Source organism: Polypterus senegalus, chromosome 17 (genome assembly GCF_016835505.1).
Source record: "Polypterus senegalus isolate Bchr_013 chromosome 17, ASM1683550v1, whole genome shotgun sequence".
NCBI lineage: Eukaryota > Metazoa > Chordata > Cladistia > Polypteriformes > Polypteridae > Polypterus > Polypterus senegalus.
Window position 1 is genome coordinate 38,465,351 of NC_053170.1, and position 144,179 is coordinate 38,609,529.

The 144,179-nt window shown below is 38.6% G+C and overlaps 1 protein-coding gene across 6 annotated transcripts; it reads left to right on the forward strand.

Moving 5' to 3' along the window:
• Positions 1 to 24,344: 24,344 nt before the first annotated feature.
• Positions 24,345 to 107,762, forward strand: eva1ba (eva-1 homolog Ba (C. elegans)). Of its 6 annotated transcripts, XM_039739307.1 has the most exons (7): positions 62,490 to 62,769; positions 69,928 to 69,964; positions 89,289 to 89,457; positions 99,139 to 99,302; positions 101,101 to 101,246; positions 103,472 to 103,556; positions 106,813 to 107,762. In XM_039739307.1, exons 6-7 carry the CDS (start codon positions 103,493 to 103,495, stop codon positions 107,214 to 107,216), a joined length of 468 nt encoding a protein of 155 aa, XP_039595241.1. In that variant the 5' UTR covers positions 62,490 to 62,769; positions 69,928 to 69,964; positions 89,289 to 89,457; positions 99,139 to 99,302; positions 101,101 to 101,246; positions 103,472 to 103,492; the 3' UTR covers positions 107,217 to 107,762. The 6 variants fall into 6 exon arrangements, with proteins under 6 accessions (XP_039595240.1, XP_039595243.1, XP_039595241.1 ...); XM_039739306.1 differs by lacking the exons at positions 62,490 to 62,769; positions 69,928 to 69,964 and adding an exon at positions 24,345 to 24,573; XM_039739310.1 differs by lacking the exon at positions 89,289 to 89,457.
• The last annotated feature ends 36,417 nt before the right edge of the window (positions 107,763 to 144,179 follow it).

A 144,179-nucleotide genomic window follows, 5' to 3' on the forward strand; every position in this document is an offset into this window, starting at 1 on the left:
AGGATTGGCACTCCAGGCACTGTATAAAACCCCACACTGCTCCATTTCATTTGAACTAGTGTGGTGCTGAGGTGTCACCCATTGCACGGCTGCACTCGGGCTCTAATTTGGGACCCTGAGGTGGTTCATCATGTGGTGGGTGCAGAAATGGACTGTATCAGTGCTTAATCCCAACCTCCTCCTCCTCTTCCACCACCAGAGTCTCGTCACCAGAACATACATAACATTGATTTAACAACTACATCAGGCCACAGTCAAAAAACAATTTCTCCTGCACAAAATATGAATGTGTCGTGAAATGTGTCAGTTCTTTATAAAGTAAAAGATGCCACAGACTGTGCATTAACGTGTGATGCGATTCATCTATCTAAAACATACATATTCTAATTGATAGAATGCTATACAGTATACTGAAACTAGCTGTATATTCCATAGTACCAAAGATTTCAGATTTCAGTATTCAGGCAACAATGGAGCACTAAAGCCACTAAAGCACAGTCCCAAAGCCTTTTGGAGAATGTTATATGGACAAATACAACAGAAAGTAGAACTTACTGATCTACAGTGGTGTGAAAAACTATTTGCCCCCTTCCTGATTTCTTATTCTTTTGCATGTTTGTCACACAAAATGTTTCTGATCATCAAACACATTTAACCATTAGTCAAATATAACACAAGTAAACACAAAATGCAGTTTTTAAATGATGGTTTTTATTATTTAGGGAGAAAAAAAATTCCAAACCTACATGGCCCTGTGTGAAAAAGTAATTGCCCCCTTGTTAAAAATAACCTAACTGTGGTGTATCACACCTGAGTTCAATTTCTGTAGCCACCCCCAGGCCTGATTACTGCCACACCTGTTTCAATCAAGAAATCACTTAAATAGGAGCTGCCTGACACAGAGAAGTAGACCAAAAGCACCTCAAAAGCTAGACATCATGCCAAGATCCAAAGAAATTCAGGAACAAATGAGAACAGAAGTAATTGAGATCTATCAGTCTGGTAAAGGTTATAAAGCCATTTCTAAAGCTTTGGGACTCCAGCGAACCACAGTGAGAGCCATTATCCACAAATGGCAAAAACATGGAACAGTGGTGAACCTTCCCATGAGTGGCCGGCCGACCAAAATTACCCCAAGAGCGCAGAGACGACTCATCCGAGAGGCCACAAAAGACCCCAGGACAACGTCTAAAGAACTGCAGGCCTCACTTGCCTCAATTAAGGTCAGTGTTCACGACTCCACCATAAGAAAGAGACTGGGCAAAAACAGCCTGCATGGCAGATTTCCAAGACGAAACCACTGTTAAGCAAAAGAACATTAGGGCTCGTCTCAATTTTGCTAAGAAACATCTCAATGATTGCCAAGACCTTTGGGAAAATACCTTGTGGACTGATGAGACAAAAGTTGAACTTTTTGGAAGGCAAATGTCCTGTTACATCTGGCATAAAAGGAACACAGCATTTCAGAAAAGAACATCATACCAACAGTAAAATATGGTGGTGGTAGTGTGATGGTCTGGGGTTGTTTTGCTGCTTCAGGACCTGGAAGGCTTGCTGTGATAGATGGAACCATGAATTCTACTGTCTACCAAAAAATCCTGAAGAAGAATGTCTGGCCATCTGTTCGTCAACTCAAGCTGAAGTGATCTTGGGTGCTGCAACAGGACAATGACCCAAAACACACCAGCAAATCCACCTCTGAATGGCTGAAGAAAAACAAAATGAAGACTTTGGAGTGGCCTAGTCAAAGTCCTGACCTGAATCCAATTGAGATGCTATGGCATGACCTTAAAAAGGCGGTTCATGCTAGAAAACCCTCAAATAAAGCTGAATTACAACAATTCTGCAAAGATGAGTGGGCCAAAATTCCTCCAGAGCGCTGCAAAAGACTCATTGCAAGTTATCGCAAACGCTTGATTGCAGTTATTGCTGCTAAGGGTGGCCCAACCAGTTATTAGGTTCAGGGGGCAATTACTTTTTCACACAGGGCCATGTAGGTTTGGATTTTTTCTCCCTAAATAATAAAAACCATCATTTAAAAACTGCATTTTGTGTTTACTTGTGTTTTATTTGACTAATGGTTAAATGTGTTTGATGATCAGAAACATTTTGTGTGACAAACATGCAAAAGAATAAGAAATCAGGAAGGGGGCACATAGTTTTTCACACCACTGTACATGGGTCTCCTCATGTCTCGCTTAAAGCAAACCCAGCATTTCACCGTAAAAACATTATATGAAGAGACAAACACAGTCAAATATGATAGTGACAGAGTCAGTAGCACCAGGATTTCACAAAAGGGTGGACCTACATTTTCACAAGTAGGCATAATGCTATTTTTATTGCTGTGGAATTTCAGTCATACCAAAATAAATGATATTATTTACACATCTAGTTTGAATGATTTTTGTTAACATTAAATTAAATCCACTTAAAAATGGTAATGATAAAAGCCTGCCTTTTGATGACACATACGACATACAAGCACATTTCAAGGCACCAAAAATAACACTGGTCTACAAAAAATATATATTTTTTTGCTTCTGGTAACTTCAGAGCAGCTCTTTATTAGGTTTTTTACACTGATTTCATATATGAAATCGGAATTAAGCTAGCACGTCAGGTTTTTGAAATACACATCATTGACGTTTTGACACTTTTGAATATCAATATAATATATTAACACGATATCTGGAGTTTGGACTCTGTCCCACCAAGATTGTTTTGATGTGTTTATTCTGAACGCAAACCAGAAGACAATTCCAGAGACACGTTAAAGTATATTTATGTCAATTTACCTCAATATAAAAGTGAGGTCAGCGTGCCCAAAAATGTTGGAGGCACTCACTTTTCTGCTTGTACTGCACATCCGTCTCTCTTTCCAAGGACCAACAGTAGTCACCCATAAAGTTCAGAGTGACTTTTCCCCGATATCAGTTTTCCATCCCCTTTATATCTTGATGAAATCTTTCCCCATGATCATCTCTGACATCGTTTAGATTTGGTGGCAAAAAAGTCGGGATGAAAATGTAAAAAATGCATCTTCACTAACATTCTGGCTATCGTAAGCTAATATACTTTCAGCATATTCTCCACAAGCTCAGAATTACTCTCTGCTCAGCGCTTGTCAAGAAAATTCTGAGGTGCTGATTCAGTTGGCTTCAGTTTCCTTTTGAACTCCTTGTCAAACATCAGTTCACAGATTTCAGGGCCAACGGAAACACATTCCTTAATTTTGGCTTCACTTTTCTTGAGACCAAACTTATTTCTTAAATGCTGAAACGCATCGCCTTTACTGTTCAGTCACCCTGGTTGTCCAAGACCTGGAACATCATAACTAAAAAACAGGATGTGCTGGACGAAAACGGTTTTCAGATTTGGAGTCAGCAAGTGAAATTTGTTAAAGTACAGGTGAAAGAATCCCAGTAGCAAAATGCTTGTTGACCCGTATAATATCAGTTATAATTTTGACCAGTATACTGTAGCATTATATTACAGTAAACAGATTAGTAACCGTTTTACCATTTCTTGAAATCTGGGTATGAATTACTGATTCGCACATTTCCAGTCTCTGAATACACAAGTAAATCTTTTCCCAACTAGATCGTTACAAAAATGCCAAAATCACATCTTTTGATATCCTCTACCACAACCACTTACTGTTACGTGTTGTAATTATGAGCTACAAAGCTGCACGCTTCACTGGCATTAATAGAAGTTGAAAACCAACCGATTGAGTTTCTGGCTTGTGAATATCAGACAAATCTGTGGCCTGGCCAGTTTTTTGACGTTTGGCGACTGGGTAGTTGTAGATTTTCCAGCACACTCAGAAGTAGCGTTGGCAGCAAACCCACCATTAATGAACACAGCCAGCAGCAGGGTTTTCACTTGTCATTGGGGCATCACTAAACTTTTCAGTGCCAACATTACACTCTGGCACATTTCACAGTTCTGTTTGTTTCCTTTCACTAATAAAACCTAAAAATGTTATTGGTCAAGAAATTATTCCCATTTCCCCCCAACTAGACACACTTCAACAGTAATTCATGATGGATGATTTGTGAATGATTTGTTCTTTTCAGTATAAATCAAATCATTGGAGTTCAAAGTGCTAAGTATTTTCAGTAAGTTATCAGCTGATTGCCTTCTTTTAATGCCATGTGTTTTGAGTGACTGTGATTGGTAACATCCATCCATCCATTTTCCAACCCGCTGAATCCGAACACAGGGTTCTGCTGGAGCCAATCCCAGGGCACAAGGCAGGAACCAATCCCAGGCAGAGTGCCAACCCACTGCAGGACACACACAAACGCCAATTTAGATCCACCTAACCTGCATGTCTTTGGACTGTGGGAGGAAATCGGAGCGCCCAGAGGAAACCCACGCAGACACGGGGAGAACATGCAAACTCCACGCAGGGAGGACCCAGGAAGTGAACCCGGGTCTCCTAACTGCGAGGCAGCAGTGCTACCACTGCACCACCCTGATTGGTAACATTTAAAATCAAAATATATTTTATAAACCTTTTTATTCAGACATATATTATATAATCACTATCCATGTATGTGCTTTCAAAATACTTTTTAAGAGTTAAATGAACTTTACTAGTGATAATGTAAACACTGGTGATTTTGCTGTGTAAATTGTTGCTGTGTGTAGAAATGACAGCTTCGATACTCCAGGAGCTTTTGGGGCACCAACCATTTGGTCCTGTTTATTATCCAGAGACAAAAGAAAAACAAAATAAAACACTCTTTAGCGTACATCCTGTTTCACGAGGAAAAGCAGGCAGTTGTTCAAAGGGTTGGACTGGTTAGGCAAACCGTGTTCGCAAGCAAACTTCTGTCAGACAGGTTGCTCAAGCCAGTAAATGATGTCACCTTCTGGGACACCCTGATTTTTATGGTGACTGGACTGGAAGGGGTGGGGTCAGTTGACCTCACTGGGTGGATTCTTGACACTGTGGAGAAAGAAGGAGATAATAATATTAGTGGCAGTGCCCTCTTTGGTCTTCGAGGGTTATTACATGCCTCGAGTGACCTTGCAAGGAGGTCCTCGTAACAAAGTTTATAATCACCTGAAATTTAAAAAAGAAAAGTGGGTGCGCCTTTCCCACCAGGGCTGCCATGGAATGCCTTGCTGCCTTAGGACAAGGCAACTTCCTATTATTGAAGAAGGAACCATAAATTCTGCTCTGTATCAGAAAATTCTCAATTAGAATGTTCAGCCATGTTACTTGAGGTGAAGCATTCTGCTAGACCAGGGGTGTTGAACTCCAGGCCTGGAGGGCCACAGTGGCTGTGGGTTTTCATTCTAACCATCGTTTTTGCTGCTAATTAACTTCTTTTGCCTTTGTTTTAATTAACTTGACTAAGACCCCTTAGTTCTTTATTTTTCCTTAATGAGGAGCCAAACAATAATGAGACACAAAACAAGCTGCCACATCACCAGCTAACCAGGTTATCTGAACATAAAGAAAGGTGAGGGCCTCAGTAAGGTTGATCTCTCAGGTCACCAAAACATCTTGATGGTGTTCTTAGAAAAAAAAGAAAATCAACGGTTTTGGAAATGTCTGCTGTGGCAGAATGAGAGCAGCAACAAGCCGTGGAATTAAGTAATTGGTTTAATTGACAGTAAGAATTGGCTTCTTATTAAGGAACTGGTTGGAGTGAAATTGGCAGGAGTTTGAAGCCCCAGTTTAGCTGGTCATCCATTGGCTCTGTGACAGATTAGGGGCTCTCTTGACCCCTTGAACCCTCAGACCACCTGTCAGACACTAGGTAAAAGTCCAAATACTTGATTTTTTTATTACACAACATTGCACCAAGCACCCTCTCCTCCCAAAAACTCCTAAATAAATCAATAATCATGAATACAATAAACAATCCACCACTCCCAGATGCGTTGCCCTCCTACCACCCAGCTCAGCTCGCCGTCTGGGAGCTGTCACAGTCCTTTTAAAGTCCCTGACCCGGAAGTGTTCCAATCCCCAGTTCATGTGATCCTTATCACTTCCAGGTGAGATAAAAAGTAATTTTCTTCATCCCGGAAATACGTCACTTCTGCTGTCGCTCTGCCTATGACGCATTTCCGGGTTATAGGGCACATATGACTCTCTATGACTCCCTGCAGCGTCCTCTGTTGGCCCCTGGGGTATCCAGCAAGTTTGTAGGGGAAAACTCCAAAGTCCATGATTCCCTGCTGGTATCCGGGGCACCTCCACGCTGCAGGGAGAGTTCCATCTTGCGGCCTGGGGGTATAGGCCGTGATGACAAGCCGGCCATAGACCACAGCTCATTTCACGTCTCATTTCTGTTTGGCTGCCACTTAATTAAGAAAAGAATCAATTCAAAGGACTTATTCCTTAAAAGCAGGGAGATTAACACGAAGGGAAAAGAAGTTAACTAGCAGTAAAAGCTGGTCACTGATTAGGAAAAGGGTTAGAATGAAAACCTGCAGCCACTGGCCCGGAGTTTGACACCTGTGTGCCAGACAATTGTCCAAAACATAAAAGCAAGTCCACATCACAATGTCTGGAAACAAGCAAAAAAATGGCAGATTTGGACCAGCCAAGTCAAAGTCCATAGTTACCCCCAAATGGAGATGCGACAGAACCAGAAAGGAGGAGTGTGACGATGCGGGTTCCGCTCCATGCTCCCATCTTGCTTCTGGGACCTCTGAACCCGACACCGTTAGTAATGTCACCGATGAGCTGGACAGTGAGGCACAACAATGAAGCAAGGGGATGGTGTAAAAAGTGCATTAATTTAAAATCAACAAACCAAAAACAAAGTGTCCAAATTAAAGTGCAGTGCATCATGGTTAATAAATAAATAATCCATAAAAAGCAGTGAATTGTGGAGGTTAAAAACACACTAAAAAAATCCTTTACAAACAAAGAGGTTAATACAATGGCTGGAAGCAGTGTTTTAAAACAAAGCCCCGTGCCGTCTTTTACTGGTGGCTCCCCTGCTTCTCCCATCCAGGCAATGCACTAGTGGAGTCACCCTACATGCAGTTGACCTTCTTCACTGTACTGGTCTGGTGGCCTTTTTGATCCCTGGCTCTGGTTCTGCTCACCCAGACCGAGACTTGGGCTCCCCAGCAACCAGAACACTCATGCTGAGACTTCCACTTCCCAAGTCCCCGACTCCAGCTGCCTTTGCTGTGGCGAGCCAACCTTCTCCCCGTCACTCCTGCTCTAAAGAAGAGCTCAGCAAGAGCAACCACTACTGTTGGCTGTTAGGTGCCGGCCAAATGTGACCCGACATTTGCGCAATAGACATATGAGCGCCGACAAAATAGCGGCGATTACAACGCGGCGTCAAAATTTCGCCGACAAAATAGCGCAGACAAAATTGCGAAAGTTTCATTAAATATGAATTACTAGTTTAAAGCATATATAATAATAATAATGTTTATTTTAGAAGTCAATATTATGAGACGCGGCATGCCATCAGCACGGCACGCAGATAGTCCTTAAGATCACGCCCTGCATATGTAGGAAGAATTGCAGCAAGACGTCTTGATAGTTGAGCGTATTTAGACTTGCTGGCTGCCTGACTGCTGGTAATTCCGCTTTGTATACGACGCGTTATGCCAACCCTCGACTGAGTTATTTGTTCGCTGCATGTCATCAGCAGTTATAACAGTTACAACCTATAGCATATAATGTGTACATAATGCGCACGTACGTGTCCCCACTCTCTTGGCCTCTCTCGCGATTTTGTCGTGGCGATTTTGTTGGCGTGCATTTGTCGAAAACCAGTTAGTGGGTTTGCCAGCGCTCATTTGTCTGTTGCGGTTTTGTCGGGGCTCATATGTGTATCGCGCTTTTGTCAGTGAACCCCGGCCAAACACCCCACTTGTGCTCGACTCTCCCAGATGCTTGCAAACAGCGCAAGTCTGCGCTCGCTTGTTCGCTTTCTCTCTCTCACTGGCTTTCTCCATCCTAATTCCTTCTTCTACATTAACCTCCTGTTTTTTTCTTTCTTTTCTCCTTCCCATCCACCTCGCGCTTCTATTATTTTTTACGGGGACGTGGATCAGGTGTGGCACTTAGCAGCTCCCGGCACCAATTGCAAATGCGGACGACTCCTCACCTGTGCATTTAAGCAAGGACCACCCGCATCGCGAATTCACCCGGGAACTGCTAGGGCCACACTTCCACACCCCCTCTCTAAGCCACGAGTGCGTTGATTATTTATTTAAAAAGAGGCCTTGTTGACTTGAGCTATGGACCCGCTACACCACAAGGAGTTCATGCTCTACAACGTACCAAGGTTTCTGAATAAAGGCACTTCTGCAAGGAAGAGCGGGCCTCTGCTATGTTGTGAAAGACCTGCATTGGATTACTGTAAGAGCGCAATTATTGCTTCACACACTGCCAGATGGAATTTGATAGCTTTATTAATTGAATAAATGGCATAAGAAAAAAAAACATGCTATTTGCCCATGATCTAATATTAATTTTAGTTTGCAGACCTGGCATTAACAGAGGAGTATGTTTTCACAGCACTGTATAGTCCTGGCTTGATTCATCCATCATAACTAATATGAATCATTGGCAACATTTTCAGCTGGGGGTTGCTACACAGAAGCATTATTGGACATCAAAATATTACGTGCTGCCAACACGCTGGTGATTTTAATGTTCAGGTTGTGAAGTGTTGGAATCAACTCACGTGTGTTGAATATAGTTTCCAGATCCAGGGTTCCTTCTTAGATACTTGACTCCAACATAGGCATGCAGAATCTACAGGATTTACTGGTACGCCTGCAGGACCACATGCTGCTCATAGCTCTGCAATCAGAGCTGATCATTAGAGAATTCTGTCTTGACATCTGAAAAATCTCCACTCTTATGTAGCTATTCATATTGTTTTTATTACAGTATATACACACAAATGCTTGTTTGTGTGTTTTCTTACTGTGTTGGAAAAGCTACAGTAATAGCATTCTCCTTTGCTGAGATCAACATAATAGTTGCCCCGGCTCATTATAATGTTTAAAATTTCCTGATAAGTCTTTTTCCGTCATGAAATGTTTCATTGATAAATTCACTCATTATTGACCTTATTTACATCTAAAATTGAAAACAGCCTCACTAACTTGCAATTCAAGATCCTGAATGAACACACCACACTCGATTTATACTCATTTCAGAATTTCTCTGTGAAGCAGTAGATGCTTTTGATGATTTTGCACATTATGTCTCGGTCTATGTCTTAAGAACATTGCTTAAAACAGTGGTTCTCAATCTGTGGTGCAGGCCCCCCTAGGGGGGGCACAATGTAACAAAAAGGGGGGTGCGAAGATGTGAAAAAAAGAAAACAAGAATCGAAAATATGAAAAATACATCTATTGAAACCAAAACAAATTAACTTAAACTACATTCTGATACTAGAAAAATAAATATAGAGTTAGATAAATGTCGATGAAAGTTAAGTAGGTATAATAAAATATGCATCTATGATATATCATTAATTAAAAAAGAACAAATTGGTATTAGTGGGCTCCTTTCCAAAAAAACGTTAGGGTGGCGCGATTAAAACTGTTATGAAAACTCGGGCCGCAAATACTTAAAGGCTGAGAAACGCTGGCTTAAAACAAGTTCCCGTGCTACTGTCCATGCTAAACAGAATTAAAATTCTTGCTTACAATAAGTATTTGTAGTAATTACATGATTTTACAGTGTTTGTGTTAAGCGGTCATGGAGACACACTGTCCGGTGATTGGTTTATTTTATTGTGGGGACCCCAGGAACACAGTGATCCTTCACCTGGCATACACACACACCATTAGTGGCACAATGAATAGATAATTAACAATGAAATATATTTATCAAATAATGAAAAAAGAACACACAATATATAACCAAACGCACGTATCAAAGGTTCTCGTCTACGTTCGACAATAACAATAAGCATCACCAACAATGTCCAAAACAGTCCAGTGTCATGCAGAGGACTCCCTCATGGGCTCTAACATGCTATGTAACAACCTGCCAGGGTAAGAGGGGGCGCAGCTGCTAACGTTTTCTGCTCTTATTCCTTTTCGGTGTCGAGAAACTGTCCATTGGGGGCATTGCTATAAATCTTGGGTGCCCCAGAAGGAGGTATCACTTTTGACCCGAGAAAGCCATGAGACGGAACTACAGTATACCAAGAAAGACTTAAATTAACCTTGAAAAAAGCCCAGACTGGGGAGAAGCACAAAGACGCACCTTTTTCATTCTATTTTCTTTTATTCTTCCAACATCCACAGACGAATAAGGAGACGACCTGGCTGGTGTCCCAGAAATTCACTTTATTCGAGTCTGTCATTGCTGCACCCAACCACACCAGTAGAGCAGGGGCAGCTGATAAAGGATGTGTGATTGAAACACCCTGTGAACAGCTTTCTGAAAGCAATGTAAAGTTTTATCCTACCAGTTTCCTGATGCAGTGTGAGATTTGAAGTGATTGGGAGCGCTCCCTCAGACCAAAACGTATCCAAGGTGGTCAAGTCGTAATCCAATTATGTGTATGAGGTGCATTTACAAACAAGATGGAAGATTGTGAACCCTCAGGCATCTTTTAGTTTCCTTTTTAAAGGGCCAGTCTTCTTCCCATCAACCCCTGTGTCATCCCCAAGTTGTCCAATAGCCAATAGTCCAATATACCATCGAGGCCGCTGGAAGAAGTAGGACATTTTAAGTAGCACTGCTACACTTAGGTTTTGTGTCTGTTCATTTTTTTTATCACGTGAAACTGACCATTTTTGTTTGTTTTCACAAAGTTTATTTTTTTACTTTTGTTTTGTTCTTCCCAAGAGCCTCTATTAGCAATAAAGTGTTGAGATACATTTTTTTCCTTAACCAGCAGATATAAACAGTTCAGCAATTACAGAGGAATGTGTGGTGGTGTCCTCTACTGAAAAGGTTAACCTTCTGGACAAACAATGCTGTGGTTCTGACCTTCAAAACAGCCTTTGGAAAAGAATAGTTGCAATGAATGCTTGAGTCAAAATACAAAATTAATATAAGAGTCTCAGTTCAGAATGAGACAAAGACAAAAACATTATCCTATAACGATATATTCCAATATCAATAACAGCCAACTCACACAGTCTTCACTGGAAAAAATACAGTATATATGATTCTGTTTATTGAAGTAACAAGTAATGAATGGTTGGGCTTTGGTTAGCCATGAAACAAAACCACCTTCGTTAAAGAGTTACTTAGCAGTCCACAGAGTCAGCCACAGACAGAGCTGGAGCAGAGCTCTGTGAAACTCGGTGCCAGGGAAAAAGCCTTCGTCCAAATAAGTCACCAGTGTTTACGCAACTGAGAAAATCACTGGGTGGAGGCCGACTTTACTGGGTAGAAGGTGGCATTTGCAGGGCTCTTAGGCCCATTTGCCTAATTTAAGCGAAATCAGGAGATGAATCTGACAGACACTGGCTTCTGCTCCATGCAACCCAGCAATTGAAAAAGTGGATTCAGAAACCAACTCCTAACCACTGCTGGACAAGGTAACAGTGTATCTATGCAAAATGAATTCTGCTTAAGGCACAACCTGAGCCATTTTGAAAATTAGGGTAAAACAATGAGTAATAATCCTACCTGTCAGCTTCAAGGACATGGATTTGATACCTAGGCTGGTCACTCTGTGGAGTTGGCACATTTTCTTTTGGTCCCATTATATCTTCCCCACCTTTCCCTGTGAGTTGGTCCCTGGCCATTAAATGTATATCAAGGTAATTTAAGCACAATCATTTTAAGAAGCAGAGTAATCCAATTAATTGATATACACATGGGTTATTTAAACATAGTATGATAATAATTGCTTGTATATATTGACCTGCTAGACAGGACACAAGACAGACAAGGCAACCAAACATAACACGGAGGTCTTTTGGAGTTTCGTGACCTTACAAAACTTTTCATTTAGAGTTTCAATAATTTAAATTTTAGCATGATGTCACAGTCAGCTCAGCCTTGCACTAATGTATTTGTATTTGTAATTTGTAATTTGTATTTGTAATGTATTTGTAATTGGATAAGAGAAGGCTGCAACTCAAGGCTCTTTTTGTCTCCAAATCAGTTAAAAACCTGTCAAAAATTGCATTAAAACATGTAAACATAAGAAAGCAAGTATTTATCCAGCTGTTTTCTTAAGAATTCTTATTTACCTTGTGTGACCAGTAGGGAGAGCTTTAGCCACCCCAACCTCAGATACCACCACACAAATACAAGTCCCGGGTTCAAATAAACGATTTATTATCAAACAATTCCAAATCATATTATGTGATATCATCTACTGTTAAATTCTGTTATACTGCATTGAGGATTACTTGTGTTCTGTTCTGTGTATGGTATTGTATTGATCCCCTTCTCTTTGACACCCACTGCACGCCCAGCCTACCTGGAAAGGGGTCTCTCTTTGAACTGCCTTTCCCGAGGTTTCTTCCATTTTTTTCCCTACAGGGTTGTTTTGGGAGTTTTTTCTTGTCTTCCTAGAGAGTCAAGGCTGGGAGCTGTCAAAAGGCAGGGCCTGTTAAAACCCATTGCGCCACTTATTGTGTGATTTTGGGCTATACAAAAATAAATTGTATTGTATTGTACTGTATTATCAACAATACCCTCTACAGCTCTACAACTCCCAGCACGTAGCTTCCTTTCTTCATGCTGGCCTCCCAGTGGGGTTCAGTTCCTCCAGTTAAACCTGCTGGGACATTTACGGTACATACCCATTCTTTGGATGGCATCCAATGCCCAGATCCTTGTGTAGGCAGCGATCATTCCGCCTTTTTCCATGTCTGTTTGCCACCTGGGCCTCCTAGCCAGGCAAGGGAGGGGGAGTCCCTTTTGGCAGGAATGCATGCCATCCATCACACTTGCTTAATAATACCTAGCCTTAAAGGGTGATGTCCAATGCTGTGTTGGGCAACTCTGGGTTCAAGTGAAGAACTTTGCACTCATTGTCTTTGTCACATGTCTATTGTGTGACATTGTCTTCTTCAGCTCATTTTAGTTATTAGGCACTTTGCTGTATTTTTAGATAAAGATTACACACTTATTGGCACCAAAGTTTGGGTACTGAGATATCCTTCTTGAACAAATGCTTGGTCTTCTTCGTCTTCTTGAGTAGATCTTAGGGCTAATATTCATCCTCCGGGAATAAAGAAAACCTTTCAGGCCCAAAGACTGGAAGTTGGTGAATTGCATGATCTTCTGTCTTTAAGAATGATAAAGGAAAATGCATGCAAGTGACGAGTGGGTCCATATGAGTTGCGCTTACCTTTTTTTGGCTCATCTTTGTTTAACATCCCCACTTACCAGATGAAATTCAAAAAGAAAGATGATCGAATATTGGTAGAACTCCAGAATACTTTAACCGATTAATTTAGTGTTCTTGTGGCATGCAGGTAAGGGAGAGACAGCCAGTTTTCTCCATCTCAGTCAAATCTGTTTTCTTAGAGGTGCAGCTCTTATTTGTCACTGACATACATAATAAAAGGGGTCAACACTCACTTTCTTCTCAAACATCTACAAAGTTAATCTTCCTTAGGTTAGCTGCTAACAGAATAAGTAAGTGGAGGGGTGCAAAAGGGACTGTTCAGGGTTGGGATCTGCTTTGTGTTTGTATTCATGGGATTGGACTCTGCATTCCATTGTACAAAAGAGACTGTTATCTGATTTCTATATGTGGCTTTGTAGTTAGCAATTCTTTTCTCCTTCCACCTTTTTATTTATAATATTATTAATAATAGTAATGGTTACTTCCTACTTGTGATTATACAATATTAGTGTAGATATTGTCCTCTTATTTATCCTGCTTGTTTGTGTTGCCTTATAGAAATATCTTTATAGATGAGAAATCATTTTTACAAGAATATGAACAATAGTGAGTCAAGTGGAGAAATGAAAGGACATGTGTACTGCACAATCAATCAATCAATCAATCAATGCTGATATTACAATTAACTTCACAGACAACTTTCTCACAAGGTACATTACAATGCAAACAATACTACAATAAAAATAACAGAAAGCATACAATTATTTACAAGACAAGTTTCCATCCAACCATCCATTATCTAACCTGCTATATCCTAACTACAGGGTCACGGAGGTCTGCTGGAGCCAATCCCAGCCAACACAGGGAGCAAGGCAGGAAATAAACCCCAGGCAGGGCACCAGCCCACCGTAGGGCACGCACACACACCCCCACACACCAAGCACACATAGGGACAATTTTGGATCGCCAATGCGCCTTACCTGCATGTCTTTGGACTGTGCGAGGAAACCCACACAGACACGAGGTGAACATCCAAACTCCACGCAGGGAGGACCCGGGAAGCAAACTCAGGTCTCCTTACTGCGAGGCAGTAGCGCTACCACTGCGCCACCGTGCCACCCAAAATGCATCCTTTACTCATTTATTATTAAGTAACATCCATCCATCCATCTATTATCCAACCCGCTATATCCTAACTACAGGGTCACAGGGGTCTGCTGGAGCCAATTCCAGCCAACACAGGGCACAAGGCAGGAAACAAACCCCAGGCAGGGCACCAACCCACCACAGAAGACAAGTTTCTAACATGGTAATGCACAACTCAGCAGTATATTCAATTATGTGAGCTGCAATTGGTTTTATAATCTACTATATAGAAAATGAAAATTGGAATAAACTACAAGAATTATAAATAACATGTATTGTTCGCCTTTTCCAACATTTTTCAAATATGCCTGAGTGTTCCTTTGGTTGCCATCCCAGTCTTTACATTCTAGTATCCTGTCTCCCTAGAATTTGTCCGAAGTGTTTCCAACTAGTTTGGCAAATCATATGATCAGCTACTTTATTTAATTTTCTCTGTGTTTTTCCTTGGATTTTAACAAATATTCTTACCTTTGAATACAGTGTGTAAGCCCAAGAAATCTATTTCTGGCATTTGTTTCTTTTTCTTGTTTTACATTAGTTTTTATGATACTAACAGCTAGTTCCCCAAATAAAGCTAGTTCACATAGAGCAAGCTGAACATTTCCAATTTTGGGCTCACATTTTTTAGTCAAGCAAAACGACACCTTTTATTGGCTAACGAAAAAGATTACAATACGCAGGCTTTCGAGGCAACGCAGGCCCCTTCTTCAGGTAATAAGAACATTTGAGTTGCCTTGAAAGCTTTCATATTGTAATCTTTTTGGTTAGCCAATGCTAGGTGTCATTTTGTTTAACTTCTCACTACATTCATAATGGCTAACACGGTACAACACCCTAATACTACTTTTCAGTATGGAAAGACCCCACCCCACAGTGAGTACATCACTGACGTAACTTTCACAAGTAGTGCTCCATAACCCAAAACCTGATGTTAGGATGTAAAAGCAATGTTGCATATGAGCGGAAGTTCTGAGTGTTTGACAGTCTCCTTATTTGTCAGCATTCATTTCTCTGTAGATGCCGTTCTTATATTCTGTGTGGCACATTGATGAGCCATAATATTTGCCAGCTTCTCACAGATCAGTTAGCGCCAGCATTTGTCTCTGTTTGTTGCACGTGAATTCTGTTTCCCCACACTTGATACTCAGCAGATGGCGCTGTTGTTCCTGTTCTTTTTGTTATGAGCAATGTGGTTGACAGTCAGCAGATGTTGGTGCAGTTTTTCTCCTTTCTACCATTCTCAAGCAGTTTGCCATAAAAAAGACATGAACCCTAATAACTTCACAGGAGTTTCTGCCTCCCCAGTTTTTCGCTTCATGAGTATGTATCACATCATTAGTTTTCGATTAAGACCAATATCAAAGTTCTTGCTCCAGTTTTTGCTGTGTTAAAGCCTAAAATCATTGAAAATTATTTTTTTTCCCTCATCAAGAAACACTTAATACCTCAAAATGCCAAAGCAAATTCTTATAAGAGGTTTTGTTGCAGAAGGACAATTTTAAATACATTTTTTCAGTCTTCTTTTGTCATATTTTGGTGAGCCCATGCGAATTGTAGCCTCAATTGCCTGCTGATAACTGGCAGGAGTGACACTCGGTGTGGTCTCCTGCTGCTGTGGCCCATCTGCTTCAAGGTTCGACATGTTGTGTGTTCAGAGATGCCCTCCTTCATTAGTTGTAACGAGTGTTTATTTGAGTTACTGTTGCCTTTTATCAGCTCAGAACAGTCTGGCCATTCTCCTCTGACCTCTAGCATCAACAAGGCACTCCTGCTCACTGGATATTCTCCTCATCTTCTGTAAAACCTCAAGATGGTTGTGCATGAAAATCCCAGAAGATCAAAAGTTTCTGAAATACTCAGATCAGCCTGTCTGGCACCAACAACCACGGCAACATTCAAAATCACTTCAATCACCTTTCTTCTGCATTCTGATGCTTGGCTTGAACTTCAGCAGGTTGTTTTGACAAGGCCTAAATGCATTGAGTTACTGCCGTGTGATTGGCTGATCAGATATTTGTGTTAACAAGCAATGGAACACATGTACCTAATAAAGTGGCCGGTGAGTAATTTAAAAATGTCAGTCAACTGACCTCACAAATGTCTTAGCACATACAACTAAGAAGAGCACTGTTTCTGAGCTTTAAAATGTATGCCAAGGTTACCTTGATGCAACTTGGCAGTCAGGTTGCTTCATAAGAAAACCCAAGTGCTGGTCTCTAATGTGTCTGAGCATAATAGCAATGCTAACCCAATGATTTGTATTCATGGAGCTGGTTTTCAGGTAAAGGGGGATCACCGATTTTTATTCAGAAGAGTGCACTGAAGTAGACAACTTTAATATTTCAAGTGAAACCTTTACAATTATTGTGGTATGTTTAAAAAATGTATATGTTAAATAAACAAACACTTTTCTAAAAGCCAGAAAAACAGACAAATTAGAATTCACATGAATTCATCTTAATATTAACCTCTCTCCCTACAGGACTAACATTCTGTTTTATCTTGCCTAGACATTTGCTTTGGATCTCGTGTAAAACAATGAAAGGCTAACCTAATAGGTCAAATCCAGCACTACAAGCCATTACTCAAAGGGACAATTTATGCTCTTTTTATTAAGCAGTAGATTGAGTTGGGTAGCAGAGCTCTGAGCTCATTAATCGGAGGATGCTGACAGGTCCCTTTATTCTAGATTATTCAAAGCAAAGCGAGTATCAAAGGTATACATATGCCCTGACAACGGCAACCATATATTATTAATTGGCACCCTCTTCACTTTACTGTCTCCTTGCAGTTATCTGCCATACTGACTGAACAAGCAAACGATCAGACTTGTGTTTGGAGTAGCTAAAGGTTTGTAAATCTGTCATGCAGTCCAGATCACCTTTTTTTTAAAGTGGGAGGATTCTTCCTGGTGCTCAGAGTGACCTACAGCTGGAATGTCTGATAAAATCCCGTTGCACTACATTTTGGTTTGTGTAAACTAAAATTTGACAGGACGCAGAAGCATTTCGACAGAGTAAACCCCACTCTCGTAATTCTGTTAGGCTCAGCAGTTTGCTAAATTGACATACTTTTGTGTAAAATGACATTTTATGTTGGAAAATGCATAGTCAAGTCTCAAAAAACATATTTATAGGATGCAGTCTATAGCTTTTTAAAATGTATGTATTTTAGTTTAAAAACTAGCCTTTCTGGTATTCTTACCTAAGGTTTTAGGCAATGCTCACATTTGACATCTGATTGTTAAGAGAAGATTATCAAAAATGCCCCTTACAATACATGCATGCTCAATAATGGAAAATATAAAGATACGCATTTAAAGCACTTACTTTTCCTAGAAACAAATTCTTTGTGTATTGTGTTCCAGAAATATTTTTCCTAGCTCTTCTAGAAAGTTGAGCAACAGGGTGTCTTATTCATTCTTCAAACCAGTCGCTTTACCTTATATCACCATGTAGCGGGCTGGAGCCACTCAGATTCACACCATCGTAGAGACGGTGATTTGTTTATTTTTTTGGTGGGAATCCCAGGAATCTGCCCAGCCTTGGCCCGACTCGCACCACTCACACACAGAGACACAAAACAGCAGTATATAAACTAATAAAGCTGTACAGGGTGGTCCAGATCTAATTATGCAATGCAGATCCAGATCGTCTGGATGACTTTGATTTATGCAGGGACGATTCCAGTTCAACACAAAGACGATTCTTCATGTCGTCAGTTTGCACATTTCTCGATGATCCTGGATTTTTTGGGTGATTTTCTATGTAATAAACTTAAAAAGTTATAGCATAATGAAAATTGCATAATTAGACGTGGACCACCCTATATATTAAATAAAACAAAAATATACGCAACTAAACAGATAACCCTACCTTTCCCCCTGTGATGATATCAAACTCTGACACGACAATAAACACCTAACAATAAACACTCAAAATGCAGCAGTAATGGATGAAGTGGAATAAAGGAAAAGATGATGATCCAGGGAACCGCTTTCTGTAAGCAATGTATTAAAACGTTCTACCAGTAGTCCTGATGCAGCGTGGGATGGTGTGATTTGGGAGCGCTCCCTCTGACGATGCCGATGGTAAATCCGACACACTACTCACATAACAGGCAGGTACAAGACAGTCCATACTTTCATACAGGTGATGATTCAGGAAAAAACAATAACCCAAGGCAGATGATGTACAGTAGATGGCAAAACAGACAGGTGAACATAAACGCAAAAACTGACCTCCTTTGCTGCTTAGCCGGCTCCCTTTTAAGATTCCCACCGGCCCCTCTTGTCGACAGCAGCCCTTGCGTTTTCCTCAATCAGGGCAATACCCTCAGGCCAGCTGGAAAATGGAGTTCTTTAAGTTGTAGCACTGCTTCAACCATTCAAGGTAAACCTCAAATTTAGGTGAGACATAATTACTGCTGAAACTCATATGCACCTTTAGGTTGTAACTCTGCCTCCTGAATCTGATTTAATTAATTAAATAACAATAGTTAACATTAAAGACAAATTTAATGCTTCTGTTTCCATATATCCTAGCAAAGCTTTTTGGCAACGTTAATCAGCATACATGACAATGATTGTTCTTTAGAGGAAGATGGTGGTGGAAACCAAAATAATTCAGTAACAAAGCTCAGTATTAAGTCAATGGAGTTTGAGTAATGTGTAATAGTGCTTAAAAGAATACTTCACCCCAAAATGTTTTTTTTGTTACTTACCCCATACAGTTTGTAGTGATGTCTAAGAAACATGTTAAATCACATTTTTGATACAAAACCAAGGTAACAAAGTTTCTGATATAATTACGGGTGACCAATGTTGGCAAACAATATCAACAAGTCCATGAATAAAAAATATCACATTATTTGTGTTGCACAACCCAAATGTCATTTCATCCAGTTGCATGCTCACAACTTTCCAAACAAATGTACTAAATATTTTACTAAAATATTGTTAAATAAATATAATTTCCAGAAATCGCTCTCGTGAAAGAAATTTGAACGTGCCCAGACACACCTGAACATTTGAATTGAAGACACGCCTCCACTCCTCATTCATTGGTCAGGAGTCCTGCCCAGTAACAGTTTATTCATTGGCTAATATTGCGCTTCATGTGATGTTAACAAAAACCAAGCACTGAGATATGGTTTTCAGCATCATTTACTGTTGTACAGCAATGGTCACCTAAAACCCTACTTATATCAGAAGCGTTTTTTTTATCTCCATTGTGCATGAAGACATTTTTCTTGGCTATCACTGCAAACAACATGGATGAGTAACACATAAAAAATATAATATTTGGATGGAATATTCCCTTAATGTGTATTATTCAAAACAATGTATCTATGACAATTTAGTAACTCCAAGTGTGTGTGTGTACTATGATAGACTGGCGATTCATCTAGATTTATTTCCAGTCTTCCCATTGCCATTGCACATTTATCTAGAATATGCAGCAGTTTCCTTGGAGTGCAAATAGTGGAGTACTTGATTTGGACTATCAATACCACCTCCTTGACCAAGAAAACACAGCAATGACTCCACTTTCTGTACTGGCCTCATCCTCACCATATTCTATCGGGACACCATTAGAAGTGTCCTGACCAGCTGTATCACTATCTGGTATGGGAACTGTAATATGTTTCATCATAAGTCCAAACAATGGATACTGCACACTATGGGGACCACCATCATGACTTATTTCCCTTCAATCATGGACATGTTCACAAAGCACTGCATGTGTAAGGCCTCCAGCAGCTTGTGGGATCCCTCAGGTCATCTCTTAGGGGATCCCTTGCACAATCTCTTTTCCCTGCCTCCATCCAGCACAAGGTATCATAGTCTACAGGCCAACACTACCAGACTGAACAACATCTTCTTCCCACAGGCAGTCGGGCTCCTGAACACAATGTTCCCCCCTTTACCTGTGAGTGAACCCTTATCATAGGCTCCTATCTTATTATTCTTCTGTTCAGAATTTCTTGTCCATTGTGCATCTTCTGTCATCACTGATTGTCATTGGTCAATATGATGTTGATTTGTACAGTTGTTGTTTGTTGTTCTATATTCACTTATGTAAAATTACCCCTCTGTATTGCTATATTGTCATATTTATTGTCTAAATATTGCACTGTGCTGCTGGGAAATGTAATTTCATAACACTTGTATAACAAAATACAAAGACACAAAAAAGGTTTGGGGTTCCATCCTGTATATTGTAAAGAATAGTGCTACAATGCCGAGTAGTCTCAAAAGACTGTGTTCAAAATAGGACTGACTGTGGGCAAGTGACTGACTTTATAGGTAGTGGAAAGAAAGAGGAGGGTCGAACAGGGCACCGGCGGAAGTGAGATCAGTAGGAGGGTGTGCTCTGGAGAGAGAAGTGCAACCTGGCTGTGGTTTAGCTGGTCTTTCCTTCTGGGGATCTGCAGAAGAGGGAGAAAAGACATTAGTGCAGTTTGTCAACCCCTGACCCGACGTTTTACCTTTAGTTAAGCCCACAGACTGCCTCCCTTGCACACGTGTGACAAACTGTATAATATACCAAAGTATGTGTATAGATGGTAAAGCCCACTTGACTTGACTTGGAGTATATATTGTCACACACGTGCGCATGGGAGGCAGCTAAAGGACTTGAGTGAAGGCAGTTCTGAGGCATGCCGGGATGTGGCAGAGTGCACTGACTCTTTTTCTCCCTTCCCTGTAGACCATTCCCGGGAGATTCCACCTGGCTCTCTTGACGTCACTTCCGGGACCGAACCAATGGAAATAGACCATACCAGCTCCGGCCCCTCTGATGTCACGTCCGGGCTTGATCCAATGATTATTGAACACGTGCCCGATCCTTATGACCTCTTTTCCTGTCTGCCCCTTTAAAAGCCTGCCCTTTTTCCCTTTTTCCTCAGTCTTGTTTTGGACTTGGTTGTATGCACTTCAGTGCTCTGTATTTCTATAAAAACGACTTTGCAGCCAGGATACCAGATTATACGGGTGGCTGCCCCAAACCTTTATCTGAGTATGTCTCATTCTTGTGACAATATATATATATATATACTTTTTATATAAATGTATATCTAAGTATATATTTTATTTTTGTGATGGTATGTGCCAGTACAGAGTACCAGCATCTTGGTCTACAGTTACCTAAAAGAGACGTGATTCACAGGTTCCATCAGTACCCCACTGAAAAACAGTCCCAAAAACAGCAGCCTCTATTGCATGCGCTTAGTTGTATTCCAGTTTCATCAAGTGAGTGCGAACATGGGTTTTTCACAAATGAATCTAATTATCACTCCAGTGAGAGCCTTGTTACTGACAAGCACTGTCTCCACTCATCTTTTCATATGATTGGTTGGCCCTCCATTCACATGCTTTGGTCCTGTGAGATACGTTAATTCGTGGCTGTTACAGGAATGACAATCAGCCATTGACACTCAAAGCAAAGAAATAATAACATTAATTCTTCACATTGACACAGCACTTACAGTATCTTATACCTAGAATGCTTTGCAAACTCCACGCAAAGAAGACCTGGGACACGAACCCATGTTCTCTTTACTGCAATGCAACAGCACTAACACTGCATTATTGTGGAATTAGGAAAACTGCATTTGATGAAAACATGCAAAAATTTTGGAATTTTCTTTAGAACTCCATCAAATTAAGCATTGATAGAAGTTAATATTCTTTGATTGAGGAAATTCTGTGTTTGTAATTTTAAACTATCAAGCACAATATGGTGCAGTACAGTACACTTGACAATTTGTCAATTTCAAATTTGAAACGTTATGTGTCACTAAATAAACAAAACATGTAGTGTTAGGAAGTCTTTTTCCCTTTATATAGTACCTCAAACTTGATCCCAACACAGCTTATACATACCACAACCTTTTTGTTTTAAAAAAGCACTGCATGTATATATATATATATATACAGTATATATATATACAGTATATATATATATATATATATATATACAGTATATATATATATAGTATATATATATATATATATATATATATGTCACATAGTTTACTTTCAAATAATGCAAAGAGTATGCGACATGTGTTTTACCCTTATTTGGGCTCATCAGGCTTACACACTCCACTGCACCCCTCGCGGAGATCGAACCTCGGACGTCAGCATTCAGAGACAAAGTCCCTTTACCCATACAATCAGATCTAGACTCAGACTACGGATGCTATGAATGTAATTACTCTGATCTCCAGGCTGTCAAATAAACAAACCACACGCTGTGGTGCAGCATAAAGGGACTTCGTCTCTGATGCTGACGTCCGAGGTTCGATCCCTGCGAGGGGTGCAGTGGAGTGTGTACGACTGATGAGCCCAAATAAGGGTAAAACACGTGTCGTGTACTCTTTGCATTAGTTGACAGTAAACTATGTAACATTCCATGATCTGCTTCTCGCAACTGAGAGGACCCATGGCAGATGTTTGCAGACTGACAGACCAGCCACATGCGTTCACTGGTAGGTAACCACCCATACAATCAGATTGAGACTCAGACTACGGATGCTATGAATATATATATATATATATATAGAGTGTATATATTGTGGCTACCAGGTGGTGCATCAGCTCCTTAACCCCGATACAGACAGATGTGGACACAAGTTCAGCATAATTTTTTTTTTCCCGTGGGAGATGCCTTTCCCATTTCCCACCTGCACAGCGCAGTTCTCAACACAATAAACACGGCGCACACCAATGTCTTTACTTCTATCTTATTCCCTGTTTCTCTCTCTATCTCTGTATCTATCAGTCCACCTCCACTCTTCCTGGGAAGCTTTAGCCTGTATCTCCTGACTCTGGCTACCCAAGCGAAGTGAGGTGGCTCCTTTTATGTTGCTCCAGGGAGTACTCCAAGTGGCTCGTTTGCTGGATCTGGAATCACTCCCAGGTGTGGTGAAAGCCCACTGTAGCAGGTCTCTGCAACTTACACAGCTCCCCCTGGCAGCATCCACGGAACTCACCAGGACTCGAGTGGACTCCCATGGGGGTCTGCCATCAAGCACTTCTCGGCAGGCAGTATATATAGTCACTCAGTTATGCATTTGCATCAGAGCACCTATCAGGCTCATCTATGGTATAAGGCAGGAGGGGGGCACTGTCATTAACTGTCTTGTCTCTATTTGTTTTCTCTACAGTGCCTAGAAGCCACACAATGAGGGCAACTCAGACAGAGAATCCTGCCCCTTCTGACCCAGACAATATAAAAAATCCAGGCAACATCACTTATTGGATCAGAGTAACAACCAGTTCAGAGTTCCACAAAGCCTGGCCCAACTTTTAGAGAAGTCATTTCAAGGCCATTTCATAGGCAATTTCCTTTTTTTCATTTACAATGCCTGTGAGCGCGTATTTCTTTTGCCTTTACTGAACAGTTTTTTTTTTTTTTGTTCCCTCATTAAACAGGGTGACCCAATCACAACCCAAGTGACATTGGTCACTAAATATATATAAAATAGTTGATTATTATATATGAATGTACATACTGGAACCAACAAATCATTCTAAGATTAGATGGCTGGCGTTCTCATATGGTAAAAGTAACTGCACTGGCTGAATAATTATTATGTTTACAAAGGCATGTGGAAAAAGCAGCAAAGAAAACACATAAAATCTGTTGCTCATGCTGACCACAACCAAATACATAAGCAGATTTTTCTGCTTCTGTCTGGATTTAACTGTGGTTTGCAGTAAAGTGACCTTTCTCCCCTTTAAAAGCAAAAGGATAAGAAAACTAAGCACAAGTCCCTAGCCTGATTCCTTCAAGCTACTGATGGTAAAGTCTATTAACAAAGGCCAGAGTTGAGCAGCAGCTGTGTTATTCATTAACTCACCTGGGCCTCTCAAAATCTGTTCCAAGCCTAACCTCGGTGGAGGCAGCTCACACCAACACCTGGCAATCTTCAGAGGTTCATCCAGAGAGTTTTTACAATGCAGGCCCAATGGGGAGGGTCATATCCTCTTAAGTAGTATTCTTGTGCAAAAAAACATCAGGAGACCTGGCTGCAGGCATGTAGTTACAAACTTTGAGATCATTCACCAAGGGTGTGGAACAGCTGGAGAAAAACACATTTCCACTGTTATTATCCTGGGAAAACTGTCAGATGTGAGGTATGTTTTTTGCCAATTCAGCGTTATTTATTTATTATACTTGTGTTGTTTTTAAGTTGGAGCAACTTATAAATATCATGTTCAATGTTCATCTCACTGAATGATTTTGAATAGCGCAGAACACCTTCTATTTTTAATTTAGCAATTTATCAGTCTATTTTTTTACTATTTACTAGTATTTACATTTTACTAGGTTCCTGGATCAAATATGGGGACAGCTTAACTAATAGGTAACATAACTTCACAAAATGTCTTAAACAAATTCAGGGGCATGGAATCCATTGTTTATTTTATGACACCTAACCTTTTCAAAGTATTGATCTTATTTGTTGTATGGATACAGAACATTATTTCATAAAATAACACAGAATTATCTATTTATCTATTCAATTTCACATACTGCATACGTTTTTTGTGTGTAATTATATGACATTTGTAAATGTGTACAAGTTTCAGAGACTAAATACATTGCCCTATGCAAAAAATCAAACAGTGAATTGAATTGAATTAGCGATGTGTTGAAACTGAGTCAAAGAATGTAGTGAACGAGAGACTGAAATGCATTCTGTTGACAAAAGATGTACAGCAACAAATTTGTATTATACATGAGGGTATTAAAAAAAAGAAAATTTGATCCAGAATTTGCACCACAGTAACAGGAACTCGCTTGTTATAAAATTCATTACTAAGTAGAGAGATACGCTGAATCCAAGCACTCATTGCAAACAGACTGTGACAAAGTAAAAAGAAGAAAAAAAAAAAAAACTAATGTAAAGAGCACATGGTTCCAATTTAGTCAGGATTACTTTTGCACAGTAACATTTTCTCAGAAAAGGTTTTAATCATATCTTAAAATGCCAAAAAACTATAAAAACAAAAGCTTTGTGCCTTTTCCTATATTACTATATACTTAAAAAATTGTAGTGAGATGTCAAGCAAAATGACCCCTTTTATTGGCTAACTAAAAAGATTACAATATGCAAGCTTTCGAGGCTACTCAGGCCCCTTCTTCAGGTAATAAGAACATTTGAGTTGCCTCGAAAGCCTGCATATTGTAATTTTTTTAGTTAGCCAGTAAAAGGGGTCATTTTGCTTGACTTCTTACTACATTCATAATTGCTAACATGGTACAACACCCTAGTACTACTTAAAAAATTGTGAATCACTCTTATTCTTTTTCATAGGTAACTCAACTCTGTTTCTCCTGTTTATTTCCATTCTTGCTCATTCTCTGCCTATTTTACACTAAAGCCATCAACTGAAAATTAATATAAGATGTCAAAGTTTATTTATCAGGGGAAAAACAGTTCTGAATGCGGGTAACAGGCAAAGTTTGTGAACTCCATTTCTCAATTTGATTCCATTCAGTTTATTTTTGTATAGTGCTCTTCAGTGAGTGCAGCTGCAGAGCGCTGTGATAAGTTCTCAAGTAAAAGACAATTACAAACTTTTTTAATTACATAGTGCATAAAGACACACAGTACTGATGATCATATATCAATATATTCATTAATAGCTAAAATATGGCAAGTTAATGTCGGAGGAGAGGAAAACAAAAAACTCCAGTCATCAACATCCCTGGAGAAAATAAACTTCTGGAGGGTCCACGGGCATTTATAACAGAGAACATCAAAGGCAGAGTCAGACACAGGGAAAGTTCTGGAGACTTCAACCGAATAGCCGGCCAGCCCCTCCTGGGTATTCTACAATGGTGTCAATGCTGGGCCATCTAATGTGACAACAGAATCTCCCTATCCATTGATAGAAGGAATCGTAGATCTTAAAATACTACTAGCTGAACAGCACATCCTGCCATCCATGCAAAGAAGACTGTCAAGTTGGACGGGTGCCTAGTGCTTATGACTGTAATCTCAAAAATTACAAAGATGGAGAAAATAGATAAATAACTTGTACGCGTGCAGCTTCTTTACATACAAGCAGCTTTAATGTTTCAATCCTTGCTGTATATACACTTGCATTTTCATGTAACTCCTTATTGAGCTCAATAACATATTAAAAAAGATAATTCTTCATTACTTAAACATATTTTAAGTTAAAGCTGTCTTAATTGAACTTTCCTTGATTTCCTGTTTCAAGAACATTTACTTTAATTGTTGCTCTCGAGGCTACCATAAAACCAAGTAACATATGTAAAAACTGGCAATGATAAATAAATAACGACAACATCTAAAGTTTGCCGAGCTGTGGATTTGGAGGAAATAGTACATGTGCTCCTACACCGAAATATAAATGAGGATGAATTCAGTGTTACGGTTATAAATACTCACATCTTCATTCAGCATTAAAATTTATATTCTGCATGTCGCATGTCCAAATTGGAATTTCGGGTGTGGCTTAATGCTCTCCACATACTCACTCTATTCCTTTGCGTATGTTGTGTAGCTTTATGTTGTATACTGCTGCCTATGTGAAGTATTCAAAGTTGTGAAGTCTAAAGTACCATCTGTGAACTGTACTTAAATATAAAGACATCTTTTGTTAATTACATTCTACATTACTGAAAAGCACTGCACAATTCTAAAACTTTCTTATTTATCCTAAAATTCTATGTGTTGTTAAGCAGAAATTATACATGCAATAGAAAAATATATCAAGAAATGAACCACATTTCTTCAGGTCAAATAAGAAAGTTAGATAGTAAGACAATTATGCAACAAGCTGACCAATCATCAGAGCAAAAATCTGTAGTCTCACTAAGATATGAAGATAAAAACCAACTTAATCTTGTCTTACCATTCAGGTCAGTGCATTACACTATGACATAAGCGCAATAACCCTAATGTGATGTCAGAAAGAGAGATACACATGCTTATCCATCTCATCCATCTACAGAAGGTTATAATCAGTAGCAAATTCAGCTGCCTACAGTAAGACAACAACCTAGAAATGAAGAAATATAAACAATAAACATCAGGAAACGTCCTACAAGATGTCAGAAAGAACTCAAGGGCAACATTAAAGGATCTTCATATATGTCTTGCTACAACTACAGTAATATCCATGTTCATAATCCAATAATACATCACATGAATAACACCAATGGCAACCAAGGAGGAGTTGTACTGTAACAAATAGTTTCATCTTGTATTTAGTTATATATAAGAGTACTTACATTGGTCTATCAGACACTATACAGGCTCTAAGACAAGATTCTTTTCAAAAGTAAACATCCTGAGGCAATTTAAACAAAAAAAAAAACAAGACAGAGCTGAAGGTGAAGATAAGTTCTTTCAGAAAACCAAGAATTTGTCAAACTGTTCTGGTTACAGAAAGAAGCAGTAACCAGATTCTGTTCTATTCTGTTGTAAGGGTTTATTATCTGAATGGTGTCTTGATGGGATTCTTCAAGGCTCTTAGCTTTTAGACTTTGGGTGGGTTTGCATAAAGTGTTAGACTGGTGAGAAGTGACCTACAACAGTAAGAACAGCTTGTGAGATTCTCCCTAGCGTTCCATAAACTGAATATATGGTGTGGCACGGTGGTGCAGTGGTAGTGCTGCTGCCTTGAAGTAAGGAGACCTGCGTTCACTTCCTGGGTCCTCCCTGCGTGGAGTTTGCATGTTCTCCCCAGGTGCTCTGGTTTCCTCCCACAGTCCAAAGACATGCAGGTAAGGTGCACTGGTGATCCCGAACTTGTCCCAAGTGTGTGGGTGTATGTGCCTTGCCCGGGGTTCGTTCCTGCCTTGCACCCTGTGTTGGCTGAGATTGGCTCCAGCAGACCCCCGTGACCCTGTGTTAGGATATAGTGGGTTGTAAAATGACTGACTGACATTTTCTTAGCTACTTTGCTCACTTTATATTCATGCGTTGCTGTCAGTAACAATTCAACCTCATCGTCAGTTCAAATTAAACAATCTGTTGTTTTGTTTTACATATTCTCCATTGCTGTTATCTGCGTGTAAATGATTGTCTAATGCGGTGTACACTTCCGTTTCCTGATTCCCCCCGATATGTGCATGTCCAGTGTAGGTAAACAGCTACGACATATAGGTATGTGTTTTCAGTCGTTTAAGTGACAGGCTGAGATACTTTCATAAATGATATGAAAATGCAAGTATGGGTGGAAATGTTTTCATTTAAAAAATGCTGTATTAAATGAAAATATAGTAGTTTGGCCTCAGAAACGTAGTTTATTAAGAGAAGTTATTTTCTCAAGGAATACAACAAGACTGCAAAGAAAACATTCTTTACTCACAGGCACTGGATGCTATTATTATTCAGATACAGTAGATTTATATTTATTTCTTTTGGGTTTTCACCTTGACTAAATATTTGGTGGTAGTTGAGTGGTTAGCGCTGCTCCTTCATGCATTCAGCATTAGACGTCTGTGTCTTGCCACTATCTGTGTAAACTCGGCACATTCTCCCCAGATCTGTGTGGGTTTTGCTCTGAGTGCTGAGTATTTTCTTCCCAAATCGCAAAGGTGTTTTATGATTGGTGGTTACACAGTTTTTTTTTATCTCTTTGAATATAAGTTTTGAGCCCCTTCTTTTTGACACCCACTGCACACCCAACACACCTGGAAAGGGGTCTCTCTTTGAACTGCCTTTCCCAAGGTTTCTTCCCTTTTTTTTTCCTACTTGGATTTTTTTTGGGAGTTTTTTCTTGTCTTCTTAGAGAGTCAAGGCTGGGAGGCTGTCAAGAGGCAGGGCCTGTTAAAGCCCATTGCGGCACTTCTTGTGTGATTTTGGGCTTTGCAATAATAAATTGTTTGTATTGTAAGCGTTCTGTTGGATAGATGTCCCATCCAGATTACTCCCTGCATTATACTAGATGCTGTTGAGCTATGTCATGGCTTCCAGTGTCCTGAACTGAATTAATTAGGTTTGAGAATGTTATTTATTGGAATAAATGAAGTGAATTATTTAAAGTAAGTATCCTGTAATAAGAAGGCAGGCATGATTAAGGAGTTATTTCATTGAAATTCTGTAATGAAAGAATTGTAGCTCCAGGCTAAAACATCCTTTTAAACTGCAATGGGTGTAAAAAGCCTTGGCATCAACAATTGCTTTAACAGGATTCATAAATATCAACGGAATTAGGACTGTAATTATCTGCTCAGATTTAGTATGACCAGATGTTAGATGTCAAAAATACATATGTCAGAGTCTGCATTAGCAAAGTTGTGTTGTCTTGTCTGTGCATCTCAGCTTTTGATTCCTTTCAGCAAAGTGGTAAAAAATAATAAAACTGAAACAACTGAAAAATAGAGCCTGAAGAGTTCGCCTGGGATTTAATTATTTAGCTATCTTTAGGTCTGAGAGATTCCTGTGATCAGTACAAACCACAAATTGATGTTTTGATCCCTCCAGTCAATGGTGCCATTCCTCAGAGCCCATTTAATGGCCAGTAATTGCCTGTTGCCAACATAATGGTTGTTTGCTGTATGAAATTCCTTAGAAAAGTAGGTGCAAATGTACACTCTCCAAATATCATATTATTTTTGAGACAAAATTGTACCAACGTCGAAATTTGATGCCTCGTGCTCAAAAGTATGACTGTAGTTAGGATGATGCATGATAGGGACAGAATTAAAGATGTGGTAGCTATTTATGTTAGACATTTTTAATAAATATTTTGTAACAACAGGGGGCACAAATAATCTTGACACCTGCATAAAACGAGAGAAAATTGGCAAATCTATTGCTGCTGGAACCTTAGCAGGATTTATAATTAATTAATTATCCCATTTTTTAAATTCAATTTACTCTCAGCCTCTTTGACAGGCATCATATACTGTAAGATGAAAGATTAGGTGACTAAATTTAAATGTCTTTGATAAATAAACAAATTTTAAGTAAGGAAAAAATCAGATATGAAATGTATTCATTCGTCCATCCATTATCCAACCTGCTATATCCTAACTACAGGGTCACAGGGGTCTGCCGGAAGCCAACTCCAGCCAACACAGGACACAAGGCAGGAAAAAAACCCAGGGCAGGGCGCCAGCCCACCGCAGGGTACACACACACACACCAAGCACACACCAGGGACAATTTAGGATCACCAGTGCACCTAACCTGCATGTCTGTGGACTGTGGGAGGAAACCCACGCAGACACAGAGAGAACATGCAAACTCCATGCATTTAGGACCCGGGAAGCGAACCTGGGTCTCCTAACTACCCACTGAGCCACTGTACCACCCGAAATGTATTCAATATACACAAAATAAACAGTTAAACAATAAATATACATCTTGTTAAGTAACATGAAAATTTAACTCATTAGGAAACCATGAAAAAAGCCACTGACAACAACTGGAAAAAATAAATGCTTAAAAGTTGCCTTTGGCCAAAATACTGATAAATGTGATTTTTTTTCTTTAGGGAACACTCCATATAAACATTTTACTTTTTTATGTTACTTGCTCCATGAAGTTTGTAGAAATGCGGTTTTCAAGAACAACAGAGACAATAATGTTTCCAATAGAATGGAAGTGCATGGTGACTGATGCAACAACAAGCAAAATTGAAAACATTCATGAAAAAATGTCATGTCATTTGTGTCACATAATTCCCATGTCAAGTCATCCAGTCGTCTGATTACAAGGTGCAAAAAGCATGGATTTTTTTGCTAAAGCAGTGTTAAATAAATACTTCTGGAAAATGAAAGTAATGCACAAACAGGAAGTGTTTTCAGATGGGATCAAGCTCTTCAACAGAAGATAGAACTCTTGAGCAATGAATGAATGAATGAGCAGACCTTTAATTCAACCACTTTATGTGAATTATAAGCCACAAGTAATATGCAAATGTTTTTCATGGACATTTTGGATGCTGTCTACTGTTGTCCAACTTTGGTTACCATAGAGAGAGAGAGTGAGATATTGAGCATGAGTTACCACAGACCCCAATTAATATTATGTGGTCATCTAAAGGATTAACAAGCGCAAAAAAAGAGAGAATTTTTGGGGTGCCAATCCAGCCGTCCCTGTTTACTTCTGCGTTCAAATAAAACAAACACACAAAAAAAACAATGACCATACAAATAAGATGGCTGCAATTAATTACGCTCTCTGGTCAGCCTTTGGGAATTCGTGGAGCTCTTTATCTCTGGACATGATGGGTAGAAGTAAGGCCTCCTTCCAAGTGGTTGCATTTTTATAGCCAGGGGGTCAGTTGCCTTCTTTGGGCAGATTTTCTGTACTATGAAGGATGAAAAAGACAAGAGAGTTAGTGGTACTAGGGTGGTATCACATGCCTGGGAAGAACTTGGAGAGTGAGTTTTTCACATGCGTTATTCCCATTCTGCATTTAAACAGGGATTAAAGAAAATATTTTTTTTTCTTAAGCATCCCAACAAACTACGTGAACAAGTAACATATAAAAAATATGAGTTTTGAATGGAGTATTCTTTTAATTTGTGCTATTTAAAACAAAATATCTGTAGTATTTCAGAAATGTCAAACTTTTACATTTGCTACAAGTATGCTTTCTTATTTGTTAAAAGCAAGAAAACATTAAATATGAATTCATTTTTGTATGAATTTTCTGACTTGCAAGCAGAAAGCTCCATGCTACTCACCAGTTTATTCAATTTCTTAATAAACTAAAACTGATTGATTGAACTCCTGTTTCTTTTCCTAGTTAAGATTCTAGCAGCGTTTCAATCGATTGATGTCTTTTTTTGTGCAGTCCTCAGAGGAGTGCGTTACAGTAATCTAGCCGACTGAAAACAAAAGCGTGAACTAATTTCTCAGCATCTTGCAATGTTATAAGAGGTCTAACTTTTTCTATATTTCTTAAGTGAAAAAATGCTGTCCTAGTAATCTGATTAATATGTGATTTAAAATCCAGGTCAGAGTCAATAGTTACCCCTAAATTCTTTACCTCCGCTCTGACTTTTAATCCTAATGTATCAAGTTTATTTCTAATAACCTCATTATATCAATCACTAATCACTAAAGTTTCTGTTTTCTCCTTATTTAGTTTGAGAAAAGTACTACTCATCCACTCAGAAACACAAGTAAGACATTGTAGCAGTGAATCAAGAGAGTTGGGGTCGATCCCTGGTCCAATTACCCACTGTATATAAATAGCTCTAGCACAGTTTTTGTGTGCACATTCTCCCAATTCAACTGTATGACTTGACATGTGGGTTATGTAACATGAGTAATGTGAGATTTCTTCACTGAATTTTTGACATTGTTTGCTGCTATCAAGCATTGGTCACCATAGTCTCACATTATTATCATAAACTTTGCTATCTTGGTCAGTCAGTCAGTGTCCAACCCGCTATAACCTAACACAGGGTCACGGGGGTCTGCTGGAGCCAATCCCAGCCAGCACAGGGCACAAGGCAGGAACAAACCCTCGGCAGGGTGCCAACCCACCTCAGGGCGCCACACACACACACCCACCCACACACTAAGGACAATTTAGTAGCGCCAATCCACCTAACCTGCATGTCTTTGGACTGTGGGAGGAAACCCACGCAGACACGGGGAGAACATGGAAACTCCATCCAGGAAGCAAACCCAGGTCTCCTTACTGCTGCCCTTGTTATCTTGGTTCAGTATGAAAACATTACATTAAGATTTTTTCCAGTCACTACAAACCACATGGGTTAAGTAACATAAAAATATATATATTTTTGGATGAAGTATTCCTTTCTTTGTCAACAATTTACAGGTTTTATTCTAGCATAACCTTTATATTTTTGTATAAATTGTAGTTGTCAGCAATTTGTAGGTAATACTGTTGTATAACGTAAACATTTATGATTAACGTAAAATGCACAGATTTTAACTTTAAGTGTTTATTTATTAATTTGGGCTGTAAAAGATAAAAGACTGTGTTTTGTAAGATTAATTCTGATTAAATAAAATGTAAGCATTCTTCAATAATTCCAAATTCAGTAATTATAAAACAGTAAACAAATCAACATTAAAATATTCCTAGTAATGCTATCTTTAATCAGCGATTGTAACTGCTTTTATCAAAGTGATTACCAGTATTTAAAAGCACTGCCAAACATGTTTACTAAGGAGTAATACTATAGTAAAAGGAAAACATTCGGAATATCTTAGGAACACCAAGAATGTAAAATTAAAGGGTATAATGAAATGATTGGCCAGAAAGTTCTTTTTGTTTTAAGCATAGGCTTTATTTCTTATGTCTGGACAGGAAGTTGCCAAATTCTGAAAATGGAAAGCTGAGGTTAGCCCAGGAATTTAAATTGAATTTAGGGCTTCAGAGGTTTGCTTCCATTGGGAGGCAACTGCAAGTAAATTTTTCAGGATGAGAGATGTTATCTAATTACAGAACGGTCAAGAGGTCAGCATATTAAAAAAAACAGAAGTTCAAAAGAAAGAAAATAATCAGCATCGGAGAAAAGGTCAGTATTGACCACTCTAAAACAGTTTTAAAATGGGCAATGGACAATAATGGACATATGGTTCTAATAGCATTTACCAGCATCCACTGAATCAGTTTCATACCTTGGACTGCTGCCAGAGAAAGCAGCATGCGTGAACGTCTTCCAGGGCTCTGATTCACTTGAAACATGTTTGAGCACAGTGCATGCAAGAGCTTAACTCTAACAATTATTGACATCTTGTCTCTTCACTCAACATCCAGGGGAAAAGAAAAAGCTTGTGCTGGACAGGAACAACATATTTGCAAATTATTACCTAACAGGCTGTATTTATAGCTGGGTTAAAAAATGCTTTTACACCCTATTGTAAATTCCATCAATTGTAAGTCTGGCTTTGACTAACAGCTTCCCAGAACATTTTGTCAGATTTACATCAAGATTTGTGATTACTTCTGCTGGTACTAAATGACTCCCATGCTTTCCATGAAACACAACGCACAAAATTTAAATACTGAGGAGTTAGCCACATTTTTTTTTATTCAAGCAAAAATATGAATACTAAGATAATCTAAAGCTATTTAATACCACATCACATTTAAGTTTTTCAGAATTATTTTTTAAGTAATTAGGAAAGAATGACCAATTTGAGAAAATAATTAAATGAATTCGGGGCGGTACGGTGGCGCAGTGGTAGCGCTGCTGCCTCGCAGTTAGGAGACCCGGATTCGCTTCCCGGGTCCTCCCTGCGTGGAGTTTGCATGTTCTCCCCGTGTCTGCGTGGGTTTCCTCCGGGCGCTCCGGTTTCCTCCCACAATCCAAAGACATGCAGGTTAGGTGGACTGGCGATTCTAAATTGGCCCTAGTGTGTGCTTGGTGTGTGGGTGTGTTTGTGTGTGTGTCCTGTGGTGGGTTGGCACCCTGCCCAGGATTGGTTCCTGCCTTGTGCCCTGTGTTGGCTGGGATTGGCTCCAGCAGACCCCCGTGACCCTGTATTCGGATTCAGCGGGTTGGAAAATGGATGGATGAATCTCTTTAGGCTAATAAAGATTGATCAGTAGCGCTAATGAATCCCGCTAAATTCACGGGTTCGGTGAATTTGTGGAAATATTTGGAAACTTTGCTGAAAGCTGCAAAATACATTGAAGTTAAATGGTAAAGAGAAGCTAAACAAATTGTAAAGGGATTATAATGGTGCAATTGTCTGTTAAGTGTCCCTGGCGGCCTAAGGAAGCACCTGCCAACTATGCTGAAAAAAATATTATTGGGGTCAAAATTTCACCTACGCTGTAAGGTAGCAGTGCTAACCCTGAGATAATCTTAACAGAATTAAACAGGAGAAATGACACCTTTTATTGGCTAACTATCTAGATTACAAATGCAAGCTTTCAAGGCAGCTAAGGCCCCTTCATCAGGCAAGGTGTAAGTGTAAGGTGTCATTTCACCCTACTTTCTCCTGTATCAATCTATGGCTAACACGGTACAACGCCCTACTGCTAACAGAATTAAGTATCAGAACAGCAGAATTTCTTGCAGACAGTGGCAACAAGAGCACAGACCTGCTCCCTGTGGATTGTTTTCAAATATTACTTAAAACTCTACCCAAGGTAGTGACATAAATGGTTTTATTGTAAATGATTCTAGACAATTTTTTTGGTTTTTCTCATTCTCTTTTGCCCCAAAATTTCAGCATTCAGAAGTCCTGTTTAAAGCTCTCATTTTAGTAAAACAGTAGCATGTAAAGGGCAAGAGAAGTCACAACATTTTTGTAGGTTTCATGTCTATATTAAGCACTATGCATGTCGTTGGGCAACGGAAGGAAGTTCTTAACTACTGTTCATTAGCTTATTTGCATTATAAAAGATATGTGATCAAGAACACCCACACAGACCATAGGTGGTCTGAGACATGGTTAACTGGGTTAATTCTTCATACATTTTAGCAAGAAGCAATCTTAGTAATTGTACCTGCTGTAGCTTTTTTATTAGTTTGAGCTGTATTGCATTTGTGTATTATTGTTGGCCCGTAACTGTGTGAAACATCTGTGCTTACAGATTCATACTGCTTGCTGTGTACCGCCTGAAAAACACAATATGAATTCATCTCCATTGATAAAATCATGCCAAGTTTTCAAAAATCCCAAAAGATACTAAAACACCTACAAATGCACACACACACACACACAGATGCTTATTTAATGAATTGCTTATTCTAGCAGTGCAACCATTAAAAAAATGGAGCAGTAGCAGAACTTACAATGCCAATCATCTTACACTTTATATCAACTTAAAATGCCAGGCTCAGTTATGGGATGTACTATGGACCCCATGAAGTTAGTAGCAGAGGAGAAAATTAAGGCAAACTGGATGCCATTATCAACAATGCTGCACATCCTCTCTTTGACACACTAACAGGACTTTCAGCCAACAAATTATTCAGCAGAAGTGCGTCGGGAAAAACGACTGGGGCTCCTTTATACCAACAGCAACATGTCTGCATAATGAATCACTGCGACTGTGACTGTCCTTTTTATCTTCAACCAACTCAGTATATTTCTTTTTATTTAATAATTCTGGTGTGTATTTGAGGGAGGTTGTTGTTTTCTGTTGTAATATTCATTTATTTATTAATCTATTTATTGAGTTTCTAGAAAAGCTAAATTTCCATTGTGGTACAAATAAAGTACTCTCTATCTATTCATCTATCTATACTTAAATACTATAGCACATAAGCAATTTTTCATATTATACTGGCAAACAGTACAAAATGTCTATTTACTTTTTGCTACTCATTTCTCATCCTTATTGAATGAAAAAGGTGATTCTGTGACTGCATTATGTTGCTTGAAGGAAATGTGTGATTGAGCTTGCAGAAATTCTCAGATGACTCTGCACTTGTTGGGTGTGTTGATAAAGGGGATGAGACAAAGTATAAGAATCAGGTGGAGAAGGTGGTTTCTTGGTGCAAAAAGAATTACCTGCATCTTAACATCAGCAAAACCTAGTAAATGGTTATTGATTTCCACCACACACACTATTCAGGGAGTGGATGCAGGGGTGGTGCACTCCTGCAAGTACTCGGGGGTCCTCAACAGTGACAGGTTGGAGTGGTCTCGAAACACAGAGCAACTGGATAAGAAAGGGCAGAGCAGGCTCTTTTTTCTTAGAAGACTCTGTTCCTTTAACACTAGAATTACCAGAGCCTACGAAAAAAACTCGTAAATCCGTCCCACCTTAAATCGCTTCTTAAATCCGTTCTCACCTGTCCGACAGCGTCTTTTGTTAATCTAAATGTGCTGATAAAAGAAAAGCTAGAAGCAGCCGGCTATTCCATCCCCCCACTGATTTAGAACGTGCACAAACTTCTCCCAGCTCATGCCTTGAATGATTTTTTGGGAGTGAAGTGGAGATTTAGAGTGGAAATAATAGATCGTTGTTTGGAACACACGCATTTCATGTCTGTTCCGTTTCTACAGTAGTCTGTGTAAACACATTGTTAAAACAGAAACGTTTTTTATATTCTAGTAGTAAATGACAAAACGTAGGCATAAACTATATAATGTATGAAGCCTGAAGTCCAAATATCAAAGAAATATTTTCACAGAAGGTACAAATCTAACACAACAATTGCGCTTTTATTCAAAAATATAACTGCAGAAACAAAAATCCGCCTTAACATGCGACATTGACACCTGTTTATTATGACTGCCTCTGTAGTGCAATAGAATCAGTTCTCCCCTTGGAATCAAAAGGTCGCGAGTTCGATCCTGCACCACTCTGTTTTGAGAAGTAAACTGCTCTTAGTCTTACTATTTTAGAATAAAAACATACATTTGATTTCAGTCTGTAACAGCCAGTGTAATTTATGATACTTATAAAGGTTAGCTTTGTTTTTTTTTTTTTAGTCAGTTTTATTATCTCGGCCGCATTCACGAGCCCAAACACACCCCACCCCCGCATCTGATACTGCTGTTTTCACATAGACGCCTGTAACAGAGGTAAACTCAGCTCCCTTCTACATCGGAACAAGAATGCACATACTGTACCATTGCTTGCATACTAAAGTGTCAGCAGGCACTTTTCGTGGCATTACACACATTTTTGCGCATGCCCTCTGCACACTACTTGTGACTTTAGGCTTTAGGAAGTAAGTAAATAAATAAAGGTGAATACAATACAAATCGGGTTACGACCAAAAAGTTCACGAAACTTTTGCATCTGTTCACGACCACACACTCGGGTGACGAACACGCCAGTTTCCCTTCCGGTTTGTACGCACCGACGATTTCTGCACGTGTTCAGTCTCTTCCTGTACTGTACATTGTTCTTGGTGCATCACGCAGAGAGACTCTCCCTCAAAACTGTAACCTCCTCTCAACCCAGCTTGCTCCTGTGGTATAACGGTATAGAGAGGGAGAGAGAGCGAGCGAGAGAGAGAGCGAGCGAGACAGAGAGAGAGAGCGAGCGAGACAGAAAGAGAGAGCGAGCGAGACAGAGAGAGAGAGCGAGAGAGAGAGAGTGAGCGAGCAAGAGCAGGCTCACATGCAGCTGAGAGTGAGCGAGCACAGCAGCTAAGCAGGGAGCCTGGGTGTTTGTCTCAGTGTTAATCAATGTTTTTACATTTAGTTTACTATTACATTGTGCATTCTATAGTATAATTAACCATTTTTGTGCTTAAAGTCTTTAAAGAAAAGATATTTACATACAGTTTGTATGGTCTGGAACGGATTCATTGTATTTACATACAATCCTATGGGGGAAATTACTTCGGTTCCACTGTAGATGGCAGCTCCCCCTGGGTTGCATCGTGGCCACGGGCATGGGATTTGGAACTCAAGCCTGTTGGGGTCCGTGGTCACCACCAGAGGGCGCTGCAGTGGTTCCTGAGCCCATGTGAGCGGTTCTTCTGCCACACCCGGAAGTGCAGCCAGAAATGGGTTGTTAAAGCACTTCCAGGTGGGTTAAAAAAGGACCAATCAGCCACCACTCCAGAGTCAGGAGAAGAGGGACTAAGCTTGGCAGAGAGGAGAGGAGGAAAAGAAGAAAAAAGGAAAAGATAAAATATTGTTTGTTCTGTGTTTGGGACTGTGTTGTTATGCTTGTGGGAACAGGGAAGACGTTTCCACAAGGGGGAAAAAGAAAATAAAAGCCCTGTGTGCACTGAACCTGTGTCTGTAAAAAGACAAATTTCCCCCTAGGAGAAAACTAAGTTCTATCTAACTTGACAAATGTTTATACCAAAGTATACAGTATGTTATGCCTAGATTATATTATTAGAATCTTCAATAGATAATCCTCTCACATTGCCATAAAACAAATTAAGATTGACTTAAAAAAAATAATAATTATCAATAATCACATGACATCACAAACTATCAAATCTCTCCTACCAATCTCACTTTCTGCTTGCATTGTGGCAAAACACCAGTCAGTACCTTTCACACATTTGTCGAGCAGTGTCATGAATCTTGCCATAGATCATCTATTTGTACATATAAGAAAATGAGAAACAAAAACCTATAAAAGTGGAGCAGCAATGGGTATGATGTTATAGACACCAATGTAGAACTCTGGAATCCCATCTGTATGCAGTTGGTACGTACCCTCCTCTTGCTGACACAAACCAGTCAGTATCTTTTACCCGTTTGTTTAATACTGTTTATGGATCTTGCCATTGTTCTTCTACTTGTACAAGTAAGAAAAATGAAAAACAAATAACTATAAGTGTGGCACAGCAAAGGTTGTAATATTATAGACACCAATTAGTGTGCAGCTCTGGACACCATCATGTGGAGATGATGTGGTCTCCCTTTATCCATGAAGGTTTTCTCCAAGTGCTCCACTTTCCCTCCCATAACATTAACTGAAAGTATTTGAATGTGTTTAACAAAGAGTGTGTGCATGAGTGTGCCCTGTAATGTCCTGATGTTCCATCCAGTTTTGTTGAATGCCTTGTTTCCAAAAGTTTCAGGGAAGAATTTAGATCCTCCAACCCTGCAAAGGACTAACAGGACTTGAACATGGATGAGCTGCTGGATCAGTATTGAGTGACTTTGTCAGAACAACAGTTATTTCAACTTATGCATATCATATAATTTGCATTTTTTAACACTAATATTTGTAATGGTTTATCCATCCATCATCCAACCCACTATATCCTAATTACAGGGTCACGGGGGTCTGCTGGAGCCAATCCCAGCCAACACAGGGCACAAGGCATGAAACAAACACCGGGCAAGGGAGTCAGCCAACCGCAGGGTGCGCACGCACACACACCAAGCATACACTAGGGACAATTTAGAATTGCCACTGCACCTAACCTTGCATGTTTTTGGACTGTGGGAAGAAACCCACGCAGACACGGGGAGAACATGCAGAGAGGACCCTGGAAGCAAACTCGGGTCCCCTAACTGCGAGGCAGCAGCGCTACCCACTGCGCCACCGTGCCGCCTAATGGTTTACTAAAACATTAATATTTCACATCTTATTTAGGACAGTTTGTAAAATAACGTTGGCTTAGTTGTGCTAAAAACTTTGGTTTAACTCCCTGTTTTTATACTTACTAGCATACCGCTTTATCAGCACATAATTATTTATACACTAAACTATTTATATTTTAGCAAAATGTGCAATGCCTTGACAATATCGAAAGACTTTGGATTTGTTATATTTCATTGACTTTTTTTTCATTTGACATATGTGTCTGTTTATTTTAATACTAACATTCCAGAGTTAACATGAGTGCACACAGATGAGGTCAAGGACCCACTGTATTAATCCTGCAATGTCCAAGAGAACAGAATGTTCATTCCAATTACATAAGCACCAAATCAAAGCACCACGTGAATAGCTCCCTAACATACTGATTTATATGATTTTTTTTCTGTTTATTTCATTGGTAAAAGTAATCTACTTTTTATTAAAATCTTTAATCCCTTTGCTGTTCAAAACCAAGCACTGCTTAGTGAATGACTAATGAGAACAGAAATGAATGAAGAGCAGTCATATTAGCACTGAAAACAAGTTTTGATTTGCCATTATGTTTCATGTTCAAATTAAATCTTGATCTTGCAGCTTATACATATAGAAAATGAAAATATACTTCGAAGAAATTCTAGAAGTATAAAGATGCTTTAGTTTAGAGTGCAACTTACAATTCTTTTTCAACGCATTGCACTTTGAGCATTTTGTCTTCAGTATGACATTTTCAGATTTAGAGAAAAACATCCATTGTATTTTTCAAGTCATCTACTGAATTTTTTTGTTCTTTTTATTCCTACTTTGTACAGTGTCTTTAAACAATCTTCACCGCTTTGAAGGTTTTCACATTTTATTATTATACAACATTGACTCACAGTGAATTTAATTTATCTTTTCTGACAGCAATCAACAGAAGAAGACTCCTTAATATCAAAGTGAAAACAGATGCATGCAAAGTGGTCTAAATAAGTTACAAAAATTAAACACAACATAATTTATTGCATAAGCATCCACCCCCTTCAAGTCAGTGTTTAGTAGATGCACCTTTGGCAGACATGACACCCTTGAGTCTCTATCAGTTCTGCACAACTAGGCCCTGCAATTTTTCCTCATTCTTCTTTGCAAAACTTCTCTGACTCAGTCAGATTGCAAGGGTCATCGTTAGTGAACAGTTTTTTTCATGTCTCAAATTCTCAATTGGATTAAAATCTGGACTGTGACTTGGCTTCTCCAGGGGCCTCATGTATAATGGTGTGCATAGAATTCACACTTAAACATGGCATTTGGACAAAAGTGGAAATGTGCGTACCCACAATATAATCAATATGCATACATCTGTGTGTACGCCAAGTCTCACGCATGTACCCTTTACAAATCCTAATAAACATGAAATTTAACGCACAAACAGGAAATTTAACGCACATGCACGTGCCTACAGCCTCGTCCCGACTCCTCCCAGAATTTCGCATGTTGCAAATCAATATAAATGAAAATCGATATGCATAATCAATATAAATATCACCTTCTATTCAGTTTTTTGTTAAAAAACAATGGAAAAAGCATGTGAAAAAAGAAGAATTTCAGCAAATGCGAAGTGGGGGCAAAGAAAAACGTACTATTTGTTGGCTTAAGCAGTGGTATAAGAAACAAAAACATGGTGGAGACACTCGAAAGTTCAAGTTCAGAAAGTCACACAGTGTCCAAAAGAAAAAAGAAGTGGTCAGATATCACAATTGAAACCCACCATGTTTATTCTGATTCAGTCAATATTATAAAAGCTGACCCCTGTGCGATGCTCAGGCAGTGATGGTGCTGCTGTGCCAAGCTTGTCTTCGGGCGCTGGTTGCACACACACCTCTGCCTCAGAAACCACTAGGAGGCCATCTGACTGCGTGCTGACGGACGCTGTTCTGGAGTCAAAAATGCAATAGTGCTGTAAGTGATGTGGCCAATGAACTAAGGAATATAAGGGCTGTACTATGTGAGATTAACCACAAATTAAATTAATAGGTTAAAAAATAAATGCTGCATCTGATTACCTTTTCTTTCATTCTGCTAATTACATTCAAATGAAGCTGTAATGCTGTCAGACTTGGCTGAACATTTGGTGGATCAGGGTCATGTTTATCATAGCACATCTCTTAGGTACATTACACACTTTCTGTGCACTACAGAGCAGCACATTAATAGAGTGGAAATGCTTTGTATTTACATAGAAACTCATTCTCTGAAATTGCCTTTATAGTGTAGCGACAGAACTGAGCACCACAGCAGATTGATTCTCTGTGCCTTACTTTGAGGTGACTTGCTATCCTTAAAAGGACTGCTTACTTTTTGCCACACTAGTTGGAAAAAGCACTTGCGACTGTATGGAGCTGTCATTCTTATAGGTTCTCAGGATGTATACGATATAATGCCAGCTCATTCTTTAGGTGATTTGTTCCTGGCTGATGTAGCTTGTCCAGAGCCACTGCAATAGTAATGTGCAGCTGATCCGATTACATTTGGAAAACTGGACATTGCTTTGAATTGCACTTTGATGTTTCATAGTTCAACCACAGTGTAAAGAAATCTTATATATTTGGATGACAAGTGAATGCCATCCTATACAGCTGGCAGGGTGCAACTCTGTGATGTTTGTGAAATACCCGATTGGTCAGCCAGTTCATGCTGAAAATCTCCTGTTGCTAAAACCCAAAAGTAGACCTTGCAAAGGAATAGGTAGAGCACAATTCCTCAAAGTCTGCCTTTGTGAAGCTTGGTGCTAGTTCAGCACGCAGCTCCAAGAGGATAGCTCTTGGAAATCGAAATTGACTTAGAAGCCAGTCATCATCATTATTATCTATAAATACGCACTTTATTCTAATTCTTCCATTTGCATTGTCTTCTAAAAACCTTAAAGCAACTATAGTAGTTGGAATAGTTTGGCTGTTTCATGCATCATTATATTGTTACAGAATGATTACAAACAAGTGAATTAAATTTGTAAACGATACGCAATTCATTTCAGTGTAATTGATCCAGTGCCATTGAAGAGAACATGAAAAAAATGGTAAATGACACAGAAACAGTAGCAATGCTTTTACGCTGGCTGCCACCAGTTTGCAAAACTGAACAGAAATGTGCGTATGCAAGGTAGGAGGCTACCGTGAAAATGTGCGTGGCTTTATGTCAAGTTTAGATTTTATACATCTCAAAGTGTGCAAGGAAAAGGGTTTATGCAACATTTTTGTGCATATGCACCGTTTATACAGTACATGAGGCCCCAGGACTTTAAGATTGTTGTTTTTAAGGCAATACTGCTTAGCCCTAGGTGTATACTTGAAGTCATTGTCTTACTGGAAAATACATCTCCTTCTATGTTGCAGGTGTCTTACAGACTGCCTCAGATTTTACTCCAAGAAAATTTTGCTGCATTTATTTTAACCTCTACCCTCTCAAACCTTCTTGGGCCTGATGCAGAGAAGCATCCTTACAGGCACCATCATGTTTCACAGTGAGGATATTGTCATTTAGATAGTTTTTATTATTTATATGCCATTTATATTGATGGCCAAAAAGCTTAGTTTTGAACTCATCAGACCATAGAACCTTCTTCTAGCTGACTCCAGAATGCCCCTTATGCCTTCTGGCAAACTTTTCCTGGGATGCCATGTGTATTTTTTCCTTTCTTTCTTTTATCTCTCATAAAGTCATGACTGATAAAGTATCTAGGCAACAGTTGTTGCATTTCCCTCCAATCTTATTCACTGTAGTTTGTAGCTCCTTCAAATTTATCATAGGTCTCTTGATTGCCTCCCCTCACTAGTCTTCTTTTTACACAATCACTTAGATGAACAGCTCTACCACACTCTTACCATTTCTTGATGACTGATTTAAATGAACTACAAGGAATCATTCAGTGACTTGGATTTTTCTTGCATTATTCTTGACTTGTGCTTTTCAATCCCCTTTTCATGGAGCTGCTTGGAGTGTTCTTTTGTCTTCATTGTGTGGGTTAGGCCACTATACAGACTCAACACAAATTGGACCTTCCAAAGGTGCATTAATGCTACCATCAACTGAAACCCCTGACTACAGATAGGTGATCTCCATTTAAACAAATATAAGACTTCTGAAACCAATTGTGATGTTTAGGTTTGTCATATTAAAGGAGGTGAATACTTACATAATCAATTACTTTGTGTTTTGTATTTGTAATTAATTTAAACCACTTGATGTGCTTTCACCTTGACATTAAAGAGCCTTTTTCGATTGATCAGTGTCAAAAAATTCAAATTAAATCCATTATGATTCAATGTTGTATAAAAATAAAATGTGAAAACTTCCAAGGAGTTGAATACTTTATATAGATAGTGTACTAATAATGTTTATGTAAATCCATAATTCACCTCAAACCATATTTTTTACACATCTAATCCACATCTAATCCTCCTATAGAGACCGTCTTCAAGCAAATCCTAGACCCAAACCTGGTTTCTTTAATGAATATCATGTAATAAAATAATTTTCAGTTATATTTAAACATTAGTACCACAAAACACCATCTTCCTCTTTCTGTTACTTCTCTTGATTCTGATGACCTCTTGCAGTCACATATACAAATACATGTAAAAATCCAGAGGTTATGGAATCATTTTCGGGTGCAAATTATTTGGCTATAAGAAGGCTTTGTGTGGTCTTGCTCTCTCTCTACCTTTTTTAAAAGGAAAGAGACTAGCACTGCTGAAATACACACTTAAGCATTCTTGGGGACATAGTGTCTCTCCACCCTGGCTAGATTTGCACTTCTGAACCACCATCCCTAAGTAATCCCTGGCTTTCCACAATATTACTTAAAGGAACTACCCTCTACCATTGTTGAAGGCTCTGTCTCATTTTTCTCTCTTTCTCCCTCATAAAGGTCTCCTGCAGTACACTACCCTCACCTGTTCCACAGTTTGCCTTATTGGCCATATTATGAACAGATTGGTTCAGTTTCACAGTTTCAAAGTTTTGATTTAAAATCCCATCCAGCGTGTATGATACATGCAGAGTGTACACCATATCCACAAGTTTGGGTGTGCTTCATCCTACATTTATAAGACATGCATGTTAGGTTGAACGAAATAATTAAAGGTACCTAAAGGGAGCAAGTGATTTTGTTGGTTCATTCTTTGTGCCAAATGATGCCAAGATGGACTTCAAGTTGGATACAGTAGGTGCTTTCAGAAAACTGTGAATGAAAGCACATTTGAATACTTGTAATGGTGAGATGAAATAAAGTTATCCGTCAGAACTATAAGCCTCCATTATTATTGGAAAATGGCTTTGTCTTAAGTGAGCAAAGTACATATCTATTTGTTTTCTTGTTCATGTATAAGTGAACAGTATGGTCAAAAATCCATATCAAAGAGTAATAAAGAATCCTGACAGTTTTTGTAGATACTAGTATAATGTATTTTTGGTTATACTTTTCACAGACTAAAACGTCTTTTAACAAGTAACAAATATACTAAAGATTAATCATGTATATAGGCATTTTCATTTCCATTTTAATGTTTATTTAAACTATGCTATTCAAAAGGATTTGATGGCAGGTATTCACCTCTCTTCCAATTGATGCACGCCATCACCAGCAAGCAAACACAGCTCAAGACTCTGCCTTTCCCGGTCTCTTTCTTCCTGTTTGCTTTGCCTCAAAACAGGCTGAACTGCACACCACTCTGGATAGTATTTATAAAGGTGTAGGCTCACTTATTACATATGATTCACATACAGGTGCATATACAAAGACATTACTGTAAAGACACTAATGCTCCAACATGAAATCACATTTCCCATTTCTTTTTGCAAGTGCAGATTTGTAATAGAAGATGTTTTGTGAGAAAAGATGTTTCGAGTTTAAACTTATTCACAAGTTTTCTTCTAAATTTTAACACACCAGTAAAATGTTTTATTTAAATCCATACCATAAGAAGACTTTAATGTGGTAGAGCAGATCAACTGGTTAATTACCACTTCTATATCAATGCATCAGTTTTCTAACCCATTTAATTCAGTAAAGGGTTGTGGAAGCCAAAGTCTATTCTGGCAACATTAGACACGAGGCAGAGCGCCAGTGCATCACAGGACTCACATTCATAGGGCAGACTCCTTCCATTTGGAGTTGCCAGTTAATTTAACACAAATATCTTGGGGACTGGTAGGAAAACTGGAGTAGCTGGAGAAAAACCTTGTAGAGACAGGGAGAAAAAGGTCAATTCCACACAAATAGCTGAGATTCACACCCAGGACATTAGAGTGCTTAGACAGGACAGTTACCTACTAAGTCATTATGACAACTAGTTTAATTTTTCATTATAAAGAAAAACTTTAGGAAATACTGGAACAATCTGTAACTATGTAATACTTAGAATTTACTTGATAAAGACATTTTCCAGTATTAAAAGAAATAGTATTTTCTAGAGAATTTCCTGGGAATCAGTTTGATGTTGTTGCTATTTCCCTAGTGTTTAAGCTGTACTGTAGGTCATGAGATATAAGTGACCTAAGCATTTTGTTCGTGTGTTTAACTTTTTCCTTTCAGTCTAGTAATGTACGTAGATACAGTAAGCAGTGATTTTAAAAAGCAAATCAGAGAGTACCATAATTGCTTATGATACAAATAAACTTCTATTATGTTTGGGGTCAGTTTGATGCCATTCAGTGTTTGACATGTCTAAAACAAATAAAGCTTATTTTTTATCATGATTTTTTTAGGAACGGTTGGGAAACATTAAACTTTAATCATGGTTTTTCAAAATCCTGTACACAGACTTGTATAAAACAATGTTGTTTGTCATCATTTTTACCTCAGGCATCTGTAGGGGCTTAAAAAATGAGAAAATTGAACTTTTTAAAAAACTTTTTAATCGGCATTTTCCAACCTTGTATGTAATGGAAAGGTTCTTACAGGAATGGTCCATCTTTATTTTAAAGCTCAAATGAGAACTATGATGATTCCCATAAACTTGGGGAGGAGTAAACACATAGATTCCCAGAGCACAGCAAGCAGTGATTTAGATGTAGATATTCAAAATGACCACTAGATTTGCTGTCTATGAAGGTCTGTTATAAGCTATTTGACAATAAAAGTGATGATGACTCAGAAACTAAAAACAATATTGAGCTAAATCCTGACTATGCTATATGCTTCTTGGTTCACTAATTCCTTGAAGATGAAACTCCACTAAGAGATGAAGCTTTCATGTCTAAAATGGTAAATATTTTGATTCATTATAAAGACACAGCAAAGATGCAGAGAGCAGGAAAATATGGAAACAGATGATCCATGGTGGCGACCCCTAATGGGAGCAGCAGAAAGACAGAGAAGAAGATAAAGAGCTTGATCAGGCCCACTTACAAGCCTAGACTAGGTTTCTAATTCAGGCTGGCAAGTGTAATCAAATAATGTAGCAACAGCAAGCCCATGGAGTGCCAACACTGTGAGGGCTATATTTCCAGTTTACAAAGTAATTGGATAGACAACAGACAAACAAGATAGATAGATAGATAGATAGATAGATAGATAGATAGATAGATAGATAGATAGATAGATACTATATTAATCCCAAGGGGAAATTGGAATATAATGGGTGTGTGGGATAAATGAGTTACAATTTTGCTCTTTCTTTACAATCCTTAGCCTAATATGACTGTGGATAAATATCTGATTTTATTCCATGGACTTTGTCCTTTCAGGCAGTACGTGAAACATACTTTCCAAATTAGGAATAAAAATGTGTACAGAATGTGATTTTTAGTCCAGCTATGGATGGAATACAGTATGTACATTTACAATGGGAAACCTGCTGGGACAGCACCTGTAAAGTCCCATTGTAGGGAAATTGTGTCATGTCTGACACTGGTAGAGTAGCGAAAACAGGAGAGACCTCATCAGACCTCCTTAAATCCAGAATGTTAATTTGGGGAACCACTGTAAATGTTTTTTTCAGGGAGGGGCCCCACCTCCACTGTTACATTTTGTGCTACGTTAGTGCCTGATGTAGGAGTTACATTTTTCAACCTTGAATGTGCTGGACGAGGAACAACTGAGAAGGAAGCTGGCAATATTGGGACCATAAGAAAAATTAGTCAGAGCTCCCTAGAGAACTTTGGAAGGTAACCTCTTCCAAGGTGGCATTCACCAAGGCCTTCACTGAAATCACTACTGTTATATCCTATCGCCCCAGGAAAAACAAAAATGTACTATTGATGAGTATGCTGCATAAGGTGACATCCTAAGCAGCTGAGATGACAGACAGCCACAGTTTGTCCTGGATTACAATGCAACAAATGATGGTGCTGAAAATCTGGACAAAGTTACAGTGACATACATCTGGCAGTGCAAGATTATATGTGCTGGCCTGTTGCCTTTTACTACAATATTTATGTGAGTGCCTATAATACCCCTATTGTACAGAATGAAATAAACAAGGACTGGAAATATATTAAACTAATTCAAAGAAGGATCTTCCAGGAGCAGCTGGGTAAAGGTCTGGTGACACCTCACACTGAGAGAAGACAACACCTTCCAAGAATATCAACGTCTGTGTCTATCATGAGGAATATTCAACTGGAGACCCCCAGACCCATTGTGCTAATGGTTCTGTCATCAGGCAGAAAATGAGTGGGAGGCCAAACCTGTCCTCAGAGCCATGGTGAGTCCACAAGACTGAGTTTGGGAACCCCTTCTCTGTAGCATTATTCCTGGTAGTGTACGTACTATTTGTGCGATGTCAGTACTATTAAGTAATAACAATTAGGATCTAAAATGTTGTTAAATGTTGACAGATGAAAATTAAAAAAAATTTTGAATGACTCCCAACTGAATATACATCATTCTCTTCATTGCCACCATTTTTATTTCTTTCTAGATTTTAAGAAAACTAAAAAAACTACAGCTGAAATGTTCCAAAAAGTCTGACGGTTTATCTTTGTTTTGGCACAGCATTAATAATGAAATACAAATTGCATTTCTTTGTATGAAGATACAAATAGTCATGCAATACAAATGAATTCCTGTGAATGTGGAAGAAAAAGTTAAGGCAGGGCTGTGTGGAAGCTGGGGCCCCTTACAGCAACTGACAGGGACAAGGTAAGAACAGCCCCTGGACAGGGCACCAGCCCATAACAGAGTGAAAACACAAACACAGTCACACATACAATGACCAAGTAAATACAGTCATTTATCTAAACTGCATGACTTTGGACTGTGAGAGGAAACCCATGCAGACACAGGTAGAATGCAGGACACAACACCTGGTCCCCCTTATTGTAAGGCAGCAGTGCTACCACTGCACCACTCAGGATTAAACATGACATTTTAGGGTCATAAAATGTTCAGCAGATAAATGTTAATATTAATTCAGAAAGATGAAAAATACAACCACATTTTTTAACTGCTCAAGAATTTATTTTTGCATTTTTGCAATTGCAGACATTCTTTATTATTTAAAAATGAATATTATCTTGACAGGGGCATACCCAGCCCTTAACATACTGTACAGAAAAAGCACATGGTTTAACCCTTCTGAAATCTGGGCATCCTAAACTGTGATGAGATCAGCAATAATTGTTGCATTGCCAGGCACTCAGTCTACATAGATAAACAGCTAATCCCTCAAGATAAAAACATGCAGTGTCTCTTCACCTGCCCTTACCATCCACTTGATATACATGTTATCATTGATAGAAAAAATGCAATTTGTAGTCTTTCTATAAACATTTAAGTTTCTTGTTTCACATCTCCAGAGAGAAAAGCAAAAAAAGCAGAAAAAAAAGCAGGAGGAAAAGAAACAGTCAAAATAGTCTCACAAAATGCTTTTTTAACTTCCTATAGCTGGGACAGTGAAGATGTCTTGATGATGTATAATCCCCCTCAAAGTAATATTGAAACATCAATATATTATGCTGCAACAAAGTTTTTTTTTTATTATTAATATATTGTATACTCCAACAACAATAAATATTTTCCCGTTTAATAAAGACACATGTTATTTAATGTGGTAACATTCAAAATCAGTGGGGATGGAATTTTGTGTAAGATTTTTTTATTTTTTTTTATTTGTGTGTTCTGAATAACATTTACTGCATCAGAAAAACAACAGAGGGCTCCTTACAAGGCCGGCTGGGCTTTCTTAGGGCAGTGCTTGACCGCAAGGGTACTGCGTCACTTTTCAAAAACTATTTCCTGTTTCTACCACTGCCTTAATATTTAACAGACCTCTCTGTTTCACTCTTTGGCTATCAAGAAAATACACATTCCTGCCTACTTCATTATTAAATGCTGTGTAACTGGGGAAACAATTGTCTTTGGAACCATAACCCTTTGCAGAATCAAAAAAAAAACGTTTTGGTAAAAAAAATGTTAAAAATATTCACCAATAAAATGTAATATAGTTGTATAATATAATTTATTTAAAAAGTTTGTGTGTGTGTATATTTATACATGGTATAAAATAATAAAAATATAAAAAGAAAACTGAGTAATCTTGATATTTAAAAATAACTTTGTTGTGAATTTATTCAATCATTTTTTTTTAAATTACTTTTTAATGATTTATTAGTAAACTCCTTTATTATTGTATAATATTTATCCATCCATTTAACAAACCAACATACTCCAATTTATTATCCCCAGGAACAACAGGTTATTTCAGCATCACTTAGATGCACAGCAGAAATCAAAAACTGGATGGAATGGCAGTCCAACGCAGGTTGCACATGGCATAGAAATTGTGAGAATACCCCTACACTGCTGAAGGAATGGATGATACACAATTTAAAATTTAGTGTTGTACATAGTACAATGAAATTTTTACTAGATACAATTTACTGTATACAATATGTATTTGTATGTATAATACTCTCTCTCTCACTATATATATATATATATATATATATATATATATATATATATATATATATATATATATATATATATACTCTGTACATATAAAATCCACCGTCTATCTGTATGTCTGTCTGTTTTTCACAAGGAAACTACTTAATGGATTTAGATCAGGTTTTTTTCTATAATTTGCTTGAACATTACAGATGATTTTGCAACCACTCTCATTGCGCTAATAATCATAGTTTGTTTGCGGTACCGATTTATTTGCACTAATCCGAGGGGAAGAGAAACTGTGACATCAGGAGTGGGGAGTTGGTCTATATCTGTGTTTTGGAGTGTACCTTGCCTCCACTTAGCTAACAAAACCTTTTTTGTTTACTGATATATATACCGTATTTACTCATGTACGATGCGCACCCTAATTTTTACAAAGAAAATCTGGAAAATCGTTTTGCACCGTGTACGACATGCGTTGTGATTGTATAGGAGAGAGAGAGCACGAGAGCGCAAGCAAGCAAGAAAGAGAAAGCACGAGTGCGCGAGCAAGCGAGCGAGAGAGAGAGAGCGCAAGTGTGCGAGCAAGTGAGCGAGAGAGAGAGCGTGAATACGTAAGCAAGAGAGAGAGAGCGCGAGTGTGCGAGCAAGAGAGAGAGAGCGAGTGAAAGAGTGAAAGAGTGAAAGAGCGAGTGAAAGAGTGAAAGAGTGAAAGAGAGAGACAGCGAGCGAGCGAGCCCAAGCAGAAGTAAACATTACAGAATTACATTTCCTTGTGTATGACGCGCAACTGATTTTCTAATGCTAATTTTCGGTAAAAAATGTGCATGTGGTACATGTGGAAATATGGTATATATATATATATATATATATATATATATATATATATATATATATATATATATATATATATATATATATATATATATATATATATATATATATATTGTGGTCCCCGGAGACCGCGAGGGGGCATCCGTCCTGGTTATGTTGGGGGCCACGGGTAGAGGGCTTGGAAGCCCAATCCTGTAGGGGCCCGTGGCCACCACCAGGCGGCGCCCAGGTGCCTGAGGAACCCTGGAGCCCAGCACTTCCGCCACACCAGAAAGTGCTGGGGAAGGCGACAGGGACACCGGACGGTTTCCGGGTGCGCAGCCGGCACTTCCGCCACACTGGGGTGTGGCTAGGACTGATTGCCGGGAAGCAGCTGGAGCCCATCCGGGTTCCTATAAAAGGGGCCGCCTCCCTCCAGTCATGAGTGGATGTCGGGCGGTAGTGGACAGAGCTGGAGCGAGGACTGGAGGCGGCCAGGAAAGAAAGGCACAGAGACTGTGAGCCTGGACTTTGGGGAACCGGTGCAAGAGGCACTGGGGTTTTGTGAGCACGTGACTTTTGTAAATAATAGTTGTACAATAAACGGTGTGTTGGGTGACAATATGATGTCCGTCTGTCTGTGTCCGGGTCAAAGTTCACAATATATATATATATATCCATCCATCCATTTTCTAACCCGCTGAATCCGAATACAGGGTCACGGGGGTCTGCTGGAGCCAATCCCACAGGGCACAAGGCAGGAACCAACCCTTGGCAGGGTGCCAACCCACCGCAGTATATATATATATATATATATATATATATATATATATATATATATATATATATATATATATATATATAGACAATATTATATATATATATATATATATATATATATATATATAATGTTATATAGTACCTGCCAAATAATACACATACACGACAAGTGTTTCTCCCTAATTGGGGCTCATCAGGTGTACGCACCTTTGCTTCCCCTTGTGGGGCTAGAACATTGGACGTCAGCACCTGAGGCAAAGCCTCAGACGTTGAGCCCTAGAGACATCAATAGGTCTGATCACAATCTAATTATTTGGGTGGTGACCTACTAGGTAACGCTTATGGTTGTATATTTTATATATATATTGTAATAGAGGGCAGGGATGGAAGGCTTCCCAATAGGATGAATGTCCTTTCACTCAGCCAAGAGGCTTTTATAATGAAAGGATGAACTGAGACTGCCTACCAGTGCCATCTGTCCCCCAAACACAATACAATTTATTTTTGTATAGCTGAAAATCACACAATAAGTGCTGCAATGGGTTTTAACAGGCCCTTCCTCTTGACAGCCCCCCACCCCCCAAGGCCTTGACTCTCTAAGAAGACAAGGAAAAACTCCCAAAAAAACCGTAGTAGGGAAAAAAAGGAAGAAACCTTGGGAAAGGCAGTTCAAAAAGATACCCTTTTCCCAGTAGGTTGGGCGTGCAGTGGGTGTCAAAAAGAAGGGGAAAATGCAATGCAATACACAGAACAAGTAATCTTCAAAACAAGATAATAGTAAAATAAAAATATTACAAGTACAGAGCAGAATTTAACAGTAGATGATATCACATAATGGCCGGCACGGTGGTGCAGTGGTAGTGCTGCTGCCTCACAGTACAGAGACCTGCATTCACTTCCTGGGTCCTCCCTGCATGGAGTTTGCATGTTCTCTCCGTGTCTGCGTAGGTTTCCTCCGGGTGCTCCGGTTTCCTCCCACAGTCCAAAGACATGCAGGTTAGGTGCATTGGCGATCCTAAATTGTCCCTAGTGTGTGCTTGGTGTGTGTGCTCTATGGTGGGTTGGCACCCTGCCCGGGATTTGTTCCTGCCTTGCGCCCTGTGTTGGCTGGGATTGGTTTCAGCAGACTCCCGTGACCCTGTGTTAGGATATAGCAGGTTGGAAAATGACTGACTGATATTACATAATATAATTGGAACTTGTTTTGAGTCCTGGAGACTTCAGCCACCAAGCTGCCTCCACCTATTGGCCATTCCACAGCTGAGACAGCACTGGGCCAGCCAATACAATGAAAAGATCCCACTCCCTGATGATTCCTACAATCCTCCATCAGAGGTGACTTTACCTTAGGCAGGCAAAACAACTTGGTAGGTGGACAGTGCAACCAAGTGCCACATTTGAGTACTGAGAAAAGAAATAACAGCATCCCTCAAGGGGGTCTTCCATAGGAGCTGTCGATCCCAACAGGCAGCACTTTTGGGTTCCCCAGTTACCACCAGGGGGAGCTGCTCGGAGAAGACCTTTTCAATCTAAGCAGACTTTTCTTGTGTAGGTGTGTCTGGGGTTTGGGACTCTGATACTCCCCTACAAGCCACAACAAGCACACACACTGTGTCAAAGGCGACACAGACTGACAACGGAGGCAAGTGTAAAATGAGCAAAAAGAACTTTTATTTTTCTTCAGCCGTGGAGCACGTCTTTCCCGTGTCCCACAGGTCCAACACAGTCCCAAAACAACACACAAAGTAAATCACCCCAAACCACACTCCTCCTCCTCCTCCTCTTCTTCTTCTTCTTCTTCTTCTTCTTCTTCTTCTTCTTCTTCTTCTTCTTCTTCTTCTTCTTCTTCTTCTCCTCCTCCTCCTCCTCCTCCTCCTCCTCCTCCTCCCAGGCAGCTTTGTTGTCCTCCTCCCAATTCAGGCACCTCAAATAGTGGCTGCAGGCTCCTTTTGTAGCCCTCTCGGAAGTGCTCCAGGTGGTAATTGGCTTAATTAGGCTGCATTTCCGGGTGTGGCTGCATTCCAGCCCACATGGGCTCGTTAAGCCATGCAGCACTTCCTTGTGGTGGCCACAGAGCCCAACAGGTCTGAGCCCTGAAGTCCCAAGCCTGTGGCTCCGATGTAACCCAGGAGGGCTGCCACCACACGTTCCCTGGGACGTAGTGTACATCCCATGACTGCTCCCCCGGATCTAGTGTCAAAGGGGTGGCATCGGTCCAGGCCATCTGCCACAACACACACTATATATATACAGTATATGTGTGTGTGTGCGTGTGTGTATATATATATATTCAAGGCATTCGTAGTCTGAATCACAATCTGATTGTGTGGGTGGTTACCTACCAGGTAAAGCTTGTGGTTAGTCAGCAAGTCAGCTAACATCTGCCACGGTGCCCTCTTTCAGTTGCGAGAAGCAGATCATAGGATGGTTGAAATAGCTTTTACTGTCAAATAATGCAAAGAGTACGCAACACGTGTTTGGCCCTAATTCTGGGCTCATCAGGCATACACACTCACTGCACTCCCTCTCGGGAATCGAACCTCGGGCATCAGCAGCGAAACCTCTCACGTTGCGCCATGGCGTGTGGTTCGTTTATTTGACAGTCTGTAGATCGGGGTAATTAAATTCAAGGCATTCGTAGCCTGAATCACAATCTGATTGTGTGTGTGGTTACATCCACAGTTTATTATTTCACAATATTTGTTTTTATGACTGTTAAGTAATCTTAATACTTGTAGGTAGAAACTATGAAACTATTCCTGAATCCATTGGAGCAAGTGCCAATGGTCTTGTAATGTTTGATAGCAAGAGGGAAGTGAGAAAAATTACATGACAAACTACATGATTTGCTTTGTTCATTGACAGGAATCTGTTGATTAATATGTACATACTAAACCTTTATGAATATTGCACCCTTTATAGTGAGTACTATTATAAAGATTTTTAAAATTGTGTTATAGAGTCTTTCAATAGAGAGCACTTTTAAGGGATTTACATTTTCTTACACACCAAGTCTGGTCGACCGTGGTGTTCTAAAGACTTTTAACAATACCTGACTCTCTTGTTGAACGGCCCGGTGGTGCAGAAATAGTGCTGTTCCCATACTGTACATTTCTATAAAAACTGTTTCAGTCCTCAGTGGGGATTACTTCTATGACCAATGTACTTTTTTCTTTCTTTTTGCTTTGTGTGGAGAAGACTCCATCTGGGTTTCTTAATTCCTCCTACAGTTCAAACAAAATGCTGTTAGGATGTATTCTCCAGCTTTTTAAATGCTGTCCCTGTAATTATGATGTTTAATGAGATTATAATGTCACACTGTCTAATTTAGTCTGCTAGCTTTGAAAACTTCAGCCATAATTTATCAATTCATCCTTTTAATGCCATTTTTTTGTTTTATACTGTAATTGCGCTCAGTATGTCTTTTTGCCACTATTAGTTTGTCATTCAATGTTACAGTGTGCCTTGTTCTGAAGCCTTATACCGATGTTTCCTTTAATTTGTGCACTTGTAATCGATACCTGCCATTTTAAATCTGTCACTTATACTGCCAAGTCCCCCCTGGTATGTATCAGTGCTACAGTTGTTGTATTTGCTGTTTGCTTTTTTTATTTTAATTGTAGTGTTCAAGGTAATTAATTGGTTCTGTATTATAATATTATTAGCACTGTAAAGCACTCTGTTATGGTACTTGCTGCTAATAGCACAAAACAATACAAAGACCCACTAACATCTCTTAGTTGCCTGTGTGATCTGTGTAATCGACTGCATATGGCTAATTTTTGACCTTCTCTCTGTTGATACCAGCATTTATTCCAGCTTTCCTTGATCCTCACTAGGAAAACTTGGGTTAAGAAATTGGAGAGACAGGCAATTTTTTGTTGAAGATATTTCTACTATAATTGTAAACACAAGATGGGAGACAATGTCCAACAAAAAAAGAATATTGGGGATTATGTTACACATCATTTTCATCATCTAAGCAATGCACAGAAGCTATTAAAATACAAATAAAATGTTAGCGTATATAGTAAAAACTGTTTAATATAAATTTAAGGAGGGGCAGCACGGTGGCGCAGAGGTAACGCTGCTGCCACGCAGTAAGGAGACCTGCATTCGCTTCCCAGGACCTCCCTGCATGGAGTTTGCATGTTCTCTGTGTCTGCGTGGGTTTCCTCCAGGTGCTCCGGTTTCCTCCCACAGTCGAAAGACATACAGGTTAGGTGCATTGGCGATTCTAAATTGTTCCTAGTGTGTGCTTGGTTTGGGTGTGTGTGTGCCCTGCGGTGGGCTGGCGCCCTGTGTTGGCTGGGATTGGCTCCAGCAGACCCCCGTGACCCTGTAGTTAGGATATAGCAGGTTGAATAATGGATGGATTTTAACTTACTGGAAGCATAAGCTTAGCCATGTTTAACATTTAAAACAGCCGCCATATATAACATATATTTTTGAAAATGCTGGTTTAGAGCTTTAGTGTGGATGTTTTGCAAAGCTCTAAGTTTTCAAACTCTAATTGCACTCCGATTGGTTCTTGCTTAGTAAGTGGCCCTTCTCTGATTGGATTCTGCTCATTACATTCCAAAAACATGCAGGTTAGGTGCATTGGCAATCCTAAATTGTCCCCAGTGTGTGCTTTGTGTGTGTGTGTCCTGCGGTGGGCTGGCACCCTGCCCAGGGTTTGATTCCTGCCATGAGCCCTGTGTTGGCTGGGATTGGCTCCAGCAGACCCCTGTGACCCAGTAGTTAGGATATGGCGGGTTGGATAATGGATGGATGGATATATTTAAGGATATTCTGCTTAGATTATAAAATGCCCTAGTGTGACTGTATTTGGAGTATTGTGTGCAGTTCAGGTCACCACACTACAAAAAAGGCATAGAAGCAGTTGAAGCTGTGCAGAGGAAACCAACCAAGTGCATCCCAGGACTTAAGAACATGTCCTACTCTGACAGACTCGGGTAATTAAACCTGTTTAATTTCAAGTAGGGGACTGTGTGGGAATCTAATCCAGGTTTTCAAAATTCTCAAAAGCATTTATAAGTTAGGCACAGCAGAATTCTTTCAAATAAATGGTAAATCTCATACTTGAGCACAACAGCATAAATTAAAGGGTGGTACATTTAGGACTGAAGCCAGGAATCAGGAACAATCTACCAAGAGATTTAGTTGAAACAGAAACTTTGGCAATTTTTAAGAAGTATCTGGATGAGATATTGGGACAGTTTAGTTATTAGTTAAACAAACAACCTGAATGGTCTCCCCTCGTTTGTCAAACCTGTTTTACATAATTGCTATAGCTCTTAAAATCAAAATTAAAAAACATGACACACATTACACTAGGCCTTCCACCTCTGTCAGCCTAGACTTCCATTTCATAATTTAGCAAAATAAAGAGAATATGTATGTATCATTACCTTTGTTTAACCTACTCTAAGGTGGTGGTTGGTTGGCAAGATGCTACCAGTGCCAAGGGCACCACTAGGCTACAGTATGTGTGTTTCTAGAATGGGCATCATATAGAATATGTGGCGGAGAGAGAGAGAGAGACAGACGGGGAGAAAGCTTAAAGAGAAACATGTGAAGCAATGTTCTCCCAGGACAGTTGCCAAGGCTGTGAGACCCTCTTCCAATAGTAAGTGTAAAGCTAGAGACAACATCAGAGGCAGCAACACTCTCCGGCATCAAGAGGGAATGTTTAAGACCATGATGCTTCCCTGAGAATGTTGTCAGATTGCATACTGTGTAGTTCTAGCTTTAAAAAGAACACAGAATTATCAGGGGTGCACAAATACCAGGGAGCAACCTGTAGACCTGTGTCTCTGCCATGAATATACAGTAGCCCCAGAATAAAGATGAAGCTCCTGGGCAAAGACACAAGTCTCCATGAGAGGAGGTTTAACCTATTCCAATCCTAAATCACTCTCAAGGGGAGAGTGGGCAGACCCTGGACTGGCAGAAGTAAAGCAGGTCAAACTCAGAGAAAGAGATGAGAAGAGATGAGTTCTTGAATGTGGTACTGTAAAGGGCAAGTGAACAAGCCTCTTTATTTAATATAAAGGTGTAAAACCTTGTGAAATATATCCAATAGGTAGGTTTTTGTTCTCTGTTTTTGGAGCTTTGTCTTACAACTGCATTTATGCTCTCTTTTCTGTCCCAAACATTCATTCTTTATTCTTTTTAGACTTCTGTAGTGTTATTTTGGGTATGGGGGGCTGCTTCAGGGCTCCAGCCTACTACACATTTTACAATTTGTATCCAGAATCTTGATCAGCATTTTAATTTTACTGAGTAACAAATTCTAATCTACAAATTTTACTGAAACTTAAAACCTTAAAAGAAAAACAAATAAACATGCTGCTTCCAAAAATATTCAATTACAATGTTGTGGAAGCTCTAAGCTTATAGAGGTAATAACCATTCTCTAATGAGGACACAACTGCCTTATAAATAACCTTCCTGCAGTGAATTGATTAAAATATCTGCCATATTTCCAAACAAAAATCCCACAGATAAGGGATCAATATTCAGGTTGTGACTCTTAAGGACAGCTTGAAAATGAAGATTAAATTTCCAAAGAAGAGATAAAATAATACAATGAAAAATCAGGAAAAGGGTACAAAACATATGGAAATTTTGTTTTGATTATCAAAATGTTAAATCTATGTTAAACCACTCAGATGCTGCCTAGAAAAGGCCACTACTCAAAACTCTGCGCAAATCAAAAAGAGACTTGTGTGAGAAGCTTCCAAAAGTTTAACAATCACTGTAAGGAAGGTACAAAGTTCAGCAGCTTATACTGGAGTAAACTGAGAATTGAGAATCTGTGGCACACTTTAAAAAAATGTGGTGCACAAGTGTTGTCCAATGAACCTGAATAACATGGAGCAAAACTGTCTGGAAGAATAGGCCAAAATCACACTTGAACAGTGTGCAGCTGGTACATAGTAACAAAATAAAATAGTCTTTTTTCTTTACAATATTTTTTCTAACATACAACAAACTTACATTAAAAATGTAATTTTGAGTTTCAGTGCTTTGAAATAAAAATAACAAAATTTAAAGGTATTATTTGTTATTCAGTAAAATTATAGAATTGGTCAAAGGTCAGTGGCCAAGTACCATCTTGTAAGGTTATGTATGTTTTAATGTGCATGTTCCTGAACAGTCAATAGTCGGTTGGAATTTTTAGTATTGTAGTCTCATTTGATATTTCCAAAAACACCCTTTTCATGGGATAGAAACAAGTTTTAAGAATTAGGCTTGTATATTGGGATCTAAGAAGCTTGTATAAGCTTTGAAAATTTGAAACTCAAAATGAAAATAGAATTTTATACAATGATATCTAAATAATGTTGCTACAGCAGTTCTCCTTTGAATATTAAAACTCTGCGTCTTTGAGTAATAGTAACCAGCCACACTTTTTTTCCTCTAAATTTGTGAAGGCATTTTAGCTAAAAAACTGTAATTCCCTTAGGCTGATGCAAATTACCATTCCTGTAGGAGCATTTAACAAAAATTGGCATTCTATTTACAAAAGGTTTGTAAATACTTAAAACATGTACACTGGAGACTTCTAATACAATTACATTGCTTTGAAGCAAGTTAGCTATTTACTGAATAATTTTAAACTGCTCAGGCCAGTGATGTGTAAACACATTTAGAGGTCTGTGAAACTTTATTAGTGCTCGAGTAGTGTCAGATTTGTCGCTTCTTCTAAGGCTAAGGTTTGGTGGTATTCAGTAGTCTGAAGGCAGACATGTCTAATGATATGTTTCCCTTTATTTTATCCTTTGAAGATTTGACTCATTTTATTAATTTATTAATTCTTTTACACATTCCATGAGGTCTTGGAAACCATCACCCTCGAAATGACTACATCGTCTTCTTTTGCAATTCACTGTTCACACTGTCCTTTGCTGTGCTATTATCTGCTGTCTGAGATACAGACTATGAAATGAATGTGGCTGAATGAGTAAGCATTCCAATGCTCTATTTGCACATGGTCAAAAAAGGATTTTGAGTAAGTAGAGTATTACTACTTTAAATAATTTTGAGAGATGTTATCTAACCTTTGCTATTATGTTTTTGTGAAAAAAGGCACCTTTATTTACAAATTAAAAATGTCATTTGTTACATAACAACCATTAGAAACAGTAATATGTTGAGTATATTTTTAATGGTTTCTAATGGTATCTTTATAAAAATCAAGTAGCAACTTCTATAAAAAGAGTATGTGTATGTAAATGGAATAAGCACCATTTTGTTTGGCCAAAGTAACTAGATTTGAAAACAAGAAATCTTTTATTGTTCTAAACACGTCATCTGAAGATATGGACTTACTTCTGTCGGCAACTTCTTGGTTTTGCTTTCACAAATGGTTATAAAAAAGTGAATGAACTCAAAAGTACTCCTTCTAACAGGGAGACGAACATTACTTATCACTTCAATCTCCACACAGTATAGGAGGGTCAAAAATGTACAGGTTATCTGACTTTCTCTCTTAACTTTTTGTCCTGTAATTATATAAACCATGAAAATTACCCCAGGTACCCTTTATGGCCTAAGGGGCTTTAAAAATACAATAATGAGAATGATGTCCTGGCCAGTTAAACATTTTATCTGTGTATTGCACCTGGTTATAATGGTTCCGGATTTTACCAGTTTCAAGCAGCTGCGCACCTAAGGCAAGGCTACATTCCAAAGAATTTTAATTAAAAGTGATCTTTTGCTGAAACTTAAAAAACAGTTAAGCATTCAGTGAAAGCTGATGGTAATATAATGGAACAAGTCCCAAATGTTTTGTTGCTCCTTGATGACAGCAACAGTGACCATGAAAGATACAGGAATCTAAAATTACAAAGTAAACTAGAAGCTGTGAATGACTTTTTGGCTCCATGTCAAAGCACAGAACTATACAATACACTTGGTGGTTGAATGGCACCACACTCCAAGCCGGATACTGCCTTGTGCGTAATGCTGCCAGTGTAAGTTATAATTCCCCATGACCTCATACGGGACTTAGCATGTTAAGAAAATGGACGTATGCTCCCAATATAAGATGATTTTTGCATCTAGCCAAAATATGAACTCATTTTCTCAGAATTAGTTCACTAAAATTTACTTTATTACATTTCCAAGTTCTAATTTCAAAATGGCTTTAATAATATATATTGTATTCATTTCCTGAAATGTGTTTCATTAGGTTATATCACATTTTGATAACCTGTATTGTACCTTTGCTCAAACCAAATGGTTTTTTCCATATTATTGCAAAAAGTTCACTGGTTGTTAGTTAAGGGTGGTAAACATTATGACTTATAAACTGAAAACATGGTTGTGCCTATAAAGAAAAAAGAAAAAAATCTATTTTCTTTACTCAGCTTCAGTAGAAAAGCTGTTTGCCAACAGTTTTAAAAACAAAGTTACTAAGCATAATCTTTAGCTTAATTATTTACACATTTTGTTTCCATTGTAGTTATTTGTTCTTAATGACTGAAAGTATTGCTGATACCTTAATGAGAATGACTTCTTTATTCTTCAATACTAGATGGTGTAGTTTCCTATGACCTCAGCAGGGTGGGGGGTGGGTTAAAAATTACTGCATCTCAACATCTGGAAGGAAACAGTACCCACCTCCTTCCAGGCTCAGGCTCTCTCGTAGTCAGCCAACTAGCAGCAGAGTAAAATCCAACTCTCTGCGTCCTGTAAAGACATGCTAGGAACTTCTGAACATTTTTTTTAGAACAGATCTGAATTGAAAAGACTGCAGAAACTGCAGACTAATTTTTTAAACAGAAGTCTCTAAGCACTTTCTTTTAAAATGGATGAACTGAAAAAAGAAATTGAAACCTCCAACTTTGTATAATCCTCTACTGTTTTCAACTGACATCCTGTCTGTGCTTATACCGTATGTGGAACTGGTAAGCTTTTTCATTTTTCATTGCAAGGCATCTGCTTGTTAATCGAAAACAAAAAGTGTATTGTGAGCACTGGCTAATGTTGTTCTCTTAAACTTTTACTGTTTACAATAAATACACGTAGAAGCATTGGTGTATTTTTATGTAAACATTATTTTCAGCATAATTACAAGTTTTCTAGCTCACAAATGCATTGTAAGGCTCCAAGTGTTTTTGGTTACAGCAATTAAAAGTTATTTTAATGGTAGGAAAAAATAAGTAAAATGTAAAAAGAAATTTCCAAATGCAGTACTTTTTTTTTTTTACCATATTGTAATTCAAAGCCTGGCATTCTCTGTAAACACAGAGCCAGTGTTGTGTTTAAGATTTTCCCTTCTCGTAGAAATGCAGAGGGTGGCACAGCGGTTGTAGCTGTGCTTCACAGTTCCACGGACCTTGGTTCATTTCCTGGTCTGGTCACACACTAAGTGCAGTCTGCACATTCACCCTGTGATTATGAGACTTTCCTTTTGGTATTCATATTTACTGCTAAAGATGTGCATATTAATCTGACTGCCAATGTCAAACCCATACTGTGTGAATGAGGGTGCGACTGGACTGTAGGAAGAGCTGATATCGCAATGAGGGCTGGTGTGTAACTTTCTGATGCTGCTATAAATTTATGAGGAAATCATTTTCTGAAAACTGGTGAAAAAAGTACAAGTATGCATAACATTATGAGCTGTGGCGGTAATGTCCGACTACAAAACCCTTGTTTGCTGCCTTGTCATCCCACACAGGGCGGATCATGCCTTCTGCATCGTGCTGCCAGGGTAAGCAGAAAAACATTTTTATCAGTAAACGTCTGGCATGTCGTTGATTTAGCAGATCCCACCCTGCAAATACTGTTCATCACTTTCTTTTAATGTAAAGTGGGAAAATGATCGGGGACACGCGACTTTTTACTTGAAACACATACCTTCCTCTCCATGCTGGGCTTGGATGATTACCGTCTCAGGTATGAATGTCACTTTTTTTTCTCTCCTCATATTCATTTTGATGGTGTTAAAATCAAGACACAACAACAACGTGGTGTTCAAATTGTGTTGCTACATAAAACTGCTTTCTCGTTTCCATCGATTTATTTGTACATGTGCGTAACTTCAAAAAAAATCTTACTTTTTTTTGTCCGTTAAGTCAAACTGATCACCGAGCCCTGATTATAAAGTGTCTATTCACTAAAAACAAGAAGGAAAAAAAAGGCATAAAGGTGGCATTTATTAGATTGTAAGGGGTGTGGTGCAAGGCAACACTGCACGACTTGTGGAGCTCCACACTGTTTGCTACTGTTCGCTGAGCCACGAACGGCAGTATATTACATTTACACAAACACTCTCTTGCATAAAAGCTGAATTCTATCACCAGAAGGAGGCGGACTGACGAAAAGTCTGTTAGCTTCAAGCGCGGACGAAGAAATGCCACTACACTTAATTCATTCTCAGGCAGTGGGTGCACGACAAGCTTGTGAAATCCTTCTTTTTTTAGCTCAAATGCTACTGCTTGTTTTTCCCAGGCTTCGAAAACTTTAGCCCCCTGCGGGACTTTTTAACCCTGTAATTACCTGCCATGCATGCCGTCGGTCTGACTTTGTAATTTGCTGTGAGGGCGCCCCCGCTTGGTCAGCCGCTGGCGCCCGTTAAATTGGTGCTCGAGGCCCACGGGTGGACACAACACGTGACGGATGCCTAGCAACGCCCGCGCCTTCTGCTAGCCAATACAAAGACACGGGCGCAGGGGACATTCGTGTTTTCTGTTTAGATTATCTTAACCTAACAGGCACGACTTACGCGGACTTGGAAAAAAAAAAGGATGGATGTTTACACAGAGACTTGCAACGTTTTCCGGACCATGTAAGCTGTTATTTGCAAATCTGTGCTCCAGAGCGTGCTCGACATCACCCCCTCCACATTGTGTTTGTTGCTTTTCTCTTTCTGCAGATCTCGCTGGTATTTTATCCCAGTCCAGATGCGGTCTGGACAGCATATTTCAAATAGTTCTGTCAGCACAGTTAGTTTAACAAATGTAGCAAAAACAGTACCATCCACACCAACATCCCCCTCACCCCCTCCAGAAGGTTTTTTTTCGCACATTTCTTGCAGGTCAAGGCTGACATTTAAATGCAGACACAAATGTCAGTTTTGCAACATTATTTTAGAGCAGTGGTTCTCAACCACGGTCCTGATGTCAACCAGCTTCTGTTTTTAATTGGAAACCTGGGCTAATTAAGTGAACTGTCATTTCCCATATTCAGTAATTTGTGAACAATATAGAAATTAGAAATCTAAGTTTGGTAAAAATATAAAATAAAATGTACTAAGCAGTTATATATGGGAATCTTTTTTTTTCTTTTTAACAATATTTTCATCTTGATGTTCATTCTGTTTTTCCGGGTCTTCTAATTGTTTAATTAATCTGTTGTTTTCTAATTAGTGGGTCTGACGCCTAAGTAGTTGCAGCCTTTCATGATTCAGTGTTGTTTGCCTGGGTGTCTACTCTGCTTGTTTTTAATTGTCATTATTAAGGTACAGTACAATGAAGGGAGCAAACTGCATAGAGAAAGGGTAAAATATAATGAAAGCAACAAAAGTGAGTTAAGCATTTAAATCTATTGCAAAAATAGAAATATTTCTAAATGTCCTAATAAATGTAAAAATCAGGCTGCTGTGCTTTCTTGATGTAGAATAAGAGAAGAGAAAAAAATACCAGCTAATTAATTGAGGTCAGTGTTATTAGTTGTCACTGATTATGAATCTGGTTGAAGCAAAAACCTGCAGCCACTGCGGCCCTCCAGGACCATGATTGAGGACCCCTGTATTAGAGGTTTTAGTTTTTGGATGGTGCAGTGGTCAGTGGTGTTGCCTAACATATTCAGCATACCACTTTTTTTGTTGTTGTTGTCTATGTATCTGTATGGGTTTTCCTTGGGGTACTTTGGTTTTCTGTATGTTAGTGTAACAAGGTTGCTTGTCTAAGATGGATGGAATCCTTAAGTAACAACATAACTTTACATTACTCCCTCCTTCAGTAAAGAAACACCCTCGTTTCTAGACTTGTAAATCTACAACTTAGAAAATACATCAGCAAGTTAACAATGTTATATTTTAAACCCATTACTAAGTCTTCAAAATGTTTTGTTTGGGTAGTAGGACGACTAAGTCGTTGCTGAGTTAGCAGTCGTGGAACATCTTCAACAAGAGAAATTGCTTCTTGATTTGTCCCATAATCCATCTGAACGATAGGATTATTGTTTGTGTTTTGCCCAAACTGAATCAAGTTCTCTTTACCCAACTGAACCTCAGTTTCCTGTTGCATCTGAGTAGCTGGTACAAAGTGGAGTGAGCCAGATTGTGCAGTCATTTCAGGTAACTTTTCATGAGGAGGTCTTGGAATGAGTGGTATAGTGGGTTTGAATCCTGCCACTGCCACCAAATCTAACAAGGTTTATCTTCTAAGATGGGTGGAATCCTTAGGTGACAACATATCTTTACATTAGCATAAATAGTGACTGAAAATTAGATTGAATACTGGTGTATGTATCCTTACTTGTTCCTTGTATCGTTGGCTCTGGATACCCCAATCTTGAATTGGATTGAATGTGTTCATGGCTATGTTTATGTTTAGGAGTAGTATGCAAAAAAGATTGAAATCATCAGCCTATAACTAATGATCCGCAAACCCCTCTGAATTTGGTTTGCCTTCAGATCAGTGAAAAACACAGAAAGGTCCAGGAATATTGGCTAATCAGAAAAAATGCAAAGAAGTCAATGGGGAAGGAGAAGCTAAACTACTTGTAAGTGGGTTATTGTGGTGTAATGGTCTTTTAAGTGTCTCGGAGGGCTAAGGAAATGTCTTCCAACAATGTTGGACCAATTATTGTGGCCAAATAATTTGACCTTAGTTGTGAGTCAGTAGGACCTCCCTGAAATGAAATTATATTCCATGTCCACAATGCTTCAAATTCTTTATCTTTGTCTGCATCTCCTGAGCTCCTGTCCCTACGGCTAACTAATACCACAGAGCCTGTGATGTACGGTATCAGCGTGATATACTCAGGGGGTTTGTTCCCCAAGTATATTACTACACAGCGAGGAGCATAATTTGCTTAATCCAGCAGGGAAGACACAACGTACAATGAATCTACACAGAACAACTAAGTATTTTCATAATATTCTGATTCTGGTTAGTTCATTTACCCCTCAAATGAATATATGAAAATGAAAGTGGTGCATCCACAAGGACAGTTCAGATCAGGCAGTGCTATTAAATGCAATGTTAACTGAAGTTTTATTTTTTAAAAAAGCAAAAAGTACTCAATGAGTGGTAAAATCATGCATGTGTTCAGGCCCGCCGCCAGCGGGGGACAAATGGGACTCTGGTCTGGGGCCCTAACGGAAGGGGGCCCCTTCACACTTGATTTTTTTTATGCTGATGTTGTGCACGTAGATATATATTCGGACAATTATTAAAGTTACATGTAATAGAAAAGTTAAATCATTTAGCTTACAACAATACAAGTGAGTGTTTTAATAGTCGGACGCTCCACGCAAGTAGATATCGTGCTCGTGTCGTGTGAAGCACGCTTGTCAAAGGGGGCCGGCAGCGGCACGCTTCTCAAAGACAAAGCAGAGCCGACGCTGACGTCCTTGAGCTTGACGTTGAGTAGTATGTTTGTTGTACAGGGTACGTGGATAGTGGATTGACTTCGCCGCTGTAATTGAATACTTCCGCTTCACACACACAGGCGCTGTTCTGTCTCAGACAACAGCGATATTGTTGTGCACTATCATGGATGTTGACATGTATGGTGTAGCAGAAGTCCGTCTCCGTAGTTTGATAATTCATTCGCTTGGGTGTTTATTGTTGCTTTAAAGCAGTGACGAGCGTGCGTTGGTTTTGTGTGTATCACTAAAGATTCTGGATCACCCAAATTTTTTGAAAACTTTAAAGTTTGATACAGCAAGTTACCATACTGGGTGGCACGGTGGCACAGTGGTAGCGCTGCTGCCTCGCAGTTAGGAGACCTGGGTTCACTTCCCAGGTCCTCCCTGCGTGGAGTTTGCATGTTCTCTCTGTGTCTGCGTGGGTTTCCTCCAGGTGCTCCGGTATTCTCCCACAGTCGAAAGACATACAGGTTAGGTGCATTGGCGATTCTAAATTGGCCCTAGTGTGTGCTTGGTGTGTGTGTGTGTGTCCTGCGGTGGGCTGGCACCCTGCCCAGGATTGGTTCCTGCCTTGTGCCCTGTGTTGGCTGGGATTGGCTCCAGCAGACCCCCGTGACCCTGTGTTCGGATTCAGTGGGTTGGAAAATGGATGGATGGAAGTTACCATACTGATTGTACACCATGTAGATAACCCTAACCGTTAGTATATATTAAAATGTTCAGATGTTACTCCTATTCATTGCATTGGTATAAATGTACCATTACACGTTAGATAATACATAGGCCTATCCCATTAATGTATTGTTTCAATTCCACTACGAGCTTCCGTTAGCACTGGCTTTCCATCTCGCAGTCAAACTTTGATGTGCGAGAAGGCTTAACTCATCAAGTATGGTATTCGGATAAACTACATTTCGATCATTTTGTATACGTATTTGAAGGTCTTGGCATGTTGGCAGTTGTCTGGGGCTCAAATATTTCTGGCAGCGGGCCTGATGTGTGTATATGTCATTAATTGCTGATCATACACAAAGTAGATCAAGCAGCATTGTAAAGTGTATGGTGGAGAATGCTTAACTGTACATTGGCTTGATGGCTTTAATAAAAATTAATATATTTCAGAACAGTACTACATGTTATTCATATTATATTAGATGGGTAGTGGTTTTAAAGCTAATAGATCAAATTATATTTTTATAGTGAGAAAAAGTGGTATAATCAAACTGAATAGCAGAGTCAATGGAAACTTGTAAATGAAAGGACAGCAGTTAGAAGCCCTAGTTTGAATCTGAATGTCAAGACAGATGCAACTTTGTAAATAGACCAAGAAAGAGAGCTTCATTGAGTAAGAGCCTCAGAACTGAATAAGAGCTTACCAGCACAGGCGTAACAGGCAATGGTAAGAATAGTAAGAAGGCAATATAAAGATCTCATTTGACAGGTGCACATGGTGTAAGCAGCATAAACAAGAATTCTGATTTTTTGACAGGAAGCTAGTGAAGAACAGTCTACTGATAGGTAATGGCAATTTAGCATTTGTTTGGGTCTACACTCTGACACTAGCATCCTGCACCGTAATATCCTGTTGACACTTTATGCAGGCTAACAATTAAAGAAATAAATGCTTGTGCTTGTCATGTTGGAAGTACTTTAAATATAAATGCTCTGGAACTTCAACACAGCACATGCTGTTTTCTAAAACCACATATCACATAAATGTGCAGAATTTTAAATCAATCATGGAAGTATTTAAAGCTGGCATAACATTGTGACTGTTTTTAGTAAAGAGCACTGAAAGGGAGTCCCTGACCTGTGCAAGTTACATTTTGCTGTTCACAATTCAATCCTTCAGTTTAATTTGATCTAGCCTTTTTGATGGTCAGACCTTATGCTCAAACTTGCATGACAATTTAAAATCTGTTTCTTACCTGTCCATTTTTTAATCTTAAATCTGAAAAAAATCAGGTAAAAAACTGAAGAGTACTCCAGTACAGGTGTTTTCTATTGGCTGAGGAACATACACTTGGGTAGCTAGATAAAGCTTTCTGAAATGCAACTATTAAGTGTTTTTAAGTAGTTTTGTTAAAAATGAGGTGACAACTCGGTATGATTTCCACATAATAACTATTGAAGTCAGCCCTAGACAGCATCTAATTAAAATTGATTTTTCTGTCAGTTTTTAAATGTCCAATCAGCACTGCATAAATCAAAACACCCAATTTACAATGCCATGTAAATTACTGCATGTAGAAGAATATCACTGTTTTCAAATAACAATATAACACTTAGCCCTTTTGCATACTGTAGACATTAGCTACACTCTGTGTCAATACAGATAAAACATTAATCAGTTTTACCTTCAAAAATTAAAAGAAAGATGCATAAATTGTCTGAAGTTTCATCAAACATTGTATATTTTATGTATCAATTAATTTTCATTACCTGTTTTTACCTTTTTTAGTGTTTCAGGGATTTGAAGATTACCCTGGAAATATTAGGTACGTTAATTTTTAGTGAGCTAAATGGCACATACTCACACCACTAATGAATTCCATAACAGTAAACTGGTTAATACATATTAACATAAAGAGAGCATGCAAACCCCACACAGAAAGCTCATCAGGCTTGGAAATGAACTTGGGTGTAAGCTGAATACTACATTTAACCTTAATTTGTAATGGCTGAGTATATTAATATACAGGAGGACAGCACTAGCTATTTAAATCTCAAACAACATAGGTTTAGCATAACTATTTAAAGAGTGTTCCTGCATAACACAAAGAATATTCATTTTACAGTTTAAAGTCATGTATTAACTTGATTTGCTAATATTGGCTAGAGGGAATAGCATGGCATGTCAATAGCTGTATCAAAACTGGCATGAAAAACTTGACAAATAAAGTTTAGCACCCCTAAAATTTAACAAAAAAAGTACTTGTAATGTATTGTAATATGTAATCAAACACTTCTAGGTAAATTTTAGATAACCCCACTGGCCTAGTACACTTTACATTTTAGTACACATTTTACCAATTCAAACTGTGGACAATATTATCCAGTATTACTGACTTCCTTCGGTAGCTAGTAATGTGAAAAAATACAGTGTAAGTAAAATAGTATTATAGGCTTTTTATTGGCACGCCTATAGATTACAGTGAAATGTTTTCTTACACATGCAAATCAACATGCATCATGTCACCACTCTCTAGCACCACGATTAGTGAGTATAACAACTTTACCTTGAAACTTGTCCTTTTTACCTGAAAAATCTCAGAAAACAGTTTACAACATTATCTACAATTTAGAAGAAATATTAAGTTTCATCCAAATTATACTTCAGCTGTAAGGTAAAGAAACCTGACACATATAACAAAGAATCAACAGGCAATTGTATGAATGATCTGATTTCTTAAATGAAGTACATGTTAAAGCAACCAATGGAGAGGGAATTACACATTGTAGACTTTCATTACATTTATTGGTGAATTTCAACTGATAGCTTTCGCTAAACTGTTTCATGTTTAGTTCCGGGAAGGGTTCTGAATATTGTGTATCGAATTAAAATCCCAGTTGCCAAACTGTGGGATAAATGTATCCCATCAAACATCTCTTCAGACCCAAAATATTTAACAGATGATCTAGTATCTTGGAGCATTTAAAATAATTAGCCATTATGAAGAACTGTAGTGTAGTTTCTGTGGTTCCATATTTGCCTTTAACCTTCATCCCCTTATAAAAGTAATGTGCATCCATAAATTTGAAGTAAAATAAAAAATTTAACCCCACAGAGTTAAGTTTCACAGTATAAAATTTAAGTTGAGTTGGCCTGTGTTAACTGATCTGTGCAGAAACTTTAGAGGTAGCTTTCTTTGGAACATTCATCCATTTTCTAAGTAAAATAATTCATGCTGCAGGAAGGTAGAGCCTAAACCAGTCCTGGATAATAATGCAACTGACACTATGTAGAAACCCACTCAGGGTGGAGCACCATATATCACGAGGGAGATTTGAACTGAGCCACACCTGTAATTAAAAAGTAATGCATTTTATGCAAATTTCACATATTACAAACAAACAAAGAATATAGAAAATTAGTAGATTAAGAAAAGGAGATAAAGTTAAGAAGGTTTCCAGGCGTGCCTCTAGCATCTGTAACATCTGCTTTACCTAAATATGGAATCCTTACCGCACCTTATAATTTTCCAGATTTGCAGTTTTCATTGTTTCCGGCCACAAATGATAGGGCTTATTTAAATGTTTGCAATCCTAAGGGCAAGATAAAACCTGATCCACTAATCCAAAAGTCAAAACATAGCTGCTAATACTTTAGCTCTATTTGTCCAGTGGCTAAAAGTATAAAAAATATACAATGGGAGGCAGTTCTTTACTCCCAGCAATGCATTTTTGCCATTTAAAGACTGCTTTAAATCAGCTTTATTTTTAGCTGTAAAACATATCCTGAGTGATCTTTTATGTACACTTTCAATAAACACAGTTTAAAATGAATGAACATTACAGTGAAAAGGTGCTTTAAACTATTCATCTTTAACTGCTGCCCATTGCCCTATAGAAATGTTGTGGTAGTAATGCCTATTGGTTGTCACTTTCTACACAGGTGTGCGTTTCAAACAAAGATGGAAATTATAGGTTGAAAAGATTAAATTCTTACTAATTAGTAGCCAGTTTGAGTGCTTTTTGACAGCTTCCTTTCACCAATCCACTTAAAAATTTAAAATAATACAAAATTCACAGATTGCCCAGAAATAAAGTCATCACTGCTTTGCTGTGACATCTGTACTTCATTCTGTTCTTAACCATCAGGAAGCCCCTTCCTTAATATTTAAATCTTATTTCAATTCATATAACCTTGTGAAGGTTTCTCTGGGCATTGCAAACAAAAAAATGCTTTGTTTTGCTTAATTTTACGAGAGACAAAAGTATGACATACTGTAGCAATATCTTCAAAGTTTTTCACATGTCCTTTTTAACTAAAATTATTTTTTTGTTTTAAATTTCAATTTAATTTTACTGTACTTTTACTTAGTTTTGTTGGCTATTTCGTGCATTTTTTAGAATATAATGAAGGTGAAGTCGGCTGTCCCATCAATCTACGGATTTGGATTCAAATTATTACCCAGCCACTTTTGGTATAGAGTTCAGGCATTCTTTCTATGTCTACAGTATATTTATTTGAATTTATTATTCTGGGTAGTATCAGTGATATGGACATTTTAAAATTGGCCTAATATGGGTGTGTTCATTCTGTGCAATGTTATGTACTGACATTCTCCATAGGGTTGATTCCTGATTTGTACCCAGTGCTCACTGTACCATTTTAATAACAAGAACATGTTTCAGGAATGAATGTAAAAGAAGATAGTGGGGAGCTTCATTACTTATTGTGTCAAGCATATTGCTTGATTGTAGACTGAAATATCTTTTTTGTGGAGTAAGAACATTCATCCTTTATTCTCATAGTACATAGGCATCCTGATACATTCAGAAACAGTAATGAGCTTTATGAAGCAAACAAGAGTCAAATTCAAGTAAAGAAACCATAGAAAGAATAAAAGTTTGTCAAAGATACAGTACACACAAACAGAGATAAATAATTATGTATACACAGGAATCTGAAGGAGTAATTCAGACACAATTCAGGGTCTGGCCCAACTATGATCACAATGAATTATTACCTTCTTCTCTAGAACCCCCTAAAAATCTGAAAATGTTTTAACATCGTCATTATTTTTATTGTGTCTTTTCCAGTGAGGGTAGCAGCATGTTGAGCTGAGTTGACTAGTTCTCCCTATCCCCAGCAACTTCCTACAATTCTTCATGGGGAATACCCAGATTCCCATAGGACATTTGAGAGATACCGTCCCCTCAGCATGTTCTGCCTCTTGGACTTTTCACACTTGGCCATCCCAGGTATACCTCCCATAGGAGACACCCAGGGAACATCCTAACTGCATTCTCTAATGACCTCAGCTACCTTCAGTTAATGTGACAAAGCAATGGTTCAATTCCAAGGTTTTCCTATAACACCAAACTACCATTTGCACACATTCCAACTACTCATACTTGCAATCTCATTCTTTCTGTCTCTACACAGAGGTTAAGGAGGTAGGCTGACCAGTAACTTGACAGTTTCATCCAAGGAGATAGCTCGTCCTTCTCCACCATGATCCTAGGCAATGATTGTAAAACTGCTGCTGCTGTACCATGCAAGTTCATGATTACTTTTACCATTATTCTTGAACTAGACCCCACTTGAACTTGTCCACTTAGGCCAGTTGTTCATCCTTTACCTGCAGGGAATATGTCACCATCTTCTGGAAGAAAACCATGATTCCCATCACAACTGTATCACAACCAGCTATGAATTGCATTGCACACCAGAGCTGACAGTCTAATGAGGATAAGAGGACAACGCCATCTGCAAACAACAGAGATGCAAGGCTTACATTCTTAAATTAGATACTCTCCATACCTTGGGTGTGCCTGACATATTGTGACTAGAGAAGATGATATGGTATCTCCCCTTGATAGAATCCAGTGCTTACACTACATAGTTTTAAGTTTCCACCACAAAATATGTAAACATGGTTCATGCTCAGTAAATACAAGAGAACAGTAGCAGCCCCAGAACCCTGTACTTTTTACTATTGAGTAAATCACTCACCAATTTCACACACACACACACGCGGGCCTTTCTTTTAGTCACTGCTGCAGTTTTTTTTTTCTTCCTTAACATGGTGGAAGGGCTTGTGTGCCTCAAAGATCCTTAGAGCGAAGTTGTCTGGAGATTTGTGCTCCTGTTAGCAATAATCTCAGCAAAATGGTGTATATAGTAAATGACCTCACAAACAATAATTCATAACTGACTCTCATATATGTTCTAATTAAATCTAATAGAACTGTAATTGAGAACAAGAATTTTGAGATCCACTCTTGTAGACATACCTGGGAGTGAGGTTCACTGGCGAGGAACTGGGGGCTGGTGACTGGTGTCCCTGTAGCTAAGTTGGGCTCAGCCGAAGGAAGCTGCATGAAGCTGCCATGTAGGCTCATCACACACCAAATAAAAAGTGAGGGAAAATATGCATGTCATGTGGCTGACAGACAAGAGTGGGATGGACCCAAAATGTTCTTTAAACATATCACAGAAAAAGCATCTTGAAGAGTATTTGAAGATTATATGATTTTAAAGTTACCATATTCTTTTCTACCCTTGAATTTCTGCAGTATGTTTAATTTGTAAAATCTAGGCACTTATGGTCAAGTACTGTTTATAATCATTTTATTGTTTTTGCTTTAGTGGCTAGGAATGAGTTAAGTATGTTGGTTTTTGGAAATGATACATATGTTTTGTGTCACAGCAAACAAAGTCTCCATTTTATTAATGCAATATGAGCACAGCACACCATCACATGAAAGTCATTCAGAAGATAAAATCACAGTCTTGACACGTGTAGGCTTATTGAACCTTTTGGCTTGCTTAGTAAAACGATAGACTAATAAATAATTAATAATAAAGAATGCAGCTAATTATAAGTTCTGTACTTTAAATGTTACAGGTAAAGTAGTCTGATAAAAATGTAATCTCCCCTTTGTTTCTTCCCTCATTTAAATTAAAAACAGAGTCAGTTGTTATCTTGTACATTTTTCGCTAATCCTTTTTCATGCCACTGACCCTATAATTAGTAAAGGTGTTCTGGACCAAAGTGGCCTGAATTGCCCCTCCAGACCCCCAGTTATACAGTATGCCTTGTCTGACTCCCAGTACACTCTTAATTCTCCCCAGCATCTGTTTCTTATTAGATCAACTTATGTGCCTGCATGCTCCTTCCAACTGTATTTTAAGATTAGTTTCATTTCTGGTTTAAGACCTTCCATCCAAAAATAATAGTAGAACAAAAATACATTGTATTAATTAAAATCAATATTTTCTTTTAAAGTAGATTTTTAAAAATATAAGCAATATTGTTGATATTGACAGATTTTGCATTGTCAGAATTCCTTGCTGTGAATTCAAATATCATGTTTTCATTTGATAAAGTTGCCTTGTTGTTTGTTTTAACATTTAAAACAGCCAATTCTTCATTTTACTTCTTCTGACCTTGTACTTGGGCATTTTCCATGTCTAATAATTTTTGTTCACTACATAATGCACTTCACTAAAGCAAAAATGATGATTGATTCATTAAGATTTATTATTTGTTTGAATTACTTTCTTCTGCAATAATGGCTCAAATCTTAAACTAAAGGGCAGATGTGAAAAAGAAACAGTAACTAGATGACTTGAACATTGCAAATCTTAATTAAAACAGTGCAAAGTATTGTGCAGGGTGGCACAGTGGGTAGCGCTGCTGCCTTGCAGTTAGGAGACCCAGGTTCACTTCCCAGGTCCTCCCTGTGTGGAGTTTGCATGTTCTCCTTGTGTCTGTTTAGGTTTCCTCCGGGCACTCCGGTTTCCTCCCACAGTCCAAAGACATATAGGTTAGGTGCATTGGCGATTCTAAATTGTCCCTAGTGTGTGCTTGGTGTGTGGGTGTGTGTGTGCACCCTGTAGTGGGCTGGCACCCTGCTCAGGGTTTGTTTCCTGCCTTGCACCCTGTGTTGGCTGGGATTGGCTCCAGCAGACCCCCGTAACCCTGTAGTTAGGATATAGCAGGTTGGATAATGGATGGATGGAAAGTATTGTGCAACATTAAAGATACTAAAACCCTGCCTCTAAATATAGGGGTATTGTTATAGCACACATATGAAAGGTTCATTAGATCGGAGTTTGAGTGAGTGCAGCAGCATATTACATTATATCCCCAAGTGATTCCAATGTGAATCCAGCTGTGAACATGATACAAAACAGTTCATGAGCCATCAGCAGAAGAGTTCCTGTAAGGTAAACTGCGCAAAATCTCTATGTCATTTTAGGAGAAAATAAAAATAACTTTGTAAATGTTGTTTTCTTTATTCACTTCAATTGGCCATTACTTATTTAGCTCCATTATTAAGATGTCAATTTGCAACCTTAGTGCTTCAAAATGGGCCACATAAAATCAAGTAATGTATACTAAAGGAACATTTTTTTCAATCCAAGACTTATATCACATTGACATAACTCTATCTCTTACAGGCAACACAAACCTACCCACTACTTCATCAAAATGTGAACCTCTGACCTCATGTCTTCAACAGCACTTTAAGTGGGTGTAAAGGAAAGCAATTATTTAATCCAGCTAAAAGAATCTGGCTTTAGCCTTCGAGCTACAGCAAAGAGAATGCCTCCTAGCAATTCTTTATACCTGCAACACAATCCATTATACCTCAGCTAAGAACTTTCTTCTGTCACCTGGAGAAATTGTGACCTCCTACCAGTCTATCATGGCCTCACCTTCGCTGATTTCAGGGTGAAACACCACTATGTTAACTGGATTAATTGTCCTTAAGTATCCTGGGGTATATTGCTGTGTTCTGCCCAGGACACCATAATGTTACACTCACAAGGATTCTTCTGTAGGATTTCCCACTAGGATACGCTCTACATTGACAGTGTTTATTATCCTCTAGCAGCTTCTGTAGAGATACTCTCTGTCTGCCAGTGTGACACTCTTTCTCTTAAAGAGGCTCATGTTAGAACTTTTCACCTGTTTTTTGGCCACCTTGCTAACACTTATAAACCTTGCACATATTCACAGAATCAACTCCTGCTTCTGGCTGTAAGTCAGATAATGTGGCTGTATCCATGTCAAGCTTCTTCAGAACTACGGCCATATTTTTAATTTATGTAATAAGTTTTTATGCAGTGCCATTAAAATATTTTAGTCTGGCTGAATTTACACTGCTTTTAATATATCTTAACTGTTTTGTATAGCTTTTGCATGTAGATTCCACTTCTAAAAATTTTCTATCAGTCTTCTGTATCTTGAGATTCCAGCAGTGCAGATGATGATAGCATTTCCATCTCTAATGACAACAGAGTGGAACTGCAGTCAGTTGTTTAAATCAGACAAATAGTTTGTGGATTTGAGGTTTGGTCCAGTACTACAATCACTGTCCTGAAACCTTTTGTTTGTATGGTATATTAGATGAATCCAAGAAGTAGAAAGTGTATAAAAAGCACCTCTTTCAGCAGAGTATAAAAGCCATAAATATATAGATAAGAAAGAATAAAAATGTGGCAGGCAGTAAGTTGCCCTTGGAAATGTACGGTTTTCTCTGTGAAACTGAACTTGAGCTGATGCTACCAAAAATACTAATGCCCTGACAGCTGCATAAATTAAAGTAAAATAAAACAGTCCTAAAATAAATCTTTCTGTAACAAAGAAACATGCAGATTTATTGTGGCAGTTTAAAGCATTAGGAGCATTTTGAGAAATGTAAACATTTTCCAGTTAATAAGCTAATTTTAAAAGCAGGGGTCCTGTTTCTGACTTAAATCTGCAAGTTGCCAGTACCTCATCAGGAGGGAGGAAGGATATGGTGAAGGGTCTCAGAAACTTTAAATTATTCACAAGCTTGACTGTGCGCCAAATTAAATAATTTCTATTTCAGTTAAAGATACTGGCAAAGAAGAATATTGCAGAAAATGTTAAAACTAAGCATTCCTGTTCTTTTGAAAGTTAAATGGAATGAAGCAGAGGATACTTTGTGGACAGAAATATGCAGTTAACTTATAAGAACTTAGTATTTGGCTGTATCACACAATTTATTTTAAGTATTCATTTGACTGCCAGATCCAACATTGACCTTTAAAACTCCTCTGTAAACCTCCATAAAAATGCAGCATTAACAAAATCAACAGCACAGTTTTATTAGACATAATGTATGAAAGCAAACATTTTAAATATTTAGGGATTGTCCATTGGTAAATATAGAACATCATGCATTATTTGTGAAAGAAAATATGGATTGTCAACCAATAAACAGTATCAAAGAGAAGATGAAAAATATGTAGGGAAATGTCTTAGTTTGATCCAAAAACTCAATATGTCCCATTTCATGCATCAATAGTTCATGGCCATTAGCCCACAGCCTCATAGATTTTTGGCTGTCATTCCTGTTTCTGCTCTAGTCTAGGATTTTGGCTGACTGTTTTGCACCCATTCCAAAACTCAACTCCATTTTCTATTTTACCAGTATACTGTATTGGTTTCCTTAATTTCACTCACTATTCTCTCTAGATTTGTTTCACTCAGTTATAGAGCCAAACTTCCTTTTGACAGACCCTGAGTTCTATACACATTTACATGTACTGTATAGCTAAAATAAAATTAAAAAAAAATTGAAAAATGTTCAATTGAATATAAAAGTGTGCTCCAAAATGTATATACATATCAATATATACTGTATAATTAAATTTTACTGTATTTAATAATATTGACTAAAAATATGACAACAAACCCCAAAGTTCTCAAAACTTCGAGACAACCCCAAAACTGAAAGAAAGATCACATATTATTACCACCAAATTAAGCAGCAACAATCATATTTCTGAACAAATATCCAACCTCCAATTCAAGGTCCCTCCAATTATTACAGCCCATCTGGTAGGGAAAATCAAAAATGGCCATGAAAGGGGAACAGAGATAAATGAGTAAGGGAAAAATTTACAATCACATCCCCCGTTAACCTTCATTGAGTTCTAGGTGGTTATGGTTATATAGTTATACCTCACCAAAGGTGAGACAGCAACTCGTGAGCTGAATTATGTTTTCTTTGTGTTTGAGAATCCATGCTATTCAAACTATATTTTGCTGTGATTTTTCTATTTATGTATTCCTGATAATAGATAGATAGATAGTGTGAACGCTGGCCCCGGCACAGACAGACGGACAACATGTTTTCACCCATCACACCGTTTATTTACACTATATACAATTTCCAATGTCAAAAGTCACGTGCACTCACACCCCAGTGCTTCTCGCACTGAATCCCCCAAAAGTCCAGGGCCCACAGTCTCTGTGCCTTTGCTCTGGCCGCCTCCTGTCCTATCTCGAGCTCCGTCCTACTGCCTCCCGACTTCCACCAATGACTGGAGGGAGGCGGCCCCTTTTATGGGAACCGGATGGGCTCCAGCTGCTTCCCGGCAGTTAACGTTGGCCACACCCCTGTGTGGCAGAAGTGCCGGCTGCGCACCCGGAAGCTGTCCGTGTGTCCCCTTTCGTCTTCCCCCTGGCACTTCCTGGTGTGGCGGAAGTGCCTGGCTCCCGGGATCAATAGGCACTGGGGCGCCGCCAGGCGGTGGCCACGGGTCCCTACAGGGCTGGGCTTCTAAGCCCTCTACCCGAGGCCTCCTGCATAACCAGGACAGACGCCCCCTCTCGGTCTGGAGGAGGCACACGCCCTCCTCTGGTCCTCCAAGGAGTCCCGGCTGGGCTCCATCCCCGGCCAAAGACCACACGGGGTAAACCGGCATCGGGGCGCCGCCTGGCGGTGACCACGGGTCCCTACAGGGCTGGGCTTCCAAGCCCTGTACCCGTGGCCCCCCACATAACCAGGACGGACGCCCCCTCGCGGTCTGGAGGAGGCACAAGCCCTCCTCTGGTCCTCCAAGGCGTCCCGGTCGGGCTCCATCCCCGGCCAAAGACCCCACGGGGAAAACCGGCATCGGGGCGCCGCCTGGCGGTGACCACGGGTCCCTACAGGGTTGGGCTTCCAAGCCTTGTACCCATGGCCCCCCACATAACCAGGACGGACGCCCCCTCGCGGTCTGGAGGAGGCACAAGCCCTCCTCTCCTCCGGCCGGGGACCACAATAGATAGATAGATACTTTATTAATCCCAAGGGGAAATTCACATAATCCAGCAGCAGTATACTGATACAAAAAAAACAATATTAAATTAAATAGTAATAAAAATTAAAAATTAAAAATGTAAAAATGTTGTCTACAATTAGATTTCAAAGATTAAACATAATACTTTTGTTGATTTTTCTGTAACAGATTATTATATTATTTGATACTTCATGAATATATTTTAAATGACCTGATTATTTCTTCCATTCCTTATGTTTGTGATTTATAGCCAGTTCTGTATCACTTAGGAACAGTTTTTACAGCATAGTTATTGCTGCCACATATTCTAAGTAGATAAGATTATAGAAGTTGGACAATCAATGAAGACTTAAGATTTTGGGTTCCCACTATTTCTCACTTGTTGTTGGTTGATGATCATAAATCAATGAAATATGAAAGTGTAAAAGTAGATTATTTCTTGTACTCTCTCTTGGTCTCTTTCTCACTTTTTCTGTCTTTCACTTTGGCTCACTGTCTATGTCTTATCCTCTCTGTTAGCAACTTAATTCCTACTACCTCCTAAGGGTTAAGACTAGCATCTTCTTTTTAGGTGGGGGAAATCGGGTTATTGATTGACTTGTGGACAAATTTAGACCATGGTCTAGATTACTCTTCAGTACTGTCAAAAACCTCACTAAGGAGGAAACAGACAACATTGTTAATTTCCTGCTTTGAGGCTCTTCACTGCTTTGTTCTTCCTCTTGTCTTTTTTGTATGATAGTTGGTAAATGATTACAGCCTTCAATATCAAAGAAAGATTTTAATAATAGATCTGAACTTAATTAGAAGTCAATGATGACATTAAAGAGCTGTAAAATTATATGGTCATACCTATTAGTTCTAGCTACAATCTTTGTTGTAGTGTCTTGAAATACCTTTAGTCTGACAGTAAAGCATTATAAAATACATAGTGTAAAAATTGTGACAAAAAGGTTACATCACTCTAACAGATGATGTCCACCATTAGTATAGATTCCAGAAATCTAGAATTTAAATTTGTCAGTAATATCTTGCTATTTGCAGTGTTGTCAATATACTAATAACAATTGATATTATGTTTATAGTTTACGTCTATAAATGGCAATTACAGTATATTAAGAAAACATGGCTTCTTCCAACACTGAACTATAAAGGATAACATTTTTAGTGACTGCAGGCAGGAACACTCATATGGTCATCAGACATCTCACATAAACAAAATGTGATTAGCATGCATTAAATCACCTAACAATACAGTCTTCAAGTCCAATTCGATTCTCAGAGTTGTGTGACAGAGTGCTGTGGTCAATCATGTCAAAACGCTACGCTAAAGGATATTAGGATTTCATGTACCACACAAGTTAAGGCAATTCCTCTGCTGGGACTACTGTAAGAGCCAGACTGAAGTTTCTTATAAATATTGCAATTTTTAAGTAAACGAAAGGTACATGTAGCCTCATTACCATTATGTTTACTCCAGGAAAAACAAGCCAAGAATGTAAAAGTTTTTCAACAAAAAACGTAATTACGTGTAAAGGAAACATGTAAATACCAAAACATCAACATAAGTACAGAAGGAAAGGTATGCCTGATGTCCACTGCTACAGTGATGTTTTGAGACAGTCAGCAATGTACAGCCCAATGTTGCAATCACGACAGCAGAAGCTTGTATCTTTGCACACTTTTCTTATATTTTTCTCTTTTGCTTTCACATGTGACGGTAGAATGCCAGTGCCTGGCACTTGGGTTATTGCAGGCTACCACAGCACAAGGGTTAGTGACTTCTACATTTCCCCAGACACGAACAGCGACAGTGCCACATTGCGAACACTGCTTAGGGGGCTAACATCTTGCTTGTCCTTGAACTTGATCGCACACCACGGTGAAGCTTAACTCGAATTAATTCTCTGGGCATATCACAGCAGTTCTGTTGCACAGTGACATACAATACATCAGTTTCACTTTCTGTATCAACATATGATGACCAATTCACAATGACATCACTATCATTCGATCTGAGCAATAGCTTACTTTCAATTCATTCTAAAACTGCCTTTACAGCTCTTTGTTTGCTATTTTGTTTTACAATTATAGTGGTACAACTAGCTGCTAGTAATCCCGAGGGCAGGATGTTGTTTACCATCACTATTATTTGATGGTGTGGATGAAAAAGGTAGGCCGTCACCCTTAGCAAATTCCTCCACAGAAAGAACTTATGATAAATGTGACCAATAAGGCTGGAAATAAGCAAAACATGGCAGCCCAATTTCTTTATTGCATGCAAAATCCTTCTGTCACCTCTCACCTTGTTTCTGGGGTGCCAGCTCTTGAATTTTCTGCCTTCTCCATAAATCACAAAACCAGGTGACAAAGCTGCTAAGCTAACAATGCATACCTCAGTCCTACAGGTTTTTATTACTTTTAGGGCGGTAATGTCCATGAACAGTTTTTAACTTGAATTAGCAATAGAAAACAATAAACACTTAAGCAAACAACTTATGAAGCTAAATTCCTCTGGTTATCGAAGTTAGCAATAATTGCCTGGGGGGTCATTGCTAAGCTACTGTCATAATCATAAGAAGTCTTTTCATCCAAATGGCAACAGCTATTATAGCCTCTTTTTTTCAAATATTTTTATATATTTATATACTATACTATATTTATATACAATACTAATACTATATTTTTATAATATTTATACTTCTCTCCATGAATGTCTGCTCTTTCTCTTATAACCTTTTTTAAGTTTGTTTTCATTTTGCCATTTTCAATATTTTCATGTTTAGTTATTATTTCTTGATATACAGCAATTTACCCAAGCTTGGCAAATTTTAGTGCAAATAGAGAGCAGGACCATAATTCACCAAATCTGGTAATAGGGAATACAGCGACACAGTCCTTAATAGGAGCACACAAAAAGCATTTAAAGCATGTAGTAATAAAAGTGGGTTACCTTTTATACAAATGAAGAAACAAGACCAAGAGAACTGGAAGAATTGAGAAATACACAATTTTAGTATCAGTCACATTTTTAGCATATTCATTACATTCTTTAGATTATTTTTTTTTCCATTTCTTCATTTTGGTATTGCTTAATTGTTTGAACATTACACATCTTTTAAACTGCCAGAAGTTTTGTATTTATCAAGATTTGTCTGCTGTTAGATGAAGCCCAGCAGTACATGGAAGTACTTTAATGGCCATCATTATAAAATATTTAAAAAGCATATTTTGTTTTAACAACGGATGTCAGCCAATGCAACCTCAAAAAATCTGTCTTCTGTGCCAGCAGTTGTTGTGGTAAATGAGGAATTCTAAAAATGAAAAATGTGTTTCTGTTTTTGAGCAGTTTGATTGATGTGCTGAAAGTGTATGTAAAACTGAGTTTTTTTTCCCTCTCTTGAAAAAGTTGAGAAATACATGGAAGAATTCTGTGTACATTTGGAAAACAATGAATGTATTTTGACAACCATCATCAGTTTTTTTTGTTGTAATATAAATGCAGTGGCTGCAATTTAACCAGGACCCTAATTTTGGCTGTCAGTAGCTAGAAGATACATACAGTACATTTCATCTACAATGTTTTGTACTAGGTAGTACTTATGTTTTTGTATGCAATGTTTGGATGATAGGGGAGGCATAGTGGTTCAGTGGTAGCACTGCTGCCTCACAACAAGGAGATCAGTGTTCATTGAGCAGGTGTTCCCTGTGTCCTCGTGGGTTTTCTCCGGGTACTCCAGTTTACTCCCACAGTCTTTAGACATGCGGGTTAGATAAATTGGCATTGTTAAATTGACCCTAGTCTGTGTTTGTATGTGTGTGTTCACCCTACAATGAGTTGACACACTGTCCAGGGATTCTTCCTTCCTTGTGCCCAGCCTCACTTTTTTTTTTTTTTATTTACATTTGTACTAATAATTTAACAGATTTATTTCTAAGTCACGAATGTCATGTTCTTGATTGATTAAAATGACTCTGAACCTCTGGCCTGTTTCTGTGTATTCTGACTTTGAAATGCTTGTCCATACCCAGCCTTCTAGAGCAGATAAGCTCAGAGTTTCATGATATTGGACATTATGCATTTGACAAATGAATCCAGTCTAGCTAAGGCACATATACTGTATTATTTAATGGCACCAGCAAACAAGAATAAATACATACATACATACATACATACATACATACATACATACATACATACATACATACATACACTCAAAGAGAAAATTATTAGGACCACTATACAAATACTAGATAGGGTCTTCTTTCGCTTTCAGAACAGCCTCAGTTGTTCATAGCATGGATTCCACAAGATGCTGGGAACATTATTTTGAGATTCTGCTTCATGTAGACATGATTATTTCATGCAATTTCTGCAGATCTCTCAGCTGCACATTCATGTTGTGAATTTCTCATTCTACCATATCCCAAGGGTGTTCAATTGGATTCAGTTCCAGTGACTGTTAAGGCCACTAAAGTTGGAACACTGATGCCATGTTCAGTAAACCAGTTTGAGATAACTTTTGCTTTGTGATATGGTGCATTATCATGATGGAAGTAGCCATTAGAAGATAGATAAATTGTGGCCAGGAAGGAATGCACATGGTCATCAATAATACTCAAATACGTAGTGACATTCAAGCTATGACTGATTAGTATTAATGGGCCCAAAATGTGCTTAGAAAATATTCCTCACAATATTACAACAGCACCACCAACATTGACTGTTGACATGAATGCATGTTGTGTGCATGGATTCGTGCTGTTGGCTCCAAATTCTGACCCTCAACACAAATCAAGATTCATCAGACTAGGCTACATTTTTCAGTCCTCGACAGTCCAGTTTTCATTAGCTTTACTTTTCACCTTTCTGTTCTGGGCTGATAGGAGTGAAATCTGAAATGGTCTTCTGCTGTTGCAGCCCATCCACCTCAAGATTTGACTTGTGCATTCTGAGATGCTTTTCTACTCACCACAGTTGTAGAGAGTGGTTATCTGAGTTACCATAGCCTTTTTGTCAGTTCAAACAAGTCTGGCCATTCTCCTCTGACCTCCCACATCAACAAGGCATTTCTGTCTGTAGAACTGCTGTTCACTAGATGTCTTTTTGATTTTTGCACTCTTCTGAGTAAACTATAGAGACTGTTGTGCTTGAAAAACCAGGGACAGAAATACCCTCCTACACCAACAATCATGCCACACTCTAAATCACTAAGCTCACTTTTATCCCCATTCTGGTATTTAATGTGAACATTAAGTGGAGCTCCTGACTTGTATGTGCATGATTTTATGCATTGAGCTGCTGCCCCATGATTATCTAATAAGATCATTGCATAAATCACAGGTGTACAATAATATAAAATAGGTGTAATAATTTACTCAGTGAGTGTACATCAATATACTGTATAACTGGGAGAAGAATTTTTAAAAGTTATTTTTCTCTGAACTAGCAGGCATGCAAAGATCGAATACTGTAGTCTGGATTCAATGGCAGAATATTATAATTAAAATCCCTTCAATCTTTTTCTGAACTTGGTTTTTTATTGTAGGGTAAAAGGATGCCAGAGTCTATCTTGTCAGGATTGGACTTAATGCTTGAACTATTCCTGTGTTAGTAGCTACACATTCATTTTTCAAAAATCATTTTGTCGTTCTTTCTTGGCTAACTTCTTTAATCTAAAACTTTTTTTTATATGCCAGTGTATTAAATGTACTCTGAGGTAAATCTAGGCACAATGATACTGTCCCTATAACCCCTCATAGGAGAAACGAAAGAACTTAAACTCGGCAAACACAGCATACAAGACTTTGCTATTTAATGTAAGAAAATAACGGCAATGAAAAGCATCAATTCAGATACTGTATTTGTTTGACTCACCTTTTCTATTTTAGAGTTGCAAGTAGCATGAGATGATTCTGGCAGCATGAGTTACAAACAGGAACCAACCCAGTATGGAATACCAGGGCACATCCATGTACACACACTTTCACATATTCACACAAAGACATTTCAACTCAGTAATTATTGAAGCAATATTGTCTTTGGGATATCAGAGGAAAAACATCTTGACACAAGAGAAATGTGCAAATTCCATTCTGGGACTGCCCCAGGTATCACAACCAGTTTCCTGATGTTTTGAGGCACCATCTCTAATAACTGCACTGCTGTACTGCTCATATTACAAACATAAATGTTATTTTCTGTTCTCCAAACATAAACACAGTAATTAATGTATTTGACAAAACAAGGCAGGTTACAACTTCATTTTTTTCACTAAGAAACTATTTTGTTGCATGTGTCTCAGTGAGAGGGATGAGTATTCATCAGAAAAAAAACATAAATAAGCACATTTAGAAATTGTAACCAATAAGCAGCCTGGGACATTGTAATTCCTGCTAGAATTTTCCTATGACATCGATACCAGTCTAATTTTAAGGGTTATCTGTTATCTGGACTTTGTATTGCAAATCCACGTGTATCAAGTAGCAGCCTGTTCTTTTGTTGGCTTGAGCCATCTGCGAATCCTTCAATGACATTTCAAATGACAGTAACAGCCATGAACCCTTTAAACAAACTGGTAACAGGCCAAATCCAGATAAGCATTGTTTGTGTCACCTGCAAAATAATTACAGGTACCCACGCACTAAAGAGAGATGGGCTTTAGATTTTACAGGGATTTCCTGCGGCATATTAAAGACATTAGATTGATTGAAAGTCTTGGCAGAAAGAGTCAAAAACTCCATGCTATCAATTCATATGGCAATATGATACATATTTGGAGAAATTAAGTGGATAGGACCTGTGAGAGTTGTTGGAAAGAACGGCCTCTTCTAATCAAAAGTTTTCTAATGTTCTAATGATTTACTGAGGCTTTCATCATGATTACCTTTACTCTGGAGCTAGTATAATGACAACACAATCATCACTAAAAGAGTTGGTAATAGTTTTATTTACTCATTTTCTTCTTAAGGGCATTAAGTAACAGAGGTTATTGTAATTCCCTACTGGCAGGTGCCCCTTCAAATCTTATATCACAGCTTCAGCTTATTCAAAACTCAGCTGCACAAGTCCTTACTTGAACCAGCAGCAGCGAGCACATCACACCCATCCTGTTCCACCTTCACTGGCTCCCCGTGTCTTACGGAATTGAATATAAAATTCTATTAATAACCTACGAAGTCTTAAATAACCTCACGCCAAACTACATCACTATGTGCCTGCCCGCTCACTAAGGTCCTCTGATTCTGGCAATCTTGTTGTACCCCACACTAATCTACACTCCATGGGCGACTGGGCCTTCAGCTGTATAGCTCCCAGACTCTGGAATGACCTACCGAAATTAATCAGGTCAGCTGACTCCATGAATTCTTTTAAAGAACAACTCAAAACTCATCTGTTCAGGATGGCTTTTAGCTCTACCTTCTCTAAGTTTGCCTCTATGTCAAGATGCTCATGTAAACTGTATGTGTGTGTGCTAAACCACCAATTATGTTGTCTGTTAGGCTTTTTCTCTGAATGTACTATCTTAATCTTCTTTATTTATTTATCTGGTTTAGTACAATGCTATATACTGTATACCCTGCCGTTCTTTCTTAAACTCTGTGAAGTGCCTTGAGCATGGGAAAGGCTCTATATAAATAAAATGTATTATTATTTATTTTTATTATTTGAGAATGCTGGACAACTATTTAGTTTATAATATGGAGAGAATGAGAGAATAATGTCCTAGGAACTGAATGCTGTAAACATAAAATGTTAACATTTTTTAAGTCTAAAGCAGTGCAGTGCTTTGAAGATTAAAAAAAAAAATTTAGAAAGATATACAGAAAGCATTCTTAGACAGAACTCTTAGCAAAAATAAAACTTTATTTCCGACTCAGAATTAGGAACTAAAGAGCAAAAATGTGTCATGGTCACTCCTGGCTAAGGGATAACAAATTTTTTTTGGCTTAGCCTGAAAAAGATTTTTGGTATTGATTGCAGTGACGTCGCTCCTCATCCTTCCCTTAGCAATTACATAGGAAGGAAGCTGAGGGAATTTATAGAATAATTTGAGGAAATGGGGTCATATAGCCATATCAGAGGTCCTGCCCGAAAACTGACAAACTCTGAAACTCAATCTTCCTGATAAAATAAATAAGTAAATAAAAATGAGTTTATCGGGTAGCTGAAGAACAGCAGTTGGTACAGGATGTGTTCTGTTCTGTTTAGGTTGTGTACAATCCTCATATGCCTATAAATCCTGGTTAAAAATATAAAACGAATCACTGCCGATTATAGCTATTAACTGTCGATTTCATGACACACTCACAAACACTCACAATCAGACATGGAAGTAATCTAAATTTACATATATTTGATAGTGCCCAGAGAAAATGCAGAGACAAGGAGAACAATGCAAAGCCCACACAAACAATGTCCAGGCCAGGATTTGAACTCAGTATCCCAGAGCTAAGAGGCAGCAGCTTACCTCTACTCTTCCCAGATTGAAAAAAAAGAAATAAAAAAGCAAACTCTACTTAAAATAACTTTAAACTCACAGATAATAAAATTCCCACATGAAACACATAGAACTAGAACAACAGCAGCAGTTTTCACCTTGTCTATTAAAACACAGGTAATCTTGGGAATGATTTTTTTTTGTATGCTAAACATGATTTGTATACAGTATTTTGATGTTCATCTCCATTGCCTTGAAAATAAACTCATAAGTTAATGTGTTTTGAGGTGTTATGATTTGACTTGAAAAAGGCCTGTGTCAGTACTGAGGTACTCTACACATGTTAATACTTCAGGAAAGAAGGGCTTCACTGTCCAGATTAGAAACAATAAAACAAACTTCACCAGCAGGAAGGAAGAGATATGAAGTGCCATTGGCAAAAGTAAAAAGAGGTCTCTAGTGCAGATGAAATTTGTAAGATAAAAGTTCAGACTACTGCCGATAACTGCAGTGAAGGAAACAAGAGAATTTAAGCATGCTAGATGACAGGACCCTAAATCATGTACTGTACATACAATATAAGATAATGCTCTTTTGTTCATTTAGGAATCCTGCAAGGAGCAGCTGGGTTTTGCTGTTGCTAAACTTCATTAGTGCCCACATTGCTCATGAGACCATGAGAGTAAGAAGAAGCAGGAACACAGTGAACAGTACATGACCTTGAAAGAATCCATATGTACTGTATGGTCTTTATGCACATATTGTTCTTGTAATGGTAAGCCTAAGCTGCGCTGAATGATTTTCAAATTGTTATAAGAAAGAAACGTGTTGTTTAGCACAAAGTGCATTTTTCCAGCTCTTCAAAACCCATTCCTTTCATTAGAGTCAATGAGCCAGAAATTCAGATACAATCATCAGTCATCTCAAGAGCTGAGCAAAGTAACAGGTTAAAAAAACCAGAGATTTTTATCAGAATAAAAATATGCTAATGACAACCATATTAAAAAGAATGTTAAAAAAAACTGCTGGCAGATGGCATTTGTGTATAAAGCTAACAGAGATTTTTTTTTATGACATACGATCTGTTTAATGGTTCAAATTAATATGTAACAAAACAGGTACTTAATTAAAATCATAAAAATGATAACATAAGTGAAGCAATCTTGTTATAAAGGGGTTAATGTCTGAAATTCTAATACAGCTTAATTTCTACTACTGAACTATATTTGCTATCTATATATTTTACATACGAATTAGAAGCACTGAGCTTTTTTTTTTTTTTTTTTGCAGATTTTTCCTTTTTGTTTGCTACAGCATTCATTAGCAAATCCAAACATTTCATTCTTATATTTCACAAGCTTGCTGGTTTGTTGACTGGGGATGGCTAACTGATACCGATCAGGGTGTAGGCTCCCCTCACTGCCACTATCAGTTAAGAGAGCTGCTGGTACACAATGATCCTATCACTGATAAAGAACAAACACGAACCTGACTTGACTACCATAGACAACCCAAATAGTGTATATCCCTACATATTTCAGATATAACAAAGAAAAGACAAAATCACTTACACAGAAGCATGATTGATTCAGGATTATGTAGTGGTACAATCAGGGCCGGATTTTCCTAAAGGCTAACTAGGCTTCAGCCTAGGGCCTCAAGATCAAGAGGGCCCTACATTCAAATTGTTAGCAATTTGAACAAACTTAAAAATGGGAGGTGAAAGGGCCTCATAAGTGGAATAGCCTAGGGCCTCTTTTCATCTAAATCCGGCCCTGGGTACAATGGTTAGCACCACTGCCTTATACCTCCTCTCAGCTGCATTTTAAGATACACTGCAGCATTTGCCTATGTGGAGTAAGCATGAACTCCTTGTGTACATGTGAGCTTTCTTAGAATATTCTCTCACACCCAAAATGTTTGTATTTTAAGCAAACTGCTGATACAAAATCAGCCTGGTGTGAAAAGGTGTGAGTGTGCAGTGAAACTGATTGCCTTTCCAAACAAGATTATTTTCTGCTTAATTTCTAATGCTGTTAGTACAGACAATAGTGCCCAAAATCAAATGTACAAAATTGATGCATGGTTAGGTTAGTTAACTTTATCTGTAAATTACGTTAATTGTCTAATTGACGTTAGCCTTTGTTATCAACCTTTGACCACATTACCCTGATGTTTCAATACCTCAAAAATGAAGATTTTTTGAAAATGCTCTCCAGAGTCCTAATCTTCCAAAGATCCAGCCTCAGCATGATGTGATGTGAGTGAGTGTAAAAAAATGTATATTGTAATCGTGCTCTGAGTTGTTTGTACTTATTATGTGGCTTTTTCCTGATTGGATCCTGCTTATTACTGGTCATCCATCATGGAAAAAAATATTCCACCATAGCAGAGGTTGTTTTCCATGGTGCATGTGCTTATCTGTATGCATCTAAATTGCGTTTTTGTACAGTTTGAATGCTGCAAACATGTGCAAAAGGCACATAATTTGCCCATCTCTATAATTTTGTGATAAATCCTGTGGCGAGCAGTGTCGCCAATCCTTCAGAGATTTTTACTCTGATATGCTCATGCCTAGTGTAGGTGAACATGTACGTCATATATGTCGTCAGTCTTTTAAGCATAGGTGGAGATACTTTCATAAACAATGTGAAAACACTAGAATGGACAAAGATCATTTTGGTTTAACACATGCAGAACAGACTTTTTTAAATGAAAATGTTGTAGCGTGGACATAGCCTAAGTAAGCTATGTATGTCTAAGTGTGGTTATATGTATCTTTGGACTGGTGTCCCCTTCCATAGTTGATCCTCACCTTACGTAATAGTTTGTGGCTCCCAGTCACTCCGAATTAGATAGAGTAGTTCTGAAAATGTGTGGATAAAGTTTATCTAATCTAACCAAATATATATAACAATCCATCCATTATCCAACCCGCTATTTCCTAACTACAGGGTCACAGGGGTCTGCTGGAGCCAATCCCAGCCAACACAGGGTGCAAGGCAGGGAAAAAATCCCGGGCAGGACGCCAGCCCACCACAGATATATAACAATGGGTGGAGTATTTCCACAATGTGGTAGTCACTTTGTGTGGTGGAAAGTGTAAACCATTAGATGGCAACATTAGGTGTGAACATAAATATTTCAATGCAATCTCCATGAAGAAAAATGAAATCTTCACATAAAAATGTGTGCCCTGTGTACAGTATTGCCAACAGTGATGTGCCAGACTTCAAAGAATGGCGATGAAAGACACCTCTGTTTTGAGAAACTGCCATAAAAACATTCAAATTAAAAAACAAGTTGGTGTCACTCATACTGGGGATTTCCAAGATAATACTATACAGAGTGCAAAGTTTCAAATAAAGAAATGAATTCATTTGAAACTTTGAAAATTAAAACTCATAAGTAAATTAAGATCTGACTTTTTTACACTATTTCTTGACCAATCCTGGACAGCTTGGTGGTACAGTGTTTATAGACATTAGCTCATATGTCCAGATACTTAAATGTGACCGCTGGTTGCCATCCACATGACATTTGGATGCTCACCCTATTTCTGAATTTTTATTTTTCTGGATAATTTGGATTTCTCTCTACATCCAGAAAAACATGCATGTTACATTGACTGACAGCTCCATCTTGCCTAGTTATGAGAGAGTATTAGAATATAAATAAGTATGTTGAGTGTCCAATCCAAGCATGCTCCTGCCTTGCTCAGGACATTGCCTGGTATAGAAGAAAATTCCCTGTCTCACTGAAATGAACTAAACAGAAAATGGACAGCCAGGATAACATATTTCAGTTCTCCAATTCTGTATGAAACCCTGAGCATGTTTCCTAAACTGCAAGCACTCAGATTTTAAAGATATATTAATATTTGCACTTATGATTAGACAGTTCTATAATTCAGCATGAAATCCTGTGCACTCCTCTTAAACTCCAAATACTCCAATTTAGATATATTTAAAAAATAATTTGGCACTGTTGATTTGACAGATCTGTAACTTAGCGTGAAAGCTTCAACAAGTTTCTTAAACTGCAAGTGCTGCAATTGTAAAGATATATTTAAAAGTTCCAGTATTTGGCACTTGTTAGTTGACAGTTACTTTTAATGAAACTATCAGTTAAACAGAGTAATGCATTGTATTGCTGGCTTTTTGTGATGCTATGTAGTTAGTGAATATTCATATGCACCACAATACAAACAAATTATCAGACTTCTGGGCAGCACTGGCGCAGTGTCTAGTTGACAGTACCTCACAGCTCCCAAAGGCTGTCATGTCTGCAAGGGGATTTTCTTCAGCTTTCCTCCCACATGCCACAAACATTAGCTGGTGGCTTCAACTGGAGTGACTGTCCCATCTTGGGTTAGTTTTTTGTCTTGTTGCTAGACTAGGTTAGATTATCTCCCTATAATCCCACACAGGAATAAAGGTCTCATAAAATGGATGGATGAAACAATGTAATAACTAACTGCAGGCAATTAGCACTGTATTCATTGAGTTTATTTTAATTGCAACATATATAATAAAAATAAAGCTTTGGATTTCCATTACAGTTAGAAATTAACATGCAGCCTGATTTGTTTATATTGTATGCTGGATTTTGCATTTTTTTCTTCCATCGATGAAATGAAGTTAATTTACTAATACACTAGTATTATTGATATAAAATAATTAGTAAAAAAGTGTAGTACACTTATTACTTGATAATTAAGTGTTGTTAGAAATTGAAACACTTTTCACTTGCCATCTCAATATATTTATTTCCAGGCTTTGTTTATAGTTTATCATGGTATTTACTGATACTTTTTTCCAACACTTAACAGAGTTTTCCTGTCCACGTCTCAACAAGGCGTCTTGCCAAGCACAGCAGTTATTTTGTGTGTGGTCATTGAAATGAGTAGATGCCATTTTCGCTCTCTCTCTCTCTCTATAATCCTGGGCAATGCCATCTAAATGAGACCAGTCTTTTACTCTGTATACAACACATTTATTGTTCAACCAGTCTGAAGTTTGCTTTTTTAAATAGAAACATTACAGTTAAATTACAGAGTTCTATTATCAGTGTGTCATCAGACCTTATGTGTGAATGATCAAAATGCTTTACTCTGTACGCATTTAGCATGATCTATCATGAGCTGGTTATCCATTTAGCCTTATACCACCATGCTACCCTTCATTTACTAAACAGATGAATATTAACCACAATTATTATTCAAAGGGTGGCATTTGTTAAGGTGGTTTTGACATTACAAACATTACACTATATTGTATGCTTCACTCTTAACTACATTATTTCTGAATTATTGTTCACATTTTGTAATGAATAAGCTGTGGACTGAGAGTTTATTATGTTAATCTACTCTGTAATTTGATATATATTAATGTTCTTGTTTTACTATAATAGAAAATAAAAATATTCAGTATTGACGGATTACACTAAGCCCATTTCAATAAATGTGGTGTGGGATGTTACAATGTATTGACTTAAAGCTATAAAATCAATAATGTAATTGAATATAACACTCTGGAAATGTACTGATTTCATGTCATTGTTGGGTGGTTTATGTAGTAATTACACTCTACAAGGCAGTAAATTGTTCATTCTCTAATTGCCTTGCTTAAATTACTGTAAAGTGGTTATCTCAAGTTACGTCTTCCAATGGTGACGTAAACATTCCTGCATGATTCTGATAATGAAGATATGCATTATGTTGAATTTATTGTCATACCTTTAGTGAGTTATAGCCTGCCTGCACATGACTGGCTTCCCACAGTCAGATATTGTAATAAGTGCATTCAAAAAATGTTTGCAGCTCTGGTCTCTATGCTACCTAACAAGACTAGAAGCTGTACAAACAAGAACATGCATCCCTGATTTATTGGGCATGGGCAAAGAAATTAAACATATAATCAATCAAGCATATCAATTTAAATTAAGGGAGAACCACAGTACAGAAAAGAAGAAGGACTTCTTTAAACCTGAACAACACTTCAGAGCCATATACTTAAAGCAGAGACCCTAACAGTCATTTTCTAACCCACTTAATCCAGACCAAGGTCATGGGGTGTTTGGGCTGAAGCCTATCCCAGTTAAAATATGGTGCAAGACAGGACCACACTCTGAACAGGGCACCAGTTCACTTCAGGCTGAGTACACCCTCACACACCAAACACAGAGTAAGGCCAATCTGGTGTCGCCAATTCGCCTAAACTGCATGTTCTTGGACAGTAGGAGGAAACCAAAGCACCTGGAGGAAATCCATACAGACATGGGGAGAACATGCAAACTATATGCACAGATGCAATCCCTGGTCTCCTAACTGTGAGGTAGAAGTGCTGTAACTGCGCCACCATGCTAACCTACACCCTGACAGCTTTCTAAAAATATCTGTTTCAGATAAATCGGCCAGTTTAGCTATTTGCAAACAATATGGCCAAATGGTCAGCTCTCATTTGTAAAATGTTTTATGTTCTAAAATGAAGGATGGATAGATGGAGCGTTGATATTTTACTCAGTTCAGCTTAATAAAAACAGACAGGCGGACATGTTGTTAAAATACCACCACACGTTTATTCACAAACAATATTTACAATAATTGGTCACTAAGACCCAGTCACGTGCACAATACCCCAAACACAGTCCTGGCCTCACAATGCCTTATCTTCGGGCCGCCTCCACACTCTCTTCTTGCCTCGTCCTGCTTCCACTAGACTCCAGCCTTGAATGAAGGGAGACGGCCCCTTTTATACAGGACCCGGATGAGCCCCAGGTGTTCCCGGCATTCCTCCTCTAGCCACGCCCCAGCGTGGCGGAAGTGCCGGCTGTCCTCCCGGCAGCTCTCCGGGCGCCGTCCTAATTCTTCCCCCCAGCACTTCCTGGTGTGGCGGAAGTGCTGGGGTAACAGGTCCCCAAGGCATTGGGGCGCCTCCTGGCGGTGACCACTGGCCCCTACAGGGTGGAACTTCCATGCCTTGTACCCGTGGCCCCCAGAGCAACCAGGAAGGCGACCTCCATGTGATCCAGGGTGGGTGCAGACCCACATCCGGTCCCTCATGGCGTCGCGGCCGGGTCAACACAGCATTACATCTCAGAATAGAGAAGGATTTTGCTCAGATAAAGATTAAGTGGGCCAAATTCTCATCCCAAGGCTTGCCTGGATTTAAGGCTGCCTATTCAATACACACTTCTGACATTGTAAAAAATATATATGTAGAGAGTTGTACTATGTGTCAGAACCGTAAGATTGTTTTCACTATAGAATGGTGCCTTATAATAGTTTGCTGTTTGTTTACTTCAGCGAATTAATTTTTAGGTCACCCTTATGTATTCAGCTCTGATCTGGGAGAAGGCCAGGGATTCTAGCTATTTAGCCCAATTTTGCAACTTTGCACAAGTGCATGATTTCTTCCTTACATTAATAGGTTCTGATACTTACCCAACCTCTGTTTGGTAATATGACTTTTACTTTTGACAGTTAAGGATTAAAAGGAATTGTCAGAAAGAAAAGCAACATTTAGTTGATTAAGCTCATTAAAATGTGTACAAACCACAATAGAATGTGTACAAACCAGCAGAGACCATTCACTTCTACCTATCTTGTTTGGTTAGCTATTAACTAATTGACCAGATAACTTTATCTAACTCTGTTAGAAAGGGGACATGGTGTCTTTTTTAATAACAGGACGAGGCATGTTTGTTTTGGACTCCCACCAGCCTCTAGGCAAATATGTTTTTCTTGTTTAAATGAACACGCACTAATTTCACTAACAGTACTGCTAGGTTTATCTCTGAGAAATCTGAATGAACAAAAGGTCACTGCCCCAGACTGAAGACACTAAGTCTGAATGTCCAGAGTATGCACTGTTCTGAGTGGCAGCACATTTTTCTTCTGTGTTTTATTTTTATCTTATTACTGCTGAAAAGCCACATTAAGAGAACATGAACTGTAGTTTTTGTTGTATTGCAGACACATTTTATCAATAAAATATGTGTTACAGAAATATATTTTAGCCAATTACTATTTCTGAGCATAGTAGCACAACTACTAAATCTGTGTTTGCTAACTATTTTGCATGTTAAATTCATGTACAATTGTAAATTTATAGTAATATATCTGACTTTCTTATTTTATATCTCTTTTCTTATATACATTCATAAGATGTTCTTTTATTGAAAGTAGTGAATTTTTAAAAAGACAGATATGACTTGTAACTTGTTACCTTATAAACCCTCTTAGTCCGATGGAGAGTTGTTGTTGGCTCTGACATGTCATACATTATATTTTCTGTGCCATCTTTTATAATAAGCCTGATTGGGCACCTGAAATCAACAGCATGGACTGTCTTGAACATTTTTGTATAGAAGTGGTGGGGGACCTCATATCCAAAAACCTTGTGCTGTGTTCACCTGCTATCTGAAGGCATTTTTACAATAAGTTAATTTGGAGCGTTGTTTTCTAACTTTGGAGAGACTGTTTACATAGTCTGATTGGTTTAGGTAGATATGAACATGCTAAGCTCACTCTGGTTTGGACCAAAACAATTATACCGAGATCCTTTGGAAACAGGGGTCTTGGCATGGCACCAAGTGAACCCTGGAGTGGTTCACATGATGTATAAATGTGATGCGAAACAAGACCAATCTATTTACAGGAATACTTTGCATTATGGGAAACATTTCTACTAGTATATTGTCAGTCGCTGTATAAAAACAAACCCACACATGCATACAAGTTTGCATAAAAGAACTCACACAAGTACCAGTCAATCCAATCATACCTAGCATGTCATTCAACCTCAGATCTTTTTTCTGTCTCACAAATCAGATCAGATAGTAGCTGAGCACATAATGTGTAGATTCATCTGTGATCTGGTTGATCAAACCAACCACATACAGGGCTGGTAAGAAAAGAATGCCTTTTTTTTGACCGACAATCAAGTACCCTAATCTTGCAACGCAAGAGTGATGCATGCAGGGGGTATGTCCTCTCAATACAATTACAATGGAGGCACACTAATTGTGATACTATGTAGTTAATGTCAATAAAACAGCACTTCATCTCTTCCCTCTCTGTCTTCTCTCTCTCTCTCTTTCCACCTCCACTCTTCCTCCGGCAAGCTTCTTCCACTTTCTCCTGACTCTGGCTCCCTGAGTGAAGTGAGGTGGTCCCTATTATGCTGCACTTGAGAGCACTTCAGGTGGACCATCAGCTTTATCTGGAAGTATTCCCAGATGTGGTGGAAAACCAAAGTAGGGCTCTGCAGCTACCCCTGACTGTCCCTACAGAACCCAACAGGGCTATGCCAAACTCCAATTCCCATGGAGACCTGCGAGAATCTGAGGCACAGCTGCATCCCAGTGGGGCTGCCATCTAGCACATCTGCTCCCACGTCCATCACAAAAGTAATGCATTCTTATGTTCTATTCTAGTAAACAGATAAAAGACATTCTTCTCACAGAGCTCTGCTTGGTAAATACACCACATATTTATTGCAAATGTGAAAATTCATTGCACAACTCTTGAATTACATGACAATTCTTCCTGGGAAAAAACTCTATCTTCACAATTAAAGAAGTCCATGACACACTCTCAGGATGTTTATTGTTACGTCTGATTTGTTTGAAGGCTTGCTATGAGAAACAGAACTAAGCTAATTGAAGATTTAATCAAAGTAACTAATCATCTCCTGATTCAACACAAGGAAAACCCCTTGAATTTCTGGATTTCTGACTTGTGACGCTTCGCATTCCCACTTCAGTGCATTCTCACGAATTTCTGGTTGGACTTTTCAGAGATATGGGAGATTGCTGTTGATTTATTACAGTTAAAGATAAACTCTGTTTTTTTTATGAAAATAAACAGAATACTAAACATATTAAATGTGTATTACATTGCTGTAATGCAAGTCAACCACAAAAGTTTTATTTATAGCTGAGCAGGTTATTTTCTTCTTCTCTTGAACAATTGGCTAAATTGGTCAGCTTTACTCTAACACCTCAGACTATTCAGGCAGCTTAGCTTTCATCTTATTGTTCAGCTCTTACCTACAAGTTCATAGGGCGTTCATGTTGAATTTCTGTCTTGTAAGCTTCTGCTTACCATATGTCAGACAGCACAAGAACACAGTATTGCCCTGTCAGCAGTCTTTGAGTAGTCATACTTGAAAAGTGTTACAAATTGTCATTGATCTTTTGTCAGTTTAACTTTTAATCTTGACAGGATTTCCTGGAAGTTAAGGCACTGAAGTGAGAATGACCAGGTTATTAGTACCCTAACCAATACTCTGTGTGACCTTAAGTGAGTCATTTATCCTTCAGTGCTCCAGCTGTACACTCATTTACTGTGAAGCTTTTTTTGGGATATTGTTTCCCTATGGAAATAATCAACATAAGCTGTTTTTCTGAATTAAAATTATAATTCTTTTAATTATACTTATCTTCCCATCAGACACTTTGGTTAATATCCTGAGCTAACTGGCCAATGAGATGAACAGAGTTTTATGGTAACATTTGGCCATCAGTAAAACTGATCACAAAAAGATATGAACAAAGTGGAGAGAGGATTACCACAGTGAACGCTACACTAAATCTTCACTGCAAGAACCAACAGAGGTAAGTAGAAGCACATTTTTTAATGATGCCATGTAGTGCCAAGTGACAATTTGATTAGTCATTAGCCACTTAACCCTGTGTTGGTACGCTGAAGTCAAAGACCTAAAGCGTGTCCACTTTTGTGTCCACGACTGCAGATGGGATTTAGAAAGTACTCAATTTCTCCTCTAACCACATTTAAACACCAGGGCCCAAATGATCCAAGCTAGCATAAAAATACCATGGCCACACACTTTTTTCACTCTCTGCCCAAATATGAAGAACTAGATTTTTTGAATTGCTGTAGGTTGCTTGTTCACCTCTTTTTAGTATGTACAACATACTTGATCAAGTCTTCTTTTATTTGTTTTACATACTTGATTCACATTGTGAGATATAATAACTTTATGTGACTTGTATAATAGTTAAGATTACTTCCATTTACCCCTAAATATCACCCATGGACAACGAAAGCATCAATTTTGCTTAATTGTTTGTTTTTTGTCATTGCTAAGCTTTCATTTTTGCTGAATTTCTGATTGTTTTTTCCATATACAAAACCTCACAGTTTTCACCTGGCAACTCTGTAGGCAGCAAAATACAATAGAAACTTAAAAGCAGTGGTTTAGCTTATTGGTTTAAATTCCAGGTCTCTCGTTCCAAACTTTAAATTCTGCAGTGGAGAACTAGGCTGAGTATACCAGAAGGGAAAAAGGCTTCTACCCTGGACGTGTATACTTGTGGATAGCTTCTTCATACTGCTTTCTCTTGTGATTGCTACTCACTTGCTTTTCTCTGTACTATGGTGCAGACACTGGATATAATTAATGGCCAGGGTTGTGTCAGAGAATACTTTCTTTAATGTATTATTGTGTTTTATTTCCTTTCTTCATGTTATGTCAGTGAGTGGTCGAGCACTTATAACGTGTTTGTTTATTTTAATTTTTACTTATTAATCTTTAGTTATGTGCTGTTTTGGAAGTGGAAAGTTCATAGCTAGTTAAGAAATGCTACCTCAAAATCGGAATAGCTTTGGGAAATTACTTCTATTCTTTTATCTTTTTATGCTTCTGTGTTTACTGTCTGTTTAACCCTTATTGTGTGTGCATGACCCCCCAAATCTCCTAGTGAAAAGCAAAATAATTTTGCTTAGTGTAACATCTGGACCACAGTCCTTATGCCAGTCATGACTGCTGCTCTTGAACTCCTGACAGCTTGAATAAATAATACTGTTCTTTTCAAAATCTAATCATTTATCTTAGCTGCTAAGATCATTTACACTTGAGTACAGACATTTTATAAGTCCTGAAGTAACTGTCATGCTGGTAAATTTAAATATAATAAGAGAGTTATTGTTTCAAACTATAGAAGCATTCTCCTTGGAGCTTGAAGGACTGCTTTATAAACCTGACTAGATCTTATTTCGATTTGGAGACTATTAACAGCCTGCTGTTTATGTGCTGAGAATAAGGATAAGGAGATATGAATTCACTCTGAGCTGGAAATTCACAATAGGATTTCCTGGCACGCAGTCTTTCATTCTGACTTCAAATCGCAACCACAGACACTGCCTCTACGTTGAGGTGCAGAGAGTTAATTTGGCTGGGGACCAGTGCAGAATATGTGGTCTGGCAACAAATGGGTGTGCTTTCCATTCTATGAGACATTTGAATCTCTTCTGCCTCAGCAGGAATTAACTAGAAAGGCTTCTAAAAACAGCAGTTCATTAAAGCAACCTGCGTATTCAAGAGCGGAGTCTCATTTAACCTGGACAAATACATTTCCACTCATGCTGCATGATGTCTGTGCTTTGTTTCAGTGCTACAGTAAAATAAATTATCTTCAAGAGCTGGTGGAGAACACCTTTGCAGGCGGCATGTCGTTCACAGACTAACAAAAAATATGAACTTGAGTTTATGAGCTGGAGGTGTTTTGATTGCTCCACTTTATGGTATACTTGTTCAGGTAAGTGATGAATTTTGCTTTCCCTTGGGAGAATTATCATGTGCAGCAGTTTCACATTTGAATCTAAAAAGTTTGTTCTTTACTAATCCAGATGTTGATGCAACTATTCCATGGATCCTGACATTGTTCTCGTATTTAATGACATGTTTTAACCATTCACTAAATAAAAATAAAACATTGTAGCATAAAATGTAATATTTTTCTCTATCTGTGATGTTTTTATCACTTTCTCAGGAAAAAAAACTTTAACTGCTGTGTGGATTGTAGCCAAATTCATGTCTTTGTGGACACTGTGGTATAACAGTCTCTGCTGCACTCCTCTGCTGTTTCCACAGTAAAATGGACTTGCAGATTTCTGTTCTAGTAGCTGTGAGTTTTTGTTTATTTAGAGAAAATGCTACCCACTGATTTGTTGATAGTCTCGCCAAACTGAACAATGGGGGAATGCTGCATGCCAGGCGACTGTTCACTTGTTTGTTCTTTTGGCATTCTCTAAAAATGACGTACTTTCTCGATTCATATCATGTTCCAAAGTGAACAAATTCTTGTTTTCAACTACTTCTCTCAAAAGAAGAAGGGAACATGAGATATCTACCAGTATTATACTTAATTAAACAACTTAGTTGTTATGTCTTCGGCTGCAGAAGAGGTGAAGTCCTTAGAGTGTGAAAATGTGTCTAGAAGTTAAATGCCCCTTTTGCAAGTGCCAACCACAGTATTTAAAGTATATAGTTTGTTAGTAGGGTGGCCAAAGATTAGCACTCTTCCATCACCAAACCGGGGTAGGATGTTTGACTCCTGACACCAGTGTGGCATCGGAGCAGTATGCCATAATGGATTCTCCTTTTTAAAGGGTTTCTTTTAGGTGCTTTGCAGTCCTTAAAAGGACAGTTCTCCATTGCAAGCTTGCCATTTTTATAGGTACCCTGAAAACTGGTTATGGAATACCAGCTCATGCAATAGGTGGCTCATCCCAGGCTGATGCAGCTTGTCATCACTGTTAAAATATAAAGAACTGTGAATGTTATTTCCAGTACAATAGATTTAGTGAGAAGTCAAGCAAAATGACACCTTTTATTGGCTCAAGATGTCTTGCATGAAGAAGGGGCCTGAGTTGCCTCAAAAGCTTGCATATTGTAATCTTTTTACTTTAGTTAGCCAATAAAAGGTGTTATTACATTCATAATGGCTAACATGGTACAACACCCTAGTACTACAGTACGATAGATTGAAACAGTGCTAAAGCTCAACTTGTTTAAACCGGTCTGTTTACCTAATCATGGGTGCTTATCTGTGTGTTAGGATCTAAGGTATTATTTGCAAATTTTCACATTTGCTGGGGTATTCTTTCCTAACCTTTGTGAACGTGAAGACATTACTGTACTTATATGGCGACTTATAAATTTTCCCCATGTCTGTGTGATATTTTCCCAGATTAGTTAGTCTTCCTCCAACATCTGCACGTTAAGTAAATTGGTAACTTTAGATTGAGTGAGTGTGGAAGTGGCTGAAACTTGTCCAAGATTGTTTCCTACCTTGCACTCAATATTACCTGGGTGAAATGGATATAGATAATGCAATGAAATAGTTTTTTCTTCACTTTTCACACTCACACTTTCTCATGTGTGTTTAAATAGAATGTTCTTTTTAACCAAAGCTGTATATGTAAACAGATAGATAGATAGATAGATAGATAGATAGATAGATAGATAGATAGATAGATAGATAGATAGATAGATAGATAGATACTTTATTTGCCCCAAGAAGGAAATTTAGAGTTTTACAGATGTTCAAGAACTATTACAACAAACCAAAACAACCCTCCTCAAATACACACATGACTTGTGAACAAGAAGATAACATCTGACTTGGCTTGTCACAGTCACAGTGAGGCATTAAGCATAGGTATTGCCGTTGATATAAAGAAACCTCCAGTAGTATTTCTGGACACAGGTCTGATTGAATATTGATTGGTTGTAAGTATTTAATTGTATACTTGTATTTCCTCAAATTCTTACCTGGTCTAATGATTTTCAGTATGTTATCTTTTCCTTTTTGTAATGTAATTCATGTTTTTCAAATTTCTTTGTTTTGTTAAAGGTGGTATATAATATAAAGGACTAAACCTAATTAAGTAGATTTTTAATTGCTTACCAGCAAAGCTAAAGTTCTGCGCAAAAGAATTTCTACCTATTTTAAACTACATACAATTTTTTTTGTGGCAGGAGAAACCACCAAATTCCAAAATGGATGTCAGGAAAGAGATGCACCTTCTTAGCAACAGTTTTGCAGCCTATGCTTACATAAAAGGTAATACATTTAATGATGTTAATAGGTGAAAAAGAAACAGTACAGCTTCAAAAAAATAATGATTTTTTTTCATGCAGAGAAATCAGAAAATCACACCAAAGTTCGGGGTTGCACTGGAGGACACTCATTGTTGGCTGATGCTGAAACTGGAGCACCTCAAAGCTTTTGATACACAGCATTAAATACACTTTTAGGACATTTTTGCACTTCCTGTCCTACTACCAAATTGGCTAAATATCTAATATTCCTCTTCTGATTGTACCTTACATGGCTGAAAATATATCAGATAGAGAGGGCAGGTCCCTGGAATGGCCATGTTTTCCTCCTAATGCCAAAGTAGCCTGTTTAAGTGCTCACATTTGCATCACAAACCAGGAAAATATAACTAAACTCCAGAAATTGGTGTAAGTGCCTCCAACGTTTGCCTTCCCTTTACACTTTGATTCTTTTGTTTCAAAGAACAAATCAAACTAAACTGTGCTACTGACCTGTGATGGTTCACTTTTGTATTGTCTGAATTCCATGTGCAAAAAGCTCCCGCAGAGGACTTACAAAAACATTTTTCTCCTTTGCAACCATGAAGCCTGTTTGTGGTATATCCTAAATTGCTAAGCATACATATACTGTATGTGGGTGTACACACTGTACATAAAGTATATTATCTACAGTTAAGCTTAAAGACATCTTTAGTATTTAGCTCTCTGGCTAAAGGATCTGGGTTGGTAACTCAAAGGCTGCTGGTCTGATTCCTGGTGCTACTCCATTGGTCCCTTGAGCAAGGCCCTTAACCTGCATTTGCTTCAGGGGTACTCTATAAATAGCTGACCTTCCATTCTGACCCCAAAAACTCTCTGGAGAGATACGTTGGGGTATGCAGAAAATGATAAATTCCTAATATAAGAAACTGTATATGGTGAATAAAGGATTAAAAAAAATTATCATATTTGTCCATATGAGCTATGTTTAATGTGTCTGTCATGGTGAACTTTTAAGTTAATGCAGCAGAGTTTGATCTGATGTAAATATATATTTATCATTTGTACATCACTGAAACATTCCATTATTTATACCACATGCTCTGCTTTAATACATTCTAGACTTAGCTGATTAAATGAGTGTGGTGTCACCATTGATTGATGGTCACATGTAAACTGCATACACTTTACTTGTAAAAAATTAAAAACTTAATATACACACAGCCCTTTTGTAATCTTGGGATATTTTTGTCATGTGGCATTTTGAAACAGATCAACCAAATATAAGAGTAAATAAAGCATTAATGCAGAAATATGCCAAGTATTGTTTCAATTAATGACTAATGTTTATTCAAGTTGTGCATTTCCACATTTATTTAGTATTAATTAATAAACAGTGTGTATTTTACATAAAGAGTTTATTTTGGGGCTTTGTTCTTTATTTTTAGCATATTTATGTTTTACCTCAAATTACACTGAACGTTCAATTACCAAGGAATAGTCTATCCCTTCTAACCCCTAGAATTTATTACAAAAGTCACTATAAATCACGAATTTAAGTTACACCAACAAGAGATTAAAACATTTAGGTGTATCAAAGCAATGTGTTCTGGTTTACTAAATCAACTACAAAGGGAACGGGTGTGCAGTATGAGTTAAAGTTTGTTTTTAAAGATGAGATGATGTCATGCTTATTTATACAGTTTTGAAAAATTTGCAATATTTTGTAAAATGATTTAAAATATCTAATTGAGAAGGTGTACATGATTGATGTGAAATAAAATGTATTGCTCAAAACTTCATAATTGTGAAATTTTAATATCTGTAGACCACAGAGTGAATAAGTATGAGTAATGCAATATAGATAATCTGTTATCAGTTCCATTCCTGTGAATTAGACTCTTAGTCACTCAGTAATTTCCTTACTTAACTGTTTCTAAATTTTAAGATGTTTAAATAATTTCTGAAAGTTATCTCTTAATTTGTAACTGCCATCAAAAGGAGTCATCATCTGACTGATGGGCACGGCTTATAAACAGCAGTCTGTAGAGTCTGTCACCAAGACTGGTCACAATCTATAACTAAAAAAGGTCCTTACAATAGTTCATTTTTCAACGTATTGTTAAAGTATTTACATATCCATGCAAAGATATCTAAAGTGAATAACAATGAATAATAATTTTTAAGAACTCAAAATGTATATGTTGGCTGAAGAAGTAATAAGTAGCTAGTATAATTGCAAATTTTCATACATTGTTTAGTCTCGTGTGGCCAGATGAGATTCTTGGAGTGAGAAAACACGTCTGGGGAGAACTCATTCAAATTCTTTGTAGTGGACGGAGGCAAAATCTGCTACTGAAAATCCAATACTCATAGGTGTCCTTTTCTAAAATTCTGGCCCCACTTTCATCCACCCCATGCATTACACTGTTTTAGTACACAACTAAAATCATAAGTGAAGCAACATCTTCATGGCTAGCAAAATTTAATGAATTTATTAAGGCAACATTTACAGTAATGCTTCAGAATAAAAGGACGTTAAAAATAATGTTTAATGCAGTAATGCGGTCTAATATATATACTGATACGGGATTTTTGTCATTTACAAGTAAAGCAGTAATTTTAACTTTAATGATTCGTTTAGATATGCAGTCAGAACAGAGAAGCTGTGCAGCCTTGTCTGTGGTCCATAGATCTGCAGGTATCATAGTCATTAGACACATTGATTGTTCCCAATGTATTGACTGCAGGACTTCACATCTTCTGTAAATCTTTGCTATCAACAGCAGTAAGACCTCACCTGCTTTTAACCCTGACTGCATCATCACAACTGTGTGCAACAGAGACCACATACAGTCAGCTACACTTTTACTACCACTCCAATGATACTTTCGAATGCCAATGTATAATCTCATTTTACGGAATGTTTTCCATTTGCAACAAGTTATGTTTATTTTTAATACATGAAAGGCATTCTCCACACAAACCGTACACATTTACATGTTTAACAGGGGTGTTTTTTGAATATATTTATCTGTTGTATTCACACGCTTGCTATCAGTCAGATGACATGATCCCTACTTTGAGCTGCACCTTCATGAGACTCTAGATTGGGTAAGAATTTTGTCACATTTAATGAACTATCTAACTGTTCCCATCCACATTTAAACAAATTTATTGGTTGTCTGCAGACTATAAATTGTGATAAGATGAGATACCATGGTACTGAATTAGCATTGGGGTTATACATTTATTCTTTGTGAAATTATGTTCTTTTACAGATAATCCAGAAAGCTTTGGACTTTATTTTGTTATCGGTGTGTGCTTTGGCTTAATCTTAACACTTTGCCTGTTGGTCATTCGCATCTCCTGTAAACCACGAACAGAGATTATAGCCGGAAAGAAGATCCTAAAGGATTGCAGTGAAGAAGAGGATGATGATGATGATGATGAAAGTGAAGAAGAAGAAACAGAGGCCCCCAACCCTACCACAGAGATTGCAGTAGGCAACCACAGTCAATCTGATGGAACTTTGAATGTCAATGTGTTCACGTCAGCAGAGGAACTGGAACGGGCTCAACGCTTGGAGGAGAGGGAACGAATCATTCGAGAAATTTGGAGGAACGGTCAGCCTGACATTCTAGGCACTGGCACTGGTACAATCGGTAGGGTGCATTACTATTAACACCTTAATTGATGGACCAATACATGATATGTTTCAAAGAAAAAAACATGATTATTTTTGGACACTGATGCTGAGTGAGGAGACAATCAGTTTTTTGTCAAATATATGAAGAATTCTTATCAGAACTGAGCTGACAGTGGATATACACTACTTAAGAATGATTATTGTTTTTCTTATTTCATTGGACTTTGCCTTTTACTCTGTTCTTCTTCTGGAAAGCAAGTGTTAAGTCGAGTACTTACACTTGTACATATCTGAACATATGTTTATGAAAAATATATAAATGGACTTGATGTTATATCAATTCATATATGTTTTCATTTGGAGTATAAAACTGAGGGAAAATGAACTCCTGGATGCCATGTTATGAAAAGCAATTGACGTGACAAGACAACATAATTGCTTTTGCAGTATTAAACTGTAATGTGACTTAAAAAAGAGGTATATGAACTTCAGAAATCCTGATAACAAAGCAGATATACCTATAAGGTTTTGTTACAAAAAACAAATTCATTGTGTGCAATAAATATACTGTTTTAAAAATGATCTAATGTACACTGTTCTATAAAAGAATCCGTGATATGAATCTAGAATTACTTCACTTTCTGCAGCACCCAGGTAGATCTTTATGATGTGGTTGAAGTAACAACATGAAAAATCACAAAACAATAAACCAGAGAAGTCTAAAACGCCATAGTTTGGTTAGGTAGGTGACCTTCACAAAAATGCATCTGAGATGAACTAAGTAACATGTCAACATTTCCAGAAATCCATCTACCACACATTTAGTTTAGGAGACCTACAGTTTTTTCAGTTATGTAACTTATCACCCAGACTCCTGTTTGCACAAGAACAAGATTAATTTTGCACTCTCAAAATATGCATTTCTTGGAGTTCAACTTATTAACTTCCCATAAGTAGAATCATAATAAGTATTTTCAGCATTTATATTAAGAAGAGCACAACTTTTCACCTACAGTACAATCCCTCTTAACTGACCACCTCAGGACTGGCCCATGGCCGGTTGCCGTTTTGGCCGGTTAATCCGACGCATACCTATTTTCATGTAGAAAAATATTTCTAAGGTATGTACTATACCTCTTCGACGTTCCTGAAGAAACCATATCCACAAGGCTTCATCCACAATTTCGCACACAGGTTTTTTTCTTGTATAACAACTGCACAGTGTGATGTAGTGGGTCCACAGCTCAAATCAAAAAGGCAACCTTTTAAATAAATAATCGCCTCACTTGCGGCTTAGCGAGTATGTGTGGCCGATTGGTTCCCGGGGAATTCATGATGCGGGCGATCCTAGCTTAAGTGCACAGGTGAGGAGTTGTTCACATCATTAATTGTACCTGGTAACTGCTAATTGCCACATCTGATCCACGTCCCCGTGATAAATAGAAGCGCGAGGCGGCTAGGGGGAGAACAGGAAAGAGCGGGAGGTTAATGGAGAAGGAAGCAGATAGAGGAAAGCTGGTGCAGGAGAGCGAGCGAGCGAGCAAGAGAGAGCAGATTCGATGGAGCAAAGGCAGGCAGCTGGAAGGTGAACCCCTGCAGATGAGTGTTTGGCCGACACTCAGTGGGGCTAAAGAAAGAGGCGCTCCAGCTGAGCGATCACGGAACTGGAGTGACCGGTATGGAAGATGACTGGCCATTGAAAGGCAGCAGCAGTCATGGAGGTTTTGGTCTGGTTTAGCCTCAGCGTGAGCACCCTGGCTGCTGGGGAAAGAATCCAAGTCTCGGTCCGGATGGAGCCAGACGTAGCCAGGGATCGGAGGGCTACCGGACCAGTGTGGAAGGCAGCTGCACCTGTAGGTATGGCAACCTCCCTGTTGCAAAGCCCGATGGGAGAAGCAGGGGAGCCTTCAGGTAGAAAGGAGAAGGCACCGTGGAAAATTCATAAAGGAATATGTAAATGGAAATCACTCTGAGTGTAGGAGCCCTCTCACCTTCCAGGAAAGAAGGAAGTGCATACATATAATATAAAGAAGAACTTGGGATTAAAAAAAAATGTTTATTTTATTTTAACAGGCCGGTTAATCCATCGGCCAGTTAATGCGGGGCCAGTTAAGAGGGATTGTATCGTATTTTTATTTTGGTAGAAAATATGAGGTAAAGCAATTGCAACATTTGTTGTATTCTTTCAGGTAATCTATGGATGTGAGTATCTGCAAAAAAAAAAAAAAAATGAACACCCTTATAAAGGAAGAAAAACTTTTTGTTAACTGTTTCTTTCACATTCCCTTAGACTTCCGAAAAACACAATTTACAAGTATTTTTATGGATTAGACGTCACCTGAAGACATCGTGTTCTCATCTCTACCATCTTTCTACCTATCAGTTCAAAATAATGTTATATTGGGATATCTTGAGATCATTTGTGTGGGACACATGTGTATATGTTATGTGTGTGTATTATATATATATGAAGATGAAGGGTCAGGGCACCAAATAGTGATTCTCGTATACCTCTATTGCTGTACACAGAAAAACACAGTAGGTTGCAAAAATACTACTGACAGTAGTCTCCGACCAGACTGGAGAGAGATAGCAGTGATGTCAGCTATGACGTCTATGAGGCGGGGTCAGGCACCCCAGACCCAGAAGTGACATCATGCATTGTTGGCCCATGATTCTCTGGATCTGCAGAGGGAAGAAGACGAGAGATGTTAGGAGTCACCGCCCACCTACAACTTTAATTTAATTTAGACCACTTTGCAGAGATCTTTTTTCACTTTAACAATAACAAGTCTTTTCTGTTAATCAGTGTCCAGAAAGCAAAATTAAATCCACTGTGTTTCAGTGTTGCATAACAATAAAATATGAATACTTCCAAGAGGGTGAACACACTCTGAGGGTGACAACATTTGGAAAGACAGGGGCCTCCCTCTCAAAAAGATAACTGAGAAAACTTATAATGAGCTGACGAGCATTTCAAGGACCTTGTAACTCACTCAAGGAGTTCCTATTCAAATGCCAATTTTCCTGAGGAGTGCTTTGGCCCTCTCCATTCTCTTTCTCTATCCTTCTTTCTAAATGTATGTATCTGAATCTTGGATCACAGAAGACATCAAGAAAAAATGTCCAAGGGCTTCTTTAATATATTATGCCTGGAGAGGGGACAGTCCCCTGGGGTTTTTTCTTCACTATAGACACAGTTGTAAGCTTTCAGGTTGGAGTCTTCATCCTCCTTAACCAATATAATGGTGCATCCCAGGTTAAGTACAAGGTCCATTCCTTCAGACATTTGTAACCAGATTTTATGTGTAGTTGGAACTTGCACTGATGATGTCACTTAATGGAAAAATTAGCTAAAATGAATAATGCTTATTACTTATTTTACAGAAAAAGCATTTCAGACTTATTAATAAAATGCCTGTGAAGCAACAATAATGTACATTAAATAACAAAACACAAATAATTCAAACTGAATCATGTACAATGTGCTTAAACACACTACAGTTTTTGATAATGGTACAGTACTTCATAGAGTTGAAAAATCTATAGTGATGACTAGAAATGCTGCCACTAACTGGCAATTGCTTTATTAGTAAGTTAAAAACAGGAGTCTCTATATGAGAAGTAATTGAAATTTGGTCGAAAAGAACAATATTGGTGAATACTGTATATATATATATATATATACTGTATATATATACATACAGTATATATATATACTGTATAATATAAGAGAGACTAGATAGCATAGATAGGGATGAGTGCAACATACACAAACAAGAAGAACTTCCTGGAAGTACTCACTCTGAAGCATTATTTGGACAATATTCCATTACTCTAAACTGCTATCACAATGTTGAGAGAAAAAGGGTAATTGACAAAGGAAGATGGACTGACCATTATAAACCTTAACATTTTAGGTCTTTCCTTTAGAGGAATTACAAAGGAAGCCATGGTTGTCAGTGAGTACAGTTTCCTACACCATGAAAAGGAACTTGGAAACTGGAGGAAGCTCTGACAGGAGCAGGTCTGGCAGACCCCACGCCACAACAGAGGCAGAAGACATGTTTGTGTGTTTGATCCTGCACTGTTCCAGATTCTGCCAGAACTGGCTTAGGTTCCTTGCCATCCTGAATCTACAATAAATGGGTTCCAGATATTCTACTACATAATCGGCTGTAATGATATATTAAGTTTTAAACTTTTTTGCTTCGAAGCTAGGCATATTATAGGCACATTATAGTTCTGAAAAAGAGAGGAGTTATCAAATTTTTAAAATGTATTCATAGACTATGACATTCACTTGAATACACTTCACGACAAAATCCTGCATAAAAGGAAGTAGCCAGCCTCCATAGGAAAAGAAGAAAATTGAACAAAATGCCATTTTACTTCTTTTAAAATGGCCTAGCTTTGTTAAACATGGCCAAGATTTTAACACAACAGTATGGCCTACATTTAAAGATGTTAAAGCGACATCTTTCAAAATTTTAGAATTGAAAATCTAACATTTCAGTAAAGAAATAATTACTCCATAAACTTTACAGATTCTCAGTCCTAACTGGAAAACGTTCATACAAATTGGCATTTTTGGGTGTTGTTACAAATGCAGTTAAGGTTATTAGAACATTCTTCCTCATCTCGTCAACAACCAGTGCCAGTCAAATCAAAGGAGTCAGTTCAATTTTTTTGAAAGGAATGAGCACTGATAATATCACAGATCAACACTTCTAGACTTGTGTACGTAGTCTGGTTATCGACGCAGCAATCTGTGTGTCCCTAGAGCGTGGTGGCTTTGGTTTAAACCAACAGTAGCCATGATTCTTAAAGTCAGCATTTGGAGGAATTACTGCGCTGTTTTCAGTTCACATTCCAGGGGATTTTACTGAATGGTTTAAAAAATGTAAATAGATTAGACCTTTTGCCCTGCTTTAATAAAACATTGCTTTTAAAGAATAACATGAAATTTAATTTGTCACTGTTTTCACAGTATAATTCTGTACAATTTTTTAACATTCAGGAAATTTCTGCAGTTTTAATAGATAAAAATGAAGTTGAATGGAGAAAGAAGAAAAGCTGTTTCTCACATCTATGAGTACCTCCTGAGGTTGTTTGTACCAATTATAAAAAAACTAAAGAGAAGAGCTAAAGTATTTTTTTGTAAGCAAATAATAACAAGAGAGGTATAGTAAAGTATCAAACACATACCTAGAGAAGTAAACAAGTTTTGTTCTCCTGTCTTTCTGTCTCTAAGAGCATTTTTCAGTCTCTTCATTTTCTGGTCTCAATTCCTTGGTGTCAGTAACACTTTGCCCCGAGCTCACCTGTAGACTCCAGTTTTTAGATGAAAGCAGCAGGCTTCAAATCCCATTATGAGATTGATTTTTAAAATAATGCTATTTTTAAAATAATTGCCATTTTTTCATAATTTCTAGGAGTCAGTGACTACCAACAGAAGTATAGGGCTACTAGTCCACAGCTCCTCCAGTCAACTGGAGGAAATGCATTCCTGAGCCATCTTTCACAGAAAAGGACAGGAAGTCATGCTTGCTTCTAGGCTGTGTGCCTTGTTTAACGTAAACTGGATGCTGCTTTTCCCTTATGGGGACTGCCTGATCCTCTCTAGCATCCGGGAGGAATCTTCATGATTTCCTCCCAGTCCACGAGGACCACTCTCTCTCATACAGAATGTCTGGAAAAAGTGAAAAAGCCAATTTGTAACTGAAAGGCTGCCAGCTTTGAGGCAAAAGACAGATTTAATAGTTGGCAATCAGATGCACCATTTTGAATATTAGCCATACTAATCACACAACATAATTATCATACGTTAAACCTTGAAACAATTTTACCTGCATTCTTGTATAGTTATTTTCCCGGCAAATAAAGTTTAAAATGCATCTACAATTTTTCAAATGTAACAATGATGTAATGTAATAATACAAATACAACGGTTCAGATGGACCAACATTACCTCTTCTCAAAGGCAGAATTTCTTCAAGTAAATAGTGAGTCATGTATATTTAGGCAGAAGCAGTTTACACAAAGCATCATGGGAATTTTGAAAAAAAAATAGTCATGGAAATGAAGCCAATATTTTGACAAATTTAAAGAGTATCAGGACAGCTTAGCTAATTAGCCAATCTGTTATGTTCTTATGTAGAACAAATCTGTCTATATATAGTGTAGGTCAAGGGAGACAACATTAAAAAGATAAAATAAGGCCTGAGTCTTCTTGAGCTAGAAAATAAAATCAGCATTATCTGTTCAAAGCCAACTGGATGGCCAGACCCTTCACTAGGCACCTATTAACGCAACTTCCACAAAGGCTGTGGTCCATCAATAAGGTGGAATTGTAACATTCACCCTAAGCTCAAGGTAAGATATGCTACATTTTCAGTTGAGTCTTAACTAAAGTTCACTTTGTAATGGTGGACCTAGGATTTTCTGAATTTCCTCTCTCAATGCAGGCAGTCACGTAAAGACAAAAACAGACATTGCATTGCAATATCCAAAGAACAAAAAAAATATAATAGCTGATTGTCTATGTGCAGCATTCTCAAATAACAGACACTGTAAAACTTTAAATTCATCCTCCAACTCAATCAGTTTATCCCATCCATATGTACATAAATAAAAACAAAAACACTTTATCTACAAAAGACAGACCCGATCAGTAAACCCCATATATATACGCCCAGGAGGATGTGAGGAGGGCTTGTGCCTCCTCCAGACCGTGAGGGGGCGTCCGTCCTGGTTCTGTTGGGGGCCACGGGTCGAGGGCATGGAAGCCCTACCCTGTAGGGGCCCGTGGTCACCGCCAGGCGGAGCCCCAATGCCGGTTTATCCCGTACGGTCCTCGGCTGGGGCTGGAGCCTGGCCGGGATGCTTTGGAGGACCGGAGGAGGGCGAGTGCCTCCTCCAGACTGAGTGGGGGCGTCCGTCCTGGTTATGCAGGGGGCCTCGGGTACAGGGCTTGGAAGCCCAGCCCTGTAGGGACCGTGGCCACCGCCAGGCGCCCAGTGCCTGTTTATTCCGGGAGCCCGGCACTTCCGCCACACCAGGAAGTGCCGGGGGGAAGACGACAGGGGACACCCAGACGGCTTCCGGGTGTGCAGCTGGCATTTCCGCCACACGGGGGTGTGTCCGCGGGAGATTGCCGGGAAGCAGCTGGAGCCCATCCGGTTCCTATAAAAGGGGCCGCCTCCCTCCAGTCGTTGACAAGAGTCGGGTGGAAGAGTGGCAACGTCTGGAGGAGGAAGGAGGCGGTGGGAAGAAAAGAAAAGAAAGAAAGAGAGAGAGAGAAAAGGAAAAGAAGAAAAGAGAAGGCATTGGATTGGCCTGGACTAAGGAGTTGGGGTTGGTGAGCGAATTGTGAAAAGATAATTGAAAATAAACCTGTGTTTGTGGGTGACATCAACGTGTCTGCCTGTCTGTGTCGGCGAGGTTCACAATATATATATATATATATATATATATATTCATGGCATTCGTAGTCTGAATCACAATCTGATTGTATGGGTGGTTACCTACCAGGTAACGCTTGTGGTTGGTCTGCAAGCTGACAAACATCCACCATGGTGCCCTCTTTCAGTTGCGAGAAGCAGATCATAGAATGATTGAAATAGTTTTACTGTCAAATAATGCAAAGAGTACGCGAAACGTGTTTCACCCTAATTCAGAGCTCATCAGGCGTACACACTCACTACACCCCTCTTGGGGAATCAACCTTGACGTCAGTATATATATATATATATATATATATATATATATATATATATATATATATATATATATATAGTGCTCAGCATAAACAAGTACACCCCACTACATTTGTCAGAAAACCTTTAGTTTCCTTTCAGTATCAACATTTTCTATGAGACACTGTACTACAAAATACTCCCACAAATGTGGGCCATTGATTGCAAACAAGATTTGTTAATTTGCACACACAAAAAAGTGATTTTCCTAACAAATTCATTCAAGCCCATATTGAAAAAATGAGTACACCCCAATTATAGTCTTAGGAGAAAAGCCACACTTAAGACAACAAAATTCTAATTAACAGGCATTCAACCACAGGTGAGTCTAATTATTCACTTAAGAGGTGTCCAGCAGACAGGTGACTATAAAAGGGCATTACTTAACTAAGAAAAGTCCTTCCCATTTCATGCTGTCATCAATGACTCCACATGGAAGAGAAATGTCAAAAAATCTGAGAAAGGAAATTATTACTTTACACAAAAAAGGTGAGGGCTACAAGAAGATCAGCAAAGCTTTACAGTACATATCAGTCAAAATACTGTAGCAAAAGTGATCCAAAAATTTAAGAAAGATGGAAGTGCAACCATATGCTCTATACTGAAGGAGAAGATGCTGCCATCACTCCGTGCACTTGGTCGTCGTGCACTTTTCCAACACAACAATGATCCAAAACACACATCTAAAGCTACTATTGCATTTCTGAAGAAGAACAGGGTGAAGGTGATTGAATGGCCAAGTATGTCTCCTGATCTGAACCAAATCGAACACCTGTGGGGAATTCTGAAGCGACAAGTTGAGCATCACTCTCCATCCAGCATCCAGGCTCTAAAAGAGGTTATTCTTGAAGAATGGAAAAAGACAGATGTTGCAATATGTCGCCAACTTGTTCATTCCATGCCTAGAGGACTTGGTGCTGTCCTTAAAAATCACGGTGGTCATACAAAATACTAGATGTAGTAGTTTTTGTTGCGGGGTGTATTCCTTTTTGCTTCAACCAATTTGAGTAAAACTGAAGATTTTGTGATCTAAGTTATATTATTAACCTTAATTTCATGTTATGGAGTTAAACAAGTGTTCAATAAAACTCAGCCTTGTGAAAATTTTGGAAATTGTTCTTTTATTCATTGAGCTACTGATTAAATTCATACTTTACTTTTAAAGGGGGTGTACTCATTTATGCTAAGCACTGTATATTGTGGACTGTGCCCGACAGTTTATCCCGGCCAAGTCCCCCAAGCCGCCAGATGGAGCCCTCCCTGCAGTATGGAGGTGCCCCTAAGACCAGCAGGGAGTCATGGACTATGTAGTTTTTATCCTCAGCCCTGCTGGATACCACAGGGGCCGCAAGAGGGAGCTGCAGGGAGGACCAAAGACTTATTTGTACACTATGACCCGGAAGTTCATCAAAGGAAGAGCGACGGACTTCCGGGATGAAGAAAAGTACTTTTTACCTGACCCGGAAGTAATACAAGATCACATGGACTAGGGACTGGGAACACTTCCGGGTCAGGGAATATAAAAGGACTGAGGGAACTCCCAGATGGCGAGCTGAGCTGGGTGGTAGGAGGGCAACACGTCTGGGAGTGGAGGATTGTTGATTTATTATTGTGGTTTATGAATAGTGTGGAGTGGAGGGTGCTTAGTGCACATTGTTATAATAAAAAGAATAATTGTAGCACTTTTACCAGGTGTTTGGCGTGGTACCTGAGGGTTCAAGGGAGCACTACTGCCCCCTACTGCGACTATATATATATATATATATATATATACTGTAGTCTCCTCCTTGAACTGTCACCTTATCGTGGTGGAGGGGTTTGCGTGTCCCAATGATCCTAAGAGCTATGTTGTCCGGGGCTTTATGCCCCTGGTAGGGCCACCCAAGGCAAACTGGTCCTGGGTGAGGGATGAGACAAAGAGCGGTTCAATAAACCTCCAATGAAAATAAAACTGTGGACAACGTTTTCCCTTGCCCGACGCTGGTCACCGGGCCCCTCTGGAGCCAGGCCTGGAGGTGGGGCTCGATGGCGGCGCCTGGTGGCGGGCCTGCACCCATGGGGCTCTGCCGGGCACAGCCAAGAGGTAACGTGGGTCCTCCTCCCCATGGGCTCACCACCTATGGGAGGGGCCAAGGAGGTTGGGTGCAGTGTGAGTTGGGTGGTGGCGAGGCGGGACCTTGGCGGTCTGATCCTCGGCTACAGAAACTGGCTCTTGGGACGTGGAATGTCACCTCTCTGAAGGGAAGGAGCCTGAGCTAGTGCGAGGTCGAGAGGTTCCGGCTAGATATAGTCGGACTCACCTCGACGCACAGCTTGGACTCTGGAACCAATCTCCTTGAGAGGGGCTGGACTCTCTACCACTCTGGAGTTGCCCGGTGAGAGGCGCCGAGCAGGTGTGGGCATACTTATTGCCCCGACTGGAGCCTGTGCATTGGGGTTTACCCGGTGGTGCGAGAGGGTGGCCTCCCTCCGCCTTCGGGTGGGGGGGAAGGGTCCTGACTGTTGTTTGTGCGTATGCGCCCGAACAGCAGTTTGGAGTATCCACCCTTTTGGAGTCTCTGGAGGGTTGCTAGAGGGCATACCTTCTGGGGATTCCCTCGTTTTGCTGGGAGACTTCAATGCTCACGTGGGCAATGACAGTGAGACCTGGAAGGGCGTGATTGGGAGGAATGGCCCCGATCTGAACCCGGCGGTGTTTTGTTATTGGACTTCTGTGCTCGTCACGGATTGTCCATAACGAACACCATGTTCAAGCATAAGGGTGTTCATATGTGCACTTGGCACCAGGACACCCTAGGCCTCAGGTCGATGATCGACTTTGTGGTCGTGTCGCCGGACTTGCGCCATATGTCTTGGACACTTTCGGGTGAAGAGAGGGGCGAGCTGTCAACTGATCACCACCTGGTGGTGAGTTGGCCGATGGTGGGGAAGATGCGGTCAGACCTGGTAGGCCCAAGCGTGTTGTGAGGGTCTGCTGGGAGCGGCTGGCAGAGTCCCCTGTCAGAAGTAGCTTCAACTCCCACCTCCGGCAGAACTTCAACCCGCCCCGAGGGAGGTGGGGACATTGAGTCGAATGGGCCATGTTCCGTGCCTCTATTGTTGAGGCGGCTGACGGAGCTGTGGCCGCAAGGTGGTCGGTGCCTGTCGTGGCGGCAATCCCGAACCCGTTGGTGGACACGGCGGTGAGGGATGCCGTCAAGCTGAAGAAGGAGTCCTATAGGACTTTTTGTCCTGTGGGTCTCTGGAGGCAGCTGATAGGTACCGGCAGGCCAAGCGAACGCGGCCGGTTGTTGCTGAGGCAAAACTTCGGGCATGGGAGGAGTTTGAGAGGCCATGGAGAGCGACTTTGGACGGCCGAGGAGATTCTGGTCCACCGTCCGCGTCTCAGGAGGGAAGCAGTGCAGTGTCAACACCGTATATGGTGGGGATGGTGCGCTGCTGACCTCGACTTCGGGACGTTGTGGGTCGGTGGGAGGAGTACTTCAAGACCTCCTCAATCCCACTAACATGCCTTCCAATGAGGAAGCAGAGCCTGGGGACTCTGAGGTGGGCTCTCCCATCTCTGGGACTGAAGTCACCGAGGTGGTCAAAAACTCCTTGGTGGCAGGGCCCGGGGTGGATGAGATACCGGAGTTCCTTAAGGCTCTGGATGTTGTAGGACTGTCTTGGTTGACACGTCTCTGCAACATCGCATGGACATCGGGACAGTGCCTCTGGATTGGCAGACCGGGGTGGTGGTCCCCTCTTTAAAAGGGGACGGAGGGTGTGTTCCAACTATAGAGGGATCACACTCCTCAGCCTCCCTGGAAAAGTCTATTCGGGGTTCTGGAGAGGAGGGTCCGCCGGATAGTGAACCTCGGATTCAGGAGGAACAGTGTGGTTTTAGTCCTGGTCGCGGAACAGTGGACCAGCTCTTCACCCTTAGCAGAGTCCTGGAGGGTGCATGGGAGTTTGCCCGACCGGTCTACATGTGTTTTGTGGACTTGGAAAAGGCATTCGACCGTGTCCCTCGGGGAATCCTGTGGGGGTGCTCTGGGAGTATGGGGTACCGGACCCCTGATAAGAGCTGTTCGGTCTCTGTACAACGGTGTCAGAGCTTGGTCCGCATTGCGGCAGTAAGTCGAGCCCGTTTCCAGTGAGAGTTGGACTCCACCAGGGCTGCCCTTTGTCACCGATTCTGTTCATAACTTTTATGGACAGAATTTCTAGGCGCAGCCAGGGGGTTGAAGGGGTCGGTTTGGTGGACTCAGGATTGGGTCACTGCTTTTGCAGATGATGTTGTCCTGTTTGCTTCATCAGGCCGTGATCTTCAGCTCTCTCTGGATCGGTTCGCAGCTGAGTGTGAAGCGGCTGGGATGAGAATCAGCACCTCCAAATCCAGAGCATGGTCCTCAGCGGAAAAGGGTGGAGTGCCCTCTCAGGGTTGGGGGAGAGATCCTGCCCCAAGTGGAGGAGTTCAAGTATCTCGGGGTCTTGTTCACGAGTGAGGGAAGAATGGAGCGTGAGATCGACAGGCGGATCGGTGCGGCATCCGCAGTGATGCGGGCTCTGCATCGGTCTGTCGTGGTGAAAAAGGAGCTGAGCCGTAAGGCAAAGCTCTCAATTTACCAGTCGATCTACCTTCCTACCCTCACCTATGGTCATGAGCTATAGGGAAGTGACCGAAAGAACGAGATCGCGAATACAAGCGGCTGAAATGAGTTTCCTCCGCAGGGTGTCTGGGCTTTCCCTTAAAGATAGGGTGAGAAGCTCAGTCATCCGGGAGGAGCTCAGAGTAGAGCCGCTGCTCCTCCGCATCGAGAGGAGTCAGATGAGGTGGCTCGGGCATCTGATCAGGATGTCTCCCGCCTGGCCTGGGAACGCCTTGAGATTCTCCCGGAAGAGCTGGAAGAAGTGGCCGGGGAGAGGGAAGTCTGGGCCTCTCTGCTTAAGCTGCTGCCCCGCGACCCGACCTCGGATAAGCGGAAGAGAATGGATGGATGGATGGATATATATATAGTAAAATAAAGACTAAAACACCATCAAAGGTATGGGGGTATCCCCCATATACTGTCGCACAAGCAATAGAAATGACATCTTTACAGACAGATTTCAAATCAGAACTGCCACAAGAGAAGATGATGGATGAAGAGGTGGGATCTTGAGGGTTGGAACCAGAAGTGACGTCATGAAGAGGCATGTTACTGGGTGGATTCTTCAGTTGTTCTGCCGGGAGGGAGGAAAAAGAGTTAGAGGGCAGTGCCAACCCCTGGTTCGGTAGGTAACAGTATCTATTTGAGCCCGTAAACTGTCTCCCAAACGCATGTGTGTGACAACATATACAGGGTGGTCCAGATCTAATTATGCAGATCCAGATTGTCTGGATGACTTTGATTTATGCAGGGGACGATTCCAGTTCGGCGTGAAGACTATTCTTCATGTCGTCAGTTCGCACACTTCTCGATGGTCTGGGATTTTTTGGGTGATTTTCTATGTAGTAAACTTAATAAATTATAGTGTAATGAAAATTGCATAGTTAGATCTGGACCACCCTATACATATACATATAAATCTATACTAATAAAAGGCAAAGCCCTCACTGACTGACTGACTCATCACTAATTCTCCAACTTCCCGTGTAGGTAGAAGGCTGAAATTTGGCAGGCTTATTCCTTACAGCTTACTTACAAAAGTTAAGCAGGTTTCATTTCGAAATTCTACACGTAACGGTCATAACGGTCAATAACGATCGACAACGTCCGCCATGTTGAACTTTCTTAGTTATGGCCCCATCTTCACGAAATTTGGTAGGCGGCTTCCTTGCGCTAACTGAAACCGATGTACATACTTATTTTGATGGTATGACGCCACTGTCGGCCGCCATATTGAACTTTCCAACGTCACTAATTATCCAAATTCCCGTGTAGGTAGAAGGCTGAAATTTGGCAGGCTCATTCCTTACAGCTTACTTACAAAAGTTAAGCAGGTTTCATTTCGAAATTCTACACGTACCGGTCATAATGGTTGACAACGTTCGCCATGTTGAACGTTCTTATTTATGGCCCCATCTTCACGAAATTTGGTAGGCGGCTTCCCTGCACTAACCGAAACCAATGTACGTACTTATTTCAGTGGTATGACGCCACTGTCAGCCGCCATATTGAATTTTCCAACATCACTAATTCTCCAACTTCCCATGTAGGTAGAAGGCTGAAATTTGGTACTTATTTCGGTGGTATGATGCCATTGTCGGCCGCCATATTGAACTTTTCAACAGTCTTTGTTACTTATGGGCCCATCTTCAAGAAATTTGGTACGCGGGTTCCCAACGCTAACTGAATCCTACTTACGTACATACTGTATATACGTCCATAGCCTGCAGCTCGGTCACCGTGTGAGGCGGCGCTGGTCCCCCATCCCAACGCCTCCCACGTTGTTGGCTGCCTTCCTATATAAGGCCGTCCGTCGCTCCAGTCTCTACATTCCCTTCCTTGCTTCGCCACAGGATTCACGTCTCCCTGCTGATAACTACAGCCTTTTTATTTAATCCACGGCTTCTCCGCTGTTTTATTGTTCATTTATTACGATTATAGTTATCGTGTAGGTATTTTAGACTTACTTTACATATTTCAGGTACCCATTTCCTTTATCATTCCAACCGTACCCGCATTAACATGTCTATTGAGGTGATCACCATCAATCAAACAACTGTCACTTACCGAGTGGTTTCCATGCCTGGAGATGGCACCTACCTTTTCCATTCTCTTTGGTACATATTGCACGGCCATATCAGGCTCACTCTTGATATCTGGAGGAACATTGTGTCTTATGTATTGAATGACTGGGACAGGTTCAAGGTGTGGACTGATGACGGTACAGGAGATAATTATACTACACAGGAGAACTAGAAGAGTGAAATGCTTAAGCCCTTCACCTATGCATTTGCATGTGAGTTGATGGCTGCCGCTGAATTGTTCGGTTATCGCTTTCAAGTGTACCGAAATGGCCAAATATTTTACACGTTTGGACAACCGCCAATGCCTCTTAAACATCTTAGATTCACAGGTGACGATTTGAGTAGTGGACACTTTGATGTTTATGAATGTTTAAACTCTCAAAAGCTGGATGTGAAGTTATCGATGAAACTGGTTGTATACTTACAACGCTTGACAGATGCTGAATGTCACTTCAACACAAGTCCTACAAATACTGTCGTAATTGAAACAAACCATGAAACTCAAACCGATTATGACAGCAGCAATCCAAGCTGTGAGATTTGAGGCAAGATTACTGTTCACATGGCCAACTGTACATTGCATGCTTAAGAGTAAACTCAGCACACAGCTTGGTCATATTACAACCGGAGGGCTGAACTCAAAATGTGGTATACAAAGAGATCCTTAACAAATAATTATTGGTATATTATAAACATACATAAAAAAACATTTAATGTAAAGTTGACCTTTGAAAGACACATCTAATATATATACATAAATATACACTAAAAAAAACTCAATACATACTTTATCTGCACAAGACTCCAGATATGACAGTCCCAAGATTAAACAGCATATTGTCTAAGTGGGCTGAAAGGGGGTCTTAAAAGGTTCATTTTTCAAATAATGGAAAGGAAGCATGGAAGAAAGGAAAAGAGGAGGGCTGCACTATTCTTACACTCAACATATTATAGACTAAGAACGGTCTTAAAAAGGTGTGCAGGTGTGGCAACTCTGGTGGGACCTGGTCTGGTGGATGGGTAGTAAAGCATATCATGCCTTGAGTTTTGGGGGACTGTTACAGAATCATACAATGTGTGATAGTCTGATGTAAAGTTATTTGTGAACATTGTCACTTCAAAGCGAGAACAGAGAAAAGAAAAAGATTAAAGGAAAACAATTTACTACGAGCCATTATGATGGTTGCCACAATTGTTATCCAGACTGTCAGTAAAATGCATTAATAATTTTATTAAAATTCTAGCTTTTTTGTAAAGCTTCAAAAGATTTTTATTAATGTTTGTTTATACTATACAGTATTTTTACTTGACTGATACCATTACAATTCTATTTGAATGACCATTTTGTGTGTTTGTTTACCACGGGTGCTGCCGTTTTCTAAGTTTGGTTGCTAAAGTTTTGTGTGGTAGCCAGGCTTGTAAGGCATATGCTATGTGACTTAATATATTGTGGAGACCATGATATATAAACTTAAATAAATTGAAAGCATCAGGGATTGCAGAAAATATCCTGTGAGAAACTAGTAAATGAGCATACTAAACTAGTATGAAAATGTACACATATTGTAACATTCAAGTGAATCCAAAGAGTTGTTTAGTTGGTTGATAAGTTGGAGCATTTAAAAATGTTCTAGTCACTACATCAATGATATTTTTATCACAAGTTTATTTATTACATGTGAGTCACATTGATATGAGCCACATCAATAGTAAACAGTGATAACAAAATTGTATTACAAGCAATGTTAAGATGCATAATATGTTTCTTAATATGATGGCTTAAATTGATTTCCTGTACTTAGAATCCACCTCAAGTAATGAGAAGATTCACGTGTTATTGTTAGTAGTTGGTCTGTGGCTAATTATAGTTCAAAATTCTTAGATATAATATGTTTCAAAGAAGTACCCAATGGAGATTTAAAATCTGTGCTGAAGTCTCAAAAAATTGTTGGCTGTTTCCAAACACGATAGCCGATCATTGTGGTGCTTGCTAATAATGTAGTGTCTGAGAATCATTTAATCATTTGAATCTTTAGATAATGCAGCTGTGCGGCTGATTTTAGTGCTATAGAGCTACTGTGTACATGTAAAATGCTGATGCATAAAGTGTCACTATGCTATGTTTTCCAAATTTCTATGTACTGTAAGCTTAGGTGTTTTCTTTTTTTTTTTACATTTATGGACATGACCATCATGTCACTTACCAGCTTCGATTTCAAAAATTAGAAAAAGTGAGCTGTTGTGACTGAGGTTTGCACTAGAAGTCATACAACCATAGAGACGAGGACAGGATTAGGCTGAGAAAGACAGCATATAATGAGACCTCCCGCTGCATTCTGGTACAGGACATTACTTAATTTGTAACGTGATGAGTGAATAAATAAAATCCTTACTACCATATTGAATAAGTAAAGAACATCATTATGTGTGAATTGTATAAATAAGTACACATCTAATGTCATACTTCTTTCAACTTATATAAAAACATCTATGCAAGGACGTGTGTGTGTCTCTCTGTCCGGTGAGGATACAGCTTAAAGACCAAAGTGCCAGCAAGGTGGCCCCAAGTTAATGAGTCAATAGAAGAAAGATGTACAAGGCTACAGCATGAAACTGAAAGAGAAAATGACTCCGTCGCCAAAGTGAAAAAGCCGAGGAAAGACAAACGACAAAGAAACTCGCTTAGCCGCTGATAGACAAAGAGGGCGAGCACGTCCGCAAAACAAAAGCGCCGACAACTGCATTTCAATTTTTTTTCTAACGATTTCAATACTTTTTCTACTTTTTACAACACAAGCTTACACAGCTAGTATGTTAATAATCGTTCATCCAACTCCACCTACATCTCACCCCACCCAATCCTGTGTCCTACAGTGAGATTTATTTGCTGTAGCACTAAAGACCACAGGTGCTTCACTCTTTTGCCATCAGAATTGGCTGTTAAACTAGTAAGAAGAAAGTAAAAAATATACATACAAGTTCATGTGAATGCTTTCAAGATAAACATGACACTATAAACTAAGTCATAGCTGAAGTCACACAAAATGTGTTTCTTTTTTGAGACAACTGAGCGAGATTTGAAATTTCACAAATGACTACAGCATGCTGTATTCAAGGTCAATGAACTAACCCAACAAATTTCCTTGAAAAATTAAGCAAAGAAATTTGTTCTAAAAAGACAGACAAGGCAATCACAGTAGGTGCTTTTTGAATTAAATGCTAACACATCTAAAAAAGTGTTGCTGTAACTGTATAATTTAAGTTCATTCCCAACAAAAAAAAAAAATGGGCACATTTGTTGGAGGTCTTATCTGGGCCTAGTTTATTGAAAAATCGACTTCACACCCTTAAATATTGTCACTGGTACTTTACATTATTAAAACATTTTCTTTTTAATTCATCATTCTTCATGTCCAAAAGCTATTTTTGGCTTTCCATGGCTGAAACAGCATAAACTTAACCTAGTTTCGAAAAGTAATGAATTGAACCTAAAGGGAATGGGTTTCTTTTACTAGACGGATATCAAGAATTAGAAAATCACCCTTTGGCTTTCATTGATTTATTTAACCATGTAAGATTTTGTTGGTATGCATAGTAAGGAAGTGACATCTGAATTGCAACCTCACAGACATTATGATTGTGCACCACACTTTTTTGTCTGGAGCTCTTTTATACAAGGGGAGATTATATTCACATAAAGCTATGGAAATATATGTCAAGGAATACATAGCCAATGGATTCAATTGACCATCAAATAATACAATCAGAACTGGTTTTGTCTTAGTAGAATAGAGAATGGATCTCTTAGACAATGTATTGATTATAAGGGATTTACTAAGACAACAGTCAAAATTAATTATATTCTTCTATTTATTTAATCTATTTTAAATTAAACAAACAATTCTTTTAACAACATTAGATTCATGTGGAACTTTTAATTTGATCAAGATAAGAGAAGGGGATAAGTGGAAAACTGCACTTATAATACTTTACATTTTCCCCACATTTCAAACTCATATAATCATGTATAAGAGTTGTGATTAGCTCCCAGGATTGAAAGGACAAAACCAAAAATTACCCTTGAAAACACCACAAATTAGCTTAATTAAATAATGATTTCTCTCTGTTATAAAAAAAATCCTGTGGAATGAATGACTAGGAGACGATACGTGATCTTCACATTAAGATCAAGAAAGACAAATAAAAGAACCGCGTAACGAAAGAGAATGTGCACAAAAAAAAACAGTAGTGTAAACGGAAGCAGCACACACAGATAGAGGTGTCTCAGTGCAAATAAAGAGTATAAAGGACAATATGTTATAAATGAAATGCTGACGAATAAAAGATCACATTAGCGCAAAAAAAGGAAATTACAGAAATCGAGTAATCCTCGATCGAAGATGAAGATCCGCGAAGTAGAAACCATATATAGTTATAGTATAGTTATTTTTATAAACTCTCCCACACTGTTAACATTATTAGAGCCCTCTAGACATGAAATAACACCCTTTAGTCAAAAGTTTAAACTGTTATCCATGACAAGACAGAGATGAAAGTTCTTTCTCACAATTAAAAGAATGCAAACATATCTTCTTCTCTTCAGGAGCAGAGAATTTCAGAGAGAGAGAGAGAGCGCTCGCAAAGAAAAGCAAACAATCAAAAATCAATACGTGTGCTTTTAAGTTTGCCGCGGCATTTTTTAGAGGAGCGTCAGTATCTTCTAAGCAAACAGCCTCTGTGCAAACAGCCCCTGCTCACATCTCCTCCGTCAAGCGCAGAGAACATCAGAGAGAGGGAGCGAGATTAAAGCAACAATCAAAAAATCAATACGTGTGCTTTTGGAAGCACCGCGATAAAGCGGCATTTCTTAGAGGTGCGTCCGTATCCACTAGGCAAACAGCACCCCTGCTCACAGCCCCTTCGTCAGGCGCAGAGAATGTCAGAGAGGATGAGATAGAGGCAGAGACAAGAAAACAATCAAGCTCCGCACGGGATGTATATCTTATAGCATTGAGGAGTTTTAGTTAATATGTAATACATGCTCTGATTGGGTAGCTTCTAAGCCATCCGCCAATAGCGTCCCTTGTATGAAATCAACTGGGCAAACAAACTGAGGAAGCATGTACCATAAATTAAAAGACCAATTGTCCGCAGAAATCCGCGAACCAGTGAAAAATCCGTGATATATATTTAGATATGCTTACATTTAAAATCCGCGATAGAGTGAAGCCGCGAAAGTCAAAGTGCGATATAGCGAGGAATTACTGTAATTATCAGGACCAGGTGTAACTGAAAAAATAGCAGGTGCCACACACGTGCAAGTTGGAGGCTGTCAAAGAGCCTAAAGGTGAGTGAAATCTCGCGAAACAAGGGACTATCAAGTGGTACTTACCTGAATCTCTTTCTACCTGCAGAAAACTGGAAGAAAAATAAACCGCTCCATTTCCGGCTCCAAAATGGCTGCGATGACGTCACTCCCGGTTCCACAATCCATTACTTCTGTCTACTCCTGATGACGTTGGTTCCGTGTTCCAGCCACCAATCGTCACTTCCAGCCAACCATTTCCTCTCCCATCATACATTTTGTTATAAAAATGCCATCTTGTCTACAGTAAATATTCATTCTGTACTGAAAAGTCATATTGAATCGCTTCTTTTATTTCAATTGTCTGGAAGACAATATATGGGTACAATCCCCAAACCTTTTTTCTAGTTTGAAGACTTTATTTTCACACAGGACAAAGCGAGGTCAGAAATAAAAGGAAAAGAGCAGAAAACAAACTCTTTTTGCATTCGCAACATTCAATGCACAAAATGTAGATTTACACAATAATGGAACATACACTATGAGAATCTGTGGACCCGCAACAGTTAAACCGACAACAAGTTTAATTTCAAAGAAAACACAATTCGGTCATGTGTATATTTATGATCACAGAGAAGCGATCACAACGCGAGTAGCAAAAAGAACAGCGGCTGTACAGGCTTTAAAAAGATTTAAGGGCAGCGAGACAGAAGTCCCTCCCCCCGACAATGCGAGCAGCTTTATACGTTATGCAAGAAAGAATTTAGCAATGCCCGAGGCCGGAAATAAAGGACAAGTATTGTTTTTACAACGTCACGCGAGACCAGGCAGTGAGCCATCATTTAAAACAAGTCCACAGACATCTAACCTAGCAACTGTTGAATCCCAGCTCTTAAAACAACGACATGCGAAAAGCAGAAGAGGCAGCTCGCAAGCAGCAAAAAGAAAATGATCCAAAGGCATATCCTTAGCGTGCGTTCAGCTGCCACGAGCAGCATTATGCATCTGACAAGAAAGAGATGTAACCACGCATGGGGCCGCAAATAAAGGACAAGTATTATTTTTACAAAAGTTTTTAAAGTAAAAGTGAAAATAATGCATATGTAACAATTCCCAAGAAAATAACAATCTCTTTAAAATGTATATTGCCTGTCTAAGGTAAAGTCATCCCTGATGGAGGATCGCAGGAATTGTGGGAAAGAGGGGTCTTTTCATCGGATTAGCGCTATTTCAGATGTGGAATGGCAAAATGGGGGAGGCAGCTTGATGAATTAGGTCTCCAGGACTTAAAACAAATCCAAATAATATTATGTGATATTATCTAATGTGAAATTCTACTCCGTACTTCTAGAATTTTTATTTTTATACTGTATAGAGGATTTATTCTGTTCTATGTATTGTGCTGTATTGTATTGACCCCCTTCTTTTTGACACCCAGTGCGCGCCCAATCTACCTGGAAAGGGGTCTGTCTTTGAACTGCCTTTCCCAAGGTTTCTTCGATTTTTTCCCTACAAGGGTTTTTTTTGGGAGTTTTTTCTGGTCTTCTTAGAGGGTCAAGGCTGGGGGGCTGTCAGGAGGCAGGGCCTGTTAAAGCCCATTGCGGCACTTCTTCTGTGATTTTGGTTTATACAAAAAATAAATTGTATTGTATTGTAAATCCGGTAAACCAAACACGGGGGTGGGTTAGCGGAGCCCCCTAGTATTTATTATAATTATGTTAAACAGAAAATGTACCATATAAACAAAACAATAAAGATTAACTGAACAAAGGTACTTAATAAACAGAAGTACAATATTTAATTGAATGAAATTATTACAGGCAGAAAGCAAAACATTAAAGGGAAAATGTAATACAAATAACTAAAAAAAGAAACAAGAAATGAATCAACATAATTAGAAAATATTAAACCAGAATACTGCGGTGGGCTGGCACCCTGACCGGGATTGGTTCCTGCCTTGTGCCCTCTGTTGGCTGGGATTGGCTCCAGCAGACCCCCGTGACCCTGTGTTCGGATTCAGCGGGTTGGAAAATGGATGGATGGATGGAAACCAGAATACTTTGACTAAATGTCAAACCAACAGTTTCTTAGTCTCAAATAAGTAAAACTTATGAGAGCATAGAAAAAAGTCTCAAGATGAGAAACCCATGACTAAAGTGTGAAACTAGAAGGATGAAGAGCTAAAATAGTATATGTCTCAATAAACATAAACACCAAGCAAGAGTGCCCAAAAGCTCAGTGGCAAAACTATCTAATGCTATCACAGACAAGTGTATTTTATTATCCTCTCAGGTGACTGCACTTCAGATGACTGTTAACACATAACAGTCTGAATTTAGGGAAAAGGTCCATCTATGTATACTCGGGATATAATCTCTTACACTCAGTTGTGACACAAAACACAGAAGCAAAACAAAATGAAGGCTTAGATGCAGCCTTAACACAAAGAGATTTTGACGTGTTAAAAGAAAAAGAAGTTATTGGCAAAGGCAGGGAAGTGTGAGTTTTATCAGGATGATATTCTGTTTGTTTTCAGTTCCGAGTGGGACATTTGACCCTACATGTCACTAAAGGTAATAAGACTTTGGGTGTATGGATCTGGATTCTGGCCACAGTTGATGGTGAATACTTTAAATAGGGTAGTATTGGAATGTGTAAGTGTTTGAGAACAGATCGTGGGTGATATCAGCCAATTCTGAGTGGGACCATTGTCCCCATTTGACACTCTTTTATTGGTACTAACACTTCTGATGTGTGGATGCGGATTATGGTCACAGTTGACCTAGAGCAGTGTTTCCCAAACTCAGTCCTGGGGACCCCCTGTGGCTGCAGGTTTTTGTTCCAACCACATTCCTAATCAGTGACAGCACCTGATAACACTGAGCTCATTTAATTAGCTGTTTTTTTTTTTTCTTTTATTAGACATTCAGAAAAGCACAGCAGCATGATTTATAAGACATTTATAAGACATTTAGAAATATTTCTGCTTTTGCTATAGAATCAAATGATTTTCTCTCTTTTGTTGATTTCATTATACTTTGCCCTTTCTCTGTGTAGTTTTTCCCCCTTGATTGTATCTTAATAATGACAATTAAAAACGAGCAGCTCAGACACCCAGGCAAACAACACTGAATAATCAAAGGCTGCAACTACTTTAGAGTCAGACCCACTAATTAGTAAATAATGGATTAATTAAACAATTAGAACACCTAGAAAAGTAGGATGAAAATCAACATGAGAATACTGTTAAAAAGAAAAAAATACATTATTCATATATAACTGCTTGGTACATTTTAATATATATATATATATTTTTGGAAACTTAGTTTTCTAATTTCTATATTGTTCCCTAAACACAGAACTTGGGAAATATCAGTTCACTTAATTAGCCCAGGAGTTCAATTAGAAACAGAATCGGGCTGAAACGAAAACCTGCAGCCACATGGGTTCACCAGGACCGAGTTTGGGAAACACTGACCTAGAGAATATTATCAGAACTAAAAATGGAGATGTTTGGAGATTTAGTATAGACACAGCTAAGGTTCAGATTATTAAGGATTGGGCAGTTTCAGTCAAGCAAGTACCAAATTTTATACCATTTTGCAACTTTTATAGACTCTTCATTAACAAAGTAGTTTTGACATTTTCAGTTTAGTAATGAAAGTTCTCTGGTGCAGTAAATAGTAACTACATTTGATTTTCCATAACTACTATGGTTCACCATTCACTTAAAACACTGTGGACACATTTTATGGCAGAGCGATTCTTACAGCTGCTCCCGCATATTATAATTGTATATTTCAGCCTTCTTTAATTATACAATGTTTAGACATCTCTGTGTAGATAATGTGTGTATATCCTTTGAACTATTTTCTTAAATACAATCTTTCCTTTACAGTAGACACTATTTTTTTTATATACAAGTTAGAAATGTCAAACGCACTATATCTACTGTAACTTCCCTCAACTTCCATTAACATCCATCTCTTAAGGTTTTGCAGATTTTAATAAAAATTGTAAAGAATTTATTTATTAATGATCTCGCACGCAATGATAATGAGATCTTTTAATTAGAATTTCGGAGAAGGAATATGATTCAGCAATCCATAAAATATGTTCTTTTTCAATCCCTGAAAATGATGCTATAATTCATGTTAAAGTTGCTTCTAACTCTCTAATATCATTTCAAACTGTCTGCAATGTATCTGGGACAAGATCCAAATTATGAATGATGTCATAAAGCTGCTTCGCTAGGTCTTATGTTTTGGAAATACTTTACTTGCAGAACATTCCGAATGCAAGAAGACAGGCAGTAAAAGTAAGATAACTATGAAAAACATTTTCTTATATTAATTTTAAAAAATAAAGTCCCTTAGCTACAAAGATTTTTAAAATAGAAGAGAAATTGTGCTCTAGACTGTAGATGTAGTGAAAACTTGTTGCACATAAACATGGACCAATTCAAAAGGCCTTCTTTAAAAACAAAAGTTAAGTATAATTCAGCAATAACTTCATATTGGAGAAGTACCTGGAACATTTTTAACTGGGACTGTAATTCACAGTAGTTAAGACAAAATTAATCCCAGACATTATGGACTGATGTGCTTCAACTCTACTATCTAATTACGTCTGCAAAATGCCAAGAGGAAGAGAATGTTGTGTCACTTAAGTCTTTTGCAGTGGATGCTGTAGTTAAGTATATATATCTTGCATATAAACGTCTACATATGGAAATGCGTGTGTCTGTCTATCCAGCCTGGAAGTACGAGCCTACATCATGAATCTCAAAGAGCTGGCAAGGTGGCCCAAGTTAACGAGTCAGAAGAAGAAAGAAGTATGAGGCTACGGCGTGAAGCTGAAAGAATGCGACTCCATTGGCAAAATGAAACCGCAGAGGAAAGACAAATGAGAGAGAAACTTGCTTAGCCGCGGATAGACAAGGGGCGCGAGCACATCCGCAAAACGAAACTGCCGACTGTGCATTTCAATTTTTTTTTTCCAATGATTTCAATAGTTTGTAGGAGACGGCTTTTTAAAGCATGGGCTTACACAGCTAGTTTATAACTAATGTTCCATTTGCCTGGATGTAAAACATAACACTGTTCTACTTTAAATTGAATTTTCCAATTTAGTTTTGAAGATTCTTCCAGTCTTGAATTGTTTTTGCTGACTCCGCCGTTTACTAATCAGAGTCTGCGTCATTAATATATGAGGTCCAACATAAAAAAAAACAAGACTAACCCTATAGCTTGGGAATCAAGAGTGGGAGGAGAGAAACAAAGAGATGATTATAAAACATGATCTAACTTGTCGCAGTGAGAAAAGTCTCAACTCAATCGCTTCACTCATCACAAGAGGACACATGGATGTTTTCTTACTCTCGTAAATGTCGGAGTGTAAGAGTGAACAGTGAATCAACATCATGTTTCTTAGGAAACTGAAGAAAACCATGATGGAAACTTTTCAGTTATTGACTGAGACATATGGTGAACAGTGTGTGTCTCGTGCATGTGTTTTCGAATGGCACAAATTGGTGCTCAAAGGAACCATTTTTTGCCAGTAGAAGATGTGAAAGCAAAAACGACAGAGATCCTCAACAGTCTTCCAGAAAATGATCTACAGAATTGCTTTGAACGTTGGCAGCATCAGCTGTGTGTCAACTTAGAATGGAACTATTTTTGGAGGTGATCATAGTTAATTCTCTTTGTGAAATAAAAAGAGTTAAAGGCACAATCTCATTTTTCTTTATATCAGACCTCGTATAATAGAAAGAATATCAGTGTAAGCTCAGAACATGTATAGATGCCACTGATGACCTCAACTCATATACAGTACTCGCTTTGCTTCTGGCCAGTTAACCAGCTTGAAATCCAGTGTTGTAAGCTTCTTCTGCTGCACATAGCTTCTAGATTCAGATTTAATCTTTGCAGTCTTCAAAGCCTAGGGAAACTTCATTGTATGTTTTCCTTTTGTCTACTCCTTCAGTTGCCTGTTCTTAAATATCCAACAGATTGGTTTGGAAGAGATCACCTTTTTGTTATCATTGCAGTCTCTTATTTAGTCTATTACTTTCATACAAGTAATTGTCTAATTTATTTCTGCGTATAGCTTTCATAATTGTGCTCAGAAAAGAAATATAGATTATTGGCGTAGAATTACTGGGGTCCATTTTTTCACCTTTGTTATTGGAATGTAATCATATTGGCAACACTCCAGTCTTCAGTCACTTCTCATACACAAAGCGATTGACTAATTATTCTTAATAAATGTTAATAAGTAACACTTTTTATTTTCAGTATTAATGATAAAAATGCCAATAGGCACAAGAGTATTGAGATCATCAAGCACATCTTATTTTTGTAAAATCTGTAACCTAGGGACTTGCTATTTACTGCTGCCTGAGGCCTTCTTTATTTTTTACTTTTACAAAGAATTTTGCCAAGTATTTATTAATTTCATTTGCTGCTCTTCTTTATTATTTTCCCCTGCTCATCCCTAAGGGTTTTACTGGAAAATATTTTGCTCTTCATCATTTGTTTTTTATTGACCCTTTTAACAGTTGCCAGTTATTTTAAATCCATTGCTGACTTTTGGGAAATTCTGGGAAGAGGAATCTTTCTAGCTTTTCTTTTTTAAATATAATTTCTTTATTATAAATTTATTTCATATTTTAGTTCTTTAATTTTGTTTTAATCAAATTTTAAATTATATGTTTCATTCTTGGATTTTGAAATTAATATATTCATATTTTTGACTTTTATTTTAAACTGAATTTCAGAATTCTTTATTTAATGTCCATCCATCCATCCATTTTCTAACCCGCTGAATCCGAATACAGGGTCACGGGGGTCTGCTGGAGCCAATCCCAGCCAACACAGGGCACAAGGCAGGAACCAATCCTGGGCAGGGTGCCAACCCACCGCAGGACACACACAAACACACCCACACACCAAAATGTATCATTTTAAATTAAATCATTAAAATTTGAGTAGGCAAGCTATTATTTGCAGGTTTGACCACAGCATTTGGAGAATGATCACAACAGGGACTTATGTCAGTGGTTTTTTGGAGGTTTTCTTATTTGTGGAAGAGCAGAATGCTCTGTTAAGTCTGCTCTTTGTTTTAACGTAAAGATGTTTAGGAAATGAGTTTCTCTGGCGGTTTGTTGGTAAGGGTTTTGACTTTTTGTTCTGGCTTATTTGTTTTGATTAAGAGTGCTGTTGACAATTTAAAGAAATAGTTCAAAGCATGAGAATAAAAACAACAGGAGATGGACAGTGTTGTAAACTTAGTTTGTCCTTTTTATTCTATTTTTATTCTGTCTAGTTTAGTCTGTATCTAGAATACATTTCATTGTTGTATTTTGTCTTATTTTGGCCTCAGACCTTAGCCCTGTCTAAACGACTGTTCTTTTGTTTTGTGTCATATGAACACTCTCTACATCTCCTGGCCAAACGTTCTCTTTGGTTTGTCCTAATGGACAGGCCGGTTTACATCTTGGCTGTAATAAACACTTGAATCATAAAAATGTGTGACCCAAAGATGAATAGAGTGTTTTGTGAGATCAGACAGTTACAAAAATATCAAAAGGTTCTTAATAAACAAATAAATGATCATTTTATTCTCACACAACTCCTTCTTGATGAGATCATGTTTTTGGCTGTGCAACAGCAGTTATTAAAAAATGAATTTAATTTTAATCGCGTTGGAAGAATCAAGATTTAGTTATACAGAGCAAAGGAGCCATCTAGCAGAAAGGTTGTGCTTTTATTGTGGGGATTCAGGACACGTTATTGCACACTGTGTAATCTCTGATAGTCAGATATTTTTAAGATTACTCTGATGGTGCTTGTCAGATTGCACAATGTACAACAATGGCACTTGTGGATTCAGGCTTTGCATTACTTCTTGTTCTTGCTGCTGAATTACTTCCCCTCAGAATACAATTTCATCAATTTAGTAAATTAAATCACTACATTTTCTCCAACAGGCCTTATGATTGCATGATAGAATTATTACCAGATGCACCCTGCCCAAGGTGTCATATTTTAGCCAGGGTCCCATCCCAGACTCAAGTATGTGTTCTTTATATTTTAAGATTTTCTTTTCTGTTAAATATTACTTTGTACATTTTGTAACTAAAGATGTTTTTGTTTCCTTTTTTGAATATTATTTCTTAATGAAAGTCATTTGGATATTTTTTGCACATTATTGTGATATATTAATTGTGTACTTCCCAGCTCTGTGTCTTATGTTTCCTTTTTTAGTGTATTGAGCCCTGCTCTAGCTGCTGAGACCCTCAAGTCTTTATTTTTAGCCCAGTGGGCTCAATCTCTTGCTGTGGCCCTAATGGCTACTAATGATGTTCGGGTCACTCTTCTTCTCTCTCCCTCTCCTTCACTCTTTTTGTGAGTACTAGTCTCTGAATATTTTTGATAAACTAAACTTTGGGTTTCTTTAAGAGCTACCATTTTCAGATCACAAATGGGCTTTGCTTGCTTATAGGTTTGCCTTTGAGGCATACCTATTGGTTACCTTTTGGCTTTTGTTTTTGATTTTTTCATCATATTTTTAAAGTAAAATCTTTAAACCTGGAGGAACACTGTTCATCTTTTGTCCCAGGGGTTCCCCTTTCCGTTTTGTGTTTTGTGATCTTGTTATCCTTTTTTCTTTTTTTTGGTATTTGTGGGCAACAAGTATGCTTCTTGAATTTAAGTTTAGTCTGATTTGGGTTGTTAGACCTCAGCTTGAGCCTTGAAGCTTAGTTTATGAGGAAGAACTGGGTTGTGAGTTTAGTGGAAATCATGCAGATCATAACACGAGGGAAAGCTCTATTCATTATTTCACCCAAAAACAGACCATGTAAGAATATATTGAAGAGAACATCACAAAGAGTTTTGTTAGACCTTCCAGTAGTCCCATTCAAGTAGGTTTCTTTTTCCTAGAAAAGAAAGTCGGGTCACTCAGGAGTTATATTGAGCACAGGCAGCTGTTAAAGAATAATTATTAAGTTAACTGTTTTGACTTAAGTTAATTTTAGCAGCATATACAATTTTATTTGAATTAATCAAGAAGATGGAAGAAAGCTGCATTTAACTCCCACATTGATCTCTATTAGTACCCCATTATGCAGCATAGATTACCAAATTTTATGTCAGTTTTTCTAAATTTTACTAATAACATCTTTAACGTCTTTTTAGGAATTTTGCTATTAATTTTTTTTCAGGTAACCTTGATTTTTTCATATCTGTGATGTAATAGAAATGATTTGAAAACCGGAGAAAATACAAAGTATTTATTGAATTCCACAAATCATGAATTCTTTTCTGGGTTTCATATTTCACATTTAGGTTTAAGAATGGTAAATTCTTAAATTAAGGCTATTTTGCATAAGGAAGAGATCACTTTGATCAACGTGCAACATTTTATTGAGCTAGCCAATTAGTATTATCTACATTAAATGTTTTAGTGAAATTATTTGTCCTATCATTGCTATGACCAAAAAGAGTCCAAAGAAATGTATTTACACTTTGGAGGCATAGGAAGATTTTAAAAAATAAAAACAGCATTTGATGCTCATCCACCCCCCCCCTTCCCCCAGCCTCCCTAAATTCTCAGATATTCAATTGGACCATTGCTATTTATTGAAGAAGATTAGGATTAGGGATCATATTGTCTCAATGTATTCCTGAAATATGAAAAATTCAGCAATACATACTTTTGAAGAAACTACAGCCAAACAGAATAATGATTTAGGAAGTCTGTAATAATTAGCAGTTAACTTGTTATTAGAGAAAAGACACCACTGGTTCGAGGGTGGAGAGAGCCCATTTGTAATTTTTCACAGACCATAAAAGCCTCATATATTTATAAACTGCTAGATATCTGAATGCTCAATAAGCCATATGGTCATTGACTTTTGCTGGTTTAGTTGGAGAATTTCATGTAGACAAAAAGTAGAAAGCAGAGGCCCTTTGTAGGCAATCTGAAAACACTGAAGTAATCTTTGAAACTGATTTTTTCTTACACAAGATAGATTTTTAGTCATTACAAGTTTATGTATTACAGAAGATATATTAGAACAAATGAAAAAGAACTAATGTGTTTATGAATTAATGTAATTACTTACACAATGTCTTACTTGTGTTTCTGAGTGGATGAGAAGTAATTTTCTCAAACTAAATAAGAAATCGGAAATCATAATGATTGGCAAAAATGGATATAATGAGGGTATTAGAATATATATATATATATATATATATATATATATATATATATATATATATATATATATATATATATATATATATATATATATAGTGGACTATGGCCGGCTTATCCTGGCCAATACCCCCAAGCCGCCAGATGGAGCCCTCCCTGCAACTTGGAGATGCCCCAAATTCCAGCAGGGCATCATGGACTATGGAGTTTTAATGCACAGCCCTGCTGGATAACGTCCCATTTTTCACATTTTGAGATTGTCACCTGTACCTTCTAGTCCATATTCTAAATGCTCTGTTCCTTCTCCAGCTGTCAGTGTAGATGGTGATATAGAATATGACATGGAAAATATCCGAGACTTTAAAACATGTGGGTTGATGGTATTTTATTTAGTTAACTGTGGTGGAAGTAGACCAAAGGAATGCTCTTGGGTTTTGCTGTCACTTATTTCAACAGTTCCTTAGGTTGCTTCGTAGGGATCCTGATAGTTCACGCATTGAGAGCAGGACTGTGTTTTAAACTAAGTTTGGACATACAGTATCTGTTTTTGTTTTGTATAATCAGTAAATATGTTTTTCTTTCTTGTTGATGTTATTTTCATAATTTAGTTTTCACACTTTTGTATTGCAGGTCACACCATTTTTGTCTGTTTTTGTGGCTGCAGCTGTACTGTGAGTTTACCACATCCATGATCAGAAACTGATGTTCAGCACCAATTTCTCGTGTCCTGCTTATGGTAGTGGTGCACTGACCTCAATATCTGAGCTTTTGGATTCATATAAAGAAAAGCAGCTTTCGTTGTATTTGTGATAATTAGCGGAAATGCTCCTTAGAATGTTTAGGATCTGATATTATTTTTAATATGATTTTTGAATAACGTTTAGGTTTGTCATCTGCCATTTTTGAAGTCTTTTCTCCTCCTGTTTTAAAGTCTCTTCTCTTGTTTTGCTCATTTTAAAAATATTGTACATTTCCTGATAAAACTCTTTCTTTAGTTTGCTCTTATGGACAAGCCAGCTTACACTGAACTGAATAACTGACTGAAGCCAATAGGAGAAAGAAGAAATGAAGTCACATAATCAAGCAGAGGTCTGAATCTTGATGGTAGACCAAGAACCGAATCTCATAGTCAGAAGAATAAAACCAAAGTTGTAGCCAAAAAAGCAATGCAAAACTCCTCACACTACCTTTTTTTTATTACACATAACCCAGCGTTTCTGAACTTTTAAGTATTTGCGTCCCAAGATTTCATAACAGTTTTAATCGTGCCCCCGTAACATTTTTTTGAAATGTAGATGCATATTTTATTATACCTCCTTAACTTTTATCGACATTTATCTAACTCTATATTTATTGTTCTAGTATCAGAATGTAATTTAAGTTAATTTGTTTTGGTTTCAACAGATGTTTTTTTTCATATTTTTGATTCTTATTTTCTTTTTTTCACATCTTTGCGTCCCCCTCTTTGTTACTTCTCGTTCCCCTAGGGGGGCCCGCCCCACACGTTGCGAACCACTGCCATATCCAATTCCGTCCTTACACTATTGCTTTGTTCTTCAAATATAAAAGCTTGTGATGGCTCATGCAGCATGCTGCCATTTTAAACAGTTTGTGCTCAAATTTTACTATTTTCTTATTCCATTAGTACTCAGATAGCATTTTTATAGTAAATGCTGGCACACATACTGAATCACACATATTGACAGGTACTTATTAGCAGATATAATTCAAATGGTGCCTAGTTTTTACCTATTGCATTCTGTGTTGATGCTACCTTATACCTTAAGGAGTGAGATTCACGTCAAATGGCAGCATAGTGTGTGTTGGTGATGGAACAATGCAGGACTTTGTACATATAACAATAAATCTGAACTGAACTAATTACACTGCATTGCATTTTAAATAAAAGCCTTAGATTTTTGAAAGTGCCAAGCCACCAGCACATTGATATATGTTTACAGGGCCTGTATGTATGTGTGCATATATATATACACAATGAAAAAAGTTTGATTATGCAATAGAGCCAAACTATGATGAAACAGATTTAAGCATCACAGACCAATTCTAAAATTATTAAATTGCATACTGAGTGATCGTTAGCGTGTCATTTTATCAGTTATTATTGTCCAGTTCCTTACAGAACAGAAATAGCAATTCTCACTTGGGCATCAACATTCAGTAATATCAATTGCAACAGTGAGTGAAGGCAACTTTTTGATGTGAAATTGTGCCCTGGCTCTGAAAGGCTGCTGTGGAGGAAGACAAGCAGTAAGGTGAAGCACGTAGCCAGCCTGCTTTTAAAATGGCTAAATCTCACAAGAATGTTTTGCTTTTTTTTCCTTTCTAAAATAACATATATGTGCTTTTTTACATTATGTGAAAATGAGGATCGATATGCAATAACATTCTGTAAGCTTTAAGGCTTTTGTTTTCACATGTAGACCCTGACCCCATCACTTTCATTTTAAAATGTAAGAACAAACTAGGTATTTTTAAAGATTTATAGAAAATGTTTTAGAACACAATTTCATGTGACAAATTAAAATATACAATGAAGAAATAACTTCAAAAATAGTAAACTTAAATAGTAAAACGTATCCTTTTGTTTGATTGATGATTTCTGTGAATAATGTGCACAACCCAGCTCTATCCATGTGTTCTTTCATAAACTGCCACTTTGGATCTTCACCTAGTTCAGATATGTGTTTGATCCATATTTTATTAAAAGTTCAAAATAGTGTGGACAATGCCCCATTAACAGTGTACCTGAGCTAGACAATATGGTAGTAGTGTTAAGGGCATTGGAGGTCGCCCTTTGGATCACCACCCATGGCTAAATGTGTGACCCTGAGTAAGTTGCTTATCCAGCCTGTGCTTCTATTGTAAAAATATGAAATTAAACAATACAATCTTACAAGTCTGCTTTGCTAAAGGCGTCAACCAAATACATTTATAAAATAGTGTGTGTGGTGAGCAAGAGCAATCACTGGCACTCTCTGGATTTGAAATCACTCCTGGTTCAAACAAAGATGTCATGTATGCAATAGCCAGAATTGGCTTTTTATGTGTTACAAGGCCTATTTAGCATTTACACTTTTTTTATTTGTACTGCATATACCATTCCGATATCAGTGCTCTTTCAGTATTACCAATTTTAAGCTGGATTCTAGTTGCCTTTCACTCAGTTGTATCCCTTATCCTTCTATCGACAGTACATACTTCAGTGCATGAACAGTCTGCTTCTAAAATCTGCTTCCTTTTTCTAAGCAGGAAGTTGGAAAATTAAGCAGTAATATACTGTACTTTAGATAGATGTTTTATTTGCATAATGTGTCCAAAATTCTGAGCAAATCAGATTTTCAAGGAAACAATATTTTGGCTGTCCATTTCCCAATAGCAGACATTTCTTTTGGAAATGTCAGCTATGAGATTTGGTTTCTCTTACAATTGTTCCCAAAGGTCTCTAGACAAATATCAGAGCTTTATTAAGAGTTGCCATCGTTATCCACGCTCCGGAATGTCAAGAGCTCTTTAGGGTCATCAGGAAGTAACTATAGTAACTGACATCTTTGTATTCCTATGGACATTACAACGTCTGTTGACCTTTGCACTCCGCTTGGGAATGCTTCAGAACAGCTGTTTCTGTACTGTCGTCTTTGTTCGTTCATTCTCTTAGTTTTCCCGTTGCTAGCCCAGTACTCACTAGAGCAGCTTTGGGACTCATTACTACTCTTTCTAAAGGAAGTGACTGTTTTAAAGATACTGTAATTCACTCCAAGCTTCTTTATTATTCATTTTCCATTTCCTTTCGCCAGGACAAATCCTAACATCCTTCAGAAATGAAGCCAGAGTTTCAGTGCCATCTAATTCCAGCACATGTACATTTCCTATAGAGGCATGCCTCCCACTTTCTCTTGCTTCTAGCTTTGATTCCAAAGTGATGTTTCTCTTTGGCCTCAGGCACTCTTTTCTTTGGAAAAAATAGTTCTCCAGTTTGTAAATGATTGTACCACAGACGCATGTTACTGTTGATTGTGCATTTTCTCAGATTCATACTTTAGCACCACTAAGGAGTATTTTATTTCCAGCCATTCATCTTATTTTTTATTTTTTTGGTTTTTCCATTGTAGGGCAACAAGGAATCATATTGTAGCATCACAGTCAAGTTGAAGATCTTTTGGAGTGACTGTTGGGTCCAATTGAGGGAGGTCGGAGGACTGACAGCGAGGGTATGATTGACACAGAAGGAGGGGTGGTACCAGAATCGGGAGGAGGGTTGAGAGGCTCGTTAGAGAAGGGGCTAGAAGGTTGTGCTGTGGGGTTACGAAGTCAGCGTTTTTCTTTTTCTGTTTTTGCTTGTCTTTAACGGAGTCTCTTAGGACCACAAATAAGAGAGAAATATAGGAGATTGTTAATGATTCAAAGTCAAAGACATTAATTTTTGTTCGCTGTTACAACCCTCTAGTTTTTATCTTCTTCATTGTTCAGGTAAACTGTTTTGTGAGCTTTACTTCATCCATCTGTTTTTTTTTTCCTTTTTTTCAAATGTGGAGGTCGCTATAATATTCTAACTCTGCAACTATGGGTGCAAGACAGGATTCAGCCGTGAACACTGGGAACTGCAGACATATTTATGCTAACTTACAAATGTTGAAGTTAACCTGATGCTCTTGACTTTGTGATGTTGGTAGTAAGCCAAAGTTTCTCAAAAATGGTGCAGACACGGTGTAAAGGCCAGATTTTCGTGAAGTCTGTTGCGTAATGTGACATTGCCAGCAACTCTAACTAGTCCACAGCTCTCTCCGTGAAAATGAAACAGGTTTGATTTTGTCCTTAGTTGAATGTGTGGGTTCTGTGTGCATGACAGCTGACAACCAATGAGTGCTCAGCCATATAATGCAGCGACCAGGAAAATGGAACATGGGTGTTTTGGACCTAACAAACAAAAGGGAAATCTTGTCTGTCTGATGTCTCATGTTTTATGTACCACAAATAGAAAAAAGAAATAAAAGGTGTGGTCGTCCGAGAGAATGACAGTCTTGACAAAATTAATGTTGGGCTTCTAACCTAGTCGTCTCCATTTACTTCAAAGACAAGCAAAAAGAAATGCTCAGTGGAGTCAAAAACTACAGCTTCCTATTAACATGGGGCTGACTAATTCTCCGGGTATCTTCAGGTTATAGAGGAGCTCTGACTCTAGTTGCTCAGTCTTGAAGTGATATCTCCTTCCGGGTGGTTGTGATTTTTAGGCCCAGTGACTGAGAAGGGCAGAGTCAGTTGTCCATACTGGGTGCTGTGGAGTAAAAGAAAGACAACACAGATAGCAGCAGCACCCCTTCTAGGCCCAGGGTGGAAGTACATACCTGGGAGGAACCCAGAGGGTGACCTACTGATGCATGCGTGACAAAGGGCAGAAATTGTATCATATCTCGCCTTCCCTATAAACCCTTCATACAGTTGCCATAAAAAGGGATGAGCAATACTGTGCTGGAAGGTTGGCAAGTGATTACTAAATATGACATGCCTAGCAATTCTCACTTTTTTAAATTGACAGGGTCTGGCGATTAGATTAACAGCTTCATTTGGTAAGTTTGGCACCCCCTGCAATGTGACATCAGCTTAAATGTTCAAACTCCACACAGACAGGCAAGAGTGGGAGCTAAATACAAAGTTCCTGGAGTATTCTACCATCTTAATTTAGATATGAAGCCCCCGTTGTAAAGAACTGTAGAGTCCTAGTTCAAAAATAAGACACTATGAAGATCAAAAAACCTTATGTAATTGCAACAATGCAGGTAGCATCAGTTTGATTAATTTTATGTGGCAGATTAATTCATTGGAAATACTTGGAGAAAGACACCGAATTTAATATGTTAATTTGCCAAAAGATTTTTTGGTAACACTTTAGGTACTGCAAAAATGCATCCATTACCTATTTACTATTACATAAACAGATCTTAACACCCAATTCTTTGGATCTTCATAACACTTACAAAACCTCAGTATTCATCTCTGTGCAGTGTGGCATATTGACATGATGGTAAAATTACTTGTTATACTAATCAAACTTCACTTTGTCTGAGGTGGCTTAACTGAGACACATTTTTTTTCATATTACATCATTAGTATAAGACCTGTGAATCCTTCATATACACAAGTCATTTTATGACTTATGAAAGAAAAATGTGAGGGTTAGAGATCGTTCCATGGTATGATAAATTTGTGGAACTTTATTCCCATAACTGTTTCATTCTTGGCTAGATAGTTACTTTTTTCTTGTTGTTTCAACAAAGGTCAGAGGTCATACATATCTGGAATGATCTGTAGATCACCAGAAACTGATACCATGGGATACTCTTTAGTTACTTTATGGGAGGCTCCATTTGGCTTGAGGCTATTGGTGATACCCAGAGACGATGATTTGATGATACCCAGAGACACAATGGTGTAACTACACCAGTACATACCAGTTCTGTTCCCAGAATGCAATCCAGTGTGCCAGAGTCAAGAGATGACTGAGTGTGGTAATTAATAGGCAGCATGGAAAATGCTGAGATCAGAATTGGATCGACTAGTAGGAGGTCCTCTTCTATCTATCTATCTATCTATCTATCTATCTATCTATCTATCTATCTATCTATCTATTGTCACACATGTGCACACGGCAGACAGCTCGATGGACCAAACAAAGGTAATTGCAAGAGGGCAGTGGGGTACACTAATCTTTCCTCTGATATTCCTGTAGGTCAAATTCTGGAAATTCTGCCTGAGTCTGGCTCCATGATGTCACTTCCGATTCTGGCTACAAGAACTCATTTCCAGTTCCAGCCCCTAGATGGCGTCACTTCCACTGGCCAACTATAAAAGCAAGACAACCTCCACATGTATTCAGTTCTGTTTTGGACTCAAACCTCTTCACAACTTTGCTTATATTTTCCCTTTTGCGGCCAGGGATTAAATATACAGGTGGCTGCCCCAAACCTTTGTCTGTGTGTCAAGGC

Excerpts from the sequence above, each read along its gene's own strand:
- eva1ba (XM_039739306.1), top strand. The coding sequence starts at position 103,493 with ATGGATGTCAGGAAAGAGATGCACCTTCTTAGCAACAGTTTTGCAGCC. Across the intron at positions 103,557-106,812 it reads AGCCTATGCTTACATAAAAG|ATAATCCAGAAAGCTTTGGA; the intron begins GTAATACATTTA and ends GTTCTTTTACAG.